The sequence below is a fragment of the Leuciscus leuciscus genome, assembly GCF_965113295.1.
Source record: "Leuciscus leuciscus genome assembly, chromosome: 14".
In the NCBI taxonomy this organism is placed as follows: domain Eukaryota; kingdom Metazoa; phylum Chordata; class Actinopteri; order Cypriniformes; family Leuciscidae; genus Leuciscus; species Leuciscus leuciscus.
Window position 1 is genome coordinate 29,442,191 of NC_138738.1, and position 144,179 is coordinate 29,586,369.

The 144,179-nt window shown below is 39.9% G+C and overlaps 5 protein-coding genes and 1 long non-coding RNA gene across 9 annotated transcripts; 2 read left to right on the top strand and 4 right to left on the bottom strand.

The window, feature by feature from the left end:
• Positions 1–13,667: 13,667 nt before the first annotated feature.
• On the bottom strand, positions 13,668–23,394 carry ecrg4b (ECRG4 augurin precursor b). Its single transcript, XM_082137061.1, has 4 exons — positions 23,229–23,394; positions 21,693–21,740; positions 15,721–15,887; positions 13,668–14,167 (listed from the first exon to the last, which is right to left on the bottom strand). Exons 1-4 carry the CDS (start codon positions 23,296–23,298, stop codon positions 14,018–14,020), a joined length of 435 nt encoding a protein of 144 aa, XP_081993187.1. The 5' UTR covers positions 23,299–23,394; the 3' UTR covers positions 13,668–14,017.
• Positions 23,395–26,820: 3,426 nt separating this feature from the next.
• otos2 (otospiralin 2) lies at positions 26,821–31,815 on the bottom strand. 3 transcript variants are annotated; one of them, XM_082137065.1, is made up of 4 exons: positions 30,439–31,815; positions 30,216–30,285; positions 28,209–28,226; positions 26,821–27,436 (listed from the first exon to the last, which is right to left on the bottom strand). In XM_082137065.1, the coding sequence occupies exons 2-4, from the start codon at positions 30,277–30,279 to the stop codon at positions 27,252–27,254; spliced, it is 267 nt and encodes an 88-aa protein (XP_081993191.1). In that variant the 5' UTR covers positions 30,280–30,285; positions 30,439–31,815; the 3' UTR covers positions 26,821–27,251. The 3 variants fall into 3 exon arrangements, with proteins under 3 accessions (XP_081993191.1, XP_081993192.1, XP_081993190.1); XM_082137066.1 differs by having other exon boundaries at positions 30,415–31,815; XM_082137064.1 differs by having other exon boundaries at positions 26,822–27,436; positions 30,216–31,815.
• Positions 31,816–32,607: 792 nt separating this feature from the next.
• On the bottom strand, positions 32,608–93,579 carry nck2b (NCK adaptor protein 2b). Its single transcript, XM_082136968.1, has 4 exons — positions 93,295–93,579; positions 51,438–51,679; positions 36,452–37,176; positions 32,608–33,762 (listed from the first exon to the last, which is right to left on the bottom strand). The coding sequence occupies exons 2-4, from the start codon at positions 51,661–51,663 to the stop codon at positions 33,568–33,570; spliced, it is 1,146 nt and encodes a 381-aa protein (XP_081993094.1). The 5' UTR covers positions 51,664–51,679; positions 93,295–93,579; the 3' UTR covers positions 32,608–33,567.
• Positions 63,544–70,226, top strand: LOC309474560. The gene is made up of 3 exons (XR_014197378.1): positions 63,544–63,651; positions 65,338–65,506; positions 69,797–70,226. It is a non-coding gene; the product is annotated as an uncharacterized lncRNA (long non-coding RNA).
• A 19,365-nt stretch (positions 93,580–112,944) lies between the features above and the next one.
• LOC309514025 (uncharacterized protein) lies at positions 112,945–114,492 on the bottom strand (the record flags this gene model as incomplete). Its single annotated transcript, XM_082190140.1, has 2 exons — positions 113,943–114,492; positions 112,945–113,744 (listed from the first exon to the last, which is right to left on the bottom strand). Exons 1-2 carry the CDS (start codon positions 114,463–114,465, stop codon positions 112,945–112,947), a joined length of 1,323 nt encoding a protein of 440 aa, XP_082046266.1. The 5' UTR covers positions 114,466–114,492.
• A 14,606-nt stretch (positions 114,493–129,098) lies between these two features.
• On the top strand, positions 129,099–130,674 carry LOC309513587 (uncharacterized protein). Of its 2 annotated transcripts, none has more exons than XM_082189496.1 (2): positions 129,099–129,223; positions 129,323–130,674. In XM_082189496.1, exons 1-2 carry the CDS (start codon positions 129,104–129,106, stop codon positions 130,283–130,285), a joined length of 1,083 nt encoding a protein of 360 aa, XP_082045622.1. In that variant the 5' UTR covers positions 129,099–129,103; the 3' UTR covers positions 130,286–130,674. The 2 variants fall into 2 exon arrangements, with proteins under 2 accessions (XP_082045622.1, XP_082045623.1); XM_082189497.1 differs by having other exon boundaries at positions 129,113–129,814; positions 129,866–130,674.
• Positions 130,675–144,179: the final 13,505 nt, after the last annotated feature.

Genomic DNA, 144,179 nt, shown 5'->3' on the forward strand with positions numbered 1-144,179 from the left:
CCTCGAGCAGCGCTCCCCATCCCGAGGTGGACGCGTCCGTGGACACCACTTTCACCCTCGAGGAAGTCCCCAGGCTTACACCTGATTGGTACCAGTCGTTCGCTTTCCAGGGTTTCAGAGCTGTAACGCATTTCTGATTGACCCTGAGGCGAAGCAAACCGGGTGCCCACGCTTTGCGTGGGACTCGCGCTTTCAGCCAAAACTGCACGCGCCGCAGCGAAAAGAGTTCGCTGTGCGTCGAATGTCTACCGCGCGCTGTTGTGATAGTCGCGCTATCATGGATAGTGAGTCCAGTTCTGTGCCCAGGAAAGATATTTTCTGACTGGGTGACAGGGAGCTCTTCGCCCAATTGACACTCAGACCCAAATCCTCGAGGTGATCGAGTAAAATGGTCGTGTGTTCTATGCGCACTGCGCGAGATTGCGCTAGAATCAGCCAATCGTCCAAATAATTCAGCACTCGCATGCCTCTCATTCTGAGGGGTGCGAGCGCCGCGTCCATGCACTTCGTAAATGTACGGGGTGCTAGGGACAAACCGAACGGCAGGACTGTGTACTGATATGCCTGGCCCTCGAAGGCGAATCTCAAAAATCGCCTGTGACGTGACGCTATCTGTATTTGAAAATACGCGTCTTTCAGATCTATTGACACAAACCAATCTCCTTGGCGAATCTGCACAAGGATTTGCCTGGTCGTGAGCATCCTGAACTGTCGCTTCACAAGCACTTTGTTCAGTTGCCTTAGATCTAGTATGGGTCTGAGACCCCCGTCTTTTTTCGGTACCAGGAAGTATCTGCTGTATAGCCCTCCCTCGCTCTGATCTTGAGAGAGAGGTTCTATGGCCCCTTTTCTCAATAGTTTCGTCACTTCGGCTCGAAGTAGATGTGCTACTTCTGTTTTTACCGTGGTCTCGACGCGCGCCACATAGCGGCGAGGGCGTCGGCGAAACTGCAGCGAATAGCCTCTTTTTATAATGTTCAGCACCCACTTCGAAACCCCGGGTAGCTTTGCCCATGCGTCTGCATGGATAGCTAGGGGTCGAATACGAAGCGCGCTCCGCTCGCTCAGCGATGGAGAAGCTTCTGTGTGCTGTAACACAAGCGTGTCGCTCGTGACATTTGAGGCATGGGGCGCGCTGATGACAGCGGGCAGATTGCCCGCGCTCGACTCCTCTACGGTGGTTAACCGCGAGGGGGAGGGCTGGGCGGTTCCCGTGGGAACTGTCATGTCTATGTGTGGATGTGGGCGCGGGACAGCGGGCACATTTATCACACCGAAAACATCGTTCGCTTGCGTGAAGCGAGTGCACGTTGGTTTCGTTTTTACAGAAACCGTGAGACATGCATAACGTGGTGTTAGTGGGCACTGGGTAGTGGGCACATTCACCATGTTTGAAGCGCAACCGACCTGAGTCGGTTTTATGTGCGCGAGCCCTGTGTGACAGGCTGTGCTTATGTGTAGGGATGGGCACTGGGCAGTGGGCATTCTTACTACACACGAAACACCATCGGCCGTGGCCGGGACACCAGAAAATACGCTCTTTTGGAGATTTATCTGGGTAGCCGTGAAAACGGCATTTGTGTGCAGGCAAGCGGGTGACAGAACCGACTTGTTGGCTGCAGAAAACACTGGAACAGTCACATTTTCTGGAACTGGACGAGCGAATAGCTTTGGTGTGAGTCCGGCCGCAGCGGGACTGGAACACCGTCGTTTTCCTAGCTGTGCTAGGACGACTTCGGGGCCTCGGGCTTCACCGTAACCTTAGGCCGCGAGCCGCGTCCTGCGGGGCGGCGACCGGATGAGCGGGAGCGCGGTCTCGCGCTTCTGGCCTGGCGGCGCTGTGAAGTGGAGGCAGTGGACGGTGGCTGAGGCTGTGAGCTCTGAGCAGACGGTTTCGCAAGGCCTGCTGCAGAGCTGGAGCGCTTCGGGAGGAAGTGCTTCATAGCCTGAGACGCTTTCTGTACCTCTGCGAATCTCTCCGCGAAATCTTTGACGGAGGATCCGAAGAGGCCTGTGGCGGAAAGCGGGGCGTCGAGGAATGCGGTGCGCTCAGACTCGGCCATTTCCGAGAGCGTCAGCCATAGATGTCTCTCAGACACGGTGAGAGAAGCCATAGTCCGTCCAATGGCTTGCGCTGCGGACTTAGTAGCACGAAGAGCGAGGTCCGTGGCACTCCTTAAGTCCGGCACGCAGATCGCGTCAGGTCCTTCCTCATCCAGCTTACGGAGGAGATCGGCCTGGAAGATCTGGAGCGTTGCCATGGTGTGCAACGCTGACGCAGCTTGCCCGGCGGCGGAGAAAGCGCGGTGGAGCAAGCTCGACGTCGTGCGGCAAGCTTTAGAGGGTAGGGCCGGCTTAGCGCGCCGTCCAGCGGAGGGCGGGCATAAGTGGGCCGCTATCGCCTCTTCAACCGGCGGCAGCGAGAGGTATCCTTTGTTCTTGGCATCGTCAACGGCGGAGAATGCCAAAGAAACAGCAGGACGCACTCTAGCAGAATAGGGGGCGCTCCAGGACTTGGCGACTTCTTCGTGTAACTCAGGAAGAAAAGGCGCCGGTCTGGACACAGGTGAAGCGCGCTCCCCAGGCAGGAAAAATCCATCCAGCCGGTTGTGAGCGGGCTGCTCAGGCGAAGACCACTCGAGGCCGAGGCTCACCGCGGCCTGTGCGAGTACTCGCATGAGTTCCGTCTCGATGGAAGCTCTCTTGCCTGACGAAGTGCGGGCAGGGGGCGCGGGGTCCTCAGAGCCCGCCCAATCCTCACTGCCTGACGCCAGGATAGAGCAGGAATCATCCTCTCCCAGCAGGGCTTCCTCATCCGCGATATCAACGGAAGCGGCGGCAGACGGCGGCCGCTGTCCGTCAGGAAGCGAAACAGAAGAAGCCGGGGAAGCAAGCGGGCGAACCGGCGAGCTTTGGCGGCTGAGGGAGGGTTCCGGGGCCCGCTGGGCACGGCGCTTTTTACGGCGCGACGCCGCGGCGGGCGGGGGAGCAGTCTCGGTGAAGACGGCTAGGCGAGTCCTCAGAGTCGCCATTGCCATCAGCTCGCAGTGAGGGCATCCGCCGTCAGCGAGCGCGAGAGCTGCATGTTCCTCACCCAGGCAGGAAACGCAGATCACGTGGCGGTCCCCGTCGCTGAGTGTGGCTCTGCACGAGCCGCAGGAAGGCATCTTTAAAAAGACGCTAGCTCTTTTAGAAATGTGTGTCGCGGCGGCGACACACACACACAGAAATACAGTGCAATAAAGAGAAGGATATAAGCGCCGGAAAGCGCAGCAGGAAGGCAGGAAGGCGGCGCGGCCAGCGACTTCAGTGACTCGTCCCGCTGAAGGTGCTCTCTCTCGACGGCGCGGCTTCTAATCCAGCTCCAGCGATGCGTGTGCTTCGCTTGAAGGATGAAAAATCAGATAATAGCTGCCTGCGAGCGATATTTATAGGCCTAGACCACGCCCATTTCGGCGGGACGTGACGCAGCGGGCGCGAAGTGCCCTGATTGGGTCTGACGTCACGCCAGGCCTCGCTCGATAGGCTGCTGCAGTTGCCGCAGAGCAGCCAATAGGCGCGCGAGCTGTCTCGCCTATGTCTGCATTGCTGCTGCAACGCGTTTTGCATTATTACAAAATTAAGGATAATTTTTGGCTTCAATATCTCGCGGAAAAGGATTTTCCCCTAGCGTAAGATATCTTACGCAGTACGAGAGACCTCTCGTAAGAGAACTTCCTTGTTAGTCCAATAAAAGCTTTTATAGACATCAGGCTCAGCAAACGACTCGTTTTTCAAAGTGGGGAACTATGACGTCAAAGAGGATAAAACACCGCCTTCACAAAAGAAGATCAACGCCTACTTCAACACGGCCTGTTTAGCCCCGCCCACCGATTCGCCCAAACATGCTAAATAACATAGGATGACATGATAATTGCTAAACCGGATCGAGCTACTTCCAAGCAATAAACATGCTGTTTACTAAATATTGTGCAGTGCCTGTTTGTGGAAGAAGACAGACTGCATAAGCTTTTTCGGATTCCAGCATGGTTAAACTCTATTAAATCAGTCAATCACAATTTCCCGACACGGATCTGCCAGCAACATGTAAGTAACCATGTGTATAATGCCTGATCTGCGATCAGTGATTTCTGTGTAATTATTCAAGTTCAGATATTTCTCTTAAAATCGTTCAATACTGTGTATGCATCAGTGACTAAACGATCAACTTCACATAATTTCTCGTAGAATTATGAAAATAATATTTTTTAAACTGAAAGCGATCAAAGAACGATCCCTTTCCAATCGCCCAAGCTGTCAATCAAACAGCACAGCGCGAGCGCGAGAGCTTATCTGGACACTTACCAAACTCGTGATGAAATAATAATGACACTGTTACACTACACAACGAAGCTCTTACTGTGTATTCACATCGTGTTTGCATTGTGATTTGGTGTAAGCATTTGTGAGAGTGCAAAAATTGCGTTGCAATGATAAGATCTTTATTCACGCGATCAACAGACTGTCTGTCATCTGCTCAGTCAGTGCTCATCATGCTGCAACCTTTCATGTGATGGAATAGATTTAAATATAATGCTTTAAACGATACTTTTCACGATTTGTTAATCTCGATAGCTGTAATAGTAAAAACGTAGTAAAAGTTTTCGAGAGAGTTTATGTACTAGCTATTTCATATGCAAGCATGTCAGCCAATCACAGCAGTGGGCGTTTGCACTGCAGTCTCACAGCAGCAGACACGCCCCTTAAAACAGAGCGTTCAAATCTGAGGCTGAAATCAGGCTTGGAAAAATGGCTTTTATTTATAAATTATGACCATTTTTGATGTAAAAATCATACTAACATTATGAGGGCACCCCAGGCAACATTATAAAATAATAAAACAATCCAGTTCATGACCCCTTTAAAGGACTAGTTCTTCCAAAAATGATAATTCTGCCGTCATTTACTCACCTTCATGTGCAAATCCTTAAGTTTAATTTCCGTGGAAGACAAAGGGACATTTTTGAATAATGTAGCCTAATGGAGACTCTTCTTGTCGATGTAATGAAAGTGAATGAGTAACGTTAGCCTACTGGGGGCTGTCACGCAAGAAATAATAATAATAAAAGACAAAAAAACATCACAAAAGTATAATAAAAGTGATCTAATACGACTCGTCCGTTATATTAATATCGTTATTTATTCATATGATAGCTTTATGTGATGAACAAACTGCAATTTAAGTCGTTATTATAATCACTGATGAGCTTTTACCTCTTGATAGCTTTTAATCGCAGCCGAATCGTGAGTGAATCATTCAAAAAGATTCGACTCGAAAGATTCTTTCATTTCGATATTTGTGTGTATTAAAGCTGCCGTCGGCAACATTTTTTTTTTCATATTCAGTGAAATTGACACTATAATCCGACAGAACAACATAAATAAGATGGTTTTAGAAAAAAACCCGAGCTTCTAACTCCACCTGGAGCGTGTTATTTGTTTTGCAAAAATCCACCGCTCCCGGATCATCGGGTCCAATCAGCGCAGGGGGGTGTGAGATCTGACTGTCAATCACAGGTCGTGCACACGCCACAGATCCCCCCTCACTCGCGCACGTTAATATCACATGCATGCACACGCCACGCCTGAAGTTTGCCTGGAGATTGCATGAAGCGTGATGGCGGAGAGAAAATCTACTAACAAGCTTCCAATTAGCCAGGGCAGCCTACCTCCGAGTCCATGGTGTTGATAGATGCTGAAGAGACGGACGCGTTCACAGAAAATCAGGTACACACGCACAGTGACGCACTGACGAGCATGACCTCGATGGGAGGGTGCTCGCTGGTAGTGGGGAGGGGCATGAGAGTTGTAAACATTCAAAATTTTGGCTAATCGACCCAATCTGCCAGACTTGCCGACTGCAGCTTTAAACCTTCTCTATAATTGAACATCTGTTCTTTCGGCCAGATATGGCAGTCTTTTATGATATTTGGCTGATGTCTCTGGCTGTGCTTATGCTGGTGTCTCTCTGGACTCTACCAGTGCTGCTGTTCGGATTAGATAGATTCATTCATGCCAGCCGAACAGCTGCAGATTCATAGATTCATTCATGACATCGCCTCGACTCTCATGAACGCATCTCTCATCTCTATGACTTAAGTATTTCTATATCATGAAAGGCCAATTGGGGCAAGCCTGGGGCAGATAATAATGGACTAAAGAAAACTGGGGGTCAACAAATAAGGATCGGAGCCTAAAATTGACTTTTTCTCCAGGTATCTCTGTCTCTCTCTTTCATTCAAATGGGCAGTTGGGCGGCCATACCGGGCGAGTCGGTCGTAAATATGGCGGCGTTCTATTTGTAGTGACGTAGGTGGCATCTATGAATTGATGATCTTGTCTTTAAATGGGCACAAATCCCTAAAGCTATGTTCCAAAAAAATATTTATACTTCCCAGAAGAGTTGAAGCAGAAAATCGAGGAGCAAAATCAGTATAAATTACTCTGTAATGCCTGTGGATTATACCCAATTTAAGGCTTTTTTTTTTTTTTACAAAAGAGGAAAAGTTATTTTCTTGAGGAAATGTAAAGTGCTTGATTCACACTGTCACTGACATTATCAGTGCATGACAGGTGCGCAGTTGGAGTTTTTTACATGTTCACCTATGACAAGCTCGCTGAGGGAAATGCCAGTGTCTTTCTATCAACTGTTTCCTTTCCATGAGTCTCTCTCCCATCTAAAGGCCAGAAATGACGGCATGCTGTCATCATGTCTAGTATCAGTGGGGAATCTAGAACATGGCTTGTGCATTACTGAGAGTAGCTGTTATTCTTTACACAAGAATAACAGCTCTTCACTCACACACTATCTCTTTCACTTACTCACTATCTCTTTCACTCACACACTCACTCACTAACTCACTCACTCACTATCTCTTTCACTTACTCACTATCTCTTTCACTCACACACTCACTCACTAACTCACTCACTATCTCTTTCACTTACTATCTCTTTCACTCACTCACTCACTCACTCACTCACTCACTATCTCTTTCACTTACTCACTCTTTCACTCACGCACCCACTCACTCACTCACTCACTCACTCACTCACTCACTCACTCACTCACTCACTCACTCACTCACTCACTATCTCTTTCACTTACTCACTATCTCTTTCACTCACTCACGCACTCACTCACTCACTCACTCACTATCTCTTTCACTCACTCACTATCTCTTTCACTTACTCACTATCTCTTTCACTCACACTGCACACTCACTCACTCACTCACTCACTCACTCACTCACTCACTCACTCACTCACTATCTCTTTCACTCACGCACCCACTCACTCACTCACTCACTCACTATCTCTTTCACTTACTCACTATCTCTTTCACTCACTCACTCACTATCTCTTTCACTCACTCACGCACTCACTCACTCACTCACTCACTCACTCACTATCTCTTTCACTTACTCACTATCTCTTTCACTCACTCACTCACTCACTCACTCACTCACTCACTCACTCACTCACTCACTCACTCACTCACTATCTCTTTCACTCACACACTCACTCACTCACTATCTCTTTCACTTACTTACTATTTCTTTATCACTTTTTATCAGCCCAAAAGGTGCCAACAGAAGCAATTGCTTGAGAAAGTAGAGATCTCATTGGAAAGTGGTGCGTGCTTATGTAAATACGACAATGACCTATCCTGGAATCATCATGGATACAGATGAAACACATGCCATTGTAAAATGTATGCACCGTGTTGGTGCCAACAGGTGCTTCTGGCCTCCAAGAGATGACTTTCTGTGGTATCTCTTTGAAGATGTGCTCGAAATCATTCAAGCACCACAGCCTGTGACATTCCGCCACATGGAAATCCAGAGGGATGTGTGAATGCGACTCTCCCAGTCACTGTTATGATGCTCTTTTGAGTTTTTCAGAACATGACCAAAGTTTTCCATTAAATCTCCAATTATAATGTTTCCCCTCCCCAGTTTTATAAAGTTTAAAACAAGCAGATCATATAGAAAAACACTTTGTCCATACCACCCTGTCACAGTGAACCACTCCGTGACATCAGTTACCACCCCGTCACAGGGTCATTTTGTTAAATTTTATGGAAAGGAAATGATTGTTGAATGATGTTCTTGTTGTGTGGACTAATCAAATAAATGTAACTTTATTTGTATTTTTTAAGTGAATTTGTTTTTTTCAGTACAAACAGTGAGGTCATTGAAATCTCAAATTCAGATTTTAAGATAAAAAATTACAGACTTTTTATTGATGGTTTCCAAAAAAGGGACATTTTACTATTAGGAAAACATTCGATTTTAAAAATATGTTTCTTGTTTTACTACTCTAATGGCATACATATTGTCTGTGACGGGGTGGTACAAGAAATACTCCCTTGCCTGAATAAAACGTATAATATTATTAAGGATTTTGTGCCTGAGGTGGGAATTTTTATTTATTTTTATTTTTTGGAGGATTAACATATCTTTTAAAGTTGTACGTTTTTTAAAAATAAGTTTGTTCTTAATGAAAATTTGGAAAATTGCAAAGTGAAAAATGGCACCCGTTTCGTAGAATGACTCGGATGTCTGTTTATACAGAAGCGCAACAGAATAATGCTTCACGAAAAATAAAGCGCAGATGATGAACGAATGACAAGGAAGCACAAAAAATTAGCGTACACTAGGCCTACACAATTACAAACAAGAGTTGGTTGTTAGTTGCCAACAGCACAGCAGCTCCAGACACACAATGACACTCAAACCCAGTGTTACTCACGTGTGGAGCGGAATCAAAGCAACATCCGCGTCTGTTTTCAGGCCTTCACGCTGCACTCTCTACAAGCTGGACAGCTTTTCTAATATTAGCACGGGTCCTAAAGCTCTTGCCCAGACATAACCCTTTATTTTCCAGTCATTTCTTCTGAGCTTTTCTCTTTTGTATTGTGTCTCATCTGTATTTCTGCAGTCTTTCTTCAGTTCAAATCTCCCTCTTGATCGTTCTCTCTCCTCCACTGTCATACGCCCCCTAATGCTGATTGGCTGACACATTTGTTGTTGGTGTCAGACTGACTAACATCCAAACAGCATATTTCAAAAACTACTGATTCCACCTTTAAGAAGTAGTTATACTATAAGAATATCCTGTAAGTTTCAAAACTAAAAACTTCCTTGTTATGCTTGGCTAGAAAACGACATGATCTCAAAAGTGGAGACTTATGACGTCATAGGGCAGCGAAAGACCGCCTTTGCAGGAGAATATCAATGCCTACCTCTACATCACAGCGTCGTTGGCACCGCCCCCTGGAGCGTTAGTGAATTGTGACATGAGAACGAGTAAAGATCGACACAGGATCAATACCGTTACTATCCAAATGATCCTATCAACAATGTGAATGTCTCAGCAGTGCATTATTTGTTTGTATTCGGTGCATTTCACTGTGTGTGGATTATTTGGTAGTCGCAATTTTGATGCAGGCTTTGCAAACAGACTTTTACAATATGGATCTGCCAGCAACGCCACAAACATGTAAGTTACCATGTTTATTCTAATGCCTGATCTGTGGTCAGTGATTTCTGATGTGTAATCATTTAAGTTCAGATATCTTTCTCTCAAAATCGTTCAGCTACCCTCACAATTGTTTTTGCAAAGAAGAATGGAAAAATATTCCCAAATCAAGATATGCCAAGTTGATAAGACACATGCCAAGACAGAAAGATTCCTATAATAAAATCAAAGGCTGCTTCAAATATTCAACAAGTATTAGTTCAGGGGTTTGCACAATTATGCAGTTAATCATTCCAGGTTTTTTTTTTTATTATTATTGAGTGAAAAGGTAGACTTTTTAAACCCACTGTAAGTGCAATTAAGACAATGTTTTGTTTTGTTTTTTTAAATACCAAAGTTATGTCAACATAAAGGCACAAACACAGGGGGAATTCATTAAAGCATATTGTAGTTTAATGCATTTCTTTGTCAATGTCATACACAACTTTTTCCTGGCTCCAGAGACTCCTCTCAGCCTGGGTGTTAGATATTCCTCTGATCTCAGGATGTGAGAAAAAGCAAGAAGTGCTTTAAAATTAAACCAGACCACAGGATCTCTCACTTTGCCCAGTTGGATGTGCATTCTGCAGAGAATACTGTGATGCAGTTAAGACAGCTGTAGGAGATTTCAAGCTGTTGTCTCAGTTTCATTAATGAAGCTCTCAGTTTCAGTAATGTCTTCAGGTGCATTTGAGCAGATCAGACATGCCGTGGGTGTGAGTCGACTGTAATTGTTTCCAGCACAATGCAGAGAACACTAATGAGCCATGTTGGCTTTCACTGCCCTTAAGCTGTTATCTATTGTCAGCGATCATTGTTACACTGTCGAAGGTTAGCAAAGCCTGACCTATACGCCATGCAAAAGACTACAATTCTGTCATACTGTCGTACTATTAAGGTAAGAATGAAATGGTCTCTTCTTTACTCAATTGTAGCATTTTAGCGGTGCTAACCCCACTTCTAAATTACAAGTATGAAACATTCCTTTATAGGGTTAAAATTGGGCTTTAGAACAATAACCCAGGGTTATGTGCAGTGTAAAAAGGCCCTTGTGAAGATGAATGTTAAACATAATAATAAAAAGAAAAAGAGTACATAACAGAGTAATGCTTCACTTCTGGATATAATAAATACCACCTAAGCAGTATTTTTGTTTGAAATATTGTCTATAGCATTAGAAAAGGTTTTCCACAGGTGTGTTTGATCTTCAAACGTACTGGTATTATATAACAAATCTCTGTGCTAAAGATAGAAACCTACAGTATTAGTTTACAGAGCTGGACATAAATGAGGGATTGTGAAGCAATAACATCAGGATGATGGATAAACCACAGCTCTGATCCACTGTAGTCTTGCACTTCACCCCTGCACGCTCACACAGACGTGTGCTTTCACCACACAAACACTGTTTATTGTTCATATATACACAGTGACAAATCACTGAAAGACCTAATCACTCTCTCATTATACTATGTTGTAGGCTGTATGCATTTACCAGGAAAATTACTGCAATGACAGATGTGACCGCTCACAGATAACATGTTTACATAAAAGGCGAGAACATTCAGTATTATGCTGCAAATTCATTTAGTCTGCTATCTATCAATGGTCATGTCTGCTCTTTGCTCTGGTGTAATAAATATAATCTGTGAGAAACATTAATGCAGTCACCATCTGCCACATGGAAAATGTAATCGTAAATAAAGCATTCTCTTGCTTGAAACATCTGTATAGCATTTCCCCCGTTTAATGTGCTCTTTTGTGGTAAAGGTAAAAATCCAGATAAAAAAAAAAAAAAAAAAATCCAGTTTCAGACTTTAGCATAACCCCCAGAAGGAACCCTGTTTGTTTCTGTGTCCGTTTCTGTTTCTTGATTTTTACCCTCGAGTTATACCAACCAGACATCAACAAATCTGAACAACAATAACTTTCAAAAGCCCCGTAAGCTTTTCGGCTTACAAAACTAAATACATATGGTATTTTTCTTGGTTATTCCCCTTGATCGTGAAACATTTTCCACCAGCACAGTATTTTCTGACCAGGTGAGTTTACATATGAATTCTGATACACAGTCATACGGCACTGGGAATGTTTTTTGTATCACTTTCCCATTTTCAAAACAGATGGAAGGATGGAAACCTCACTATTTTGTGTTGCTCAATTGTGACCCTGGATCACAAAATCAGTCCCAAGTCGCGCGGGTATATTTGTGGCAATAGCCAACAATACATTGTATGGGTCAAAATTATAGATTTTTCTTTTATGCCAAAAATCTTTAGGCTATTAAAGGGACAATGTGTAGCTTTTTAGGTATTTTATTATCTAAAATCTATATTTTTATTCATAAATATGCCCTCAATGGTGTACAAATACCTATGCCAATGTTCAGACTAATCCTCGTAAACGAAGAATTTATTATCTTTATATACATGGGACGGGTAAGTCCACGGAGGCTTCCATGTAGTTCCGCCATCTTGAAAAACTATAATAGCAGAGAGGGACAAAAAGTACTAGGCCAACGCGTTTCCACAACGCATTTCGTTCAGAGCCAGCGTCACGTGACTGAAGCCAGCAGAAGCGGAGGAGCAGAGAGAGGCGCTTGTCACTGCCGCGGCAAGTTTAAAAGGCTGCACTGCACGGTTATTTATACACCGTTCATTCATACATACATATGAGTCACAGGATAAGGAGTCCTCGTCGTCGAAAAAGTCCAAAATAGATCGTAAAAGGAAACGTGACCGGAGATTACAAAAACAAGGGTTACTGTCAGGATAGCTAATGCAGGAGAAAGCTTTCAAAAGAGACCCTGAAGTTGCCTGCTTTCTTCTCGACAGGTAAGTCAATGTTACAGTCTTAATTACAAGCTTTTTTTTCATTGCTTGGTTGTGTACTTTATTATATAGACAGTCGAACATTTATAGTTAAAAGTTAAACAGGCTCTTTGATGAATAGCAGCTATTGAGTAAAGTAACGTTAGAGAAGGCTCTGATGATGATGATATCTAACAATGCACATACTTCAAAAAATATAACGAGTAAAGGCGGCATTACTACTAATTACCATAGTAATGTTTTTGACAGTCAGTAGTTCATACTGTAACATTCTTTTTTTCGTTGTTTCAAGTTTCAGTTTGTTTTAAATAACAAACATGTTCACCCGAAGAAAAACTCGAAGTGCTATTATAAGACATCCTGTCATAGCTTTTTGGTACATAACGGCAACCGTAGATGCAACGCGCATTTGAAAAAGTGAGGCGCTGGAGAGCATTATTCGTTTGAATGCAAAATACAATTTCACCACTAGATGGGAGAAATTCCTACACAATGTCCCTTTAAGTAAAGATCATGTTCCATGAAGATATTTTGTAAATTTCCTACCGTAAATATAGAATGCAGCACAATTGCGACGATTTTCTCAATGTTTCGATTTTTTTGTACCCTCAGATTCCAGATTTTCAAATAGTTGTATCTCAGCCAGATTTTGTCCTATCCTAACAAACTATAGGCCAACATCAATTGAAAGCTTATTTATTCAGTTTTCATGTGATGTAAAAATCTCAATTTCATAAAATTGCTCCATGTGACTGGTTTTGTGGTCCATGGTATTTTGTAAAAAATCTTATTTACTCAATACTAACTATTTGTTTATTTAACTTTTGCATAGAAAAAATATCACACTCACTCACAATTGTGCTGCTGGTCCCAGTATTAGCATGGCTGTGAATTACCACAGTGATAATATTTGGAACACCACTGTTTCAGCATAGAGATCTCTTTTTTGTCATGTAATATTTAAAATGCATTTTTTTTGTCTGGTTTAAAACATTAAGGACATGCTATAAGAATTCTGAAAACCTCTTTTGACTAACTGAATCCAGGAGTCTATTGTCCTCTATTCATTAGTAGTTTGTAAAGGAGGTTTAAATTGCCCTCAGCCTCAGATGTTGTGGCCTTTGTATGAATCGAGGTATGAAAACATTATGTCTGCAAATCTGAGTCCATTCATTTTGCAGTTAAATGAGTCATGTTTATCTATATTCAACTGATATCCTTTTTTTGTACATGCTTACACAAGTCTGTTTGTCCGTTCAAGTGTGTCAGAGTCATAATGTCTGTCACCTCACTGAAGTTGTATTCAAGATGTAGCCACTTCAAACTTCCATTATATTTACAATGCAGTCAGGATGTAATGCAATAATAGCATGCAAACAAGAAAAACCTTTTTTTTTTTTTTTTATTCAATGTGCATTAATTCCACTCTCTATTATTCAATCTTGATTTGCTTCCTCTCACGCAATTGCATCTTCCCACTCACTTGATTTAAAAAAAAAAAATGACACATCATATACGGGACATAACGTTGTGTGATATGTACATTGCCTTAGACTAGAGCAGCAGTCTACCAATAGTCTCCAATTCTCACAGCAAATGTTAGGGTCAAGATAATTTGTAAGGTGGTTTAATAGTAATCGTAATTAACATTGGCCCCGTGTCTGTAGGAACCAGGGTCATGTTGGCTCATAGGTGCATTCTCATCATGATGATGCTGCCGGCCCTGGTCATTTGATCTGGCCTGGTCCATCCAATAGGAAAGATCAGTCTCAAGTCTCTGGAAATACATAAATGTTGAATGAGAGCGGATATTACACTGTATGGGAAAGGATTTAGGTTACATTTGGGTTTTGTTTTTTGTGCAGACACAACAGAGATGGACAGCAAATGAATGAGTTCACATTGCAGACCAGACTCACACTCATAGTGTCACAGTGCAGTGTTCAAAGCTCACTAGGTTAAAGGTAGGGTAGGTAGGATTTTTCAAAAAAAAAAAAATTCAAATTTGTTTAAACTGTCTTTATATACCAATACATAATTAAAATGTAAGTGCTCTGAAAAAGAGAGTATAAAAATCGAGTGACTGTAGACCTTTTAATCTGCATTAAACACAGCTCATTATTTCCATCCGGGACGAAACAATTGATTGGTTTGGGGGACTGTCACTCACTCTCGCAACCATGGCTACCACCACTGTTGCTACAAGATCTGCCCATATGCGCGCGCAACCGTTTGATTTGGGGAGTGCAAGCGCGGAACCTACGAAGAGTAAAATTATGGCAGAGAAAGAGCATTCAAAATTCAAAGCACCTGCATATGCAGTCAGCGAAGGCAAACAAGGCAAAAACTACTTCCTCGGACCCTGGTTGCCCGCACTCTTGAACGACCTCCTCTGCTTCGCCCTCGACCCCGGACCTGTCCTCAAACCGACGATGCGGTAGGCTTGTCTCCGGAGTGTAACGTTAGTCCTCATCAGAGTCAATGTTTTCATCATGGAAACTCTTACATGCAAAACACCGTAGCCTATTATGAATCTTACAAGAAATTCACCTTCATCACAGTGTAACTGATGGTAATGGAAAAACGTGTATCAATGCAAACTGTTTTTAGCTTTGCCTTATAAATATAGCTCGTTACCTATAAATATAGCTCGTTACCGAATCAAACAAAATATATTTTAAACTTTAACAGTATCGATATGCTAGCTTGATAGTGAGTAGCCTACAAAAAGCCATCTTATTTGTTTATATTTATAGTGATAAAGTTAGGTATTTTATTACATGTGATTCTGACATGATGTCACTGCATGCACTGCGCTTCTCAGGTAAATAAATGCGTCTTCCAGCTGAGCCTGAGCGTTTGGCGTCGCGCGTTCATGTGTTTTGGGGGCGTGGCTTTGGAAGGAGCTCAGAAGGGAGGGGGTGGAGTGAATGGAAATAATGAGTTGTGTTTATTGCAGATTAAAAGGTCTACAGAGACTCGATTTTTATACTCTCTTTTTCAGAGTACTTACATTTTAATTATGTATTGGTATATAAAGACAGTTTAAACAAATTTGGAATGTTTTTTTTTAGAAAAATCCTACATACCCTGCCTTTAATCTGAGACATCACCCTGTTTTCATTATAACTATATGTAGGCTCAGTTTCATTTGAAATTTGCTGATAATTACTTGACATCCAGAGGTTATATCAAAAACATATTCAGTGTGAATATTTAATGTACTTCGATTCTCTTCGAAATAACACGATGAGGCAGACTGCATTTAATAGCGTTATGACAATTGACATGGCTATTTGACATCATTTGTGTGATTATTGTTTTACTCACTGCCTCATCATAGCCCATGTTCATGAATTGCTGGATCCACTGCTGGACGTCAGGACGGCTTCGGTCCCACACGTTTCTCTTAGTCCTGTGAAGAGCTGACAGAAACTGTTTAGCCTTGGACTGCGACACTGCAATCTGTGCTTTAGGCCTGGCTTCCAGCTCCTTTGCTGTGTGAAGAGAACAGGAAACATTCAAGGCCAGAGTCAGAGGCACGTTCTGATTTAGCTGAGGTAGACATGTTCCTGGGTCAACATATTTTGTTGATCCTGGAACAACATTCCGGTCTGAAAATTTAATCATAACCATATCCCTACCCCTAAACCTTACCCTAGCCATAAGTTATCCCTAAAATAAGAGGGAAATGATAGGTGAATAACAAGATATGTAAACTTTCCTTTAAATCTTGATTGGAATGTTGTTCCAGGATCAACAAAAATGATGATCCAGGAAGATGTTGCTCTTGGTGAAATCAGGTTCTGCGAGCCAGAGACTTCAAGTCTTGTTTTACTATTTAAAAAGACCAGGGGGCGTATTACAAAAACTTTTTATCTTAAGTCTTAAGTTAAGATCTGAAAAGTTAAATTTAGGATTTTTTACAAATTCGTATTACAGAAGCAAATTTTAAATTGATGTAGGATTCTTATCCTATCTTACAAAAATCTCATCTTATCTGTAGTTAGGAAATCTTAAACCCCTCCATCGAGTTCAGTAATTAACTCTCAGGTCTGTTACCAAGTCTGTTACCAACTCTCAGGTCTGTTACCGGTACCTGTTACCGACACAAAGAGCTGCTGTGAAGTAAAGCGGAAAAACTCTATAAAAATGAAGAAACAAATTAATTGGGACACCATTGGGGTTGTCCTAAAGTTAAGACAGTTTTTATGATTTTTCGTGGAGTTAGGAACTTCTGTAATACCCTTTTCCTATCTGTAGTTATAAGATTATGCACTTAAAAAATGTAATTTTGTAATAGCTTTTGTCCTAAATGAGGTCCTAACTGAAATTGCCATGGTTACCAAACAGATAAGATAGGATTCTAAAGTTAGGATCTTTCCGTAATGCACCCCCTGGAGAGTTTCTGATTCTTCCGCAAGAATCAATGAGGTTCTCACATGTCAAGCAAGTACAGTTGAGCTTCCGTTTACCATATATGAGTACTCTATGTATGTTCACTGATCAGTGATTATACAGTATGTAAATAAAAGCCAAATTAAATCTGTTTATCATATACAGCATTCACTTCTCTTCAGAAACCACTTAATTCATATGGATTTATTTTTTTAAACGCTTTATGAACGCTTTGAACCATCAGAGTTTTGCTTGAATTGTCTTTCAATTGGGGAATTAGAAATCTCTCAGATTTCATTAAAATATATTCATCTGTGTTTCAAAGATGAACAAAAGGAATGACATGAGGGTAAGTGATGACAGAGTTTTTGGTTGAACTATCCCTTTAACCCTATAATGCATAAAAGGGATCAAACTGACCCAGCATGCTGTGATTTTTTTTATATTTTATCAACGGCAACATTATTTGATTGATAGTCCATGAATTCTCCATGTTTCTGACCCTCAATGTCATTTTCAGATTTCTTGGTCATAGGATGGGGGTATATATACAGTGGGGAGAACAAGTATTTGATACACTTCCGATTTTGCAGGTTTTCCTACTTACAAAGCATGTAGAGGTCTGTCATTTTTTATCATAGGTACACTTCAACTGTGAGAGACGGAATCTAAAACAAAAATCCAGAAAAACACATTGTATGATAAAAAAAATAAAAATAATTGCATTTTATTGCATGACATAAGTATTTGATCACCTACCAACCAGTAATAATTCCGGCTCTCACAGACCTGTTAGTTTTTCTTTAAGAAGCCCTCCTGTTCTCCACTCATTACCTGTATTAACTGCACCTGTTTGAACTTGTTACCTGTATAAAAGACCTGTCCACACACTCAATCAAACAGACTCCAACCTCTCCACAATGGCCAAGACCAGAGAGCTGTGTAAGGACATCAGGGATAAAATTGTAGACCTGCACAAGGCTGGGATGGGCTACAGGACAATAGGCAAGCAGCTTGGTGAGAAGGCAACAACTGTTGGCGCAATGAAAATGGAAGAATTTCAAGATGACGGTCAATCTCCCTCGGTCTGGGGCACCATGCAAGATCTCACCTCGTGGGGCATTAATGATCATGACAAAGGTGAGGGATCAGCCCAGAACTACACGGCAGGACCTGGTCAATGACCTGAAGAGAGCTGGGACCACAGTCTCAAAGAAAACCATTGGTAACACAGTGCAGCGCACGCAAGGTCCCCCTGCTCAAGCCAGCGCATGTCCAGGCCCATCTGAAGTTTGCCAATGACCATCTGGATGATCCAGAGGAGGAATGGGAGAAGGTCATGTGGTCTGATGAGACAAAAATAGAGCTTCATAGAACTCCACTTGCCGTGTTTGGAGGAAGAAGAAGGATGAGTACAACCCCAAGAACACCATCCCAACCGTGAAGCATGGAGGTGGAAACACGCCTATGAAGAGACGACTCGACACCTGTGAAGAGATGACTCGACGCTGGCGATATGTTATGCCCTAAATTAATACATGATTAACTAACTGTATTTTTCTATGTACATTTCTGAAATGCACTTTCTGTAAAGCTGCTTTGAAACAATATGTATTGTGAAAAGCGCTATACAAATAAATTTGAATTGAATTGAATTGAAACATCATTCTTTGGGGATGCTTTTCTGCAAAGGGGACAGGACGACTGCACCGTATTGAGGGGAGGATGGATGGGGCCATGTATCGCGAGATCTTGGTCAACAACCTCCTTCTCTCAGTAAGAGCATTGAAGATGGGTCGTGGCTGGGTCTTCAAGCATGACAACGACCCGAAATACACAGCCAGGGCAACTAAGGTGTGGCTCCGTAAGAAGCATCTCAAGGTCCTGGAGTGGACTAGCCAGTCTCCAGACCTGAACCCAATAGAAAATCTTTGGAGGGAGCTGAAAGTCCGTATTGCCCAGCGACAGCCCCGAAACCTGAATGATCTGGAGAAGGTCTGTATGGAGGAGTTGGCTAAAATCCCTGCTGCAGTGTGTGCAAACCTGGTCAAGAACTACAGGAAACGTATGATCTCTGTAATTGCAAACAAAGGTTTCTGTACCAAATATTAAGTTCTTCTTTTCTGATGTATCAAATACTTATGGCATGCAATAAAATGCTAATTAATTACTTAAAAATAATACAAGGTGATTTTCGGAATTTTTGTTTTAGATTCCGTCTCTCACAGTTGAGTACCTTTGATAAAAAAATGACAGACTTCTACATGCTTTGTAAGTGGGAAAACCTGCAAAATCGGCAGTGTATCAAATACTTGCTCTCCCCACTGTATGTATGTATATATATATATAATATATATATATATATATATATATACACACAGTGGGTACGGAAAGTATTCAGACCCCCTTAAATTTTTCACTCTTTGTTATATTGCAGCCATTTGCTAAAATCATTTAAGTTCATTTTTTTCCCCTCATTATTGTACACACAGCACCCCATATTGACAGAAAAACACAGAATTGTTGACATTTTTGCACATTTATTAAAACAGAAAAACTGAAATATCACATGGTCCTAAGTATTCAGACCCTTTGCTGTGACACTCATATATTTAACTCAGGTGCTGTCTATTTCTTCTGATCATCCTTGAGATGGTTCTACACCTTCATTTGAGTCCAGCTGTGTTTGATTATACTGATTGGACTTGATTAGGAAAGCCACACACCTGTCTATATAAGACCTTACAGCTCACAGTGCATGTCAGAGCAAATGAGAATCATGAGGTCAAAGGAACTGCCTGAAGAGCTCAGAGACAGAATTGTGGCAAGGCACAGATCTGGCCAAGGTTACAAAAAATGTTCTGCTGCACTTAAGGTTCCTAAGAGCACAGTGGCCTCCATAATCCTTAAATGGAAGACGTTTGGGATGACCAGAACCCTTCCTAGAGCTGGCCGTCCGGCCAAACTGAGCTATCGGGGGAGAAGAGCCTTGGTGAGAGAGGTAAAGAAGAACCCAAAGATCACTGTGGCTGAGCTCCAGAGATGCAGTTGGGAGATGGGAGAAAGTTGTAGTAATCCACCAGTCGGGGCTTTATGGCAGAGTGGCCCGACGGAAGCCTCTCCTCAGTGCAGTGCAAGACACATGAAAGCACACCTGAAGGACTCCAAGATGGTGATAAATAAAATTCTCTGGTCTGATGAGACCAAGATAGAACTTTTTGGCCTTGATTCTAAGCGGTATGTGTGGAGAAAACCAGGCACTGTTCATCACCTGTCCAATACAGTCTCTTTTCTTTTTTAATAAATGTGCAAAAATGTCAACAATTCTGTGTTTTTCTGTCAATATGGGGTGCTGTGTGTACAATAATGAGGGGAAAAAAATTTACTTAAATGATTTTAGCAAATGGCTGCAATATAACAAAGAGTGAAAAAATTTAAGGGGGTCTGAATACTTTCCGTACCCACTGTATATATATATATATATATATTATATATTTTTTTTTATACATTTTTTTATTATTATTTTATCACAACCCCAAGGATGCATAGGGTGGTCAAATTGATCCATTTTCATTTCCTATAGAATTTTGAGTCAGCACAGTATTTGCGGATACATTTTTTTTTTTTTGTCAAAAATGATATTTATTTTCTTAGGATTACGTGAAAATCTCTTCTTTTTTTTGCTCCGAGCCAAGAATTTGCCTCAGACACCAACCCTGTGTATGAATACGTATATCTCACTTCTATATAGTAGGTGAAAAGCAGCATGTAAAATGAATAGTACGTCTGAATACTTCTGCCATGAGTCACTTTACTATCCATTGACCATGGGAGAGGAGTCGGGAATGGCAGAGAAATGACACAACTCACTCTATAGCTCACATGACAAAGCTAACACAGTGGCAGATGTAGTACATTCTGACTGCATTCATACTACACACATTCATGCTTGATAATATGCAGTTTCAGATGCCTTAGATGAGTAGAGAAAGGTCACAAGGACAGCTGAAGGCCCAAACAAAGGAAGATGTGCAAACTGCCCAAAAGTTATGCATAGAAAGGTACAAATCTAATGTGAAATGTTCTGTCTCTATCTGTAAAGATCACTTTCACAGTCTGTGAGAAATGTGGGGAGTGAAGGTTCAGACTTGAATGTAATCTACAGAGATTTAAATTAGTTTAGAGTTTTATAAAAAATTACAACTACAATTTAAAAAAAAGAATAAATTATATATTTTGTAATGCATATATAGCCTACAAGGAAAGTGGAAAAATTTACATATTTTATATATTAAAACATTTGTGTATCATCAATTATTTTTTATTATTTTTAATAATAGGACACCTATTACCTACAAGAAAACCATTAATTCCAATACGGGTCTTTTTTTTTTCTTTTCTTTCTTTTTTTTTTTTGGTTCATGCATTCTAAACGAGCAGTCCCCAGATCAGTTTAAAAAAGAAACGTGTGTTTTAAGCACAGAGGATGATAACAGCCTAAAGCGACAGCACCCCTGCCCAATTATCTTGCTCTGACGATGACACATAGAGACTCTGACCTGATCTACAGCCCAAAGCTTCCGCACCTCCATGTTATAAATATCAGTGATGCCTTTAGTTTATAATCATCCATGTTATCTTCCCTTGGAACATATCAGCCATCAATCTCTGTCAGTTTTGGAGGTCAGAAGCTGATTTATGGACAAGTGTGAAAAAATTGATGGATAAAAAGGCATCAGGAGGGCATCAGGCTATAATTAAAGATTTATGGGAAAGGACTAAACCGTTGGCATGATGGGCAGGGTGGGTGATTAGATGTAATATGCTGGTAGAATGAGAGAGTCAATAAACCATATATCATTAACCAGTAAAAAAATTTAAAATGGATGCTGATATTATCATACCATCTTGTTTCATGAGGATCCTGTGAAGTCTTCTCTCGGATGAACCACCTAAAAAAGCAAACAATGTTGTTTAAATATGTTGAAATAGATTGATTTATAACGTAAATGTAGGCCCGATATTTAAGTAATTCCATAAATGGTGTCATCATATATACCTCATACCACAGCTGTCTGTCTCTCTTTACATTATTTACACCCACCGCAAAGTAACAGTAGAGTTATCTGTAATATCAATATCAGTTGTGTCAGCTTAAAATATATTGACACCCATATGGAAATCATAGTTGACTGAACCTTACTGCATTCTTTTCAGATCTTCTTTATAATTATGCTTTAAAACTGTCTCTGTGTCAGAGACCGTACGTTTTAGAGGAAGTTAACAAACTTTGTGGGATGGTCTCAAATGCTCCCCACTATTCAGGTGAACACACAAATCCTAAAAAGTTGTCAAATTAAAGGCCTCAAAATTTTGGGGCGTTGCCCACAATGACAAATTAATTAAAACATATATATATCTTCTGAAGTCCAAGCTTCAGAACACTTAATATATCTGTAAAACAGTGGTGCCCAATCCTGTTCCTGGAAATCTACCTTCCAGCAAAGTTCAGCTGGATCTGAATTCTGCCTGCGGGTAGATCTCCAGGAACAGGATTGAGCTCCACTGCTGTAAACAACAGGACATTCCAGGCCAAATTCTTCCTATTGGGGGCATTGAAATTTAGCATGCATATTCTTGTTCAAGTGGTTACTTTCCCTAATATTATCAAACAGACAAAGGAACAAAAATAAAGGGTGAAAAATGAGCCAATCAAAGTTCAACAGACAATACATTCATTTTTGATTGGCCAATGGCTATGAAACGTGGTGTATACATGCAGCGTATGATGCTGTGTCTATATAAAAAACTGAAACAATCTGAAATCAGAAACGCCAAATTTCATACATTTGTTGTGCAAGGGGTACTATGTCAAAGATGTGCAACTGTGATTTAGATAGTTAAAATGACCAGACAATCAACTATGTCCAGCATATACAGCATCTGATCAATTTTGGTTCTCCACACATGCTTGAACCCTGATAATTGCAGCTTGTCGCTATATTAATGTATACGTTTTCAGATTCCCTTTTTTATACAATGTATATTTTATACATGTTACAAAAGGATTTTTTTCAATTTTGAAAATTTAAATAATGTATTTTAAATGACATACTGTAAAATTTGATATTTTATGCTCATTGAAATGTTGTTGTAAAAGTAATTGTAAATATGTTCAAAATTTAATATGTTCAGGTCTAAAATGTAATGCAATTGATCCATATTCTTGCTAAATTAAACAAATGGGGCATGGTTAATCATGCATTGTAAAACACTGTTGAGTTCAAAGTCTAACATTTTAGATGCCTTTACATTTTGTCACATTTCACAAAACCGGTCTACAATGCTTATAAGTTCACTACACCCTCATTAAAGAAGCCACCTCTGAAATGTGGTGTCTGAAAGCCTAAACACACTATGGAAAGCCTTAAATGACATACCCGAGGCTGAGCAGACAGACAGGATGCTCATGAGAAGGACGGCTTGCACACCGAAGCTGTGGAGTGACATGCTGTTGTTCTATCAGCTGTGGCTGCACTGTGCGGTGGGGAAGGATTTGGTCTCGGGTGAGATGAACGACGAGGCGCCATCCTGGACGAACAGGCAAACATTCCTACAGGCGACCTGTTAGCTCTTGTGGAGGAATGTCTGCAGGAAGCCAGCAGAAAGCCCCCTACCTCTACAAATACCACAGTGTGCATGTTTTATTGCGTGTACCGGTTAATTCGAGGTCTCGAGTTTTTAAGTAAACAAAATTTTGGCAACACTTTACAATAAGGTTCATTAGTTAACAATAGTTATACCTTGGTTAACATGAACTAAGAATGACACTTCTTCAGCATTTATTAATCTTAGAAAATATTAATTTCAACATTTACTAATACGTTATTAAAATCAAAGGTTAGTATGTTGCTTAATATTATTCAGTACTTAAATATATAATTACACTGTAACAAGGACACCTTAAAATAAAGTGTAACCTAATAAAGTGGATAACACTTTATTTTACAGTGTCCTTACATGTACATAATATTATGTTACATACTTACCATAGTAATAACAGTACATTATGCATAATTACATGCAACTAACCCTCAAACAAATCCTAATCCTAACCTTATAGTAATGTAGTTAATTAGAATTACTCAGTACTTAAATATATAATTACACTGTATAATGACACCTTAAAATAAAGTTTAACCATAGTGTAACTGAGGATTTTAATCATCAAGTTAGTCTTCTTGCTGTTAAAATGATTAGCATGAGCAGTGAGCAGTAAACAGTATTATTTATTCATATCTAACAGGAATATTCAGCAATCAACGTTTTCTAAATTGCCCAGTTACGGCAAACCGGCTATTGAATATTTATGTTATGCTGTCAGTCTAGTAATCCTATTTTATGCTCATTTTACTTTCCTGTTTTTTTTTAGGGGGTACATTTAGGGGCAAAAGCATCAAGACAACTTGGGAGGGAGACAGATGTTTCTTCAGATGCAATAAACATCATCTTTTTCTTTCTAACTCAATTTCCTGCCACAGCTTTGAAGTCCCTGCACGCTGTAGGACATCAGGCTTATGGCTATTTCACAAATGTTCCGCAGTAGCTTCCTGGTTATATGTTTATGCGTGGGAACCTGCAAAGCAGAACCAACTCTTGACAGAGTCAGAACCAGAGTTCTCATGTAGCACAATACACCAAATGTTAGCCATTTAATATAATTTAGTGGAACTCAGGTAGATTTTCATCCTTTATCAAATTATGATGTCTAAGTGAGAGTTAAAGAATCAGATTTTCTGATCTTAATTAGTGCAAAATATACACTTCCGGTCAAAAGTTTGGAATAATTTGGATTTTTTTTTATATACAGTATATACAGTATATTAAGAAATGCTGGTAACACTTTTTTTCGATGGTCCACTTCTACTAACTATAAGTAACTTTGCAACTATGTAAACTAGCAGCAATTAGTGTATTAGTAGACTGTCTGCTTAATATCTGCTAACACTTTATTTTGATGCTCCTCTAACAGACATTCAAGTAACTATGCAACTAACCCGAACCCTAACACCTAACCTAACAGTCTAATAACAGTCGATTGATACTCTAATGAGAGTTAGGTAGTTGCAAAGTTACTTATAGTTAGTAGAATGACTAAAGTGGACCATCAAAATAAAGTGTAACCCAAATGATTCTTGAGCAACAGCAAATCAGCATAATAAAATGAGTTCTGAAGGATCATGTGACACTGAAGACTGGAGTAATGATGCTGAGAATTCAGATTTGCCATCACAGGAACGACATTTATATAAATAAATTCAAACAAAAAAAACATTCTTTTGTAATAATATTTCACAATATTACTGTTTTTACTGTATTTTTAACCAAATAAATACAGTCTTGGTGAGCAGAAGAGACATGTGCCCAACTTGGAAGCATCAGAGCCGGTAACATTTTACAATAAGTCTTACAATAACGAAATAACGAGGAACAAAACATTTCATTTTAATTTATATACTACTACGTGCATTTTTTACATTTAAAATGTATAAATTAACATTAATGTTTAAAATATTAATAAAAAAATGTAACATTAGATTAATAAATGCTGTAAAACATTAGTCTAGATCCAAATGTTGTAATAAAATCACTGTAAAAAAATTCTAACCCTCCCAAATAAAAAATTTCAAGTGACCGATAACATCTAAATTGTTCAATTGGCCCAAGTGAAATTCTTGTTGCAATAGTCTGTTAACATTGGCTCAATGAGAAATAATACGTCAGACTAATTGAAAAATTTAGATGTTATCGGTCACTTGAAATTTTTGACTTGGGGATGTAATTTTTTTTTAGAGTGATGTTGTTCATTGTTTATTCATCATGCACTAACTGCTGAATGCACTAAATGCTGCCAACTATTGAACCTTACTGTCAAATGTTTTGATATTAAGTATTAATATCCAAACAAGCTAAAAGAACATTTTACTAATAAAGAAAAACACTGAAAATGTGTTTTTCATGATATAAGAGTTTACATTTCCTTGTATTTGTGTAAAAGCTTATACTGATACTATCCATAGTATACTGGAGTTATTATAAGAACATGTTCCTGCGTGTACTTGTCCTGAGGGAGATGACCCTTGTTCAGAGGGTCATCTCTTAACACCTGGACTGCATTCCCACCTGATAACAGAACACCTGCCTGCTCTGTTGTGCTGCTGAATAATGGATATTTGCCCTGCTGCTTTTTCTCTGTGAAGCACACATTTACATTTAATTCACAGCAAGAACAAATGCAGTGTACATGTATTTTAAAGTGCCCCTATTATGCTTTTTGGGATATTGCCTTTTGTGTAATATAGCTGTACATGTACAGTATGTGTATATATAGATGTTTGTGAATGTAAACATTTTTTAAAGTGCACGATAAATTGAGTTATTGTCTCCCAAAAGAAAAAAGCAAGTCTGAACTGCCTGAAACGAGGCATCACTAATTCCAGTCTTAAGTCCTGCATGAACCTACGTAGGTTGGTAACATATTTGCACAATGACAGCCTTAGAATACAATGACATACCATGGTATATGGTAAATATGTCTATTTTGAACCGCCCTCAAACACTGTAGTTGTAGCTGAGGCCTGGAAGAGTTTGGTGTGTGTTGTTGACATGTTGAGAAGAAGCTGTTTTCTGTGCTGCAAAAAGAAAAATCCACTTTGCATGCACTTCTAGAGGATGAGGACTCAAGGTCTAATTGATACGGGAGAACCGACGCTATTTGTATCACTGTGTATACAAGTGCTTAGGAATCCTCTGGAGCTGAAATTCAGATATGGGTTTTCATTTCCTACACATAGTTAAACGGTAACCCAATCACAACAGACTGGGCCATCTGACCAATCAGAGCAAAGCTCTCGGTAAGGAAGGGTTTAGATAGACCGGATCCTTTATTGAACCGTTTTAGACATTTAGAAAAGAGGTGATGTTGCAATACTGTACAGTATATTATGAGGAAATTGTGTTTTTTGACCTGGGATGCATGTAAACCTATTGTAGGAGTCCTCCAAAACAAAATTAGGACCCTTTAAAATAGCATCATAGGGGAAAATACCACAGTGTGGATGATGTTTGGGTTCGGAGTGGTTTGATTGCTTGTACCAGTTGTTCAAGGATTTTAAATAACGGACCTTAAAGAAGAACCAGGACAAATATCTATTTTTTCCAAGCAATAATAAATAAATAAACAGTTTGTGAACAGAACACTTTTACTTGATTTGGATGCTGTTACATAACAGGTTTTATGCAACATATAAAAAAAATATTAAAAAAACTTTCTCAGGGTATCTTGCCCTGGCTCAAATCAAGTCTAGCTGAATAATAAAGGCTGTTTGTCTCCTTTTCCAAGAGCCGTGCCATAATGAAAGGGGCAAATGGTCTCGATAGCACACACTCAGATTCAGATGGCGTTATTCTTCTGGAGCGGGAGGGTCGTAACCCAGGCGGCTGGCAGAAGGAAAGTGAGCCCAGAAAGTTCTGGCCAATTCCTCGATCTTGTCATAACCAGCATGAGAACGCAGCTCTTCAATCCAGCCAAAAAAGTCCGAAGAAGTCATTGCCCAGTTAGGCACATTCCTTTTTTCCCTTGATTCAGCTGTGAGCCAAGAGAGAAGGTAAAGAGGTCAACAAGAGCGATACAAGAACAGATCCTTATACAGAACATCAATGGTTTACTATCGGGTGCACAGGGCAAAAGGCCTTTCAACTTTCAGAAAACATCACAGCACTTTCCTAAATATCTGTTTGCATGCACTGTGATGGGTCCTGAATCACGAGGCTATAATGTGCGATGACAAAAGGCTTATTCTGAGTTAATTGGATCTAATTTGTAATAATATTCAAAACGCTGCAAATTCATTTAGGCCATTATAATTATCACACATACAAAAAATCTTTCAATGAGTTCACTAGATTTTCAGTAGCGGTGGAATAAAAAGCCTTGGGTTTAAACATTCACTGTTTAATTGGCAGAAAAAGATGATTCAGAATACCAATTAATTGCTCTTCATAAGTGGAAGGAATGGCTTTGCTGTGAAAGATGTGCAAAGTGATGCACACTGGGATTCATTTGTGAAATATGGATCTACTACCATTTCTACTCCAATATGTACACAAGTGATTTATAAAAATAATAAAAAAGAAGAAATATGGACCCTGGATTTTGGGTGCCTTTATTTTACATTAAAAAATATTATTTTTAATATAAACAAGCTATTTCACATTTCTTTTTGCAGAAATGATATGGCTTATTTTATAATTCTATACATTTTTCATACTTTTTTCCCGAATTGTCATATTTTAGTACCCACTGCACCTCACAGTACAGGTTACAAATGAAATAGTTTATAAACTGACTTAAAACTCACCTTGGTTTTCCTCTGCCCCTGTAAGGCAAACAAACAGAGGGACATTGAACATATTTATATATATCAAAAAGAATATATTAACAACTTTTTTAAGGCAAGAAATCGAAGGGAATGTGTATTTGTGAAGCAATAATAGAATGTGGCTGACTGCTGACACATCTGGTAGGAGAGCAGACAGCAATGTGACTTAAATCAATGCACTGATCTTAATTTAAGACTAATCATTCCAATGATGCCCCGTTTTTAGTAAATCTGAAGAAAAGAACAAACAAGGTTTGACTAAATTTCAGTTCATGCATATATGGTGCAAATACCTTGAGAGCTTCTCAAGGTCTTGATTTAATGGCAAGAATTTCACATTATTTATAAGCTCCCATTCATCTGTTATCCTTGTCTGTCACAGCTTCAATGTTCACAGCAGCCGACTGGTAAACTCGGGCACACACTCACTCTCAGGTAAAAAGAAGCAGAGCTGTCTGATTCGGAAAGCAGTCCCATGTTTGGGAGGAACAGATGAGCTTTTGTCTGTTTTCAATCTCAATGTTCTGCCAATGTTCTTTCAGGGGTTTCAGCATGTTTGACAAAGCCAGCATATTTCAGCTAAACAAGTACGTCAAACCTGATATCCTTTAGCTGTTGTTATGTCATTTACGCAATTTTGCCATTCTTGTCTAGCTCACAACAGATTCACATGAGAAAAATATTGAAATAAGTATAAAGGCTCCAACTTGAGTGCTAAAACAAAATTTCAGAAACACTTTCTATTAAATATTTGAATGCATTATAATGGTATTCTTCTTGCATAATGAAAACACAATGTCTTATTATATGTCGTATAATATGTTAGATCTCTTATAATATGAATAATTTCATGAACAATTGTAACAACAGTTATAATACATTACAATACTTACAGCACTTTATTTTACAGTCCTGTTCTGCATGCACTGTGTACAACTATAATAACTAGGCAGTAACCCTAAACCTAACCCATATTAAGTCCTTTCTTGGGTAAATACACTGCAGGTGCACATACAGTTTAAAAAAAAAAAAAAGATGATTTTTTTTTGGTTATAACATTTAAGTACTATAATGCATTAAAACTGATTTACACGTTCATTTGGCCAGAGGAGAACTGGCACTCTTTTTTTCTCTTTTCTCCATTTCTGTTTCCGATGGAGTTCCTTGCCTCTGTTGCCTTTTGGCTTGCTTAGTTGGGGATACCTAATATTTAGCAATATTACTGACTTTTTCCAAAAGCATCGTAAGCCTAGGTTGATCGTAGAGACCATTGGTGGTAGAATTGTTCTACGACCAATAGGCGTACGATTCTTTTGGTGCGTTATACAGTAAATATGATACAGGCTTCATAGAAAGTGATACTAAAATTTCTCAACAAAATGTCAATGCACACTGCAGACATACAAGAGCCATGTTTTCTTCAGATTTATGATGAATAGGTGAAGATTTATGCAGACTTTTTTTTCTCCCTATACACTACTATTCAAAGGATTTAAAAGAAATTAATAACTGTGGCAAGAATGTAAGAATGTTCAGTAAGAATGTATTAAACTGTTCAAAAGTGACAGGAAAAACGTTGTTATTCTATTTCAAATGAATGTCCTTTTGAGCAGTCTATTCGTCAAAGAATACTGGGGGGGAAAACGGTGTCACAGTTTCCAAAGCAAGACTAAGACCGCAAGCAGATGTTTTTAACATTGATGGTTATCAGAAATGTTTCTTGAGCAGCAAATCACCACATTAGAATGATTTCTGAAGGATCATGTGAAACTGAAGACTAATGATGCAGAAAAGTCTGCTTTGCCATCACAGGAATAAATTATATTTTGAAATAAAAATATATTTTAAAATGAAATATTTCACAATTGTACTGTTTCCACTGGGTTTTTGTCAAATAAATGCAATATTGGTGAGCACATTTTTTTTATCACAATGACCCCAAACTTTTGAATGGTAGTGTACATAATCAGTGTCAGGTTTTCCTACCTGTGAAAGAGAGCAGTCCAAGCCACACCACACAAAGGAAGAATGAGAAATACAGACGAAACATGGTCACCTGAAAGTAGCATGGCAACACACAATATAAGGCTCTACAGTCAATTTTCTATTTTCAAACTTCAAAGAGATTCTAACATAAAACAGGAAAAAATGATTGCATTAAAGGAACCACAGAAAGGATTCTTACATCAGTGTGTCTGCCTAAGATTACCTGCAGCAGCTGTTCCTGGATCCAACTGTGGTGTCATGGAGCCCAGACCTTTAAGTAGAACCCCAAGTCAGGGCTGGAGCTGTCTTGTTTACCTTTCACATGGACCCTTCATATGTCATACCATTCATTTCTTTGCTCGTTCACTATAGCTCTTTGTTTGCAGGGGATTCTCACACATTTCTCCACAGCTGAAAGAATCCCTTGTTCAAGTAGCGGCCTTGCGGTCCAAAAATTCTAGAAGCTTTTCTCTGGGTTTCCACCTCTCCTTTTTAGAATACTGCAGTTGTCTGTATATGTCATAGTTCAAAAGAACTATGAAACAAATGCGAGTTTGTATCACACAATTCTGATTTTATTTCATGCAATTGCAATTTTCTAACTTGTAATTCTCCCTTTTTTTTCACTGAATTGTGAGATATAAACTCACAGTTGAGAGAAAAAGTCAGGATTGTACGACAAAAAGTCACAATCTCCTTTTTTATTTTTTATTCAGTGGCGGAAACAAGCTTCCACAAACCTCTGGACTTCGAAGCAGACTCAAACTATAAGTTATAGGTTCTCTACCATTGGGTATACGCAAAGTAAATGAAAGAGGCAGTGTGTGTTATAACTGACATAAAACAGTAATTACTTAATAAAAATAAAGTAAAGAAAATATTCTGCATGTTTCTAAAGTTTTCAACATGTGGATAATTTGATGGCAGACAAAACAATGAATTCAGATCATTCCAAAAAGTTGCCAAGATAAACCTGTTATATTATATGGCTCTACAATGATATAATATTTCAGCGCCCTCCAGTGACCAGTATGTCTAAATACAAAGACTTCTTTGGAGGCTACGCTCAATTATGCTACTAGTAATACTGCAATTACAGTAGTATTGCACAATATGCACATAATATTCAGTATGTAGGCCTATAGCAGATGTAACTGGATGGCCTTCTACAACAGAGAACATTGCACAGACTGGAGTGTCCCACAATGCAACACACTTTCTCGACTTGACTTTCAAATTCAAGCGTCACAAACATAGACATCATAGGCCTATGTCTATGGTCACGAACCCCAAGAACTTTCTTTTATTCCACATGCTCTTTTAAAGCTGCAGTCCGTAACTTTTGGTGCATAGCGGTTAATAAACAGAACTGCATGCATCTTAAGGAAGAACATAGCCGGATCTATTTCTCTCTGTTTATGTCTATGAAGAGTCACGCAGGTATTACTGGGCTACTCCGCAGTGGTACAACCCGTATCAAAAAGGACAGTAAGATTTAAATGTTGTTCGTGTGAACTTTAAATTAATCAAATAATCTTGAGGAAAAAATAAATAAAAATCAGTAATCACAGTGAGTGTCCATGAAAATATTAAGCAGAACCACTGTTTTCATCATTATTAAAGGTGCATTGCGCAAGTCTCTGAGTTTTTGCAGAACTATGCCCCCTCTGGCGGCAAGCGAAACTGCAGCCAGAAGTGTGCACGCTCACGGACAAAAGTTTTCTTTTTTTTATCTTACGTGGAGTTTGCGTTGGTGTTTGAAATGAACTACAAGCCGGTCTCTTAGAATCCATCTTCTACGGAGAATGGCGGCGAATACACAAACCTGCCAGACATAGCCAGGTGAGCGTGAACGCGCATGACGTCACGCCCAGTCTAAAATTCCGGCCCGAATCCCTCTTATTTATTTTACTTTACAGGATTATAGAGACAATCTCAGTGATCAGAGAAGGGCTCATTCAGCCCATCAGGCAATTGTTTAAGCATGTATGGGTTAAAAAACGGGTATTTTTAACATGAAAAGTTGCTTAATGCACCTTTAATAATAAGAAATGATCTTGAGCTCCAAAAGAGCACCATTGAAGACTGGAATGGCTGCTGAAAATTTTTCTATTCCATCATAGGAATAAATTACATTTAAAAAAAAAAGTGTGTGTGTGTAGGCTATGTGTGTGTATATATATATATATATATATATATATATATGTATATCAATTGTAATAATATTTTGCAGTTGTTCTGTTTTTACTGTATTTTTGATCAAATAAATGCAGCATTGGTGAGCATGAGACTTCTTTTAAAACAGTAAAAAAGATCTTATACTGACCCCAAACTGTTCAATGGTACTAGTGTATACAACCAAGAACCCATAAAAATCACACAGCTTTGTTAATACTCTTGCAAAGTGTTTAATTAAACAACAGTATTTAAACTTTTTGCACAGCTATCATGGATGTGGAACGGACTACACTGTCCTTCTCTGCAGCTTTTTTCTTTCCTTAAATAAACAGTTTAAATAACAATGCTCAGTAACATTCAGACGTACCATATTTTTATAAAAGTTTGGAAAGTAAATGAAGAACAAACTCATTTGTAAATAGACCAAACCATTCTCGTTGAATGGTGCCCTTTCGAAATGGAAACTAACAGTTTTGCTGTAATAAGGTCTATGCCAACACTTTAACATTGATACAGATGTGTGAATCTGAATGAGGTGGATATAGTTCTCTTATATATATATCAAATTAGCGGTGCTTGAATGTGAAGGTGGCACATTTGGTTAAGCATCTACAAAACATTCATCTTATAAAGACCCTCCTGTTGGCATTTCTCAGTTCATCCAGCAGGAGGCGACTAGTACCCGTCACCAACTCTCTCTTTGGCAACTCTTATGTACATACAGTTTCCTGTAATTCCTCTGTGTCTGTATCTTTGCACTTGTCCCGTGACAACCTTGAATATTGTGCTGCCAAAATAGTCTCAGGCTGTATCAGATGAAGGCCACATCTGTTGGCTATCATGTTGTGTGAACAGAAATTGAGCTGTCGATCAAAAGGCAATGGGCAAGTGCTTACATTATCACTTGGAAAAGGCGATATTCATTTTCGTGAACCACTCCAGGTGAAAAGATCATCAGTTAAAGTAACATGGAGACACAGGGACAGAAAGCATACGTCGCATCATTACTCTAAATCAACAGTAAAGTTAATTCCTGTGATTTTCCAGTGGGTCGGTGTTCGGCAAGTCCCCTGTTTGCTGGTGAGAAATGAGCGTTAGGTAGGAGTTGCAGATCACTTGGCTCAGTGTGAGGTCAGATCTGGTCTGGTTGTAAGGCTCATTTGTGTGTGGAAGGTCACTGGAGGGGTTTGATCAGGTAAAGCTTTTCTCCATGTTCGCTAGTGAAAATGGGAGCTTTCTTGTAGTGCTCTAACAGTTCATCCATAGAATTGAAGCGGCGTTGACCGATACAATAAACTCCATTCGACAACTGCACCTTGAAGTGTTTGTTCTTCCCCACTGCTTTCAGAGACACTGAGAAATCACTTGGCTAGAGAGAAAGAAACAAAATATTCATTAGCGAGCTTCAGCCTACAGATGGCGCCATAAGCCTTAGATTTCGAGTTTGAAAACAACTGCTCTAGATTGACAAGCACTTTCATTTCAGTGACATTCTGTATGTGTCCACGATAAAAGAAATTTACTTTAAATGTCAAGCTTTTAAAAATGTACTCTGCTGGTTTTGAAAAACTTGACATTTTAGAGCTCATAAACTTGTTGAAAATGGTAATGTAAAAATAACATTTTATTTACACATTAAAGACCTGAATGTTCACACTACAATCATTTATTTTAACTAAAATGTTTTTTTTTGTGTGTTTTTTTTACAAACATCAATTAAAGTTTTTAGAGAGTCGCATCACATGACATTTTACAACCTGAACTAACCTCGCCTAGTCATAAAGTCAAATTATCTCATATTTTAAGAGACTTTTTTACCTTGACACACATGATGCTTTCACAACATATTGTAATTATCATAATTACTAAATGACAACCTGGGTGTTTTTAATCTGAGCTGTTCATGTCCTCTGACTAAGAATTATACGTTTCTATGGCAACACTATTAACGGCAAAATTTATCTGCGTAATTAAATAATTCCCCACCAAGGCATACGCATAATATTGGTGACGAGGCCTGGTTGAGTTGTGTTAGTAGAAGGTTTTTTTCCACCCCGGATCTGGCGTGACATTTCCCAAACACTCTTGAAGCGGTTGATCGATCACAACACACTGATCCAGTCAACCAATCAGAGCACATTGTGCTTTTCGGAAGGAGGGGCTTCATAGAGACCAGAACTAAACAGAGCGTTACTGACAGACTGGGAAGAGAGGTGCTGCAACAAAGTAAAATATGTGAAAGAAAAGTGTTTTTTTAACATTCAAGCATGAAAACGTATTCTAGTAGATCCCAAAAACAAGTTATAAATGCTTTTGGGTAGAGGTGGACAGTAACAAAGTACATTTACTTGAGTACTGTACTTAGGTACACTTTTTGAGTACTGTACTTAGGTACACTTTTTGAGTATCTGTACTTTACTTGAGTATTATTTTTTCTGTAAACTTTTTACTTTAACCACTACATTATCGTACTTTTTACTCCACTACATGTCTGTCAAGGTCTTTGAGTAGAGGAACGTCAGTCAGGGGTTGCATTTTGGTTGGAAATGAAAGTCGGGTTGACGTCAGAACCTGACATCAGATTGACGTAAACATCCAACGTCGTATTGACATCAGAACCCAACATCAGAATGACATCAGAACCCGACTGATGTTAGATTCTGACGTCAACCCGATTTTCATTTTCATCGTTGGGTTTGGTCTTCTAAATGCGAATTTTGTCATTGTTTTGGAGCACACTAGCTTATAGATAACAGTAAGGCTAACATATTTCGCCCTACAATCCATCGCGCTCTTTAAGATCACTAAATTCGAGGCTTCTGGTCATTCCTAGGATATCTAAGAACACTAAAGGAGGGAGGGCGTTTTCACATTTAGCTCCTAAACTCTGGAATGGCCTTCCTGATATTTTTAGAGGCTCAGATTCGATGTCCCAGTTTAAAACTAGATTAAAGACGCATCTCTTTAGCCAAGCATTCACATAATACTTACCTTTTATACTACAGTTGAATCAGATCGAATGCATTAATATTATGAACAGCAGCTACGCTAATTATTTCCCATCTGCTTTTCTGTCGTTATCTCAGGACGCTTGTCCCGAGGTAAATAGAGTTCGTCAGCTCCAGTTTGTATCCAGCCTCTCATGGAAACTTCAGATGCCCCAATACCCGTGCAGAGACGACTCGAAGCCTGTGAAGAGACGACTCGACGCCTGTGAAGAGACAACTCGACGCCCGTGAGGAGACGACTCGACGCCTTTGAGGAGACGACTCGACGCTGGTGAAGAGACGACTCGACGCCGGCGATATGTTATGCCCTAAATTAATACACGATTAACTAACTGTATTTTTCTATGTACATTTCTGAAATGCACTTTCTGTAAAGCTGCTTTGAGACAATATGTATTGTGAAAAGCGCTATACAAATAAAATTGAATTGAATTGAATTTTTATACTAAAAGCCCAAAAACTTTAAATAGGGCACTATTTGAGGGAACAGCCATTTGAGTGTCCGAAACGATTGTGGACGTTATTGAGTGAACGTATTCAATCTCACATTCAATCCCACTACTGGAACTGTGTTCTAGAAATACATTTGATATTGATATGAGGGTAGGTAGGCAGGCATAGATTCAAAGGCATAAGGTACTGTAAGTATTACATACAACAATGCAACAATAATAAAACAATGCACTTACATTTACTTTTTACTTCTGATAGTTAAGTACTTTTACAAACGAGTACATCTGTACTTTTACTTAAGTAAAGATCGGTCTTTACAACTTTTACTTGTAACAGAGTAATATTTGACCAGTAGTATCTGTACTTTCACTCAAGTAAGTTGTGTACTTTCTCCACCTCTGCTCTTGGGTTTTCATCTAATATTTATATTCATAAGAAAAATGTTTTAATAGTTTTAGTGTTAAATAATGATAATAACCCTGCAAATGACACCATGGACACAAATAACTGCACAGCACTCAAGTGACTATTCACAGCTATTGACAGCAGTTATCTGGTCACTGCATTTTGATTAGATCCAGTTAAAACTCAACTCACAGAGGACTCGCTGTCTCGCACGAGGAAGTCTCCCTCCACCCCCCTCTCGTTCAGCGCACACTCAGCCTGGTGCCGTGTCACGTTGCCATAGTACCAGTCCATTCCGCCAAATTTCCCTGTGTGGGAGGGCCCCGTGAGGCTGTTCTGCTGGGAATGGGAGCCCGAGGCCATCGATAACGGACCATCGTTGAGCACAACCACATAGTTCTTTGGCACCAGACCCACCTGCCCACGGCAGTTCTTACACCTCCACCATTCTGGGTCGTTCTCTGGCTTCTCCAGCACCTCCATTGTCTCGCCCTTCTCAAAGTTCAGCTCCTCCTCTGTGACGGAACTGAAGGGGTAGAGCGTCTGAACAGTGTGAAGGACTCTGGGACTCTGACCGTTACTGAGGCCCGTCTGTGAGGAGAAGACATCCGGAAAGTCAGCCGAAGTGTCCTCCACCTCCTCCTCCACTTGGACGTAGTTGGAGGGGAACCAGCCCATTTGACCGTTATAGCTGCCCCTCCACCAGCCGTCACTGCATTTCTCCATCACCATCAGCCGCACCCCCTTCACCAGGCTGAGCTCATCCTCCCGTTCCGCGTTGTAGGCAAACTTCACTGTGGCTGGAGTGTTCAAGTCGTATATTCGTTCAGCCCCGCCCCCATTAGAGGAGTACTCATCCGTGCTGGGAGTTGGAGAGGCTTCCCGTGTGCTCGTTTTGCGTTTCGTTTTCCCCAGGCCTGAGAAAGAGAGAGATGAGTATTAGACATCAGACACAGTAATTATGTAAAACTCGAGCCTCTGAGCGCTGCTAATTAGAAGTAGAAGAGAAAGGCCAGGGATATTGATTGGCGCTGCAAATTCATCAATACTAATCATTTCCTGCTGAAAGAATACATGTGATATAATCACTGCAGCCAGCCACATTTCCTCTTAGTGTCTTCTACATTCTTAAACCTCATCCATCACATTTTCTGTTGCTCCCAACCAGGCAAACATAAAGGGATAGTTCACCAAAAAATGAAAATTAGCCCATGATTTATACTCACCCTCAAGTCATCCTAGGTGTATATGACATTCTTCTACCAGACGAATATAATCGGAGTTAAATAAAAAAAATGTCCTGGCTCTTCAAAGCTTAATAATGGCAGTGAATGGCCGTTTCTATTTTGAAGTCCATAAAAGTGCATCTATCCATCATATAAGTGCTCCACATGGCTCCAAGGGGTTAATAAAGGCCTTCTGAAGCGAAGTGATGCATTTTGTGTAAGAAAAATATCCATATTTAAAACTTTATAAATTAAAATATCTAGCTTCCGGCCAAATGAACATACGGATTCTACTTAAGTCTAAAGTGCAACTTACGCAGGTAATGTGACATACTGCAACATTATATGGACTTCAAAAACAGAAACAGCCATTCACTGCCATTATAAAGGGTTGGAAGAGCCAGGACATTTTTTTATAACTTCGATTGTATTCGTCGTGTCGAAGAATGTCATATACACCTAGGATGGCTTGAGGGTGAGTAAATCATGGGATAATTTTCATTTTTGGGTGAACTATCCCTTTAAACCATGCTTTTCTAAAGATCCAGAGCCTCGCAATACAATTTCAAATATGAAACGCTTGCACAAATGCTTCTGCTATGCAGAGCCGTACCTCTTATGTGGGCATTGTGAATACTGCGAATGGGCAGTGAAATAAATGTGCGATGTGATACAGATCTCAGTGTTGCTGCTTATCAGAGTATAAACATAACAATCAAACCAAACAAGAGACATGTTGACCCATCACTTAAAATAGACTCAGTTGTGTATAGTAAAGAAATACACATTTACATGTGCGCAACACATTAACACACAACCACAAATATCAGTACCCAGCAGTTTCCTTCCTGTGGCAGATGATCCATGCACCCGGTTTCACACACTCATCTCACCATTGCTTTCCCTACTCAGTAAACAACACACAAACTCAACCTCCAACCCTAAACACCTCCCTCTTTCTCAATACACACCTACAGAGAATACAAAATGACAATAACTTCCTCTATATACTACGAAAGAATAGGAGGAGAGAGAGAGAGAGAGAGAGAAAGAGTGCAGGTGTTCATGTGTCCGCTCAACTGAGGAGAGAGGGGGGGTGGCCTACTTTTTATGAGCAAAAAGCAGCATGATATACTATGTGTGTATTTTTTAAGGGTGTGTTGTGAGACAAGGATGCTAAGAATGATGGTTTACATTTACACATGGCGCGTTTCTATTCAAATGAGGAATGTGTCTGGTATTGTGCATTCCTAATGACTGGAGCAACTGTGTATGTCAGGGATTTTTTTCCCTTCAGAACTGATATTAAATGTAATTTAACCCTTTATAGGAAAGGAAATTATATATTCCATTTGGAGACATATGGATCAATGACAAGGAATTAAAAAAACATATTGATACAAATGTCCTGATATCATAATGAATAAAAAGCCTAAATGGAAATATGAAATTCTTGAAAAGAAACCCTTAAAGGAGACATATCATGCTTTTAAATTGTTCCTTTTTACATATAAATCATACATTTGTAGTCTATATAAAGCGGAACTGCAATGCTTGGGTCTGAATTCCTCATTATTATAGCTCCACAGGCCCCTTTTCTACCCCTTTTCTAATGTGCTTCTGAAAGCAACTCGTTTTGGTGCGGTCTCTTTAAATAATATTGAGACACTTCATACCCCGCCCCCTCTCCAGGTTGTAGCGGTGACACTCGGTTCAACTCCACCCCGTTCGGCCATTTTTGTAGTCTGGTAGCAGAGATAGGATTATCTAGCGCACAGAAACTTTTATACACACGTTATTAACAAAATGTCAACAACGGAAGACTTGTCCAGCCAGCCTTACATGTTCGAGCCAGAGCCGGAGCGAGATGAAAATGAAGACGACGAACCTGCAGAACAACGTCTTCATATGGATGTATCGCAATGGTGTGTACTGTATTTACACATGAAACTTTGGTCTTCCGACCTTTTACCACCGTGTCGATTTATTTTGATTAATATGTCCGAGGGAGAGAGAGCAAGACAGCGTCTAGTTTGGAGACGGTGATGTCTTGTTTACACTTTCGCCTGGCTCTGAAGAGAGAGAGTGAGCGCGCGCGCGACCGTGTCTCTCTCTCTCTGCTCGTTCTTTCAGTTAAACATGCTCTATGGGAAGCCAAACAAACCAAAAGTGGGACGAGACAGCGGGGGTTTACAGAGCTCGCGCCGCGCTGACATGTCATCTGCGCGGTTCTATGGTCCGAGCCGCGCGGCCGATTCGTCAGCGCAGCGCGGACGTGTTTCCTAGCGACACCCAATGGGCAGCGCGGCGCGAACAATCCTCACCAGCGCTGCGCTGACCAATTTAAACAGCGCAGCGCAAACCATACATGCAAATAAATGTACAATAAAGAAACCCCTCCTTCCTTACAAAAAAATTGGTTCTCTGCTGAAGTTTAGGAGTTTTTCTCTACAGAAGACAAAGAAGAAGAATGACAAGATGAAATGCATACATTTCTTATGTTTATTATCTTTAATAGTGTTAGTAAAGAGTGTTGTGTGTCGATACTTTGAAGAACTGCACATATGTATAGAGGCTACGGAAAGAGCTGTATAAAGCAGAAACTTCAATGACTTTCAATATCGTAGTCGTCTTGAGGAGCACGCCAACCTTCTGGTAATTATATCGGACAGTTTACATGTTCAGGTAATGTATTTTATTACTGTAGTAAGTTTTGCATTCAGCCATCATTATTTTGTAGACTTTAAGCTTTTTATGTCTGAATTCCATAATTAAAACGATCATTTGTTAATTTTGAATAAAATGTTAAAACTAAAGATCGATTTTATGTTATTAATATTTTGCGATATTGATTTATAGGGTGAATTCAGTGTGATTTGGACACTTTTTGCCATTGAGAATAATTGGAAAAAGTGTCCCTCCCAATCAACCTGAATACACACACACACACACACACACACAATATATATATATATATATATATATATATATATATATATATATATATATATATATATATATATATATATATATATATATATATATTGTGTGTGTGTGTGTGTGTGTGTGTGTGTGTGTCAATCAACCTGAATACACACACACACACACACACACACACACACACACACACTATATATATATATATATATATATATATATATATATATATATATATATATATATATATATATATATATTGTGTGTGTGTGTATTCAGGTTGATTGGGAGGGACACTTTCCAATTAATCTAAATAAAAAGCTTAAAGTCTACAAATGATGGCTGAATTTAAAACTTACTACAATAATAAAATACATTACCTGAACATGTAAACTGTCCGATATAATTACCAGAAGGTTGGCGTGCTCCTCAAGACGACTACGATATTGAAAGTCATTGAAGTTACCAATTATAGGTTTGTAAACATCTGGGATGCGTGCGCATCGTGGTTGCAGAAAGACCCGTTTAACAGCTGATCATTACACGGATACGGTTAAGAATAATACTAATAGCTCGATTTAAAACATTTTATATATATATTTGAGTTTATATTTAATTTTCGGAATGTTCTCCGCGTATTTTTTTTACCACTTTTGGTCCCGACATGCGCAGTAGAACCTGCGTGACGCCGTGTGACGTAGGGTGATAATTCCCCTATACATATGTGCAGTTCTTCAAAGTATCAACGCACAACACTACTCTTTACTAACACTATTAAAGATAATAAACATAAGAAATGTATGCATTTCATCTTGTCTTCTTCTTTGTCTTCTGTAGGGAAAAACTCCTAAACTTCAGCAGAGAACCAATTTGTAAGGAAGGAGGGGTTTCTTTATTGTACATTTATTTGCATGTATGGTTTGCGCTGCGCTGTTTAAATTGGTCAGAGCAGCGCTGGTGAGGATTGTTCGCGCCGCGCTGCCCATTGGGTGTCGCTAGGAAACACGTCCGCGCTGCGCTGACGAATCGGCCGCGCGGCTCGGACCATTGAACCGCGCAGATGACATGTCAGCGCGGCGCGAGCTCTGTAAACCCCCGCTGTCTCGTCCCACTTTTGGTTTGTTTGGCTTCCCATAATGCTCCTGTCACAAGCGCGGCAGTTCATCTAAATTAGACGGTGTAATGAAGCGTGTGGGTTACTACATCCAACAACCGAACATTTTAACTTACCCTCTCGTAACTTCTGCATCCTTTAGCTTGGACTACAAAATTGCAGCGAGAAATAATAATGGCGGATTGCTCGAAGTGTTGGGCCGGAAGTCAATGTCCTTATTTGGCAGTTCCGCTGCAAATACTGTGACGTGATAGTTCAAAAAACGTCATAGATAACAGAAAAATCTGAACCGGTTGAAAAATATTACCAAAACAGAATATAAAGATATCAACGAAGCACCTGAAGAGAATAATTTCATCTTTTCTGTACTTCTAAACACTCCAAATATACAACAAAATGCATTTAAGGGCTAAAAAAGTGCATTTAACATGATATGTCCCCTTTAAAGGGATTGTTCACCCAAAAAAAAAAAGTTCTGGCATCACTCTGTCGTGTCGTTCCAAGCACATAAGACTTATGGAAGTACAATATAAGACATTTTGATTAAATGTTTTCCATTTTAAAGGTTTTCCCCATAGATGAAAACGGTGAAGTGTAAATGGCCCATTAAGATAAGGCCTATTCACAATAAGATAAATAACATGCATTTAGAAAATAGATAGTGTGATTTTTCATTCCATGACAGTAGTTTGACATCATTTTTCATTTTCATTTCTTAAAAAAATAAGCAGTGGTGTGGTGGTAAGCACAAAATATATTATAATAACCTAAAACAGCCAATTTGATCATAAAACAAATCCTGAAGTCCATCATGACTGTGTGCCAAGGTCAATACGCCTCTTAAATAAATATTAGATAATTTTCCCTTTTTTATCACCAATAACAAACAGGAAGAGAAGTATGACAAAACCAGAAGGAAGCAGACATCTCTCAAAGGACACACTTATAAAGAGAAACCTCAAACATTTTGCCCCTCAGGTATGATGATCCCAATGCTTTATAAAAGTAGTGATGTTCTCTATTAGCATACTGTGACATGAGAAAGTGCTGGCTTAAAAAAAAAGACAAGAAAAGAAAAGAATCCTCTAAAGACAGAAGTTCAGAGGCTTTAAGGTCAATATTTTTTCCATGAAAACAATTTCTCAGGACAGCAGGATGCAACTCTAACGGCTGGATTTTGAAGTCACACTAAAGCAGGGCTCCAGACTAACATTTGGTGGCACCAGTACCTGATTTGGTAGCAATGTGGGTGGGGGGGATTTTAAATTATAAAGGTAATTTAATTATAAAATTACCAAAAATAAATTACTAAAATTTTGCATTAATAAGTGCAGTAACAAATAATATCACATGCTTATTTCTTGGAAATGCACATTTCACAGTAAAGCACTGAGCTTGAGCTGAGATGCAGATAAAATTAACTTTTATTAACAAAAGTAACATAACCCCCCCCCCCCCCCCCCCCACAAAAAAAAAAATGTGTCTCCACATTAAAAATGACATTTAAACTGGATAATATTTAGAGCTTTGAAGTTGTGGAAAAAGTGTGAAGCATTAGAATGTCCTTGGAAACTGCTTGAATTTCACTCTCAAAAGGTTGTATGAACTCCGAAATGATTAATGTAAAAACATTTGACTATTTCTGCCACAATACCGTGGTTACAGTTAGCATTGCTACATTAAATCCATGGTGAATGTTGGTGATTTGTTGACTGAAAAGCCTTCTACAACTTGTTCGTTCATGGCACAATATTTATCCTGGTTTCCACGTCAGCTCCGTTTGATCTGATATGGTTTGTAACAGAGAATTCAAATTTTAAATCTTTTCACTAGATCTCACAGTGATGTTTTAATAATGCAGGCAAATTTAAATGCTTCCTCACTGGACCTCCCAGCTAACAGTGATGCACGGTCAAGATTGGCCAAGAGTAAACCTGTTCTGAGCTAGCGCTGCGCTGTCTAATATCAGAGCTGGTAAACTGTCTGCAGCTCGAACATGAAGCGGTTTCATTCTGTTTTCATTTCATTTGCCGTTTGATGTTTTTCATATGCAACAGAAATGGCAGTATTTTTTTGTTGCAACGGCAAGAAAAAAAGGTTGCAGTCTGGAGCCCTGTTAAAGCCAGTGTGAAACATCTATGGTCTCACTGATTTATGTGAGACAAAACTCTCAAATACATACTTAATCTAGACTGAAGTTGGAAATTAGGCAAGGTGTTTCAGTTACACCAAGTGTCAAGCGTGTTCTCTAACACTCATGGTAACAAACATTAGTCTGTCTGTTTAGGGTTGGTTGGGGAGATTGAGTCATTCTGCTGCTGTTTATATGCAAAAAGATGATCAAGCCTTTCATTCATAGGCCCTTCTGTGATTTCATTGGCTACAATACATTCAAATTCGAAAGAACAGAATGTCTTGTTTTCTCAACTCACACATCACTGCATCAGTGTGGCTGATGAATTATTCTATATTTTTCTACAAAGCTGGCACCATATGTTAAGACAGTGTGTAGTGAAAGAGGCATCTGTCAATCATGTGTGTTCAATCATGCGGGTGCAGACAAGCACAAACCTCTCTTGCAACAGAGGAGAACATGGGTGGGACAATTAACCGCAGTCTGCTTTCACAATACTTTTAACTTTGATGTTATTTATGACAATGTACACTACACAGTATTTCATAAAGAATATGCATGAAAGATTAGAGCTTATCTAAACACACTAAAATTAATCCATTTGTCATGTGTTCAGCTAGTAATAAATGGGTAATAAACCTGAATGGGTTTCATAGAATCTGTGTAAAAAGTTAATGGTCAATTGCAGTATGACACAAAATGGCAAACAGTTATCTTAAAGAAATAGTTAAAAAAAAACAAAAAATCATCATTTATTTACCCCCATTTTGTTTTTATGATTATGAACAACACAAAAGAGTTATTTAGCAGAATGTTAATTATCTCTTTTACATAAAATGTTGACCACAAGGCCCCTATTGTCCACAACAATGTAGACTAATGCAGTAGGTTCCACTGGTTTATCTGATGTAATGATTTTCTAAAGCTTTTTTTTTTTACTTGCAATTTTGCAGATACTAAGAAAGTCCAAATAAAAGAGAATAAAATAATTATAATTAAAATAATTACATTTCAGAACTTTTAACAGCTGAATGTTACGTGTAAATGGCAACAGAAAGTATTTTCTTTGCACTAATTGCAAATAGCAGTATTTTCTTTTAACCAAGTTTAAATTGTTGTTAGAAGCTATCTATACTTAGCGCAAATAGTGGCAGATACTATTTGCACCTGTGTATAGTAGTATATTATAAAACAGTATGCAATAACAAATTCAGTGTATATGATTATATTTATTAATCATAAATGGATGCTGCCTTATTGGGACATTACTTGTCCCTATCCCTAAAGCCCTCCACTACACCTAACTCTATCCATTAAACACTTTATTCCCACTATTATATACCTGTTAGGATTTATTTCCACTTTTCAAATATTTTCTCCGAGCTGCTATGTAATAGGAAAATGGAGGAATAATGAGTTTGGAAAAATACAGATCAAAAGCTAACGCCAACCACCTTACTCTCCACATCACTGATCTGTTTTCACTTGGATTTATTCTGACTAAATCTGCTCACTAACAAGGCAGGCTATTTGCATTGGTGTAAATAGACACAATATTATAGAGCTTGGGATAACTAGAAAAATAAAAATGTATATTCATTATATGGTGTTTTAATATTTATTTATTTATTAATATGACTTCCTCATACATCCAGGCTTTAAATAAATAAAACCATTTTGAGGGGTAAATAAGAATAAGAAATATCTTGATTTTTATAGATTTAGCAAATCATTTTAAGTCAACTTGAGACACAATTGGAAGTTTGCTAAGGCCCCATTGTGGGCTCTGGACTACTGGTTGAGAACCACTGATCTAAATGAACATTCAAATATGACATCAAGATGTTAGACCAGTTTGATGTCAATGACATCAAAGTTAATTGGTTATTGTCTTGTGACCAAACATCATTGAGGTCAAACCTGCCGCAACACATCATGACATATTTGAATGTACACTAATGTAATTTCCTGTAAGGGATCAATAAAGTATCAACAACAACAATACAATTTACGAATAATAATTTCAGCAACTGACTTTACAAACAATTTATGTCTGTTCCTCACATAACTCTATCATACAGCTTCAGAATGTGTTTCATTAATCAAATGGACAACTTATATTAAATAGTTGTAGTGATGTTTTGTTCCTTTTGTCCATTCCCTTTCGCTGTCATTGAATTGGAAAGGGGCTGCATAAACATTCTTCAAAATTTCTCCTTTTGTTTTTCACAGAAGAAAGTCAGTCATACATGTTTGGAACCACATGGACATTTTCACTACTCTGTTGATTTTCCATCTCTTTCCAAGTCTCAGCTCACAGACTTTCCTCGTTGAGAGAAACTCTTTTATACACAGATATGAAAAAAGACTGAGGAAAAGAGAATAATAATAGGGAGAGAAAGACAGATGAAAGCTGTCAGAGAAAGGGTAACCTTGTCACAATGGATGAGCAGAGAGGGGAGGTTAACCTTGATAACTGCAAATCAGGAGCAGGGATGAAAGCAGGAGCCGTATGCATGAGCAGCATTGCCTGAATGACCTCAGACACAAATGACATTATGAGCCCAGAGGGTGAAAAACACCAATACACCAGCACGCGCACACACATCTCTATGTAGCCCATAAACACAGAGTCTCTGACTCAGAGTCACAGACAGCGGATGAGCACATTTATCAAAGCACACTGAAAGAACAAAGAGCCTGTGAGAGAGCTGTCCTCACTCTGTCCACAGAAGATCGATAGACCAATAGACTGGGAAAGAGGATGTGCTTTTAAAACATGACACCCAAGGCCAAGCATTGAGGCTGCCTGTACAGTCATGACACAGCTTTTGATTCGCTTTCAGTGGCAAGTAAAAGAGCCATTAGAGGTGGTTCAGTGTACAGTGTATTTTTTTAAAGGAATAGTGATAGAATAAATAAAAAATCTGTTATTATTTACTCACCTTCCTGTCAAACCCTTGTGTGGCTATTTATTTATTTTCATTTTTGTCTGGTTCAAAAATCTGGTTCTGAAAACAGTTTATTTACGAATCTGACTGATTCCCCCAAAATCTCAAAAGTCTCACAGACCTTTTCCCTGAAATGTGTATAGTGCCAGAGAAAAAAAAAAAGACATTTCTAAAAGTATCTTCTTTTATTTTCCACAGAAGAACGTCAGCCATTCAGATTTGGAACAACATGAGGGTGATTAAATCATAACAGAATTTTCATTTTCAGGTGAACTGACACTGCTTACACTCCCTTTAACTGCTGTGTTCTCGATAAACTGTAATAGCTCTGTTAATGCACTGTGGCACTGTGCTGCAATTCATTTTTTTACAGTGTAAATATCATGTAACAGACGCTTATACCTAAAGTAGCTCACAATACTCTTAATACGAGCTATTTATACCAAGGACAATGACTATAATGATACCTATTACTATAAAGTTTCAATCATTCTAATTCTATGAGAAAAGCGAAGTTCACACTGCAGCTATAACGATAACATGAGAGGAAAAATATCGTTGGAAACTGGAGCCACTTTCAGAATGTATTTTGGATCTGATGAATGATAAAAAAATATTGATAGACAATCAAAATCCAATCAAGTTTAAAGAGCTCAAGCATTTAATGAGGCAGACCACATAAAATAAACAGAACATTACCGTCCGATGGTGGGGAGTGGACGCTAATATAGTTATCATTATAGTTATCGTTTTTGGTGTGAACAGGCCTTTATCTGGGATTAGGCATCTTTCTCACTGGCACAATGGTGATGATCTCAGTGTTCATATCGTGTGGGTTTGAACCCACAACTTTAGTTACCAACCCAGATCTTCCACCACCACACAACCTCTACCGTGCTACAGTTAGCTTTATAAAAAAAAAAAAAATAGGCTACAAACAATGGAGTCCTATAGGTGGCATTTTATTAAGCTGGCAAGCTCTACTTTTAAACAGTTCATGTTCTCGTCCAGCGATGGTCTGCCAATGACCAAAATAAGCCAGAGCCAACAAAGAGCCATCAAAACAGCTATTTAATAATGATCTTAAATATACAAGAAACAGTGACACATGCTGCATAGTCTCACTGCAGAGGTTCTTGCCCTCCATCCTCCCATTTCCTGTCTTGGACTCCATGCAGAGATTCATGTGTCAGTAATTAAGAGGAGCATGTAACAATCTTCATAAGGAAAGTGAGGGAGGGGAGAAAAGGATGTTCTAGAGAGGTTAAGGTCAAAAGGGTATAGAGCTGGGGCCCATTTACCCTGACAAGAAAGGGGTGGTGCAGTTTGTGTGTGAGTGGACATCTTACAAATAGATGTCAGCAGGAAAGCAAAATGGAGTTGAGGATGTCCTTAATTGCTCTGTCTGTCTCCGAAAGAGATGATTTTGCACTCAACAAGCATCTCTCTTTATATGTGTAGATATCTTGATGGCTGCTAAATCTGCCTGCCTGTTTGAATTCTTCATGCACGTACAAAAACGCTATTAGAAAAAAAGTTTGGAAACAATTATTTTCTAATATTTATAAGTCTCTTATGCTCATTAAGACAGCATTTATTTGATCAAAATACAGTAAAAACAGTAATATATATAACTATTTTCTATTTGAATATATTTTACTGGAGCCATTCTCTCCAGTCTTCAGTGTCACATGATCCTTCAGAAATCATTCTAATATGCTGATTTGGTGGTCAATATTCTTTTTCTTCTATTTTTATCAATTTTTGCTGCTTAATATTTTTGTTGAAATCATGATACATTATACCATTCAAAAGTTTGGGTTAAGTAGGATTAAAAAAAGAAAGAAAACTATGTTTTATTGGGCAGAGATGCATTAAAATGATCAAAAGTGAGAGTAAAGACATTTATAAATAATGTTACAAGAGATTTCAATTTCAAATAAATGCTGTTCTTTTGAACTTTTTCAAAGCATCTCGGTTTCCATAAAAATATTAACTGTTTTCAAAATTGATAACAATAATAAATGTTTCACCAAATCAGCATATTCGATCGTGTGACACTAAAGCCTGGAGTAATGGCTGCCATGACATCACAGGATTAAATGTTAAAATATATTCAAATAGAAATCAGCTATCTTTAATTGTATAATATTTCACAATGTTTTATAGTATTTTGGGAAAAAAATCTTAAATGATTCCAAACTTTTGACCATAAGTGTAGATGAGATTGAAACACTAATCAAAAGACTCTCCATTTCAGTTTAATTCACCCATGTGCTTGCTTAAACCATGCAGTTGATGTGAAGATTAAACAGGACGTTGAGGAAAAGATGCAACTGCCATTCGCACGGCTCATTTACTACCATCTGCATGTCAACTGTCTTTAGCTTGTTCATCCCAGGTGGTTAAACCAAGTCTTTGGGGTAATGCATGACAAGGAACGCGAGTTACATAATCAGATTACTTTTTTCAATAACTAGTAAAGTAACACATTACTTTTAAATTTACAACAAAATACCAGAGTTACTTTTTCAAATAAGTACAAGAGTTACTTTGTTTTACCATTTATTGACTGACACCTCTCCTGTCCCAATGTTGAGAGAAATCAGAGGCGTTGTCTGCGCAGTCTAAACATGATGGTTATTGTAGTTCTAGACTGAGCATGCATTTACTCGTCTCACTTGCACAAAAACAGATTCAGTTTTCCTCAAAATGAATAAAAGCAGTGAAATGCCAACTCAAAATATTAGGCAAATCTGCAAGAATGAAATATATTAAATAACACAAATATACTTTATGTATTTAATCTCACTTTATAACCAATGTCTTTGCTGCTGACCTTCGATGATCCAATTCAGCCATGCCAATAAGCAAAAATAACTTAAGATGTTTCTTTCTCTTTTTTATTATTATTGCTGAATAAAGAGTGTTAAACGTCTTACTCTTCATTAATCCAGAATGGCAGGACAGCTGAAAGGTTTGTTTGAGCTGCAGCCTCAACTGAAAAGGCATGAATTTGCATTTCCTTCAGCCTGAATCTTATTCATTCCACTCTTGAAGTGAAAGGGCCTTTACGTTTGCCAAAAATGTAACTTTTTTTTATATACAAAAAACAAACGAGCAAGCAACCTCCACGATATATCAACACATGATTCTGCAAATAACAGCATAAAAGCTCTGACGGCAACTTTAGACCCATTAAACCCGAGGTCAAAACGAAGTCAACACTGTATGATCAGCGCTGGAAATTCTGGGACACATTAGTCTCCACTTCACAGCCAGGAGAATTGAGTCTCCTCTAAACTCACACATACATTAAGCCCCAAGACACAGCTGATCGATCGTTCACCTCTCTCCCCTGTGTGATTAACAGATGGGAAACTAATTAGGTTTTACAACAAAAGCCTTTAAATTACTGCTTCCTGCTTACACACCCTTGATGTTGAAGGTTTTATTTCTGCATCTCTGAAGGTTTTGAATTTCTCACATGAAAACAGGCAATAATTCAGAAATATCAGAGAGATGGAACTATCATAATGAAGAAAAAAAGTATCATTAATAAAAGAAAATCATTGAAAAGAAAATGTTAATTAATTAAGCAGTCCGGCAGTATTTTTATTTCTAAGGGGGAAAAAAACACTGCTTATTAATATTTGAAAACATCAAGTGGTGCAACCAACATGCAAAAACAAAGGAAATAATATCAAAGAGAGGACCACTGCAGGCCCTCATGAACACAATTCAATATCTAAAAAATCTAATAATTTAAATAAAATATCAAATAAAAAGGTTATATTATATTTATGATGATGATAATATTAATAATTCATGATACTAATTGTTACCTGGAAAAATACACTACCATTCAATGCTAATTTTGTGAAATATTACAATTTAAAATGAATGTTTTCTATTTTAATATATTTAAAATTTTTAATTTATTCATTTGATGGCAAAGCTAAATTTTCAGCATCATTACTCCAGTTTTCAGTGTCACATGATCCTTCAGAAATCATTCTAATAAGCTGATTTGGTGCTCAGATAACATTTCTTATTATTATCACTGTTGAAAATAGTCAAAACATTGATACTTTTGAGAATTCTTTGAGGAATAGAAAGTTCATAAGAACAGAATTTTGCTTGAATTAGATTTTTTGTAACATTTTAAATGTCTTTACTGTCACGTCTGATCAATGTAACGCATCCTTGCTAAATAAAGGTATTAATTACTAAAAAAAAATTGAGTATAGTGTAGTGGTAGAGTATATTTTGGAAAATAATGATTAATATGAGTACGCTCACATTTATTCAAGGTGTAAAGTTAGTATGTTATTAAGTTTCACTTGATACACACCACATGACATTTTTAGTCAAACATTTTTTTTGTGAAAACAGTATAAAAGTTTTCCAAAACCATATGAAACTAACAAGAATATTAGAGGTGTGCATCTTAGCTTGCCTCACGGTGCACCTCCTGCACTTTATTTTTTACATTTATGCATGATCTTTTCATAAAAAACAAAACCGAAACATCAGACGCAAGTGCTTTGATTCCTAAAGACACGCACAACTTCTTTATTAATATATAATAAGAGTAGCCTACTTTATTTACAATAACACAGCAGATTAATATGTATTTATTTACATTTTTATATATATATATATATATTCTTTTGTAAAAAAAAGAAATTATATTCCACAGCTCTAATGAATACACAATATTTCTAAGCATGTGCTTTAAATCATACACTCTTATTTGCCATTGTGTTAGGCTCTTACAAATAGATAAAGAAGTCTAAATAAACAAGTGTCTTACCAAGTGTATCTTTGAGATTTTTCACCAGAGAACCTTTCTTCAGACTGTTCTTGCGTTCAACGTAATTGGAAGGAACAAAGCCCGTTCTGTTGGATGCATTTCGCACTCGCCACCACGTTTTTGAGTCATCGAGAAGCCACAAGCGCTCATTTTTCCTAATGTCAAGTTCCTGGTCTTGTTGTGCCGTATAGTCCCACTTGGCAATAACAATCGCCTCCTCTGACATCTTTCATGGAGTCCCTCTGAAATATAAATAAAAGAAGAAATTAGAATCCTCATCCAGCCAAATGACTTTTAATAGACTAATGGAGAGTGTCCTGGACTCATGAACAGCCATGCAGATTTTGGGAACTAGAGTGCAGCTCTGTACAGGCTATCCCTAGACACTGAGCAGCAACCGCAGGAGTGACAGGATGGATCAAGAGCCCTGCTAGCCTGGAGGTAAAGCTTGTTTCTAAATGAACGACTCTAAATGTGCAAGTCTCTCTCTCTTCCTCTCACACACTCCCCATGAACAGCAGCCTTGGCCCTCAAACAGCTTTTAAAGCCTCCCCTTTTTACCTATCTTAAACACAGTAAATTATTCAGCAGATACAATGAAGGAGAGAAAAAAAAGAGGGATATTGAAAGAACCGAAGAAAATGAATGATCATTTCAGAATGCTATAAGGAATTAATTAAACAAATCCATGTGAACATACTGAGCAACCCACATTTATGAGCAGGGTGAAAAAAGAAAAGAAAAAAGAAAAATTGAGATAATAGCTAGCAACATAACTATAAGAAAAAGAAAAGGAAAACAAAAGAAGGAAATATAGCTTTAAAGCATTAGTTCATCCAAAAATGAAAATTCTGCCCTCATGTTGTTCCAAAGACTTTTGTAGATATTTTTTATATTCTCTCATTGCTTTTGTCCATCCATTGAAAGTCAACATGATCAACATTATCAATCTTCAAAAAGTATATAAAGATATAGTAAAAATTTACAAATAATCCATATTATGTAGTTTATACAAATCTTCTGAAGAAACACTATATCTATATGAATCTATATAAAGAACAGATTTTAATTTAGGTTTTTATTTACATACAAAACATTAATGAACGCACATACATGGAGCACATCAAATATGGTAAATGGAAACTCAAATATGCATGCTTAATGCACAGGAAGAAAAACCTCATTGGTTCTTGTGCATCAAGCATGAACTTCTGAGATAAATAAGTGAAAAGTTTGAGAGTAAATGGCAGTAAAATGTTCCTTTTTGTGTTAACTATCCATTTAAAGAAATAAACCCATGAACACAAAATAAGTGTTTTGTAGCTTTCAGTCATATTTGTATTTGTGTTTGCTACTTTTAAAATGCATTCCACCACAGATTACATACTAAGGGACATGATCTAATTACCTAATAACTTTTCAATACTAGGAGATTTGTTTCATGTTTTGAGTATACTTTATAAAAATCTACCAGTGCTTTAAAGGTGCAATGCGCAACATTTCATGTTAAAAATACCTGTTTTTCTAACCCATACATGCTTAAACAATTGCCTGATGGGCTGAATGAGCCCTTCTCTGATCACTGCGATTGCCTCTATAATCCTGTACAGTAAAATAAATAAGAGGGATTCGGGACGGAATTTGAGACTGGGCGTGACGTCATGCGCGTTCACGCTCACCTGGCTATGTCTGGCAGGTTTGTGTATTCGCCGCCATTCTCCATATTAGCGAAGACAACTCGAGCGACAAAACTTTAGTAAACTTTCGACAAAAGTAGAAGATGGATTCAAAGAGACCGGCTTGTAGTTCATTCCAAACCCCAATGCAAACTCCACGTAAGACAAAGAAAAGAAAACTTTTGTCTAGTGCCACCAAAAGGGCCAAATAAGACGAGAGTCAACATCGGGAAGGCTTTCAACAAATGGAGAGATCTCCGGTCTGCTCCAGGGCTCAAACGGGATCCTCAGTTGGCTTTTTTCTTGATAAAACGGTAAGATATAGCCCAGTCTCTAATGTCTGATACGGCAAATCTATGACAACAAATGACGATGCGTAAAATGTGTAATGCTTTAGCGTAAGCTAGATAAATGTACAATCAGAATTGGTTTTACTACCATTGTCAGTGAACAGGTTCATAAACTAGGAATTGTCTTCGGAAGAATAGTACAACATGAAACATAAAACATGTCCCATAAAAGATGCTATTGTGACCTTGCCCAGGGACAGCAGTTGAAAAGTATTGACACATTTCACATAAATGTTCTCAGTGTGTATTGTCCCTATCAAAATATCTACTAAATAAATCAGCACTACATGTAGTTTAGTGGTTCGCTATTCGAGTAAAACATTTCAAGATTCTTGAGTGTGATATAAAATGCTGATATATAAGTTAGATAATTAGACACAAATTTTGAGCAAATTACTGCCTAATTAGGATGTATTGCTATTGGAATATGCTACTTAGCAGATCAATAAAACAGGCTAAACCCCCGCAAATCTTCGGCGGATTAGCCTGTTTGGCTTTTATGGTAACGTCATAGTGCCATTTGATTGTTTATTACCTTGAGACATTTGAGTGTACTTTGTTGACCAACTGTGTATGGTATGATTATTATTTTGAGCTTTTACAAAGTAATAACTTATATTGTTCATGAATGTGTTTCCATATTAATACAATCATAAGTGGATACAGTAAACACATAAAACAGTTCAACATGGAGATAGATGGAAACAAAAACCAAAGTTTTCTACTACCCCCGTTTTCCCCTCACACATAAGTGTGTAATTTACTCAAAGGCCTTTCCTTTCACATATTTAAAATGCCTTGCAGATTTATAACTTTATTACCTCTGAAGACATTATGACTGTAAACAAAAGATTTGTGCGGCTGATGCTCCTTTGGTTATGAACAGCTCGTGCAAGCGTGCGTGTGCGTGTGGTCCATGAGCGTGCACACCTCTGGTTGCAGTTTCGCTTGTCGCCAGAGGGGGCATAGTTCTGCAAAAACTCAGAGACTTGCACATTGCACCTTTAAGAGAAAATAAAATACGATACTGAAAAAAGCCTAAACATTGCATTAAGAAGTTTAACAACTTTATTCATGAAGTGTCCGCTGTTCCCTGCAGACTGGAGCTGGAACAGGGCCTATATAATTTAAGTTCCCAGTAGAGATGCACTGATGCATCTGCCAATTTTTTTATCAATTTAAAACTATCAGCATATCGGCTATAGTATGAAACAAGCAGATATAACAAACAAGTTTATTAATTAACTGCATGAGGGCATGGAGATGTGCTGCATACTGTTTTTCTCAGGGTAAAATAATGTTGTTAATGCTGTCTTATTTGTTTTTTGTTATTTTTATCTTTTTCCCTCTCTTATAATTTAATGCTGAATGGATCCAATCCATGTTCAGTGAAAATGAATAAATACCTTTATGTTTTTGAGCTTTAATAATTTAAAACATTATCAAAACAGTAATTAAATAATTGAGCAAGTAACAAATATCTGTATCGGAATCTGGGCTCCGGGGGGTTAATAAAGGCCTTCTGAAGTGAAGCGATGCGTTTGTGTAATAAAAACATCCATATTTCAAACTTTATTGACTAAAATAACTATCTTCCGGCAGACGGCCTAAGCAAGTCGACTTGCGGCAAAAGAGCAATTTTAAGACATAGCCTACACACAATTGTGTCACTTGATGCAATGTATGATGTAGGATGTGTGAGTAGCGTAAGCTTTGACGCCTCTCGCGGTTCAAACAAACAGGGCTGGGCAACGAACTCAAGCTCCTCCGATATTTCTTTTAAAAAATTCTCGTTTTAGACTTTTAATTCGTGACTGGTGTTTTGTTTTTCTCTATCCTCTGCGCTTCCGCATTCGTAATTACGTAATGCGTCAGGTCAAGGGTCAAGGCTAGTTATTTTAGTCGATATTTTTCTTGCACGAACAGATCGCTTTACTTCAGAAGACCGTTATTTACCCCCCCAGAGCTGTGTGGAGCACTTTTATCATGGATGGATGCACTTTATGGACTTTAAAACAGAAATCGGCCATTCACTGCCATTATAAAGCTTGGAAGAGCCAGGACATTTTTTTATATAACTCCAATTGTATTCGTCAGAAAGAAGAATGTCATATACACCTAGGATGGCTTGAGTGTGAGTAAATCATGGGCTAATTTTCATTTGGGTGAACCATCCCTTTAACTACGGCCTATTGGCCCAAACTACCCCTTTCAATAAGAAATACATTAACACATGACATAAACCTGTGCTTCCTTGTCAAGCTATTTCTTTAAAAACAAGGACTCTTAAGTGGCATTCCCTCAGACTTCCTCGTACGTGTGTGTTTGAGAGAGTGCAGTGAAAAAGGCTTTATAGGACCATGATGGCACTGTGTGACAGTGCTGCTTCCAGCTCCAGGGACACACTCAATACGTTGTTGTCCAATTACTCTGACAGCTGCCACACACAAACACAGATGCAGGCTGAGCAGCGAACAGTGGACACTTCATGATCCTGTACACAAACACTAGCCACTTCATCATTAAACAGCCCGCTGCCTGCCTAATGTGACAGCAGGCTACCTCATCCATAACGCCAGCACAAAATGACGAAATGCATGTGTGTTAAAGTGGGCCGTCCGTAACGCCACAAATTACAGGTCTTGTTAACTACTCTCAGATATAAAATGACAGCTTCCAAAAGACAGCAGACCTCAGGTATGACTATAAACTGCTACTTTAGAAGTTTAAGAGCTAACAAGCACAGCAGTCACCTTCCAAAACTACTGCCAGATCTTCATGTTCCACTCTCTCCCATTCCCAGTGGCGTAGGGAAACCTGTCAACTCACAGATAAAGCTGTCATGTGTGTCAACACCGGGTCGATACAATTACAATGACTGCCTGACAGCCAGCATTTTAAACAGCAAGGGATAAAATCTCCTCTTAAACAAGCATGTCATCTCCTAGATCTTTCCATTCCTTGTGTGGTGTTGAAAGAGAAACCTGCCCTCACAGAGTGGAAAACTTTTCTTTATTTTTTTCTTTCACTGACACCTGTCAAACTGGGGTCTGGGTAAACAGAGGACACTTATTGCTTACAATGCAGCGTTATATCCCTGTTGCTTACCCATGGTGCTAAGCTCATACAGCCAAATTGTCTAAAATCCTAATCTGGTTATGCAACATGATTATGGATCCAAAATCCACTTTTTTAAAAGCATACACATTAAAGTGGAGGGAATAAAAATCAATCTCCATTTCCACTAAATGACAGCACTATAAGGACTGACTAGGAAGGGCTACTTTTCAAATAGGCGCATGACTTCAAATGATGTTACTACATACCTACTAGTTTTAGCATTCATTTTAAATCAGTTTGCATGTCAAAGTCAAAAACATCAATTACACACATGCTTCAGACTTTCATTAATGAAACTACAAATGCGTTTTCTATAAAAATGTACAGGGATTATTCAGTAGGTGAATGCATTGGTCATGTTTTCTGTAAGCGTTTTATTTTTTAACAGCCACGGACAGCATCTGCCACTCAATGCACGTTTTTATGCTCGATGCGACCCATCCCAGATGTCACACACACCCATCACAATGTGAAGCATCACATTATGCTTTATCATTCTTACACTGCTCTATATTTTCCGCAAAAGACGGGCAGCTCATATATAATATCAGCTGCTAATATATAAAATCATCTAAACTGACTAAAAAATAGAAGTGAGAAAGTTTGTCGAACACTACATTTACCTTACACAGTAGATAAATAAGTTAGAGAAGATGAGCCAAAAAAAAGCACAGAGAAATGCATTTATTGTAACACTTTTGGTTGTTGTATATACGGATGTCATTTTAAACAAACTATTTCTAATAAAAAAAATATATCCATGCGCGGACTGATGGCCCTTTCCATGTAGCCAATGAGCTGCATGCTCCCTTTAGCTCTATAATTTAAACAGTCTTGCATCGTGTTTGCATGACTGATGCCTCATTTACAAATGAATCACTCTTTGGAGTTGATTATGTTTAAAGACTTGATCAAACAGGTTGGCAAAACTGTCTAAATTGGTTTGCGAATCATTTTGAATTATTTGTTCAGTTTCCTGCATGCACTGATCGTCTGAAGTGGTTTCTCACTCTGAGTCGTAACAGGAAATTTAAGAAATCAGCAAATGCATCCTATTGTTTGCCAATGATAAAGATCAGATGAAGAAGATCTGTCAATGTGCATTTGATTGTTAAGTGTTCAGAGCATGAGCACATGTGAAGTGTTTTCACTCTTTCTTCTCTGTGTCAGAGGTTCCTTTTACTTGCCTTTGAACACAAAACTCTGCTGGTTAACTTTATTTTGACATAAATAATCCAAATGTAGCTGTATACGTTCTTATACAAAGCAAAGGACATGCAATGATATTGTGGATACAGAAATTACAGAATTAATGCTTATCCCTGTGTTTGTTGAAAATATAAAGAATTATGATAATATAATCATTTAAATAAATTTAATATTATCTTAATAATAACGTTATTGTATAGAGTAGTTTTTTCATTTGATACTTATTTACTCTCACTCAAGTAACTATTAAGATTATTACTTTTATTTTGAGTAAATATTTCTATAAGTACTTGTACTTTTACTTGAGTACAGTTTTTGGATACTCAACCCACCTCATTACCCTCTTTATAAAAAAACAAAAAAACATAAGAAATGCTTTGCCATTTTTTATTTTACATACAGCTCCCCACCTCTCTAAGTCAGCTTACAGTGGACATTATTTATGTATATTTGTGCAGCAGTATGTTTTAAATGCTCAAAGTAAAAGCTCAGTAGTGATTCAGTTTTGTTCCTGTAGAAGCACCTCAAGAGCATCAATATCTAGTTTGACACTTTTTGAAATTCCTACCAGTGTTAACCCCAAACCTTGGTATTTATGCAGGAGGGTTCAAAGGAACTATGTCCTGATTTCATTTCACTCCTAAAAGGGTTGAAAAAGCCACACCATTTTTTTTTTTATAAGAACACTTCTAGCTACAGTGTGCCAAAATTAGTCAGATTAGTGATGCTCTAAAAAAAATTGTTGTTACTGAGACTGAAATTTAAGTTTTCATTTAGCCAAAAACCAAAACTAAACTCCTTTATTCTACTCAATTTTTTTGTTGAAATTTAAACCTTTAAATGGTGTCTGTAATGAAAACGTACTTTCGTGACTGATTTATTTAAACATACATAAATAATAAATAAATCAAGACATTAATAATAAATGATCAAGACATTACTAACAGGTTAAGTGAAAATAAAATAAATATGTATTTACATATACACACATATACATATATATATATATATATATATATATACATATATATATGTGTATGTGTATGTGTGTGTGTATGTATGTATGTATGTATGTATGTATGTATTTATATATATATATATTATATATATATATATATATATATATATATATATATATATATATATATATATATATATATATATATATATATATATATACGTATACATATATTTAACAAAATGTTTTACTCTATTTTTTTTTTTTTTTTTTTTACTAATGAGCTGTGGACACAATGTCATTTTTGAGGTAAATGTAACATTATGTAACATTGTTTACAAGCTGTTTTACTGATATATTTCCACAGTTGAAAATTAAACAATTCTACAACGACATTTGTTTGAATTTGTGATAAAATTGAGACTTTGACAGCTGAGACTTTTTTTCATATCAAAGGTAGCAGAGCACAATGCTGCCCTACAAAGGCAAAAGACCTTAAGTCGCTAGAGTGTGGAACTGAGAAAAATTACTTTAAAGATTTTTAGTTGTCCCACCAAATTAATTATAGGTAGGACACTGGAAATCTGGCAAATAGATGTTTTAGTAATGACAATTATATACATAAAAAAATCTTGAGCTCAAACTTGACTTTTGACCACTATTTTTAAGTTACTGTACTCTGCCTTTGTATTGTCAGCAAAAAGTGAGAAGTCATGCCAAGGCAAAAGGCAGTGCCAGTAACTTCCACATTATCAATATTTTGTTGCTGATCACCATTAACAAAATCATTATAGTAACACCTGTATAAAATCTAGTGATCATGGCATTTATTTTGTATGATTTACAATTATGTATAGCCATCTATTGCTATCCTGTGCTTTGGTTGCATTCTGATGGCATTATTAATATATTTGACATGACAAAATACCTCCATAGATATAATGGACATTAAAACAAAGGATGATAACCATACAATCTGGTAGGTAGCATTATATGATAGAACACCGGCACAGTAACTTCATATTGACGCGTGGCTAAACAAAGGCAGAGTACCGTAACTCAATTTGAGCGTTCCAAAACAAAGCCAAAGAGCGGTAACTGATGTTACGGTGTTCTGCCTTTGTTTCTCATGGGCTTTTGGAAGTTACTGTTAAGACAACTCATTATTTTCTCGAAAAACAACGGAATTGATTCAAGATACTCATGCACATGATAAAGGAGGTCTTGAATGTGCCAAAAATATAAATAACTCATTTTCGACCAAAAACGAAGTTACGGTCTTTTGCCTTTGCACGGCAGAATGCATATTGTGAATATAACACTAAAAGGTTCATCAAAATGAAGATTGATTAAAATCAAGAAATTTTTATTGTCAACCCAGCCATAGCATCCACACAGCTGTTTACCTCTTGTAATTATCCACGTTGTGTTCACAAAATAGACTCTGACACGGTCAAACCATTTGCTATTCCAGTTGAATATTTTTGGTTACCTCACTGTACCATCATGTAAGTATTTTCCTAATGTATCCAGGAGCAGATCCAGAGATGCTATGAGAGCTTTGGTTTTGCTAGTTTTCAGCAGATGTCTCTCAAAGCGACAGCTGGAAGATGCAATCAGACGAACAACTCAAGAGCACTTGAATTTCCGCCAACAGAAGCGTGCGCCAGTCTCACAGTTTCAGGAATCAAAGAAGCTCTCCAACAAAGGACCTTGGGCATCTCATTCCCCTCTAAATACCTCCTCTTTAAATGTCTTAATAGAGTAACTGCTGAACACAAAAAGCACTTTGCATTGAACTGTGAATTATATAATGTGAAAACACATTAAAAGATGGATTCAGAAGATACAAGATTAAGCAACAAGAGATGGAGAGTTTCACTGTCCTCATCCACTTGTTTAGTAAATTACCATGTGTGTATTGAATAGCCGCCAAATTCTGCTTTAGAAGAGAGATAGAGGGATTGATACAGGCACAGAAAGATACTTTTCAGATGACAATGCTCTCAGATCCCAGTACATCTGCAATACTCTCACACAAACACAAAACATACACACAATACTAAGAACACACTCACACCAGCTCTTAGTGTCAGTCTTCTTCATTACCATAAAGAGATTGACAGCATTAAATCGGCTCGTTTATGATAAACGCAAGTCGATTTAATGCTCTCAGTCTCTTTATCCCTTTATGACAGGATGTAGAGAAGGACTAGGACTAGAACTAGGGTCACACATATAAACATTTCAGGAGTTGATAAGTAAAATGTCATACTTTGACAACTATTTCGACATCAGAGCAAACTAATATAAACACTATAAAAACTAGTTTTGGGTCTGTAAAATTGGTTAATGTTTTTAAAAAGTATTTTAATTATAAGTTTTAAGTTTTTATTATAGTATATTATAGGGGTGTAACAGTACATGTATTCATCCCAAACCGTTCGGTTCGGTGCATACAGTCAAACGACGGATACAGTCAGTCACAGGCCATCCACACTGCAATCTAGAAAGGGGCACAGACGGTAGTGCAATGCTGTTTGCCAACCACCACAACAGGAAAAAGAGCGGAAGAAGAGGCGATCTATGCACTAACCCAAAACAAGAGTTCAGATGGCATGCAAGAGCTAGTAGCCTACGCTAAATTTCGATACATTTTTGTGACGCGCTCCACTAACCTCACGGAAAGGAAACCGGGACGGCAAAAAGCGGCATCCGGTGGTTTTCTTTATTTTACTAAAGCACAATTGTTTTTATTGTAAGTGTAGACAAATAACAGTTTCAAATGATGTCTTACTCGTTGTGATCATAAATGACAGAGTATTTCAAGTTGTTTCTGCTGTTATAATGAGAAAATCATTTGACATTGAGCCGATGTGTCTTGTAGGAAGTCCACTGATGAAATATGCGTGTTAAATGGGACGCGTCAGATGCCACTTTACTCGCTGTCTCCTCGTGGGAAGGTGAAGTAGGCTCTTTTTCACCTTCTCGCTCATCTTTCTGTGATTTCTTGAAAAAGCATAATATTGAACTTTGTGGATGAGCAATTTTCACAGCATGTTAATGAACTCCCACGCGCAAAGAACGATATAATCTCTGCACAAGTTTTATTTTTCATTCTATTTATTTTGTACTTTATAACACAAGATATGTTTTTCAGTTGTGTAGCTGATTGTGACTAAATACCTTTCATTTTTTAATCAGCCCTACAAAAAATATGACTCACTATGCAAGAGTTCATTCTGTTTACTGCTTAGTGCACTATAGGAGGCTGTACTGTACCAACTACCTCAGGGGGGACAAAAAGCCGCTAGGTGGAACAAACTGTATTTTGCATACACTGTAAAAAATGTCTGTGAAATTAACTGTGTAATTCTGTAAAATCATGACATCAAAATTTTGTAAATAGAAAAACAATGAAATTTTGTTAAATTTACAGTACTATTTTGAAAAAATTGTACAAATGCTGATGTAAAATACTGAACCAAACAAAACTGTTGATTTTACAAGAATGTGTTAAAATAATCATATTAATTTGTAGAATTTACAGATTTATGAAATTTAAGCAGAAATAAAAACTATGCAGAAAGCAACAATGCAGTTAAAATTACAACATGACAGTGTTAAAATATTTTTCGGACATACATATTCTCAATAGCCTATCAACAAGAAAATTTACATTTTATACATGTTATATTTTACAGACAAAATATGTTCCAAGGACAGCATCTGTGTTAATATGAATTTTAAAATTCATATTTAAAAACAGGCAATGGGTCTTTTAGGTCCAACAGCACTGTAAAATTACTAGCTAAATACTAACTGGTAGGAATTGCACATTGTATCTGTCGACAGTTAAGGGGACATTATACAATAGCCAAACCGTTCATTTGTTATTTTGAACAATTAATTAATTCAATTGTAAATGATCAAATAAAATAATTTATTTTCTTTTTCATTTACAGAATAATGTCATTAATATTTATATTTATATTTTGTTGATGTAAAATTTACATTCCCATGTAACGTTATATGAACATCTGCGTTTGAATGTCGCGCAGTAGATTTCAGATTATCGCGGGATCACGGATCAGCTGTTTTGATGAACTTCACGACGAGAGTGCGCGCACACCAATTCTGCCAGCGAGTCCGTGGAGTTTTGCATGACATATCAAATCTGGTAAGTGAACGGTTTGTTTTCTACAAACTTGAAAAACAATTATATGTTATGACTGAGGCTATTTTGCGTGGACTAGGTTTCATGTTCAGTTCAACGCACAACTCTTTCAGTTTGTTTCTTTCATGCTGAGAAACGTTAACTAGGATAAAAAAGAGCGATTTTGTTATAAAAAACGTCCAACTGTCGTTTCTGCAGCAAAGCAGATTTCTGAATATCACGTGATCAGCCGTTTTGACGAACTTCATAAGTTAGAGCGCCCGCCATTTCTGCCAGTGTGCTAGTGGAGTTGTGCCTGACATGTACAATTGTGATATCTTGAACTGGTAAGTGAACAAACAGTTCGTTTTATAAAAAAACAACAAAAAAAAACAGTACCTGTGTATGTTTTGACTGGGGATATTTTGCCATCATAATGATGCGTACGATTGGATGATAAAGGCTGTAAACTGTGTAGGTTTTATTATCACCTCAACTCTTTTCAGTTTTTTTTTTCTTTCATGCTGAGTAACGTTAACTGAGATTTAAAAAAATCGATTTTGTTAGTTTGATCTAACGACTAACGTTTCCTGTCGTTTCTGCAGCAAATCAGATTTCTGATTATCACAGGATCAGCCATTTTGACGAACTTCACAAGTGAGAGCGCCCGCCATTTCTGCCAGTGAGCTAGCTGCTAACTTAGTGGAGTTGTGTATGACATGTAAAATTCCGATATCTTGCACTGGTAAGTGAACAAACAGTTCGTTTTATTTAAAAAAAACAGTAACTGTACAAGTATATGTTTTGACTGAGGCTATGCCATCATAATGATGCGACGAACTGTTGGTTAATTAGGCTTTAGACTGTGGGTTTTATGTTCAGCTCAACTTTTTCAGTTTTCTTTAATGGTGAATAATGTTAACCAGTATAAAAAAAAGAGCGATTTTGTTAGTTTGCTTAAAGTCGACTAATGTACTGTCATTTCTGCAGCAAAGCAGATTTCTGATTATCACAGGATCAGCCATTTTGACGAACTTCATGAGTGGGAGTGCCCGGCTGCCCGCCAATTCTGCCAGTGAGCAAGTGGAGTTTACATGTAAAATTGAGATATCTTGCACTGGTAAGTGAACAAACAGTTCGTTTTATTTAAAAAAAAACAGTAACTGTACAAGTATATGTTTTGACTGAGGCTATGCCATCATAATGATGCGACGAACTGTTGGTTAATTAGGCTTTAGACTGTGGGTTTTATGTTCAGCTCAACTTTTTCAGTTTTCTTTAATGGTGAATAATGTTAACCAGTATAAAAAAAGAGCGATTTTGTTAGTTTGCTTAAAGTCGACTAATGTACTGTCATTTCTGCAGCAAAGCAGATTTCTGATTATCACAGGATCAGCCATTTTGACGAACTTCATGAGTGGGAGTGCCCGCCAATTCTGCCAGTGAGCAAGTGGAGTTTACATGTAAAATTGAGATATCTTGCACTGGTAAGTGAACAAACAGTTCGTTTTATTTAAAAAAAAAACAGTAACTATACAAGTATATGTTTGTGACTCAGGTTATTTAGTCAATGATGCTGACGAATTGGGGATTAATCAGGGTTTCAGTTTCTTTCATGCTGAGTAAGTAACGTTAGGATTAAAAATAACGATTTTTATTAGTTTAGAAGTTAGAAGCGACCAAACACCTCCACGTTTTCCCTAAAAAAATTATTGTAAGTTAAGTGGTTGCACTCAATTCATTTTATCTACATTTAAACAAATGCATTAAGTTGAACTAGTTCAACCTAATGCATTTGTTTAAATGTACTAAAATCAATTGTGTGCAACCACTTACGATAATTTTTTTTTAGTAAATTCAACGAATAATTTTTTTTTCAGTGTATTTAAATACAGTTACACGACCAAGTATGGTGACAAAATGAAACGTGGCGCTTTTCTTAGCGGGTTAAAAGGATAACTATAATGTATGGTGGAATAGCACTTGGGACTCGGGAGCACTTCGACTCGGTGCAGTAATATCGAAGTGCTCCCGAGTCCCAAGTGCTATTCCGCCATACATTATAGTTATCCTTTTTACCCGCTAAGAAATGCGCCACGTTTTATTTTGTCACCATACTTGGTCGTGTAACTGTATTTAAATGGGGAAAACGTGGAGGTGTTTGGTCGCTTCTAACTTCATCTCTGTTTGGTTCCTAATGAATGAACTGGGCTAAGCTAAGTGCTATCAAAGTGTCGCCGCGCGCCAAGAGCGATTGAGTGCACGCACTGAGACGAGAGAGGTATGTATCAACTCGTCTTAGTTAAGGGAATGACATAGTTTAATATGAAAAAACGGTGGAGTGTTCCTTTAATGAAGACTGTTTTTATTTTTGTTACTGTAATGTTGTAGTATCTTTGTTTGAATATTTTTTTTCTTACTTTCTTTTTAGGTCGATCCTGTTTTTCAGCTAAACGGTTCATGCTGTGTGTGGATCAAAACATTATACTTGACAACATCCACTCCTTCATTTCCGCCCTGTGCATGATGTTTGGGAGCTATTATATCTTCAACATCCATTACCCATCAGAGCTGGCATCAACCCTGGAGTTTCTGCAGAGGTATGTCTTCTTGGATAGGCTTTATGCAACTATTTCACTTTATTGAACTTAAAAAAATTAAGGTACTCAGACTCTTACGCCGGTTTCACACCGCAAGCGTCAGCAGCGCGTATTTTTTTCGGCGTCCATGTTAATCAATGAGTGTATTCACACCGCACGCAGAAGTGGCGCGGCAGCGCGTAGCAGGAGCAGAGCAGGAACAGCAGTGCCGCGATAGTTTCGGCGCCTAGTCTATTTTTAACGTGCCGCTTACGCTGAATTAAAGAGACAATGCATTGATCATGGCCAAAATACACCGCAGTTTTACCCAAAAAGCGCATTGATGATATCTATTGTGTTTTAAACAGTCAATCAAATGACCAAAAGCAATTTAAAAAGAAAACAAATGTCCAAAAACAAACTTGTTTGCCCGAACAATAAAAACAAAGATGAACCAAAAGTTATATAAATGAAATTATTAATAAAATAAGCTTCTTGACAAGTCTTTTCTCTTAAATGTATTTGAAAACGAAATAAAGCAATGCCAACTTATCCATTATAGACAGAGCCGGATTAACGCAAAGGCAAACTAGGCACGTGCCTAGGGCCCGATTGGCGGGATGGGGCCCAGACAGAGGGACAAAAATAAATAAATAATAAAATGTACAAATGTCCTATCTACAATTTATTTCAATATTTATTAATTAAATAAGCTTCTTGACAAGTCTTTTCTCTTAAATGTATTTGAAAACGAAATAAAGCAATGCCAACTTATCCATTATAGACAGAGCCGGATTAACGCAAAGGCAAACTAGGCACGTGCCTAGGGCCCGATTGGCGGGATGGGGCCCAGACAGAGGGACAAAAATAAATAAATAATAAAATGTACAAATGTCCTATCTACAATTTATTTCAATATTTATTAATTAACTAAAAAATAGTGATGATGTTTATCTTAACCATAGACTGTTACATTACTGCAGTTAAACCAATTAATGTGTCCGTTACAAAGCGGGTGCCGGCTTCTGAAAGTATGTGTAACGAACGCATCCATCAGGTGCTGCGAGGCAAAAGCCTAATAAGCACACAAAGAAGCACAGCTCATAATGCAGGTGTGTGAGTTGTCGTCATCTATTTTGGAGTGATTGCAATGTATTCTAAATATAAACTTGTACTGTAGATCAGCGTCATTTCTGGAAAAATCATTCACCGCTTTATTACGAGTTTAAAAGAGCGCGAGCGTCATTAACGTGCCCAGACGAGACGCTTTGAATTTGCGCGGACAATGAATAACATCGCGTCGGGAGCTGACTAGTAAAAAAGCTACAAAATTAAAAGACAAGACGTCTGTATTCTAAGTTAAAAAGCCAACACACTACAACATTTTTAAATGTTTCAAATAAAGGATCTCATATCTATGGGTCTATCTTCTAAATTCTGCTGATGATTAGATTATACCCTGACATTACGCCAATAATATCAGTTTATATATATTTTTCTGCTCAGTAGCGATCGTGTCTTTCTCTTCCACTTGATTTGTGTATAGCATATTTAAGGTAGCAATGCAATATAAAAGCACTTATGCTCATCTACTGAAGTGGGATTCTGGAACTGTGAATAAATTGAATAAAACAGCAAAATAACAACAACAACAATAACATCTTCATTAAACAAAAAAGAGATTACCTTAGATAAAGTTTGAATAATATGTACATACAGTACCGGTAAAAGTCTGGACCCATTACTATTTTTAATGTTTTTGAAAGAAGTTTATTATTATGCTCTACAAGCCTGCATTTATTTGATCAAAAATACAGAAAAAAACAGGAATATTCAGCAAGGATGTGTTAAATATATAAAAAGTGATAGTGAAGACTTTTTTAAAACAACTTTTTAATAATCAAAAATCCTGAAAAAAAGTATCACAGGTTATAAAATAAATATTAAAGGAGATGTTCACTTTTAAAATGAAAATTCTGTCATCATATACTCACCCTCATGTTGTTTCAAACCTGTATGAATTTCTTTCTTCTGCTGAACAGAAAGGAAGATATTTAGAAGAATGTCAGTAACCAGACAGTTTCTGGTCTCATTGACTTCCATAGTATATTTTTGTCCTATTATGGAAGTCAATGGGACCCAAAAACTGTCTGGTTACTGACATTCTTCTAAATATCTTCCTTTGTGTTCAGCAGAAGAAAGAAATTCATACAGGTCTGAAACAACATGAGGGTGAGTATATGATGACAGAAGTTTCATTTTAAAAGTGAACTTCTCCTTTAAGCACCATTTCTAACATTTGATAATAAATCAGAATATTATAAAGTTTTCTGAAGGATCACGTGACACTAAATTCAGCTTTGAATCACAGAAATATAAAGTATAGTAAAATAGAAAACCATTATTTTAATAATATTTCACTATATTATTTTTCTGTATTTTTGATCAAATAAATCCAGGCTTGATGAGCATAAGAAACTTCTTTCAAAAACATTAAAAATAGTAATGTGTCCAAACTTATGTACTGTGTAAGTAAAAATATACTGCTTTTAAAATTAAATGTTGTATAAATAAAAAGGTTAGGAATCATATTTGTTTCAAGTGTTTTTTTATTGGGGGTGGGGGGCCTCCAACATGAATTTTGCCTAGGGCCTCCTAATGTCTAGAACCGGCCCTGATTATAGATATACTCTGTCTGTACAAAACCCGCGGTTCAGCGTGTCCTGCTCCTGCTCACCATATGCACTGCTCCTGCGCTGCTTACGCTCTGCTAATGCGTGCAGTGTGAAACCGGCGTTACGCTGTTGACGTAACATATACATTACAACGCAACAGTGCAACTCTTCCAAAATGCCAGAATGCCGGCTTACCGTTTGCCGACGATATTCAGTTGAGCACCACGATGCATGCGTGCGATTCGTTCCTTATTGGAGGACTTGGAAGCGTTGCATTGTTTATGTTGCGTCAACAGCGTAAGAGTCTGACACAGGCTAGAAAAAAATTGTTGAATAAAGTCGTTATTTTTGTTTGTTTTGCCTACAAAATGTATTCTCGTCGCTTCATAAAATTAAAGGACAACTCCGGCGCAAAATGAACCTGAGGTGTATTAACACATTGGTGCCAAGTCGGCCGTTCTCTGGGATTTGTTTTCATGATAATCAAATGTAAGAGTTTTATCTCTAAAAACTGATTAGCTTATTACGCTAGTATATGGGGCAGCAACTAAGTCAAAATAAATCGCTAGTTAATAACACTAACAAGGCTCAAAATAGCCTCACACTAACACGGTAGCATAATGAGGGGTCCCTACATGCAAACCGAAGCATTGAGAACTTTGTAAGTGTACAGACAGTTTAATAAGAAGATACTTTATAAAGACAACACTTCGCGTATCTTCTTATTAAACTGTCTGTACACTTACAAAGGTCATTATTGCAATATAAACATATGAAATGGCCTTTTATTTTATCATTGATTTTTAACTGGAGTCACTGATAAACTGCAGATGTCTGATTGACAGGCCCAGCTATTATTAAAGGGTTCGTTCAAGGGATACTTGCCCTAATGTCTTTCCAAACCCATAAGACATTTGTTCATCTTTGAAACGCAATTGAAGCTTTTAATTAATGCTTTTTAATGAAATCGGAGAGATTTCTGTCCCTCTATTGACAGCTACGCAACTACCACTTTGACGCATCAAAAAGTTCATGAAGAGATTGTAAAAACTAATCCATATGAATTGAGTGTTTTAGTCCAAATTTTCACATCACTTTATTTGATGAACAGATTTATTTAGGTTTTTATTCACATATAAACGGTCAGCAAACACAAACAAATTCAACCAGCCCTGCTTGATGCACAAGAACAAACCTCATTGGTTCTTGAGAAAGCTCAAACAGGCTGCCTGGTTCTCGCATGTCAAGTGAACATGCTTGAGCTTCTATTTACCACAACTGATGTGTAAGCTGATGAATATGTGAATAAAAGACTAAATTAACTTCAATTCAGATTAGTTTTTCAATCTCTTTCAACTTTTTGAAGCAAAGTTTCAGCTGCGTAGCAGTCAATGTAAGGATCAGATATCTCAGATTGCATTAAAAAATCTTAATTTAAGATAGTCTTAAAGAACTAAAGTCTTACGGGTTTGGAACGACATGAAGGGTGAGTAATCAATGACAGCATTTTTGGGTGAACTAACCCTTTAATAACTAAAATATTTTATTTATCTTGAATAAAGAAATGTAAGTTATTTTTTCTGTTAATAAAACTATTTTATAATTAATAAGTTGCCTGTTTTTCTTCTTTCCCAAGGTGTTTTTTCTCCCTCAACCCAGAGAAGGGCACCAAAGTGGAGAATACACAAACTTCACGTCTCAATGTGAACCCAAGAGTCCTTACTTTAATTCAGGAACTTTCAGATCATGAGTGGCGCGATGTCTGAAACTCTATGGATGTTTGTTTGGACTTTACTCTGAATTTTGTTTTAGCTTCTATGCTCAGTTCTTCAAGATCAACCCAGAGAAGGGCACCAATGTGGAGAAGACACAAACTTCACGTCTCAATGTGAACCCAAGAGTCCTTTAATTCAGGAACTTTCAGATCATGAGTGACGCGATGTCTGAAACTATGGACATTTGTTTGTACTTTACTCTGAATAAGGTTTGTTTCAGCTTCTATGCTCAGTTCTGAAGATAATTTTTTCAGGCGAGTTTGTATGCAACTTAGTTTTATTGCTCTTATATTTTGTGATATTGTGCTGTACATCAGTTTGCAGAGATTAATTGTTTAACAAATATTCTCTTTCTTGCCCTCTCCTTCTCTATTTTTCATTTTTACTCTTTTTCTCATCTTTGTTTCCTTCCATCTCTTTACCTCCATCTTTTCTCTATCAGTTCCAATGAGATAATTAAGCTGTACATATTACAAATGTGTATTTTGTGCTGCTTTAATATTAATAAAGAAGGCAAGACAAAAGGCAGAAAATTGATGTTTTTATGCATTTTTTTACTGAAATGCACAGTTTAAAACTATAAAGTTGTTTACACTACAGTGACTGTCATTTTTACAAAATTATTCTGGCAACCACAGCTGCCAAATTATGTTTGTAAAAACAACAGGATTTTTTTGTATAAACAAACTTAAAGTCTGTATTTCTTACAGTAAATCCCTGTAAATTTTACAGGATTTTTTTTACAGTGACTGTAATTTTTACAAAATTATTCTGGCAACCCAGCTGCCAAATTTTTTTTGTAAAAACGACAGAATTTTTTTTACAGTGTACTGTCTGTTCAAAATAAAAGAAAAGAAAACTAGCATTGGGGATTTGTTTCTTTTTCCTGTTGTACCGAACTTGTATCAAACCAGGACCCCAAAACCGAGGTAAATCCGAACCGTGACTACCCGTTACACCCCTAGTATATTATTATTACTCATATTATAATAAATACTTACATTAAATAAATATTAAATGAAAAATTTAGCTTTTACATGCGTCAAGTAGATAAACACTGCTTCTGTTTTTCCAAGTAACAGTCAGTAATAAAGAACCAGAGCAGTAAGCGGTTTTGTCTTTTTCTTCGTCCATGTTTTGGGGTAATTTTAAACAACATAATAGACATTGCAAACATTTACATCGCAAAGACTTATACACAGATCTGATATTTTCCAGAAGATCGGAAACATTAAAAATGTTTTGGTCCTGGTTACATTCCCTACCCGCTGTGTTAGTGCGTTTACATTAATATCTCACCCAAAGGGCCATTTTGATCAAGAAGCACATTTGATCATTCATGCATGCACACATGGCTGCTGTGTTCGAAAATATCTGCCTGCCAGTCAGACAACACTTGAGGACTGACTGAGATCACTAAAAGTAGCAGTACTAAGTACAAAACAGAATTAAAAATAAAGAATAAAAAACTGAGTGCGGAATCATGAAGTTTCTCAGTCTGTGTAGTGTGTCTCAAGGCTACGAGAAGAGAGAGGTATTAGACGTGCTGTGTGTTCAGGGTATGCACATGTTTGGTTTGGTAGGTAATAGAGCTGCGCGATTAATCATTAAAAGATTGCACTCTGGATTCAAACTCATTCCTAAATGACAATGATTCGGCCGTGTTTATTAAACCTTTGACAAAATCACAGTGAACGTTCAAATATTCGTTGACGCTGCCGCTGACCCCGAGAAAGCAGTTATTATGTAGACTGTAGGTATGAAACAGCTTCACAAACAGTCTTTTCAACCATACAGTATTATTTCTGTTACACATATTTGAATTATCGCATAAGTACTGTGATAAAAGTTTATTCATCTCAGATATAAACACTGATGTCTACGGTAGCGATGAAATTAGAGTAGATTCCCTTTTGAAAGCAACTTGGCACTTAAAATAAATATTGTATCAATTACAGTGTAATGCCACTATGTGGCGACAAGTGAGTTAAAAAAAGTATGTCACTGAATCATTCATTCAAACAGATTTCAAATGAATGAAACATTTTAAATAGACTGCAACAATTAACATTTTGTCAGAACTAATACTACAGTAAATTACTTATTTTGTGTAGTTGTCTCTTGTCTGTTCAGAATGGTGGGAGAATGGTGATCTCGATTTAAAAAAAATATATATAGTAATATTAATAATAATAATAATAATAAGGAATCGCAATTGATCCAGAATCGTGTGTGTGTGTGTGTTTGTGTTAGTTAATAAGTAGTACTAGTGTCTCTGGATTATTATTTTTTTCAGCACTCAGGCGGTGAAGTTGAACCATGTGACTGTGCACTCTTGTAACCCAGTTGCTGGGAAAGCCTTGACCCTGAGGTGAAGAAGGGATGAAGAGAGAGGAGGGGGCTAGTGAGGCCACATGGGCCAGCTGTGACACACAGGAAGTCAGAAATGTGACCTTAAAGTTATAGTTCAGCCAAGAATGAAAATTCTGTCATCATTTACTCATCTGTACATTTCGGCCAATTCGTATGACTTCCTGTTTTTCCATTAAACGTGAAAGGGGCTGTTCTGAAAAATGCTCTTAATTAACGGGAATGAGGACTTAATAGCCTCAGGCCCCAGAAATGGAGAAAAGCTATAGATAAAATGCATAAAAAGTAGTCCATTTGTAACCATACAACACCTTTGTTTAAGAAATGGGCTACCTCTCAAAATCTCATTTGTGCACATGTGAAGATTTTCAGCAAATAGTGACTTAATTTTGTATAGCTTTAAAATACTTGGAATATAGTGCATGTATCATATGGGCCAATTTTACACTACTGTTCAAAAGTTTGGGGTCAGTAAGATAAATGAAGTTTCTTATGCTCACCAAGGCTGCATTTACTTGATCAAAAATGCAGTAAATCAGTAACATTGTGAAATATTGTAACCATTCAAAATAACTGTTTTATATTTTAAGATATACTGTATATACACGTATGTACTACATATAAGCTGAATTATAAGCATTAATTCCTCCAGTCTTCAGTTTCACATGACAGAAATCATTCTATGTTGATATGGTGCTCCAGAAACAAACATTTATTATTAACAAGATGTGCTGCTTAATTTTTTTTTTTTTTAAACTGATAAAACATTTTCTGTATTCTTTGATAAATAGACAGTTAAAAAGAACAATTTACCTGAAATATAAATATTTTGTAATATTCTAAATATCTACAGTCACTAATCAATTTAAAGCATCATCGCCAAATAAAACTAAAGTATTAAATTATAAAAAAAAATTTTTTTTTAAATAGTACTGACCTCAAACTTTTAAACAGTAGTGTATGGTCATTTTTTGAGCTTGATAGGCCTCTGGTCGCTGTGTAGCTTGTGCTGTATATAAAATAACAAATTCTTCTCTACTTTTTTTATCCAACGCAATAAAAAATTCATAGAGAAAATTACGATGACAATTTTTATTTTTGGGTGAACTATCCTAGAAAAGAGATAAGCCAGTATATTTGGCCCATATATTCGTATGGTTTAGCACTGCAGTTTTCCTTGTTAGCAGAACGGAAAATTTGACTAAGTCATGTAGGATGGAAAAGGATGCTATCAAGAAGCTTTTCTCTGCTCTCCAATTGTCACTGAAAACACTATCATTTCAACTATAAAGTGCAGCCTATTGTACAAACACAACAGCTAGACAGAAGAAATTACTGCTGGCTAGATCCATATCTTTGACAAACATAAGCTGGAGTGCTTTGGTTTGCCCTGACACATTATTGCAGCTGAGGAGAAAGATGGATGAGGCTTATTATTGAATTTCAAGACCAAAACAGCATATTTTTAAGAGAGACAAATGAGCTGTAAACTTCCTATTCCTATTTCAAGCCTAATATCACAACACCCTCATAACCTCTGAGGTTTCAGAGAGTGATCTAGTGTTCAAAGTTTCATTTGTGAGTATTTCTTGCCATGGTTTGATTCTCAGACATCAAGCCCACAGACCGCCCACACACACCGTTATTCACTAACCACCTGATCTGCATTGCACACTAAACTGGAAATGCTTTTTCGAAGAAAAAGAAAAAAATTCTAAATCTGAGTGGCTGACATCTACAGGATTTTCGTGAACCTTGTGTACAGCGATCTTTGAATAATCAGTCCACCAACGAAGCCTTGTTTACAAGATCCAAGACTGCAGCCAGTATTTCAGTGGAGCAACTAAACACTGGATTTGGAGAAAAGTAAAAAAAATAAAAATAATACATACATATACTACACATACACACATATATATATATATAAAAGTTTTTTGTCAAAGGTCAGTGGAATCGCTAGGTTTATTGGGTATCCTGTACAGTTTGTTGCACTGGGTGCAAATTGCGTTCCGGGGCTGTGTCCCCTTCGGTAGAAATCACGTTCATGTCCCCCTCTGGTCCCTCTGTACAGTATACACAGTTCCTCTTTTCCCCATACTAGCGACACCCCTGTCTCAGGCATTCATATAGAACATTATACATTTCTATTATTCAAATCAGTTAAATGATTATTCGGCTGCATAGATTAGGTCAGCCGGAACTGGGGACACTTCCTATAACACCTGATGTACTCGTTACATCATAAGAAGAATGGCATCTACGCTAATGTTAGTCTTTCTGATTATTTCGAGGTTTACTGAAGTCAGCCGGATCCGGGCCGTATCCAGATCAGATGGTGGACCTGTGCCGCCCTGGACCCATCCACAACGCATCCCTGAAGTGCCAGCCTCATCAGCCCTGTGAAGGCCTCATCAACACGACAGCCATCGGCACTGATCCTCAACAAACTCGTCTTCATACCGGCGTGATGACTCCGACTTCGACTTCCACCCAGATGGAACTGGATAATATTCTGAATGTTGTGATCCAATCTGACTTCTGACCTGTAATGCTGCCTGAATCATAATCATACACTGTTCATTTGTTGGCCAGAGGAGAACTGAGCGATTGAGCCTGGTTTCTCCCAAGGTTTTTTTCTCCATTCTGTCACTGATGGAGTTTTGGTTCCTTGCCACTGTTGCCTTGGCTTTTGGCTTGCTCAGTTGGGGACATTTAATATTCAACAATATTATTGATCTGCCTTACTTAAGGTGGACGATGACGCAATTTTCTTCTAGAAACAAACTTTGTTGTATTATTTTAATGTTATCACTGTGAAGCTGCTTTGATACAATCTGTATTGTAAAAAGCGCTATATAAATAAAGGTGACTTGACTTGAGGCAGAATTTCACAGGGCCTTACTCTCTGAGAAGAGAATATCTGTGGCAGTTAAACATGCAAGTACTTACAGCCTGTGAGTACACTAGTCTGTTATTTTAGAGACACTTACCCGCCCCTAAACATGATGCTGAAGCAAACAAACACTTCCAAAGCGGCCTCTTCCTGTCTAAAGGAACAGGTATACTTTATTTTCCACGTTCTGCTCCATCTTGCACACTGTTGGGTCTGTGAGCCTTTCAATGTATACTCCTTTGGCTGTAAGTGCAGAAAGAGCGCTTTGTTTTCAAGCACTCAAGTCACTTGCACATGCGCTGTTGTACTTCTCATAACTATTTCAACAATAAAAACTTACCTCCAAAGCATGGACTGATATACACGGATATCATGTGTGGATATCATGTGTATGTCAATGTGACTTATTTCAATTTCAGGCAGTTACTTTTTGAAATTTCAGTCGGTTTTCATGACTAAACTCCAAATATCATGGCATTTTAGCACTGCAATAGAGTTGTCAAAAAGTAATGAATTCTGGCACCAAGTCGGTACTGAAATTGTAAAAATGTGACGTTTTGAGCACTGTACTCACGCGGTCATTTAAAGTCCTGACACTTATTTTAGTCGAGAAATCACTGCTCTTTCACAGTATCTCAGTCACTGTCTCACCCTGCCTTTGCCTTCTCATCTCTTTCTCACTGTATCGTCTCTCTCTACCGCTGTTCCCCTTCCAAATTCCCACGGTTTTAATGCACGAGGGATGTAAAATCTGCTTTCCCAGTTTAATACTTGACTGCGTCCCAATCTGGTAGTTCAAACCGCAGATCCCTTAAGGTCCAGCTGCAGTGTCTTGGCGCCAGTGTCGTTCACATCCTGATCTATCACGCAGGTGCACACAACACAGCCTTGCAGCACTGTTGCGCTAACAGGAAACTTAAAAGCTGACAAATTTGACTGACACGACAGTACCATCCAGAACGCTTAAAGGAGCGAGAAAGAGAGCACTTCAAATCTTTCACAATCTCTCAGCAACTGCAACGGAGGAAGACCACACTGTACTTGGCATTCAGATTACAAACAGCTGTCTAGAATCAATTTTCTGTTTGTATGCTGCCTCTAATGCTTCATTACGTTTATAGTTGTATATGGGATATTTACAACTGATATGAAGGATTTGCTTGTTTAAGAAAGCAAAATGGCTACTGCTGTTCCCTTTGAGTTGTTTGCCTGTCAACAAGGTGTCCTGTACCCTTCATTTAAGAAGACATGCATAGAATGTACCTAAAGTCGACAGTTTCCAAAATTTCCATATGAATGGTTTAAAAACGGCCATACACAGAAAAGTTTCCTAAATGCATCCCACTTTCTAAATTGCAGTTTATCCAAAATAGAAAAAGGTGAACATATATAAAATGAATACATTTCCGTTATGTAATTATTATTACAAAGCAGTAGCTCATTTTCACATATAATAATATTTAGGCTAAGCATTTTTGTCTGTTTATCTTTACATTTTAATAAACAATGTCAGATAAAAAAAAAATACTAAAAAAGATTCACTGCAGGCATTGCCTTTATAAAACCCGATTTGCTCCTCACTTTTGTGGTATGATGAAATCCATGAAATTTAGGATCATATCCAATCACATCTTATCTCAGTGAAATCAGAGTTGTGGATTTCTGCATAGTTTGCTCGTGTTCAAGTTTGTTTGAGTTCTTTTCCACTTTTCCAATTAGGAATAGAGAATTCTGATTTACCATGTTGAAGAGAAAGCAGCATATCTCCGCTTCTATTGCTGTGTATTAATAAATCTTTCCACAGTGCATGCTAGGAAAACTATAACCAAAACACAGGAATGTGGAAGGATAAATGCACAATTATAGCGAGAGACTAAAACCCTCCCAGACATGGAAATGTGCTATAAATTTTACAATAATACATGTGACATTAGTGAAGAAAGAGATCTTCCCTTTTATAATAAAGAGACAACAAAAAGTAAACTATTTGGTGACTATAAAATAAAATACGCAAAAAAAAGATATGACGAAAACATGTCTTGGCACACTCACGAACAATCCTGTCCTCATCTATGATGAGTGGAAAAACGGGTTTGTCAATCACTATAAAAATGTAAGTCTGCCCTGCACTCATTTTACAGATGGCACATTTATAATAAACTTTGTAGTTGATCTGCATTATTTGCTTCCAGCAAAACAGTAATTGTGATGTTATTTTTTGTTAATCACAAAAGAGAGCACTGGCATCTTATTAGTGAAAGAATGGAAATATGAAACACTTTAAAATGGAAGATGCTCTCTCCCATACTCCATGAAGTACTAACTAGCTACAACATCCTTTACTTGCTTTGATGAGAAGCGAACATTCTCTTAAATGTGTCAACACATTTACTGTAGTTGTTCACCAAATTTTCACGGGCAAATTCCAGTCATTTCAATAGGAATCCGCACGATTGGGAATTTCCTGTGAGGGCGAAGGAGAAATGGTGTGAGAGAAACCTTTACCTTCAAGAAAAGTGAAAAGAAAAAATAACGGCATAAAAGTAAAAGGACGGCGGAGACATTGACTGCTCTTGGCTTTAGTGCCAGGTTTACCTCTCTCTCTTTTAGAGTCACTAATTTCCACAGCTTGAAGTTACTCAGGGGTGTCTTGTTAAAATAGACACTGCTGAGAACCTTACCTTCTCTCTCTGTGACTCACTTCATTACAGTGGAAAAGTTCCACCAAATAGAGTTATTTGCCACTGAATGTTTTTAAATTAAAACTAATAAATGCAAATTCACATTAAAGTCACCATCAATTTTTTTATCAATAATATAGTATTGATTATAAATGATTTTCATGTGCCCTCATAATCTTTAATCAAAATAACTTCCTCCCACATCATACCGCCCTATAACTATTCTTGTTCAAGAAGCAGTTTCATTCTGACATACGTCACAATCATCGCAACATCCGTTTCATGCCAACTTTATGTAGCGTCGAGCGAAATGCCTCGCTAGAGAGAAAAATAGAAAAAGAAGGTCTTAGTAAATCTCAGGGGGGTAAACGAGCTCTCAAATAGGGTACCACCCCCGAGGGCCACCATTGGCTAACAAGCCATCACCTGCTGTTAGCATTCCATTCGCTGATTTCACGCAGCCGCCATTTTGAAATCGAAAGTGAGGCTCCGGTGGGAAGAACCCCGGAAGTAAAGATAAACAACAATGCCTTGGATTACCAACCTGAAGCTGCTGCCGCGATTTACACTATTGGATGTTAATATTCAATATAGGATATGTATATAGTTCATTCCTGCTTCTGTTTTTACATTCTGAATTATATATAAAAAAAATATTTTATTTATAAATTAATTTCAATGTATATAGTCTAAAGTATGAAAGAAATGTATGTACATTTTTAGAATTGACACAACATCATTAAACACAACAATACGCCATCGCATTCACGACTCTCCTGTGATTAAAGGCGACACTTCCGGTTTTCTTCCCACCGGAGCCTCGCTTTCGATTTCAAAATAACGGCTGCGTGAAATCAGCGTATTGACTCCCATTCAATAACTTTACACCTGAGGCGTTTAAACACTCCATTTGTCCATTGTTTATTTCTAAAGAAACACGACAATGTATAAAAGGCTCCATTACCTTGTATCTTACGTTATGGCCCCGTAGAAGCAGTTTTTGTAAAAATAGGCTAACGATTGCGTCATAACCACGCGACTCTCTGGAAATCACCGTATAGACAGGAGGAGAAGCTTGCAGTCAATCGGGGGGACGTGGAGGCATAAAGTCAAGGGAGAAGCCCATAGAGAGTCATAAAGTTGCTCCTGCTCCTAGCTCATGGACACCTCCTACTCACGCTCTCTGTCTCTGCAAGATTCGGAAGGGAATTATTCAGATTTCGCTTGGCTACTAGAGCTACTAGAATACTTATAACTGTCAGACAGGTTGCTCACGTGACATCTACATCATCAAGCTCAGTTTGAGTCTGCGCAGTACGCTCGACCATCAGGAAGTGAGTGCTTCTAATGTGCTTCACTTTTCTCCGTTGAAACCTATGGGGTCGCTGTGTCCAGTTTATGTACTGTCTATGGTAAATCTAAATTTCCAGTGAAATTTTGTGAATGAATCTTTTAAGTAAACGAATCATTGTCATCTTTGCACAGGGTCATCTTTGAAACACGACTGCTTTTCTGCCTTTAAAGAATGGCAATAGCACAATACATAGGCGTTCTTGAACTAATTGAATAAATTGTGACATCTCAGTTGCAAAGGAGGATCTGCCGAACGACTGAATGTTTGTTCAATTCGGCATGCAAATCATTTTCCTTCATAACAAGGAGGGAAAGGGTGTGGAAGAATGACGAATGTGAAATTAAACTTTTTTTCTATAGCTGGATTAAAGAAAAATAGAATTAAAAATATTTGAAAATAAATGACAATTCTGCTTTAATTTGTGTAAACAGTGTATTTTGAGTTTCTTAGCAGATTTGTCGACAAGCAGATTTTAATAAATAATAATGTGACTTGTTTCGGTCATCTGTTTGACTGTTGTTTGACTGAAGGATTCAATGAATTCACTCAAAACACAGTCACACCTGCAGAAATGAACAGAATCACTGAATTAATATTTTTGTTGAACTGATTCAGATCACTGGGATGAATGCAAAACACTGACCAGCTAAAGTCAGTCAAAACACTGACTTCCTACAAAACAATACAAAATGGTATTTTTGACGTTTCTTTTTTTTTTTTAACCATTTAGCAGTGTGATTAAGAATGAAAATTTAGAATGGTTTTAGATACTTGTTCTTTATGTCTGTTGTGTCCACGGAATGTGGTTTCCTACAAAAGCTTGTAGAGTAAAAAACACAACCCATTCTGATGTCTCGTTAGGAGGGAATTAATGTGCAGTCAAAAAAGACAAGCTAAAGTGAACATTACAGCAACAGTGTGAAAGAGCAATCATGTCTTTGTTCAAATGTTGTTTTCATGTTTGACATTTTGGTTCAAAATTGTCTGATACCATTTGCTTTGAAGAATGTCCATTCCCACATCAAATTTGAAATTCATTTGGGGATTAAGTTATCATAATGATAGAACTGAACTGACATGGACATTTCAGTAAATTTTTGCATAAATGTCTTGTTCCTCAGGAATGCCTGGAGCCAACAATAGAAGCAAAATAGATATACAATGCCCTCTCTTCTGTCTCCTCTCAAAAAGCATCAAATGGTTAAATGACTCAAGATCACATGACATATGAATGCAGTCCAATCCGCATGCCTCTTTGCTCCCGGACTGGGACGAAAGCAGATCAATAACCCTGAGGCAGAACATGTTCCCTTCTAACTGCTGGTCACCAGAGCCCTAAAACACTGTAGAAAGCAATAGCTTTCTGAACACTTTGAATGTGTGCGTAAACACTGAGTATTTGCATGTATGAGTAAAGACACAAAGTGTGTGAGTCAGAGATGTTGTGACTGTCGTAATCGCTCTCCCAGATGGATGACTAATAAGAACAATCATTTTTAGGCCCTGTCATTTTTAGGCCACTGCACCACATGGTTGTACATTTTAGGTGATGCCACCTTTCGTCAACAAGTTTTTCCCATAAATGCTGGCGGATAGCCAGATATTCATATTGTGAGCAGACATTTAGAGCAGTAATTCTTAATTCACCAGTCACCACCTAACCAGCCAGGCCAACAAGGAGATGAGGTTTGCAACAGTGAATGACTAAAATGTAATCAGACAGGTACATAATTGCAGTCCTAAATTGATACTGTACGTTCAATAATCTTTTTGCACTTTTCTTGAACTGTTACATGTGAGAGCTGAAACTAGTGATTGTGCCAACGCACTACATTTGCATCTAAAAAAACAAGTTCAAGCTCTGGAGCTTTTAAATAATCCAAACCGATACTGAAAGGACTCGGGTGGGCAACAAACAACCAAAAATCTAATCCTTTTTATGTTGTTTAACACATTTTTCTCAATCAGACCCAAAGACAAGCTAAATTTAATCCAAAGACAAAGGCACATTAAATGGCATATTTTGGTGTCCAGTGAACTGAAAATAAAACAGCTCATAATATTAAGTTTGACAATAAATATGTCATTATAAAATCCTATAAAACGTCTATCCTATTCATGAAAAGTGTCACCAAAAACATAAAAAATGCATTAGACTCTACATTAATTGCCTGCTTAGTGTCCTTAAGGATTCCACACACGCTTAATATTATCTTTAGTGCTTAACACACATTCTGATGACAAAACATGGTTTGCAGGCTTCCTCCCACTCCTCTGTTTCCTGTGTGATCAGAAACGACATGCGGTTTCATTATTCAGAAAGCTAATAAAAGAACAATTGAGAAGACCAAGTCATGCCATGAAAGCAGTGGAAAAACAGTTGAGCACAGGTTTAAGCATGTTCGTTCTGTAGCTGAAATGGATATTTTTTGTGACGTTCGTGCACGCAACAAGTTATTGCATCATGTTTCAAATGGTGATGAGATACTGGCCATTGTGGCCAAGAAAGCCATTGGAAAATAAACCAATTTAGAACAGGGGAAATAAAAATAAACAAATGGTCTGAGATCACACAGCAAAGACTTAAAATGTAGATACATGTGTAAACATTTAGGAAACCGTACAGCATGAGTCACGCAAGTATGAGTATGGCGGCACAAATGGATGAAAAGATGTAATATGCGCAAAAAGATTGCTAATTAACATCTAGTGAATTCTTAATGTGAACTAATGAAGACATCAGCTGGCTAAAATAAGCTGGAAAGAGGAACAGCATAATGGTTCAAGAGTGGGAAAGGATTCTTCTCGCTCTAGTCGGTAAAAATAGAGTGACGGTGCCTGAGGGGGAAATTCAACATTCAGCAGTAGGGCCAGCTAAAAGCTACAACTGACTACCGGAACTCTTGCAGATGCAGTGATCAGAACAATACTCATCCATCAAGGTTCCTGTCTGCTTCATTACCACATCATCTTTCTCTCTACTTTGAGGAATTAACATTCCAGCAAGTGTTTAGGCATTTGAGACAGAAACCATATAGATTCTATTACCATAGAACATTACAGTGACTGCAAACTTGTTCTGCATTCTTGGTTCTGGAAGCATTTGACTCATTTAATTCAAAAAAAACTAAATTATCTGAAAACAGTTATGGAAATGTCCTTCTGAAAAGAGTCCACACTCTCGTTTTTAAAGCATCAAATAACTAACCTAACTAAAATACATCAGCGTGATAAAAACGACCTTAAATTACAGAAACCATCTTTGGAAAAAAAAGAATTTGAAGTGTAATGCAACGCTGGTAAAAGGACGCTACCCTCTCCCCTCTCGTTCACTGATCCAATAGGTCAAAAAATAAATCTGTTAAATGTGATTCTGTTGCATAGAACTGAATAAAGGATAATATATTGATATGTATTATTATTATTGGTTTCACTTATTTTTGATGGTCCCTTTAACACATTCTGTTGACTATAAGTAACGTTGCACCTATATGTCTACTAACTCTCATTAGAGTGTTGTTATTAGTAGACTGGATGGGTTAGGGTTAGAATCAGTTGACATGTAGTTGTAAAGTTACCTCTAGTCAACCGAATGTCTGTTGGAGGACCATCACAATAAAGAGTTAGGAGACATTAAGCAGACAGTCTACTAATACTCAAATGAGAGTTAGTTGACATGTACAGTAGTGAAAAAGTTACTTACAGTCAAAAGAATGTTCAAAAGGGACCATCCAAATAAAGTGGTACCAATATATTTTCTATATTTCAGTTACTTTCAATTTGTGTTATATATTATTTTATTGGCTTGTATTTTTTAAATTCAGTATCATTTAAATTATTGAATTTCATTAAAAAATAAATCTAATATTAACACAATTATACAAAAAAAAGCTAATTGAAAATAATAAATAAAATCGAAAAAGTTTTCGGCCAAGTACATCCAGAATTTTCAGTTTCGGCCCAGAATTTTCATTTCGGTGCATCCCTACTACTTCTATGCAGTATCAACACTCACAGCACTGATTTAAAAAAAAATCATGTTCATATGTACCAGGTGACAAGAAAAAAAGACATAAGGAATATTTTCAAAAACTTTAAATCTCTTGAAGCCTGTTTTCTCAATGTTCCAGGAAAGTCAGAAATCAAAAGACAGTCAACATAATACTAGCATCATTGTTTTACAGATCAGGCTTCTACATTATCAAGCTTCTTCAAAAGAGGACGATATGCTTTTGCAGCTGAAAGTAGGTTTGCGCTCATCTCAATGAAAGCAGCAAAAAGGTTATTTTACTTAATTATGTCATTTAAAGAGTCAGTAGTCTGCCAACACTTAACACCCAAGAGGGAGTGGGAAAAGAGCGAGAGAGAGCGAGAGAGAGAGAGAGAGAGAGAGAGAGAGAGAGAGAGAGAGTCAAGGAGACAAGCAGTAATTTTGTTTTGACAAGCTGTTTTATGGTCAGACATGCCTTTTTTTCAACCTCTCCTCATATCTGAAAGAAACTCTTGCCCTATACAAACAAAGGTCATATTCAGGACAGGAGCATCTCTGCCTGAGGGGTCACACAAACGCACATTTCTAAATTGGCAACATTCAGCTGCAATTAAAAATAACGGGGTTTTTTTCTTAGATCACAAAAGATGTGCTTACAGTTCAAGGTAATCCATGATGGAAACAAACCACTATGCCTCTGAATTTGCACAAATGTCGTCAACATGCAAGAACATGCAAAAGTCGTCATAAGTCGGGTCAGAGGTCACCCTTCCGCCGGAACTGGATTCTCTCATGAACGTGTGTAAGGCCGTTTGCCGGAAGCCAGTGAGTTTAGTTTATAAAAAATTCAAATATGGATGTGTTTCTAACAAAACCCAATGCTTCACTTCAGAAGGCAATGCATTTATTAACCCACTGGTGTCGTATGGATTACTTTTATAATGGATGGATACGCTTTTTAGATCTTCAAAATCTCAGCAATATTGTTACAAAGCTTGGAAGAGCCAGGATATTTTTGAATATAACTTCAATTGTGTTTGGCTGAAAGAAGAAAGTCATATGCACCTTAGTCAACCAATCTTTTATTGGTCGGAGAAAAAAAAAACTCCACAGAAATTCCCAAATTCCCACAATTCGTAAAGGACAAATCAAGCTGGTCTATAGGGTAATTAAGTCGGGTAGGAAATCCAAATTATCATGATTATCATTTGAAACACGTTAGCTATTTTTACACTCCCCATCACTCTAATGTTAACCTAGATAAATGTTCACTATTATTAGGTGCATATCCGATTGCTCATTTGTCCGTGAGTGAAAACATCAACACATAAGAGCTGCTTTATAGTAGAAAATGAAGTTGTTATTCTGATGAAATGAGACATCGACATTGTTTCTCATGTTTAATATAAAGCTGCTTGATTTTAAGCAATCTATTGTATAAAGTATGCTATGTAATGTATGCTATATGTATGCTATATAAATAAACGTGACTTTACTAGAGTGCCGAAATGCAGAGCTTGTGCAAACATATCCACTTTCCTATGATTAGATTGCTTTTCTTGTGCTTTATAAAAAAAAAATGCTTGTTGTTTTCTCAATTTTGTTGTGTGCTTATTTTATTATTGAGAGAAAAACACACATCACATATTTACATATTCACCTAAGCATCTCTCTTAGATGAACTTCGTTCTACCCTAAACGAAGAAAGAACTTTGCCGTGAGAATATCGGGGCCTTAATATTCTTTCTAATATATATTAATATATATTTTCAAATAGTGGAAGATGTGGCGCAATGGCCAAAGATCAGAACTATCTGTTTTATAACATTCTTTGCACTGTCAGTCATGTTGGAACAAAGAAGTATGCATTGAGAAAACTGTCATGATGCTTATCTTGCACATCACGTAAAGTCAAAACACACGGACATTGTGTAATCTACCACTGTCAATTTTACATTAGCATGATCTGAGATTTTGAATCTGACATTCAAAATCAGATCAAAGTTAATCAACAACAATCCTTTCCCTGACGTTTTCTTGACGCTATCTTTCTGTTCCAAATTTTTTTAGCAGCACAAACAGTGCCCAAAGTTAGGTAACTTTCTCAAGGTCTTTTCTGAGATCACTGCTCGGCAGGGGTTCATTCTGGAGATCCAGATTTTTAACAATGCCCTGTCAGAAACAAGGAGTCGCAACTCAAGTAATTTGTCCTCTTCATGGTAACTTTTAACAGAGCCTATTTTTGGAGGGCTTCATCCTTTTTCCTGGCACAGACGACAAGCTGTGCACTGATGAAATATTGAGATGCTAAAGTTTCCCAGACTGTTAATAAAATATGCATCATCCACGCTGAGCTGCAAATTGCTCCGTTCCTGCGCTGCATGGGAGAGAGAGCATAAGACTGTAAAGACGCTATATTTACAGTTACAACAATTCTGTACAAACTGCAACTGAGAATCTAATGTTTTAGTATGCAGTGTTGCAGTTACATTTAAATGTAATGCATTACAATATTTCATTTTTAACAACAACAAAAAATTGGCACATGTAAAGGCCCTTTCACACCAAAAGTCAAATGAATAAGCCTCAGGCAGAAGGAAATGCAAATGCAGGTCTGTACAGTAGAACACAGTTCAAACAAACCTTTCAGCTGTCCTGCCATTCTGGATTGTTGAAGAAAAAAGTTAAACACTCTTACTTAACTTAATAACTTGCAATAAAAAATTTATTTAAAAAAATGAAACAAAATGTGATGTATAACTAATCATTTTTGCTTATTCATATGGTTGAATTGGATCATCAAAAGGTCAGCAGAAAAGACAATGGTAAATAAAGTGAGATTAAATACAGTATTTGTTTTAAACATATTTAATAATTGCATGTTTGCATAATATTCTGATTCTGCATTTCACTGTTTTTATTCATTTTGAGGAATACTAAATCTGTTTTGTGCAAGTGAGATGAGTAAATGCATGCTCACATTTAGTCTAGAACTACCATATCCATCATGTTTACACACAACGCCTCTGTACCTTACTCCCAATTTTTCTCAACATGGGGACAGGAGAGGTGTCAGTCAACAAATGGTAAAACAAAGTGACTTGCATTACTTGTATGATAAAGTAACTTGGATATTTTGCTTTAAATTTAAAAGTAATGCATTACTTTACTAGTTACTTGAAAAAATCTGATTACGTAGCCCACAACACTGCTAGTAAGACAAATAAGAGTGTCCATGTTAAAGAAAATGTTTTATCTTTTTAAAAAGAAACTTAAAGGTGAACTAAGTAACTTTTTTTACCTTAAAGGGTTAGTTCACCCAAAAATGCCGACATTGCCGGGAGCGCAAAACGGTCTGTTTACAAGCAGCTGAAGACGCGCGCTGTATGTAAAACTGTATTCGTAAATATGTCCGCAGATTTCGATGTAGATGAAGATTTGATTTTTTTTTAACCAACCATACTTATTTGAACCAGAATACACAGACATTGAACTACAAGAGATGGAAGATGCTGCAACACAACCGCAGTCTGCTTCTGAAAGACAGAGAGCATTGGACAGCTGATGGTGTAAATGTAATCAGTGCCAAGCGATGCCTACTGAGGCCATCCTTAAAAATATTTTGGTTTGCCGTAACAGCCAAAAAAAAAAAAAAAGAACAAAAAAAAAAAGAAAAGGGTCGGGTTGGTCGGTCTATATATAGCCTATATTCTTTCTTCTTTTTTTTTAAAGATTCAATGTAGAGTTTTGGTTCATTTAAGAGACGAGCGCGCGGGCGCCTCCATGTCCTGATTATATTGCCTGCATGCTACAATTAATACAAAACGAAATTCACTTTAAAGAAAGGCTTTCTACAAAAAGCCTACAGTAGCCTACAGAGAAATTTAATGTCGGAAGTCTTGCAGGTGAGCATGTGGGGGGAGAGATACGATTTTCGATCAATCATCAAATATTATATTATTTTGCTTTTGTAAAACTGTATTCGTAATGTATGTAACTGTATGTCCCAATCGATGCAGCACACGCTCTCCTGTTCAGGCCATCCTTAAAAATAGTCTTGTTTGCCATAACCCGACCGACCCTGTCAATTTAGGACCGACCCAATTAACACTTTTTTTATCCTTTTGGACTTTGAGTTTTTAAGTTGATAAAAAAACGACTTGCCGGTTGTAAACTTGCGTTAACTTGCGAAAGAATATAGACCGACCAACCGACCCCTTTTTTTTTTTTTTTTTTTTTGGCTGTTACGGCAAACCAAAATATTTTTAAGGATGGCCTCAGTAGGCATCGCTTGGCACTGATTACATTTACACCATCAGCTGTCCAATGCTCTCTGTCTTTCAGAAGCAGACTGCGGTTGTGTTGCAGCATCTTCCATCTCTTGTAGTTCAATGTCTGTGTATTCTGGTTCAAATAAGTATGGTTGGTTAAAAAAAAAATCAAATCTTCATCTACATCGAAATCTGCTGACATATTTACGAATACAGTTTTACATACAGCGCGCGTCTTCAGCTGCTTGTAAACAGACCGTTTTGCGCTCCCGGCAATGTCGGGACGTCATCTTGTACAGTAGATGGCGATAATACTCCTAAGGAGTGAGCAGCCAGTAACAAGTAGTAGTAGAAGAAGAACGCCGTAATCTCAGTTCTCGCGCATGCGTCGTGGCGCTCCCGTGAACTCTCGTCAGAGGCCCACATTGAAGAACACTAATAGTTGAATAAAGTCGTTATGTTTGTTGTTTTTTTCGCACAAAAAGTATTGTCGTCGCATGATAAACTTAATGTAGAGCCACTGTAGTCACTTGGACTATTTCAACATTTTCTTCACTGACTTTCTGGGCCGGCGAGTTTCGGTCCCTCTGGAAGCCTATGGAGGAGTGAGATAGCTCTCAGATTTAATCAAAAATATCTTAATTTGTGATCCGAAGATGAACGAAAGTCTTACATGATTGGAACAACATGAGGGTGAGTAATTACTGACAGAATTTTCATTTTTGGGTGAACTAACCCTTTAACTGAACAGCTTCGGAGTCATTGGAATGGTTATATTACTTATTTCGGGTTGAATGGTGGTCATTTCGCACCCCCCTGGTGCCCGTGAGCGGAAAATACGCACTTGCAACTTTGAGCCGGCGGGCCGCCGGCCGCTGCGTCAGGAAGTCTCGCGTGATATCAGGTCTCGCGATGTAAACAATTGCTTTACGGCCAAAAGAAATCTGCTAAAATGCTGTCATTATTGCGCTCCCTCAAGCTGTTCGAATCCAAATGAAGAAGACGTTTTAAAGAACGTCCCATCTGCTTTGATGTCGTTGATCTATAGCCTCTGGTGTCTGAGAATCAACAACGAGTTTTTACGACAGTGTTGTCAAATATCTATTCCGAAGCTGTGGGGGGAGCTCTAGAGAGAAACCTGAGAAAAAATTTCTTGCGATGTTGCTACCTGTCATGTGTATTGGTAAATTTCATAAGAAACGCATTCAAACCCAGATGCGCACGAGCAAACGGTGGTAACAAACAATAACTTCATGCACTGATTTATGTCAGCTAACTTTTCTAGTGAATTCTTCTAATAATAAGCTGTTGAGTTTGTACTTGTTGGCCCTGCACTACCTATGGATTCGTGTGTGTGTGTGTGTGTGTGTGTGTGTGTGTGTGTGTGTGTGTGTGTGTGTGTGTGTGTGTGTGTGTGTGTGTGTGTGTGTGTGTGTGTGTGTGTGTGTGTGTGTGTGTGTGTGTGTGTGTGTGTGTGTGTGTGTGTGTGTGTGTGTGTGTGTGTGTGTGTGTGTGTGTGTGTGTGTGTGTGTGTGTGTGTGTGTGTGTGTGTGTAAAATGCACTCCTGCATGGTCTAGTAAGAAAAAACAATCCAAGGCACTCGAGTAATTAGTTTTTAGAAAAATATAAAAAGCCTTTATTCTTTCATGGCTCAGATTTTAAAAACAGGTGACAAGCAACGGCACAACTACGCGTTGCGGCCAATAAGCCTTCATCAGGGTGTAATAGTAATAGGTAATATAATATATGATAGTAATATAAAACATGTGAGTCTATACATTTAATTAATTATTTAAAATATATTTTTATATATATTTTTCAATGTAAAGCATAAAAAAAAATCTAAAATTTTAATTCACAAATTAAAAACATCATAGTCATTTAAAAGAATGTATTTAGGTTAAAGCTACACTATGTATTTTTTTTGCCACTAGGGGTTGCTAACCTCTTACAATAAAAAAGGTGTAAGTTGATGACGCATAAGTGGAATTATGGAAATTGGCGTCATGTGGAAGGTTCTAATAATGTTTATGGATGAGTGAATACATTGATGTTTTAACATGACTGTGGTATGAAGCAGGTCGCAATTGCTAATGAGAGACAGATATCAGAGCCACACGCGAGTCCCGCGGATATAAAGGAATAAGGACATTTCATTCTACCGAAGGTTCTTCCACACAGGTCAGTTTATTAGACGAATGAAACTTATGAGGTAACACAGCGCTGTTTCACTTGGTCTACACTATCACACTAAACTGCATTTGTGTTGAAAGTTAAAAAGTTATTCTATGTGTTAGTTTATCTGTATGAGACTAAGCTAGATCAACATTAGAATAACATACTGATCATATTCTAACATTTCATCATGTTGAGCTATATAACATTGATTAGTTTTATGTACATTTGCTCACCTCTACATTTGCGTGTCTCTGTCAAGTCGAAGTTTGTCACGGACGTGGAGCTCTCGGCATCTCGAAAACGCCACGCTGATATTGATCCTCGTTTTAGTTCTCCTTTTGTCCCAAAGTCTGCTTGCCATGGTCCATAATGTTTGAACGAAACAACAACAGTGCGAGTGTGCCGCTAGACATAACGCAGTTGTCCACGTCTGTCGCCATGGTTACTATGGCAGTACGAGTGGAAACCAGGGATAACGCAGATATTACGTCATTGACGGGACAAGTGGGACAGGGCGACAGGGACGAGACATAATTTAAAATTGGAATTTCTCTGAAATTAAAAATCTTTGGGAAGTTTTGGGATATTGTAAGTACATAACTGCAGGAAATATATCACACTGTGCAAGTGATTTTTGGATATTTTATTAAAAAAATCTTACATATTGTAGCTTTAATGTATGTAAAAACTATATTTTAATGTATTTTTGAATGAATTAATAGCCTATGACAAAAAAAAAGAGTGTCATGTCATTAACCAACAAAAATGTCATGTATACTAAATGCCTTGAAACTGCACGGTGTAATTTAAAATATTCTTAGGGTTCAGAGTTGGGCCATCATAAATGCTGAGTCGTGTGGACTGCTTCATCATTACCTACATTGAGATCAATAGGAAAGGCTTTGAAATGCTGTTTCATGATCAGCAATTAATTCCAGCATGATTCCAGAGTTCAAACCTGGAGAGAGGATGTTATTTTTGGCAGAGCTGACCCCAACAGAGACAAGAAACAGCAACAAGCGCATCAGGAGAGAGTGAAAGCATAATTATTTTCACACACTCCCTTGACCAAAGGGGATACTGACAGTGATGGCACAGAACTTCTATTTACATAACCCATTTCAGTTTAAAGCCTAATGTATATCATATTTGTTAAATATATTTTGTTAAAATGCGCAAATCAATAATGATACATCAGGCATGTTTATTTGTACATCTCTAAATCGTCGTTGCATTGCATTAGCCACATTATATGTTTTCACCCCACAATAAAAACTAGGGCTGGGACAATAAATTGATGCATCGCGATTCGTGGATCGATTTTTTAAATATTTTTTTTATATAGAAATTAAGTATGTGATTACAATCAAGTCTTGCCTTTCAGTGGCAACTTATATGGCATCTCTGCAAATTTTTTGGTGGCATTATTGCAAAAACAGATAATTCAAAAGACCTTCACAAAAGACGGATTTATGAATGAACCGCTCATTTTAAAATCTTCCCAGTCTACTGACATTTATGACATCCGCTTCAAACATTACAATGCTCATGATAACTCTCATTAACTCAATAGGTAGCTAAATCCACTTCACCAACTAATTACTCTTCGCAAAGGGTTAAAAAAAACTGTTCCAAATATATTCTTCTGACTTATTTCATGTCAGGCTTTACAGGGTTAATGTGCCATTGTAAAATATTCTGATAAGAGCCACAGCTAATTCATATTTAAATTAAAATTTGCTTGGAGTGATAATGTGTTTTTAATCCAAAACTGACAAGAGATGGATTATACAGCATAGTATTACTCCAATACATGACAAGCATATTAAACTTATATGACATGTTTACATTTTCAATCAATTTTAAATTGAGCTTCAATCTGATCTGTGAAGGGGAAGTCTATGAATGGGCTGGACGGCATCCAACCCTGATGCCGAGTGAGAGACGGTAAAATCGCACATCCCCTAATAAGCTGTAGTTGACCAATTTAGCACAGTCATCCTATGATATTGGTGTAATGCATGTATGACCAACCGGATTTCCACTATCGACTACAGCCCACAAATGAAAATGCCAAGGGAAATGGTGCCAGCTCATTATTCTTGCCCTGTTCGTAGCAAATGAGAGAACTACAGGATTTAGAGTCCAATTCCTTTATCTCCGGCATGCACACAGTCTAGAATACAGCAGAGAGAGCCAAGGATGCTCCCTTCCACAGAATTTTCACAGGAGGGCAGAGGCTGAGTAACAGACGCTAAAGAGACAGGCAGACATAGGATTATTGACCGATATTGCAATTTGATATTCAAACTTTTCTATTTCAACTGTCAGGTCTACCAATCAATTCCATCTGGTGGGTCCCAGAAAAACACCACCACCAAGCAACAATATTTACACAATTGTATGGTCAACAGGAAGCTAGGTCAATTAAGTTATTTAATATTTTATTGTTTGCATAAGTTTGACTTTAGGATAACTGCCATTCAATGGATAATTTTATTAAAGCTCACCATTTTGTCCAGACCTGTCTTACTTTCTTACTTTTGTTGGACACAACAGAATAATTTTTTTATCCATTAAATAAAAGTCAATGGGGTCCAAAGTTGTTTGGGTGCCAATGTTCCTCAAAATGTCTCATCATCAAAATGTCATCGCAAAATAAATAAAAATGCATACAGGTTTGGAATGAGGGCGAGTATCATTGATGCCATAGGCTATCCTTTTAAGCATGAATTATATTTTAAGCAATAAGTGAGCTTGACACATACCATTTAATAAAAACTGGTTTGTTAAGAATAATTACAGGGCAATAGTTTGCACTGAGCAGAAAACGTAAATAACAATTCCGGGAATCTATGTAACATCTTTACACCCAAACAGGTTAACCCAAAATATTATGAAATATTTATAATAAATATTCCGTCAAGGAACTGAATAAATTAGTTATGCATAATATTGGCCACTTAATAATACTTGCTATCAGTATCTGTTCAAGTTAAATCAAGTGTTCTCTATAAAATAAAATAAAAAGACATTAAAAAGACAAAACAAAAAGAATAGCCTACGCTTCCTAAGAAATATACACTTTTTTAACAATTGTAGGACCCACAGGTATTGCCTCCTAGTGCACCATTCTACGATTGCAGTGTTTCTTTGCAAGATTATCTCATATTACGATGACAAAAAGAAAGTCTACACTGACAAGTAAAACATGCGCTCTGCGTTGAGACGTTGCACAGTGTCACAGAAAAACAAACAATATCGCAAAACGTCAACTGGTTGCGGTACCACCGTAGCAGCTAATATATGCGCTCTGATTCGCAAGGAAAGATTCGAAGACTCGATTCTTACTGACCTCGCTGCTATTGTACTGGCGTGAGCACACAAAAGCTTCATTCATTATTCAACCAGCGGCAAATTCAGAAGACAAAATCACTGTGTGTGATGACTTTAAGAGTCTTATGTTGGGTTATAAGCGAATTAAATAACGCTTTCGCTTTTCAGCAAGACTTTTTCCTCTCGAAACCTCTATTGCAGTGAACCACGAAACACCGAATACACCTCCCGTGAAGCTGCCAAACACGCTCACGCACCAACTTTATGCGCTCGTCGTTCTTTACCTTTACAGGTTGCCTCTGGACAGATCGGGGGGAACGAAGGGATGCGGATGGAATCGGCCGTTCGGTGTGGGTGCATGCAGAAGAGGGCGATGGAAATCCCGTTCAGAGTGCTTGCCGTTGTCCTCCTAGTCCTTCATTCGCAGGCCCTAGGAGCTCCACCGCTGCGTTCTCGCGCTTTCTCTCTCTCTCTGCTGGCTGCTCAACCCAGCTCTCGATGACGTCACCGCTGCCAGGGCTGGACTGCCCATGCAGGGCGAGCATAGTTCGTGATTCAAAACCGAAAGGCAATATACAAGATTGTCAACTTAATTGTTTGTCATGTGTTTCTGTGTACTAAAAACCAAGTGAGATCCCACCCAGACTCTCAATAAACCAACCAAGGAACCCCCAGTATTATATTCAATGTCACAATATTCATGAGGTAAATCCGACTGTTGAGGGCGGTAGTGGCACTAGGCTACTAGGTATGTAGGGAATTATTTTAGATTTATATTAATGGGGTTATAACTGATTATTAGCCTAAGTGCAATAATTCCAAACAAGTGCAAAAAGTGTGTAAATAAAAATTAAATCTCTCTTTTTTTTCATTCTTACTCTTACTGTGCTTTCGCTTTTAAAGGGATAGTTCACCCAAAAATGAAAATTAGCCCATGATTTACTCACCCTGAAGCCATCCTAGGTGCATGTGACATTCTTCTTTCAGACAAATACAATCAGAGTTATATTTAAAAATGTCCTAGCTCTTCCAAGCTTATAATGGGAGACAATGGGTATATTTTTTTGGAAGTCCATCAAAGCGCATCCATCCATGATAAAAGTGCTCGACACGGCTCTGGCGGGTTAATAAAGGCCTTCTGAAGTGAAGCGATGCGTTCGTGTAAGAAACAATATTCATATTTAAAACTTTAGCGACTAAAATAAGTAGCTTCCGGCAGACGGCCGTACGCAAGTCGACTTACGCCAAAAGAGTAACACTTGACGATGAAAGTACCAAAAGTAAAGAATTTTGTATTACAAGTTTCTTTGAAAGATAATTTGAATATGCAAATGAGCTATACACTAATCGAATATAGGCTACCCAAAATACACCCGCATAGGCTTAATTTCTTCCTTTACTCCTACCACAATAAAACGTTACACAATGAAAGTCTAAGAAAAGTAAAACATGTTGTATTAGAAGTTTCTTTGAAAATGAATTTGAATATGCAAATGAACAATATACTAATCGAATATGCCCAAAATACACCCTAATGGACTTATTTTTTCCTTTACTCCTATCACAATCAAACCTCACACAGTGAAAGTATACATGAAAAGTAACATTTTTGTTTTACAAGTTTCTTTGAAAAATCTATTTTAAATATGCAAATGAGCTCAACACTAGGCCTAATTGACTTATGGCCAAGAATACATAAAGTGGGAGAGATATAAAATATATTTAAGCATAGTGCGGCCTCTCTCCCACTTTATGTATTCTAATTATCTAGGCCAGCACTCTTAAAATTGACAAGTATACACATTGAGTGAAGCCTGCTCCTATCCACATTTACTTATGGCCAAGAAACCATAAAGTCACAAGTAGAAAAAACAGGGGACAAATAACTAACACATTCATGTCCATTCAGTAAGTTAACCTATGCATAAACAGTCACTTGCCACACTTACCTGGGTTACTTGCCACAAAAAGACTTATACTGACCTTAAGAATTGTTGTTGTTTTTTTTTACTTTTCATGGGTACTTTCATCGTGTAAAGTTTCATTTTGATAGGAGTAAAGGAAAAAAATAGCCCATGTTGGGGTGTATTGTTGCCTGGCCTTATTGGCACACATCTCGGATTGATGAGAATTTAACATATTTCCTCAACTAGGATTTCTTAGGACTTTTAGTATGTTGTTCTGGACACCTCATAGAAATGATCTAAGCTGAAAAAATTTATTTTACAATTAGTCTGTCACAAAACGCTACTTTGCCTGGACTATTAATTAATTGGGTGATTCCGGGGAGTTAAAGCAGAATTTGAGGTAGTATTGTTTTGACCCTAAATACAAGTATCCAGCAGCTTGTTGACCGGGTTGTCCACCCAGGTTGTGATCCTCAGACATCATAGATTTCATTTTTATATGACAACCTTTTACAGCAGCCCATGTCTGCTAAACCCCCTTTGCCCCCTAGGTATAGGATGGCTTCAGGGTAAGTAAATCATGGGATAATTTTCATTTTTGGGTGAACTATCCCTTTAAACAAAAACGGTAACTGAAGAACTTGGAATACTCGCGCCAAGTCGTTGACAGGAGTGGAGCAGCGGAGAAATATTTATGTTAATCTTAATGTAGCCAAATATATGATTAAAATCAAAACTTTTATATTTTTAATTGCACAAGAGCTTACATGAACAAACAATGAACAGATATATTTTTATTAATGTTTAAAAAAAATCATTAAACACTGTAATGAATGTATTGTTCACTGTTAGTTAATATTACTTACGTTGACCTATTTGAGTAATTATTGTAAAATGACTTATTGTAAAGTGTTACCAAAATAATAAGTGCGGAAATCAATCAATTCTAAGTGCTAGTACTGAAACTTATTTTCAAGTAATGGTGCATCTACAAAATATATATATATATATATATATATATATATATATATATATATATTTTTTTTTTATTTTTTTTTTTGAATCAAGTTCAGAGTGACAATGATAGATGTATCTTTTTTAGATGATGGAATTTCTTTCATGACAACTCTCGGAGTGTTTGGCATGGTTATGGATATGACACTGTTGATATGTTTGGTCTTGGCAGAATAGATCTGCTACGCTGCTGCTGCTGCAGAGCAAGAACGGGATTTGCTATTGCCAATACATACACAGACAAGCTGCTGAGAGCAAGTAAGACACGCTGCTGCTGTACAATATAGCATGAATTACCCTTAGCAGATCTATACAGGTTGACCTAGGGAAGGTGGAGGGTTTCTAAAAAGTGTGCTGCAACAGCAAATGCTTACAAAGTATTTGAAGGTTGAGCACATACGCTCATTGGCTACTGATACAGCAGGAACCAATCAGCTGTGCCCAAAATAGAACAATGTAATTGCAAGCTGATTGAGTAAAGGACCTATTAGCCTGCGCCATCTACAGTTTCATGACAGAACTTTTTATTTGTTTTTGGGTAACTATTCCTATAAGCTTCCAGATTGACCTAAATATTTCTAATAATACATGCACCACTTATTATTATTGTCCTCAAACTCTATTCTCATTTATTGTAGGGTTATGTTTTAGACTGGCTCTGCAATGCACTGAAGTTTGCAACCATGTAGGTAAATATATTAAACGGAATATTAATCTAGAACATTAATAATATATATTATTCCGGAAGCACAAAGATAGGTTCAAATGTTTCTCATAGGTTGAGACAGTTTAAAAGCATTTCTTCTTTTGTATTCATTGAAAGCATTTATTCAAAGGGGTCATATATACACAGTACAATAAAATACAAATTGTATTTCTATAGCACATTTAAAACAACTGCCGTTGACCAAAGTGCTTACCAGCATAAGTAATACAACAAAAGCAATTATATACAGTAATTAAATTGTATACGCAGCATTTTGCACTAATTGTAGACCTTGTGAGATACCTATAAAGAATTACAGTAATCAATATATATACAGATTGGCCATATATAAAGCACTATTTAAATTAAGATGACTTGTCTTGACTTGACTGTGAAAAACAAAGCAAAAATTACTTTTAAAACAAAGCAAATGTGGCTGTGGTGATTTGATGACTTCTTTCCAGTCATGGCGTCTCTCGTGTTCTTCGCTCAGACGTGGACAGGCTCTCTGGTGAGGCGGCTTGAGTTCACTGTCAGGTTGGACTCGTGGCATCGTGTCAAGTCTCCAGCTCAAGCCGAGCACCAAGGACAGCAAGTATGTTATTTCCTATCCAATACAAAGAGTATATGAACAAGTAAACTCATGAATGTTCTTTAGAGCTGATTTACAACAGAATTGAATTCTGTTTGCATCACTGATTCTGTTATTTTCCTGTTTATTACCGTGAAGCCACTTTGAAACAATCTGTATTGTACAAAGCGTTATATAAATGAAGGTGACTTGACTATAACAAGAACATCACAATGAACACAAATTTGAAAATCTCACAACAAATGATCCAGAATTGAAGACAAATGATAATAATGCTACTCTTTCTGTTACACTTCCTCACACCTGAAATCACTGATCGAGTGAATCTCCTGTCTACAGTAGATCATTCCTAATCCATTTATGTTGTAACATCTGCTCTAACGTCAGCCGTTTAGTTGGATCCCGGGTTAGGCACTGTCTAATCAAATCACTGCATTCTGTACACATTTTAATAAGGAGAGAGCTGGTTAGTCATGATCATGTGACTTGGCATCTATGAAAACAGCTTCTAAAACATGATTAATATAAATGTAAAATGTTCCTTAACTTTACTTTAAAAGTGAAGTATGTAGTTTCAGCGACACTAGTGGCACCTAGCAGAATGAAAACATTTTTCAAAAAACCTTTCGTGTGTCACAGCTCTTACTGGTTTATGTGAAGGTGTGTTTCAGGTCCAACATATTAGGAATACTTTTAGCTGTGTTGCATTGGTCTCTTTATGAAAATGTGTCTTTCTGAAAGGGTGCATGATGATGCTGTATGATACTGAAGAATACTTTTTACCGCGTAGAATCATAATGCTCGGTTTCCTTTGACGTTGTTCATGACCCGTTTAATCTAAGAAGGCATAAATGCAGCAAATTTAGGCTTTCACTGCTAACTAAAGCTGAATTTCTTTCCCCATGGCTCCGCCTGCTACAGTTGCCACGCCCCAAACTCTCACTATATGTTGAGCTATATATTAAAAATCTTACATACTTCACCTTTAACTGTTTCTTTATGTGTATGTTTAGCAATGTTATCAATATTATTCACTCACCTTTGGATAAGTTGGCTTTGGCTTGTTTGATTTCCGTTCCATTGCGAAAAGGAGGACATGATGCGTTCACCATCTCATACAACAGCACTCCTAGAGCCCAGACATTTGCTGGGACGGCGTGGAATCTAGGTTCTGTTAAGACTTCAGGTGGGCGGTAATCCAGCTGTAAGCAAGACATTTGCACATTGTTGAGCTTTTTTTCCTTAAAGCATCAAATAATCAGTAAGTCACTACATTCAGGTTTACACACTCCCAAAATACTCACCACGGTATATTTTGCTCTTGTAGCCATCACTGCTTAATAGCTGACCGCAGCCAAAGTCTATCAGCTTGAGCTGTAACGTGTTTTTCTGCAACAGAAAATTATGTGTATGAATGTCGTTATGAAATACACCATGCTCAATGCAGTGTTGTACTGCCAGCACAGCCTGTTGCATGATGACCCGTGTTATTGTTTCAGGCAGTTCAGGATTACGAGTGATGAACTCCAGCAAGCTCTTGCAGGGTTCGGGGTACTCCATAACGAGAGTGAATTTTCGAGGATGTTCAAACCACTCGTATAGTTCTATGACGTAGGGGCTTATTGGTTCTCTCCTCATTATTAGCAGAAGCGCTACTTCTGTAACGATAGGTTGAGGATGCCCAGGCTAGAGAAAAGTAGTAGAAAGAAGGTTAGCTGGGTAAAAATCTGAAGGAAACATTAAATGTATTATTCTTTGATCTTTTTAGACATGTTCAAAAGAGCCTTTTCAGCTCAAAGTTACTTTGTGCCTCTAATTTATCAATGACATTTACACCTAATGCTTCCTACGGGTGTATTAACCACAGTAATCTGCACTTAACTCAATACATATTCAGGTTTTGGCCAACTTACAATATCAAGATAAAGATCCGCGTCAACCTTGCGCATCCGCTTGATGGCAACCTTCAATAAATCAATAAATCAATAAATCAATAACAATAAGTTTCAATAACAGAAACAGTTTTCAAGCACCTGCACCTTGCACTAAGTATTAAAACCTCTGTAATTTGTTTTAAATATGTTTAGAAGATGCATGCAAGAGCAAATTGTTCGTACTATTTGATAAGATTTACCTTTTTGCCATCAAATTTGCGTGTTCCCTCGTACACAATGCCAAATGCTCCGTATCCAATCATCTCTCCCACGTTATAGAGAGACTCAAAGGACTCTGAAAAACAAACTATGTCAAAAAATGTTATGGATATTTTAATACGGTCATGTCTATCATTGTTTTTAGTCCAATCCTTGTTGCCCATACAATAATAGACTACAGTAAAACATTTTACTTTTATTTTATCCATTATATAAGATATTTTCATTGCATTTTTCAATGGGACAATGAAACACATGTAGGACCTACTTCCAAGATCAGAGCTCTTAAATAGGCTATTATAAAACGACCGACCTAAGTGCCAGTAGGCTTCTTTTCACAGTACTGTAGCTTTGCAGGAAGGTTTCTTCAAGCATCTTGGAGATGTTCCCGCAGTTCTTCTGGATTTAGTTTGTCTCAGTTTTTTCTGTTGAGACAAAAGATGTTTTACATACAAGTCCATAACAATACATTACATGATCATGAATAAATTGTAATTCCTGTAAACTGACAGTTAAAAAAAAAAGTTATTCATATTATTTCCACTGATGTGCCACTAATGGGCAGAACTCTTGTAAATTAAAGAGCTAATAGGCAGTTGGTAAAGTCACACATCACTGCAGCTGCCATTAGAAGCTCTGGTTTCCAGAAAAAGGAGAACTACTGCACATGCACAATGACTAAATCTAATCAAAATTTACAGTTTTAACTCTATTTGATCTTATGACACAGTTCGTGTTGCTAATTTTACTATATGTTTGGAGATTTCAGGAGTTCTCCATTCAAGTAAATAGCAGTTTGCCTTGCATAACCTAAAAAAGTTGCTTGGAGGCTTTGCAAATGGTACTGAATGAACTGATGTTCATTGAAAGCAGAAAGCTTGTCATACTCAACTTTAGCAGAAGCCTTGATTTGGTTTTTTCTGAAGTTAAACAGTCTGAATAGCCTTTCTTATGGTATAATATAAATAATAATCTGTTTTTGTGTTCAAGCAAGAAAAAACACATGTTGGCTTGGAGTCACATGATGCTAAGCATATTTTTTAACTGTTTCTTTCAAAATTATTATGAACCATTTTTAAAAGCTGTACTGTTTGGCGTTCTTATATTTTAGATGGAGAAGCTGAAAGCTCTGGGATATGTTCCTCTTCTACTAGGGTAATGTTCGAAGGCCCATAAGTGGACAACGGAGGTCCAGTGTCCCTTTGAGTTCCCACCTGAGGGACATAATGGTGATGAAAAAATGCTCATCCTCTTTGAGTATATTTTACAGGGTAAATTGTATTTGCAAGCACTGATACCTAAATACTGTAGCTATACAAGTTTCTATGTTAAACTACACTTTATTAAAAAAAAAAATATATATATATATATATATATATGACTTTAATTGTACTTTTTTTAAAGGTTTGAGTCCAGAAGAAGAACAAGAGGTCACAGAAGGTAATGAAGCAGAAAGGCAGGACTTGAAAGAGACTGTAGAAGATGAAGAGGATATTGAATGTTTATGTTTATATTTATGTATGTTTATGTTTATATTTATGTACATATATAACATATATGTTATATATGTTTATATGATCATATTAATGTTTATATTTGTTTCAGTGCTGTTTAGATTTTTAGATGTTTAAAAATTGTTTTGCATTTAAAATGTTAGACATTCTCTGTTCAGGTTAAGTAATTAATTCATTTCTAACCAAATTTTACATTTGTACAGAATGTCCATTCCATGCGTCTCTGGACGTATTTCCAGTGGAATTTGTACCCAAGACGCGTCTCAGAAAGGTTGGCATTAATCTGTATTTCAATCTGTTAATGTTGTGTGTTCATAATACCGGTGACGTTTTCATGTAAAGAACATTAATTTAAATAATTTATTAAATTAAGTCATTAATTTATGTTTTTGCTCAAACTATGAATGGATCAGTATCCCAAAATATTTAGCTCTGTTGTAATGTCAAGAACTCCACATTCAGTGTATGCTAATGTGTAGGGTACTTTATTGCAAAAAATAAACATCTGGAATGCAATTCATATTTGCTTACTGATTACAGTATGAGTACAGGCAGTGCAAAAGAGCATACGGTTAGAAGATCACACATCAATACACAAACAATGATTAATAAGGTGAAGAATTGTAAATTCATATTTTAATATAAAATATTCTGTACATTACTACAGTGAATATAACATATAATCTAACTATATAACATGTAGAGTTCAGGTGTGTATTTCCATTGCTTCTGAATATGTTAACAGCAGTTGTTGAAGTTGCTCTTCAGTCTGAGTGGCATTTATGGGTCAGTTTTGGTTAAGATGATAAGAATCCTAAATGATGAATTGGAATTCAAATTTCAGATTTCGTGCTTTGATGACAAAACCTGCTGTAGTGCGGGTATGCTGGAGCTTTGCTTGTGGAGAAAGGTATTTTTAAGTGGTCGTGAAAGCTGTCTGTTAAGGTTAGGGGTTAGTTTCTGTTGTAGTAGCATTCACCTTTCAGCACGCCACCTTTCGTTACGTACATCCCTCGACCTGCAGCTTCCCCTGTCTCTGTCTCTGTGCTGGGGGTGTTGCTGTACCACAGTAATGACACATGAGGATGGAGGCTTTCCGTGGTGCTTTGTTAAAAGTTTTTGATGAGTTATACGTTAATGCTTTAAATGTAGTAAGTGATGTAATGATATGTAAAAATTGAAATGTAATGGTGATTTGTTTTGTAATTTTTACTTAATTCACAGGGACGTAAAGAGGTGTTGGTGCATTGGTTGCCTTGTCCATCCTGGTAAGAATAAGTAAACCTACTGTACATGGCAACTTAATTCACCTCTGTACATTTCTCATTTATTGATTGTTGTTTTTACTTTTTTCCCAGTATGGCCACACACCTGGCAGCCTGAAGATCATGTTCAAATTACTCTCACTCAATGTTAAGTACATTACCGGTACATGAAGACAGTTTTTTGTTTGTTTGTTTGTTTTTGAACCACAGTTTCTGTTATAGTGGACAAATAAAGGTTTGTGTTTTCACTATGTCCATTTACATCTTTTGACCTTTAAAAAAGCACCACATTTGTATGCCTGAAATATCCAGGAGCTGGAGCTAATCCCAGCTAGCACAGGCCAAAGGTAGAAAATCCCCCTGAACATGTGACCAGTCTGTCACAGAGATGACACACACAATATAGCCTCTAGTTCCTGATTAACTACCTGCATGTGCGGAGGACACTGGTGAAACCCACAGCAACACTGGGGAAACTATCAATCAGGAAATATGAAGTCATTTGTAGTCTTACATAGTCATTTTTGAATGTAAGCCCATTGTGTGTGTACAGTATAATATATATATGCGTGATTCGAATTTTAGTTGCTATGAAATGCGTTTTATGAATTCTGTCTATATTTACACTTGAACCGATCGCTGTCTGGGCGTGCATGCAGTGATTCAAATTTTTGTTGCGATAGGGACGCGTTTTATGAATTTATGCAATCTGCATGTATCCGCACTTCATGATCGACCGCTGTCTGTTGGTTGAGAGACGAGGCGAATTAACAGACTTTTGCAGAGAATTTTCTGTGACAAAACTTGAGACTTTTAAGCTGTTTTCTGGATTTCTGAGGAGACTTTTATTCTAGAAGGACATCGGAGAATATATCCTTTATATTGAGTTACATTTTTGAAAGAGTTATATAATTTCTGAGAATATTTTTATTTTTGTTTGTTTGATCTTTTTTTCAGGGGTGTATTTCTGAGGAGATTTCTATTTTATTGTATTGTGTTGTGTTGTGTTGTGTTGTGTTGTGTTGTGTTGTGTTGTGTTGTACTGATTTTATTGCAGTTTGGAGGAGGATATATCGATGGCTCACATGATGGGTGAAAGAGGTGAGTTTTAATTGTTCATTTATGGTTTATCCTCCTAAGACCCGAGCTTTGGTTTGGCGTGCATTTTAGATTTCTTCTAGCTTTTTAGGGTTAGGAGGGACCAATAAATATAATAACCAGATATTATCTTTGAACATGAAGCACTTTTTGAAAAAAATGATGTCCACATATGTGGACACCGGGTCTGTATTCACAGAAAAAAATCAATACACCATTATGTAACAAAGTGCAAATCTCTTTTATTTACAGCCAGTGCCTGAACATTTTTCGTTGTTACTCTTGTATAACTTCTGAACATACATACATACATCTTCCGCTTATCCGGGGCCGGGTCGCAGGGGCAGCAGTCTAAGCAGAGATGCCCAGACTTCCCTCTCTCTAGACACTTCCTCCAGCTCTTCCGGGGGGACACCGAGGCGTTCCCTGGCCAGCTGGATGACATAGTCCCTCCAGCGTGTCCTAGGTCTTCCCCGGGGTCTCCTCCCAGTGGGACGTGCCCGGAACACCTTCCCGGAAAGGTGTCCAGGAGGCATCCGGAACCTCAGCTGACCCCTCATGATGTGGAGGAGCAGCGGCTCTACTCTGAGCTCCTCCTGAGTGACCGAGCTTCTCACCCTATCTCTAAGGGATCGCCTAGCCACCCTGTGGAGAAAGCTCATTTTGGCTGCCTGTATCCGGGATCTTATCCTTTCGGTCATGACCCACAGCTCATGACCCACAACTCAGCCCAGGTGAGTTGGATCCGAAAATGTAGCTGGGGCCCCACCCTGGAGCCAGGCCTGGGGTTGGGGATCGTATGAGAGCGCCTGGTGGGCCGGGCCTCCCCCCATGGGGTCCAACTGGGCTCAACCTGAAGAAGCGATGTGGGGCCGCCCTCCCGTGGGCTCACCACCCATAGGAGGGACTGTAAGGGGCCGGTGCTTAGAGGATCGGGCGGCAGTCGAAGGCGGGGGCCTCGACGACCCGATCCCTGGACCCTGGAGGGGTGCTGGAAAGTGCTCCGACTGGGGACTCCGTCGTTCTACTTGGGGACTTCAACGCCCTTGTGGGCAGCGACAGTGACACCTGGAGGGGCGTGATTGGGAGGAACGGCCCCCCTGATCTGAACCCGAGCTGTGTTCTGTCATTGGACTTCTGTGCTAGTTACAGCTTGTCCATAACGAACACCATGTTCAAGCATAAGGGTGTCCATCAGTGCACGTCCCAGACAGCAACATAGTGTCGGCCCAGATCCGGCCCACATCTGGACCGTATGGAATCCACATGAACCAGATTTGGGCCAGATCTGGGCTGATACTATGTTGCTGTCTGGGGTGGCACCAGGACACCCTAGGCCAGAGGCCGATGATCGACTTTGTGGTCGTTTCATCTGACCTGCGGCCGTATGTCTTGGACACTCTGGTAAAGAGAGGGGCGGAGCTGTCAACTGATCACCACTTCTGAACATTGATATGGAAAAACAAAATTTATATAAAAATAAAAAAAATATCCAAAAAAAAAGTGAGCAAGAGAGTGTGTGTGTGTGTGTGTGTGTGCGCGCGAGTGTGTGTGTGTGTGTGTGTGTGTGTGTGTGTGTGTGTGTGTGTGTGTGCTCGAGAGTGTGAGTCAATGTGCGTCACGAAGCTCAGTGCAACTACAAATGTTATTTTTTTTGCCAGCATTCTTATACAGTATCATCGAAGTTAAGTCCCATTGTCCACATATGTGGACATAATTTAGCAGCCTAGTAAATCTTTCCTGTTACAAAAGTTTGTCAAATGTGCATGCCATTTTAATCATACAACACTATTATGCATAACTTAACAAGAATCAACAATGAAATGTTATTACATTTTTTACCTTGTGGACGTTTTGGTCTGATATCGTGCCTGCGTGACATTTCGCCTGTGTTCTCCGCCATCTTGACATTATTTATGTTACATTTTTTTCTCTCCTGACACCACCAGATGGCAGTATAAGTGTCCTCGTTTGTGAAAAACATGTTCCAGTTACACATTTGTAACTGTAGTTTAAAGTAGTTGCACTTTTTACTCCACTACATTTCTGTCAAGGTCCTTGAGTAGAAAGTAGTTGGATTCTGACATCAATCTGATTTTCATTTTCAACGTTGGGTTTGGTCTTCTAATATGTCATTGTTTTGGAGCACACTAGCTTATTACAGTGGCTGACATATTCATACTAAAAGCCAAAAAACTTTAAATAGGGCACTATTTGAGGGAATAGCCCGAAACAGGGTGTCCGAAACTATTGTGGACGTTATTGAGAGCACTTATTCAATCTCTCATTCAATCCCACTACAGGAACTGTGTTGAACTAAATTTCATATTGATATGAGGGTAGGCAGGCATAGATTCAGAGGTATAAGGTACTGTAAGAATTACAAACAACAATAATAAAACAATGCATTGACATTAATTTACTTTTGATACTTAAGTACTTTTAAAAACAAGTAGGCTACTTCTGTACTTAAGTAAAAATCAGTCTTTTCAACTTTTATTTGTAACTGAGTAATATTTGACCAGCAGTATCTGTAACTTAATTTCACTCAAGTAAGGAAATTGTGTAACTTACTTTGTCCATCTCGGGGCAGCGTATCCTGATCACGGTCATCAGAACCGGGTCTCCAAACCTCCTGACCAGCCGTCTGAGAGAAAGCAGCTCTCCTGGATCTGGAGTGATGGAATATTTCACATATCACATAGTTAGTAATATTTTAATAATAATAATCAATAATCAATGTCTGTGGTCAATTACAAATTTTTACTTCAGTTAAGTTACTCAAATTCAAATCTTTATTTCGCATGCAAGGAATCAAATAAATGTGATCAAATGGGTTCTTCAAATTACTGTAGTCAGTCATTGTACAACATCATACCATAACCTCCTACGACCCCGTGTCCACATACGTGGACATCACATTTTTGGCTGTGTGCGGCATAATTATATTACTTTTTACTGAAAATGATATATTTCAATAAAACAAACAAAATGTAATGTATGTCATATGACATAGCTATGCATGAATACACTCTAGATGTGTATATAGTAAACATATCTACATTTTCATTCAAACAATTAAATAAAGCATTAATTAAATAATTATATTTTATTTACTGACAACAATGAGACATTTTTATAAATTAGTAAAAGAATGAATGAAAGTCACCATCACACAATAAACAAATGCATACAAGTCAACACATGAAACAAAGCTTTATTCAAACTACAATCATGTATGTAGGCTACAGGCACTGAACCCCACATCCTATTGCCATCTCAACACAGCGGTTCCCATTCTGCGGTTTTATTCTGATGAATCAGCTGACCGCCAGAGGTGAGCCGTTCCTTCGTGCCTGAGGTTGTTGCGTGATGCGTTGTGCTTCACAATCTGAGGCAATAAGGGCAGGTGGAGTGATGGAGGGTCTCAGAAGGGCAGGTGGAGTGTTCGTCCATGGCACCATCTCCAGGATTCAGCTCTGGGCTTCTCATCCTCAGTGCTCACACCAGCCTGCTGACATTTCAGATCCTACAAAAATGCACAAACATAACACAAAAGCAGTCATTTCAACCACACAATGTCATTTGATTTCAGTATTATTTAGAGGATAAAAACGCTTTTTTTCACAAATGCCGCCATCATCTTTCCTTGCAGGTCCTGCTCCACCACAAAAGATCTGCAGCAAATGCACAGAAATCAAGAATCAGAAAAGTGCTGTAATAGCTCTGTTTGAAATTACAATAATAATTAAAATAAACTACAACTTAATATTTAAATAGTTGTTGTTATTAATTTCTGTATTATACTCACTCAAAGCCTTTGATGGCAGCATTCAGCTTCATGAGCCACTCTCCACTGGATAAACACATCTGTTCATCCGACCCTGTAACATCCAGACAAGATTCACATTACCTCTGTGATTTATGAGCTCAACACTACATTTACATGTTGAGGTTGTTTTAACTTTTTATCCAACATAAATGTCCCTCAATTTATCAACAGTAATGGACAAATAAAATAGATAACTTATGTTTAGTTACTTTATAGATTTGTTCTACATAATAGCACACATTCATCACTCAGATGTCTATTTCATGTTTTATGTTGAGTTTCCTGTCAGGTGTAAATAGACATTTAAAACTAGATGTACCGCATCGCGGTACAAAATATGACCGCCGCTCAGGCCTGCAATGGCTTTCCACAAAAATAAATGACGTGGAGTAATTTGGCTGTATTGCGTGTTTATGTATATACCTAAAAAAAGTAATAGTATGTGCATGTGTGTGTGTGTGTGTGTGTGTGTGTGTGTGTGTGTGTGTATGTGTGTGTATTTGTGTATGTGTGTGTCTGTGTGTGTGTGTGTGTGTGTGTGTGTGTGTGTGTGTGTGTCTGTGCGTGTATGTATGTGTGCGTACATGTGTGCGCGTGTGTGTTTGTGTGTGTGTGTGTCTGTGCATGTGGATTTGTATGTGTGTGTATGGGTGTGTGTCTGTGCGTGTGGATGTCAGTGTGTGTGCATGCTTGCGTTTGTTTGTATTCCTGCATGTGTGTGTGTGACAGTATCATCCTAAACCAGCAACCCTTCGCTCAACAGCACCATCTACAGGCCGATGAGTGTACAGTCACTAAATGTGCACATAAATGAATTTATTTTATACCCCCCCATGGATGAAATTCTACAAAACTTAGCAGAGGAAACCCCCAGAGGTTGTCAAGTTAATCATACACATGAAATATGGTGCAGTTCTGAACATCTCCACTGAAGATAGGGGCGATTAAAGCAGAATAATATTGCATTTTCATTTTTTATGGGAGGGGCGCAAATCACAAATGAGTGATTATGGGCTAGGTTGATGTGCCATAAAAATGTCTTCATCCTCGGTGCCACGGTTCAGGTAGTTATTTAGGAAAAACTGCATTTTTTTGGGTTTGGGGGGGCCCAGCGCGGGGGGGGGGGGGGAGTGGCCCCCGGGGACCAAACGAAATTTTTCCGTAGAAGTCTAGTGGGGCTACATGCCCACCAAATTTCATGTTCCCCGGTGTTTCGGTGTCCCTGGTATCGCTGACGAAAAATTTACGGGGGCCCCAGCGCAGGGGGGGGGAAGTGGCCCCCGGGGACCAAACGAAATTTTTCCGTAAAAGTCTAGTAGACCAACATACCATAAAAATTTCTTCATCCTCGGTGCCACGGTTCAGGTAGTTATTTAGGAAAAACTGAATTTTTTTGGGTTTGGGGGGGCCCAGCGCGGGGGGGGAGTGGCCCCCGGGGACCAAACGACATTTTTCCGTAGAAGTGTAGTGGGGCTACATGCCCACCAAATTTCATGTTTCCCGGTGCTTCGGTGTCCCTGGTATCGTTGACGAAAAATTTACGGGGGCCCCAGCGCGGGGAGGGGGGAGTGGCCCCCGGGGACCAAACGAAATTTTACCGTAAAAGTCTAGTAGACGAACATACCATAAAAATTTCTTCATCCTCGGTGCCACGGTTCAGGTAGTTATTTAGGAAAAACTGAATTTTTTGGGGTTTGGGGGGGCCCAGCGCGGGGGGGGAGTGGCCCCCGGGGACCAAACGAAATTTTTCCGTAGAAGTCTAGTGGGGCTACATGCCCACCAAATTTCATGTTCCCCGGTGCTTCGGTGTCCCTGGTATCGTTGACGAAAAATTTACGGGGGCCCCAGCGCGGGGGGGGAAGTGGCCCCGGGGACCAAACGAAATTTTTCCGTAAAAGTCTAGTAGACCAACATACCATAAAAATGTCTTCATCCTCGGTGCCACGGTTCAGGTAGTTATTTAGGAAAAACGGCATTTTTTGGGGTTTGGGGGGGCCCAGCGCGGGGGGGGAGTGGCCCCCGGGGACCAAACGAAATTTTCCTTAGAAGTCTAGTGGGGCTACATGCCCACCAAATTTCATGTTCCCTGGTGTTTCGGTGTCCCTGGTATGGTTGACGAAAAATTTACGGGGGCCCCAGCGCGGGGGGGGGGGGAGTGGCCCCCGGGGACCAAATGAAATTTTTCCGTAAAAGTCTAGTAGACCAACATACCACAAAAATTTCTTCATCCTCGGTGCCACGGTTCAGGTAGTTATTTAGGAAAAACTGCATTTTTTTGGGTTTGGGGGGGCCCAGCGCGGGGGGGGAGTGGCCCCCGAGGACCAAACTAAATTTTTCCTTAGAAGTCTAGTGGGGCTACATGCCCACCAAATTTCATGTTCCCCGGTGTTTCGGTGTCCCTGGTATCGTTGACGAAAAATTTAAGGGGGCCCCAGCGCGGGGGGGGAAGTGGCCCCCGGGGACCAAACGAAATTTTTCCGTAAAAGTCTAGTAGACCAACATACCATAAAAATTTCTTCATCCTCGGTGCCACGGTTCAGGTAGTTATTTAGGAAAAACTGAATTTTTTTGGGTTTGGGGGGGCCCAGCGCGGGGGGGGAGTGGCCCCCGGGGACCAAACGAAATTTTTCCTTAGAAGTCTAGTGGGGCTACATGCCCACCAAATTTCATGTTCCCCGGTGTTTCGGTGTCCCTGGTATCGTTGACGAAAAAAATTTAAGGGGGCCCCAGCGCGGGGGGGGAAGTGGCCCCCATGGACCAAACGAAATTTTTCCGTAAATGTCTAGTAGACCAACATACCATAAAAATTTCTTCATCCTCGGTGCCACGGTTCAGGTAGTTATTTAGGAAAAACTGCATTTTTTGGGGTTTGGGGGGGCCCAGCGCGGGGGGGGAGTGGCCCCCGTGGACCAAACGAAATTTTTCCTTAGAAGTCTAGTGGGGCTACATGCCCACCAAATTTCATGTTCCCCGGTGTTTCGGTGTCCCTGGTATGGTTGACGAAAAATTTACGGGGGCCCCAGCGCGGGGGGGGGGGGAAGTGGCCCCCGGGGACCAAATGAAATTTTTCCGTAAAAGTCTAGTAGACCAACATACCACAAAAATGTCTTCATCCTCGGTGCCACGGTTAAGGTAGTTATTTAGGAAAAACTGCATTTTTTTGGGTTTGGGGGGGCCCAGCGCGGGGGTGGAGTGGCCCCCGGGGACCAAACGAAATTTTTCCTTAGAAGTCTAGTGGGGCTACATGCCCACCAAATTTCATGTTCCCCGGTGTTTCGGTGTCCCTGGTATCGTTGACGAAAAATTTACGGGGGCCCCAGCGCGGGGGGGGAAGTGGCCCCCGCGGACCAAACTAAATTTTTCCGTAAAAGTCTAGTAGACCAACATACCATAAAAATTTCTTCATCCTCGGTGCCACGGTTCAGGTAGTTATTTAGGAAAAACTGCATTTTTTTGGGTTTGGGGGGGCCCAGCGCGGGGGGGGAGTGGCCCCCGGGGACCAAACGAAATTTTTCCTTAGAAGTCTAGTGGGGCTACATGCCCACCAAATTTCATGTTCCCCGGTGTTTCGGTGTCCCTGGTATCGTTGACGAAAAATTTAAGGGGGCCCCAGCGCGGGGGGGGGAAGTGGCCCCCGGGGACCAAACGAAATTTTTCCGTAAAAGTCTAGTAGACCAACATACCATAAAAATTTCTTCATCCTCGGTGCCACGGTTCAGGTAGTTATTTAGGAAAAACTGCATTTTTTTGGGTTTGGGGGGGCCCAGCGCGGGGGGGGAGTGGCCCCCGGGGACCAAACGAAATTTTTCCTTAGAAGTCTAGTGGGGCTACATGCCCACCAAATTTCATGTTCCCCGGTGTTTCGGTGTCCCTGGTATCGTTGACGAAAAATTTAAGGGGGCCCCAGCGCGGGGGGGGAAGTGGCCCCCAGGGACCAAACGAAATTTTTCCGTAAAAGTCTAGTAGACCAACATACCATAAAAATTTCTTCATCCTCGGTGCCACGGTTCAGGTAGTTATTTAGGAAAAACTGCATTTTTGGGGGTTTGGGGGGGCCCAGCGCGGGGGGGGAGTGGCCCCCGGGGACCAAACGAAATTTTTCCTTAGAAGTCTAGTGGGGCTACATGCCCACCAAATTTCATGTTCCCCGGTGCTTCGGTGTCCCTGGTATCGTTGACGAAAAATTCAGTAAGGTGACAAAAAAAAAAAAAAAAAAAAACTTTGACAATCCCTATATGACCGGCTAGCTACGCTAGCGGCGGTCATAATAAGCGTCTTTAAGATGTATATATGGTTTATGTAAATCCACGTTAGAGAAGTAACTTATGTGTCCTTACTGGAGCTCCCCTGTTAGCTAACGTTATACATAATAAAACGTGTTTTTACAGCAAAATCACAACTATACTATACTGTGTAACGTCTTTACACCTTCAGCAATTCAACAGTTTACTCCACAGAAGTTCAACACATGCAATTTTAACACAAGGAACCGTGTTTACTCACATTTGAAAGCACCCGCGTCGCCGATCTCTGCGATGTTTGATAATGACGTCCTCTCGCGTGGCCTCCTGGGATAGAAGAGGATCCATCGGTTGAGCACTGGCCGGAAGCAGTAAGCCATCCGGGAACTTCTCGCCTACTCTTTTATGAATACTGATGTTTCGAACGTACTGCTTCCTTCACGTAGGCTACTGTTTTCGCCTCCTATATAGTAGGAAAGTAGGCATATTCGAACGCACTTAAGTCCGAATCTCGCGATAATTAGTACGTCACCCAGGTAATTCTCGCCTACTCTTTTGGATTCGCACATACTGTAGCGACTGTCAATGGCTGTGTGGCTGTCAATCAGCTCTGTGTAACCCCGGGCGCGCTGTTGGTTGGCGGCCTGGGGAGAGGGGGCGGGCTCCCTGGGGATATAGCGTTTGTGTTGAGGAAGTTCTGCTCTTTTTTCTGTTCTGGGCCAAAACACGGCCGCTGTGTTCCAATGTCTGCACGTTGTGCTTCTGGTTAATAAACAAGTTAACTGAATTCTGGCCTCTTGTGAGATGCTACACTGGTGTCAGCAGAAAAAAATTCGGAAAAAGGGATTAAGGAAGACCGAGGGTGCACCCTGCACTACTAGTTAGGGACCAGTTTAGTTTGTTAGCTTAGTTAGCGTTAGCGTGACCGTGTCAACACAGTGTGCGTGGGGAGGTGAGTGACGGAGAAGGAGCCAGAGCCGCGGAATGGACGTTCTGTGACCTACAAAGGGAGCTGCGACGGCTGGAGGACAGCAGAGGCCATCTTAGGGGCACGATGGAAGCGATGGCCTCCGAGGCTGGCTTTGACAGACGGAAACATGCAGGCTCCGCTACCCACAAGCTAAAGTCGGAGGGGGGCGCAGACACCAACGTCACTTCCGGCGCGGGAAGCTCAGAAGTAAAAAACAATGGTGGCGCCCAGTCCACAATAACAGTGGTAGCGGCTAGCTCCGTGAAAACTCCAAAGTACAACGGGAAGGTGAGCTGGGAAGCTTTTCATGCACAATTCAAACTGCTTGCTAAATCACAGAACTGGTCGCAAGAGACCAAAGCGTTACAATTGGCGAAGTGCCTTACGGACGAGGCTTTAGCATGCTTGCTACTCTTACATTTACATTTACATTTAGTCATTTAGCAGACGCTTTTGTCCAAAGCGACTTACAAATTGGGACTAAATTAAGCAAGTCATCGTGAAGAGGCAAAAACAACGCAAGAAGTGCTCAAAATACGAAGTTCAGGCATTATTCAGAGTAGCATAAGCCCGATAAGCGAGAATTTACAGGAATATAAACATATATATACAATTAAAATAAAAAATAAAAAAATCTTTTTTTTATGAGGTTAAGTGCTCACGGAAGAGAAGAGTTTTTAGCTCTTTTTTGAATGTTGTCATGGATTCTGCATTCCGGATGCCGGTGGGGAGATCATTCCACCAGCATGGAACTGTGAATGAGAATGTTCTGGAAAGTGATTTTTTGGCTCTCTGTGATGGGACCACGAGACGTCGCTCGTTGACCGATCGAAGGCTTCTGGTAGGGATGTAGACTTGTAGGAGTGAGTGAAAGTAGGACGGAGCTGAGCCTGTGACAGATCTGTAAGCAAGTGTCAGTGCCTTGAACTTGATGCGAGCAGAGAGAGGTAGCCAGTGCAGTGAGATGAACAAAGGAGTGACGTGGGCCCTCTTGGGCTCGTTGAAGACAAGACGAGCTGCAGCGTTCTGAATCATTTGTAGAGGTTTAGTTGCACATGATGGAAGTCCAGCCAGAAGAGCATTGCAGTAGTCAAGCCTAGTAATGACCAGGGCCTGGACGAGAAGTTGTGTTGCATGCTCAGTTAGGGAAGGCCTGATCTTCCTGATGTTGTGCAGTGCAAACCTGCATGATCGAGCTGTCTTTGAAATGTGATCTGTGAAGGTCAGCTGGTCATCAACTGTTACTCCAAGATTTCTGACCGACCTTGATGGGGTGATTGATGATGAGTCTAGCTGGATAGTGAAGTCGTGTTGCAGAGACGGATTGGCAGGGAGGACGAGAAGCTCAGTCTTTGCTAGGTTGAGCTGCAGGTGATGTTCCTTCATCCATGTCGAGATGTCCGCCAGACAGCTTGAGATCCGTGCAGCTACTGTGGGATCATCTGGTTGAAATGAGAGGAAGAGCTGTGTGTCATCAGCATAGCAGTGGTAGGAGAAACCATGCGCCTGTATGATGTGTCCCAGTGATGTGGTGTAGATGGAGAAGAGGAGGGGACCAAGAACTGAACCCTGAGGAACCCCTGTGGTCAGATGATGTGCTCTGGATGCCTCGCCTCTCCATGCGACCCTGAAGGACCTACCTGTGAGATAGGACTCAAACCAGTGGAGGGAGGTTCCTGTGATGCCCAGTGCTGAGAGGCTGGACATAAGGATCTGATGATTCACAGTGTCGAAGGCAGCAGACAGATCCAGAAGAATGAGAACTGAGAATTTGGAAGCAGCTTTTGCGATCCGTAGGGCTTCTGTGACCGACAGTAATGCAGTCTCAGTTGAGTGTCCTTTCTTGAAGCCGGATTGGTTGGCGTCCAGCTGGTTGTTCAGAGACAAGAATGATGTTACTTGGTTGAAAACAGCTCTTTCAAGTGTTTTTGCAATGAATGGTAGGAGAGAGATAGGTCTGTAATTGTCTACAAATGATGTGTTTAGTGTTGGTTTTTTTAGCAGTGGGGTTACCCGAGCCTGCTTGAATGCAGTAGGGAAAGTGCCAGTGTGGAGGGATGAGTTGATGATGTGTGTGAGTGCTGGTAGAAGTGTGGGAGAGATGGCTTGTAAAAGGTGTGAGGGGATGGGGTCTAGAGGGCAGGTGGTAGGATGACTGGACATGATAAGTTTAGATACTTCTTCCTTGGTTAGCGGCGAGAAGGAGGAGAGAAGGGTATTGGCTGTGGGAGAGGTTGGTTTGGTTTCCTGTGTGTGTGGAGCTGGAGCAGAGAACTGACTGCTGATAGTTGTTGTTTTGTCGGTGAAGAAGTTAGCAAAATCATCAGCAGTTAAAGAGGAGGTTGGTGGTGGGGGTGGACAGAGAAGAGAGTTGAATGTCTTGAAGAGTGTTCGTGAGTTAGAGGCGCTTTTGATCTTGTTGTGGAAGTGGGAAGATTTAGCAGCATGAACATCAACAGAAAATGAAGAGAGGAGAGATTGATACATACTTAGATCAGATGTGTCTTTTGATTTGCGCCATTTCCTCTCCGCTGCCCTGAGTTCCGTCCGATGTTCACGAAGAACCTCAGATAACCAGGGGTTAGAGGGAGTAGCGCGTGCAGGCCTGGAGGAGAGAGGGCAGATTTTGTCTAGAGAAGAGGTTAGAGTGGAGAATAAGGTATCCGTTGCGGTATTCACATCCAGACGTAGATGTATTCACGGTATTCACATCCAGACTCTTAGACGTAGATGACAGAGAGAACTACATCGCACTGGTGGGGGCTCTCCAGCGACGGTTCGGGAACTTTACGGGATCGGAGCTCCTCCGCAATGAACTGAATAACAGATACAGAAGACACGGCGAGCCGCTACGGCAACTAGCCAATGACGTTGAGAGCCTTACCCGCAGAGCATATAGCAGCATGCCCACGAGCCCTATCACCGCCCGAACTGCGTGTGGAGGTACAGCTGACACACCCTCGGTCCCTGCAGGAGGTGTTGGAGAGGGCGTCAGAGAGAGAAACGGCCCGTGCCTACATCACAATGCCCACACAGGAACACAACAGTCCCCATGTCAGAGCAGCAGCGGAGGATCAGCAAACACCAGCATGGGCAGCGGAGCTGACAGAGCTGGTGCGGGCAGCTTCCCTGGGCACCCAGCGGCGCGCTGACCGCACTACTAGACTGTGCTGGGGCTGCGGGGAACCCGGTCACTTGGTACGCTCATGCCCAAAAGCACCCAGACACCGGGGAAACGACCTCGGGTCCGCATAGAGGGGGCAACGCGGACCACGTTAACTACACACAATATTGGAATCACAAATATGTTGCTGGTCACGTAATTCGTGCTGCTGCGACTTGCAAGCGACCACAGCCCCCCACATACATCCTCAGGCATGGCTGGCCCGATGGCGGTGGCGGTAGTGGGCCGGACTTCAATTGGGGACCTCTGCCACATTCCAGTCACTGTGGAGGGAGTAACGTGTGTGGCGCTGGTCGACACCGGCTCTACAGTGACATTAGTGCGGCCCGATGTGCTCCCCAGGCAAACTGTGCTGGAGCCAACAGCAGTCCACCTGCGGACGGTGACTGGGGAATTGTCACCCATGAAAGGCAAAGGGACACTGACATTTGTGGTGGGCGGTAAAACAGTGCGCCACCCGGTGTGGGTGGCGTCAGTCCAGGACCCCTGCATTCTCGGACTGGACTTTTTGAAGAACACGGGCTGTCGGCTGGACCTGGCGGAGGCCACCCTGTGCTTCCCAGGGGAACGTCCGGTCAACATGGCTCCACCCCCCCTGGGCCTCAACCCTACAACACCCCCAGGTAACCATGGTGTCAGCAAACACCGCTGAAGCCAACAGCGACCCCGTCGTAGGGACCCCTCGAGACCCCCGTACCCCCCCACTCACAGCTGAGCAGAGGCACTTTACAGCCCTCGCTGCTCGGAACACGCCAGCCGCCACCCCCACTACCCCCCCTCACCTCATCTAGCCGCCCCACCTGCGCCACAGCCAGCACACACTACACAGATTCCTAAGAGCCGGGCCTCTGACCCATTAGCAGCCCGGCTCCCCCAAATGGAGGAGGGAAGTGTCGTGTTGGCAGTACGGGGCATATGACGACGGAACTGTTCTCACCTAGACCCCCAACAGGGCAAAGAATTGTGGCAACTATTGCTACAGTTCAAGGACATTTTTGCATTTAAAGAAGGTGACGTGGGGTGCACACACCTAATACAGCATGACATAGATACAGGTGACAGCCCGCCTATCAAGTTACGCCCACGTCGCCTCCCACTGGCACGCCAGGAAGCAGCAGACAAGGTGTTGTGGGAGATGCAGCAGTCGGGCATTTTAGAGCCGTCTGACAGCCCGTGGGCCGCCCCTGTGGTCATGGTCCCAAAGAGGAACGGTCAGTGGGGGTTCTGTGTGGACTACAGACGGCTCAATGGGGTGACAAAGAAGGACTCCTACCCCCTGCCACGGGTTGATGAAGCCCTGGACCAGGTAGCGGGGTCCGCCTGGTTCACGTCGCTGGACCTGAGGTCCGGATACTGGCAGGTGCCTCTCTCTCCCGCTGCCAAACCAAAGACAGCGTTCTGCACAAGCCGTGGCCTCTGGCAGTTCAAAGTTCTCCCATTTGGCCTTTGCAATTCATGTACTTTAAAGAGCTGGAAGGCCAGGTAGCACGCTGGATGGAGGAGCTACAGTCCTATGACTTTAAAGTGGTGCATAGAGCGGGAGCCCGCCACTCCAACGCCGACGCCCTGTCCCGCAGACCCTGTGCGGAGGGAGGATGCCGCCACTGCGATCGGAGGGAGACACGAGAGAGGGAGTTACAGGGTCAGGAGGCAGCCATCGTCAGCCGGGCCGGGGTGGCAGTGTGCTGCGAGCGGATATCTCCGTCAGCAGCCATGTCACCCTGTAGCCCAAGACTGGTTGCCCACTGAAGCTAAGCAGGGTTGAGCCTGGTTAGTACCTGGATGGGAGACCTCCTGAGAAAAACCAGGTTTCTGCTGGAAGAGGTGTTAGTGAAGCCAGCAGGGGGTGCTCACCCTGTGGTCTGTGTGGGTCCTAATGCCCCAGTATAGTGAAGGGGGCACTATACTGTCAAAGAGCACCGTCCTTCGGATGAGACGTTAAACCGAGGTCCTGACTCTCTGTGGTCATTAGAAATCCCAGTGGCCTCTGTCCATCATGGCCTCCTAATCATCCCCATATACTGATTGGCTTCATCACTGTCTCCTCTCCACCAGTAAGCTGGTGTGTGGTGGGCGTTCTGGCGCAATATGGCTGCCGTCGCATCATCCAAGTGGATGTTGCACATTGGTGGTGGTTGAGGAGATTCCCCCTTCTATGTAAAGCGCTTTGAGTGCCGAGAAAAGCGCTATATAAATGTAATGAATTATTATTATTATTATTATTATCTCAGCAACGCAGTGGAGACAACAGCAGGAGGCCGATATGGACATACAGCCAGTGCTCCAGTGGGTGGAAATGCAGACACGGCCACCATGGGAGGAGGTGGCACCGCTTTCCACAGCGACAAAAGGGCTGTGGGCAAAGTTCCAGGCCCTGCGGCTCACCGATGGGGTGCTACAGCGGGCCTGGAAGGATCCAGCGACGGGAGAGCTGAGGTGGCAGTTGGTGGTCCCCAGAGCAGAGAGACTGACCGTGCTGAAGGCAGTGCATGGGGCCACGGGGTCCGGTCACTTCGGGGTCACCAAAACTCTCCGTCGCCTGCGACAGAGCTTCTACTGGGGGCAGTTCAGGAGGGACGTAGAGGACTTCTGCAGGCGGTGTGACAGCTGCACGACAAAGAAGGGCCCCTCCGAACAGTCCCACGCCCAGCTCCAACAGTTCCCTGTCGGCGCACCCATGGAAAGAGTTGGGGTGGACATAGTCGGTCCACTCCCAGTCACTGACAGCTGGAACAGGTATGTGCTGTCAGTCATGGACTACTTCACCAAGTGGCCCAAGGCTTATGCCCTCCCTGACCAGGAGGCAGAGACGGAGGCTGAAGCCCTACTGGAGAGCATGGTCTGCCGTTTTGGGACGCCCCAAACCATACACAGCGACCAGGGGCGAAACTTTGAGTCACGAGTATTTGCCGACCTGTGTCACAGACTGGGCATAAACAAAACTCGCACCACCCCCCTACACCCGCAGAGCGATGGCTTAGTAGAACGCTTCAACAGGACCCTGATCCAGCAGCTGGCCATCATCACCGCCAAACATCAACGCGACTGGGACAAGCACCTCCCGCTGGTGCTGATGGCCTGTCGGTCCGCCGTCCAAGAATCTACGGCCTGCACGCCAGCTCTGCTCATGCTGGGTAGAGAGCTCCGCACCCCGCCAGCAATGGCCTTTGGCCTCCCCCTGACACCCCAGCTGTGCCCCCAGGACGAGAGTACGCCAGGAGACTACAGGACCGCCTAGAGACAGCCCACGACTTTGCACGTGTGCAGCTGCAGAGCGCAGGTGCGAGACAACGTAGGAACTACGATCTACATTACAAGGGCCGCCACCTGGAACCGGGAGAGCTGGTTTGGGTCCACAGCCCGCAGAGAAAAAAAGGCTGTTGCCCTAAGCTGGACAGTGACTGGGTAGGCCCTTGTAGAGTGTTAGAGCGACTAGGGGAGGTGGTATACAGAGTACAGCTACCCCCACGTGGCAGACGAGTGGCCATACATAGAGACAGGTTGGCCCCCTACCACGGAGACGCTTCCCCCCAGCTCCCACCCAGGCCCTCACAGACCCCCCTTAACAGCCCCCACCCAGACACAAACGGGCACACAGACACACATCCAGACATTTCCACCACACCCCCCTCCCCAGGGCCACCCTCTCCAGCTCATGATCTTGCAGTGCCTGCACGGCCCCGGAGGCAAACAAGACCGCGGCCCACCTGAGAGACTTTGTGTAAAGTTGTTGTTGTGTTGTGTGCAGTTGCTGTTGCCTCAGTTTTGAAAAATACAACAACAAACAGTAATATTGTAAAATATTATAACAGTTGAATTTATAATTATATATTAGGCATGTAACGGTTCACAAAATTCACGGTTCGGTTCAATACGATACAGTGGTGACACGGTTCGGTACGTTTTCGATACAGCAAAAAGAAAGAAATGCCAGAGAAATTCCCTTGATTTGTTTATTATGATTTTTTAAATTAAAACTAACATCATAAAGTATTATCTTTTTTTACTTTGAACAATGATGGAGCTGTACTTGACACATCTTCTGGGGGTGTCTTCGTAGCAGCATATAAAACAAAAACCGCTCCTCATAAAAAATTAAATGTAGGCTATTATTGTAGTAGCCTAGTTATAAACAAAGGTTTATTTTATTTTATTTTATTTTTATTTTAAGTTTGCAAGACTCCAGGTTAACATTTGAGGGCAGCAATTTTATTCATAATGTCGAAATAATTCAAAAGCAAAACGATTAAAAATATATATATATTTGAGAGTGGAAATTAATGTCTTTTTTATTTTTAAATAAGTGTTTTTTCCCCCCTACATCTAGAAACTTTTAGTTTCATAAATGGGGGTAATTTTTGAAGGATGAACAAAATAATGTTTTGGTCATCACATTAAAAATAGCATTTAAATATATGACCATATTTGAGTTTTGAAGTGCTAGAAAATATATGTGATGTACTTGAAAGCATTTTACTATTCCTGCCAAACTTCCATGGTGACAGTTAGTATTTAGCCTACTACATTAAATCCATCGTGAATGTTTCTGATTTGTGGACGTAATCATGGCACAATGTTTCTCCTGGTTTCCACGGCAGCGCTGTTTGATCTTATAGAGATCTACGGGTAATAACGGAGAAATTTTAATGCTTTTCACTAGATCTCGCAGCGATGTTACTATTTCTGTGGCGAATTCACATGCATGCTTTCTTTACTGTAGCCTATCTTTGTGTCGCTTGATCAAGATCGGCTCGCGCTGCACTGTCTGACATTGGTCCAAACTGATAAACTGTCAGTGAAGCAGAAGCACAAATGATTATCGCATGATTGAGTTTGCCATTTGATGTTGGGCAGCGTTGTTGTGTTCGCGCCAGCGCGACTGCTATCTAAATTTTGGTCGGCAGGACCGAACCCAAAGCCAATAACGGTTCAATACGAATATATAATTATAATTTATTTCTGTGATCATTTTCAGCATCATTACTCCTGTCTTCAGTGTCACATGATCCTTCAGAAGTCATTCTAATATGATATATGAATAATGCTCAAAAAGCATTCATTGTTATTATCAATGTTGAAAACAGTTATTTAAATTTTTTAGGATTCTTTGATGAATAGAAAGATCTTTTTAATTTTTGTAGAAAGCCTTTCTTTAAAGTGAATTTCGTTTTGTATAAATTATATCTTAATTTTAATCAATGTTTCATCAACCAGTTGCCTGGATTTAATAAATAAGAAGGCAAATATAGCAGATAATATAATCATGGAGGCGCCGGCGCGATTGCATTGCTCCTGAACTGTACGTTTATTGTATTTCATTTGACTGATCCTATCTTTACCCGGAAGTAAATTACACCGTACTTTTTGATCATTTCATTTCCTGTTTGGAATGGAAAAAGGAGAAATGAAAACCTGATCATTTATTCGTTTTTTAGTTTAGTTTAAAAAACAAAAAATGAGATTTTGGCTCGATTTTTCATTTTTCGTTTTAGGGGTTCGATGCATATTTGCGGCGCCGCTGAAACGCCCCTTTCATCTGATTGGTCAAGCCGCTCCGCCTTCAGTAAACTGTGAGCTTTTCTTTCTGTCAGGCAGAATAAGAGTCAGTACGAGTGCGGCACTGACAAATGCACTTTTATAAAATAATGTCTGAAACCACCACTCACTGTTAACTACACACAATATTGGAATCACAAATATGTTGCTGGTCACGTAATTCGTGCTGCTGCGACTTGCAAGCAACCCCATTAATGTGAGCCACAGTATATAACAGATTATTTAAGCATGATGTATTTCCCATTGATAAATACAGTGCAAATATAGTTCCGTCTCTTTGGATAAAAGGGAAGTGGAAATAAAAATCAATAATAGGATGAACTGTATCATGATAATATGTCCGTAACATTAGATGTCCGTAGATGAACTAGCCATAACTGTTACATTAGAATTAGGGGATAATACAGTTTGTATAGGCTACAGTATAAAAATCATTATGTCTATAGTATAAAAATCATTATGTCTATAAAGTTCCTGTCACGAACTGAGCCATGACGTGCTCACGAGACAGCAGCCAGCCAAACGCTGGCGCTAACATTCAAGCTGTCTTGCCGCTATTCTCCGTGTCATATCACTGTCATTGCCGTTTGCTGTTCTTTTACTGGTGCACTATTTACAATGTCATTTTACCACAGTTTGCCATAAATGCCAGCTAGCATGCAATGTTGTTTCGGGTGCAGGGAAAGGCTTACCGGCATTCTTAAATAGCAAATGTTTGTGCATGATCCCAAGCATATATTATACGAACTATACATTGTCATTTTATCGCCCATCTGTATTAACGTCTTTTGGTATCAAGTAATGAAAATATACACACTGGCTGTCAAACTTATTTATTTAGTTAAAGCTTTGTAATTACAACAATGTACACACTTAACCCATCACCGTCCCGATCAACTTCCTGGTTTCGCGGGGGGAAGCCGAGGGGATGTGCCACTGGGTTGAAATAGAGGGGTTTCGCGGGTGATGGGTGGGAGAAACCATTATTGCAGGGGAGTTTTGTGTTTATTACTTGTACGGGTTTTTCTCTACAAATGTGATTTTGGTGGGGGAGAAACGTTTGGTATGTGTTTGTTTATTTGTTGTTTGCTTGTTTGATTTATTATTTAATTATTTTCATGTGATTACATGGATGATTGTTTTGTTAGCAATGGGGCAATCTAGTGGGTGGGGCTACGGCTAGTTTAAGGCTGTATTAGGCCCCATGGCCTGAGTAGCAGAAAGGCTGTGCAGAGGGAAAGATCTGTGGCATAGTAATGCTGGTTGGTAAAGTGTGCAGGGTCTTGAGAGACGTAGCCTGGCAACTTAATGCCTATTTATTTTCTTTATGAACAGTTTTTGTTTTGCATTTTTTTGACTATCCTGACACTGTAAATATTTGCACGTCTTGAAAATATAAAGAAAAAAAAATAAACAAGAGGCTTTCTAGAAAACTTGCATCTTCCCTGACTCCGCCATCGGTCATTTTGCCACATTTTGGTGTCAGAAGTGGGATAAGGAGTCAGGCGGGGGTGAAGATTTACAACAAGCCAAGATGTCCACCAGAAGGGAGAAGAAGAAGGCGGAGGAAGATGGAGCGATAGGGGGCGACACTGAGCTTACGGAGCCCACTCCAGATCCCGCCACAGCTGATCCTGCTATCAACCGGATGGCAAGGATGTTCGAATCCTTCATGGAGGTGCAACGGGCCAGAGATGAGCGGCTGGAGAAGGAGTCGTCCAGGCAAGCCCATCAGTTCCAAGTCCTCACCCATCAGGTGACTCAGCTACAGCTGGATGTGGAGGTAACTCGGGAACGGAGGACCATACCGCTTCCAACGGACCAACAGGAGCCTACGCCTGAGCCCCCATCAAACCCCAGCCATCGGCCTAGAGGCTATGAACCAAAGATGGCTAAGCTGGAAGACTCGGATAACATTGAGCACTACCTAACCACCTTTGAGCGGCTCGCAACAGTCTTTGACTGGCCAGAGGAGGATTGGGCCCTTCATCTCATTCCGCTCCTGACTGGCAAGGCCCGGAGTGCGTTTGTAGCTATGGATTCGGAGAGCACTTTGGACTATGACCTTTTAAAGGAGGCAGTGCTAAAAAAATATGAGATCAACTCGGAGACTTACCGCCTGCAGTTTAGAGCCTTGGAGACCAGGCCGGAGGAGACGCCACAAGAGCTTTACGTCCGGCTGAAGGATCTCTTCTGCAACTGGGTCAAGTACGACCGGAGCAGCAAAGAGGATCTCATGGAACTTATCGTGCTGGAAGAGTATCTCAGAGAACTCTATCCAGAGGTGAAGACCTGGGTCAAGGAGCACAACCCAGCGACTGCAGCTGAGGCTGCCAAACTAGTGGAGAACTTTGTGGCAGCACACAGAGGCCCCAGGAGCTACCGTTATGCTGGAATGCTGGACAGACACGCCCGGGGTAAGTCTGTGGGTGCTGGTAGAGGAGTTGGTTTTGAAGCTACCCCTAGTCACAATGGAAACGCCCTGTCCCTTCCCCCAGATAGTGGCAAGCTGCAAGGCGTATCATGTTTTAATTGTGGTAGGGAAGGTCATAAGAGCCCCTCTTGCCCCCTCAGGAAGTCTAAGTACACCCACCTGTGTTATGTTCCCAATCCCACCCCACCCTTTAAGACCCAGCAGAATAGGGACCCTGTTGTTACCATCGAGCTTAATGGCAAGCTGGTCACAGCTCTCCTAGACACAGGCTGATCACAGACGTTGGTGCAAGCTGAACTAATTCCCCAGGAGTTCAAGAACTTTAAAGGGATAGTTCACTTTGAAATAAATTTTTGGTATGTTTTAGCTTACCTCAAGGGCATCCAAGATGTAGGTGTCTTTTTTTCCGCAGTAGTTTCAATTTTGATATTTTTAGGTCAAACTGTTCTTGTCTGTCAGTCATAATGCAGGTCTATGGTCACTGTCTCAAAGAGCATGCACAGAGTCCAAATTAAAACAATTCCCCGTCGTCCAAATTAAACAATTCCCCATCGTAAGTACACATTGATGGCCTAAGACACGAAACGAGCGGTTTGTGTGAGAAAACGAACAGTATTTATATCGTTTTTACCACTTATACACAGCCACGTCCAAGTGATCTGATCTGACGTGTGCGCAAACTGGTGCATAGATATATACACACTAGATGTCGCCTTGTCTATGGCAGTTCATTGGAACGAATGTCTTTAAAGCGACATCTAGTGTATATATCTATGCACCAGTCTGCGTACACGTCAGATCAGATCACTTGGACGTGGCTGTGTATAAGCGGTAAAAACGATATAAATACTGTTCGTTTTCTCACACAAACCGCTCGTTTCGTGTCTTAGGCCATCAATGTGTACTTACGATGGGGAATTGTTTAATTTGGACGACGGGGAATTGTTTTAATTTGGACTCTGTGCATGCTCTTTGAGACAGTGACCATCGACCTGCATTATATGACTGACAGACAAGAACGGTTTGACCTAAAAATATCAAAATTGAAACTACTGCGGAAAAAAAGACACCTACATCTTGGATGCCCTTGAGGTAAGCTAAAACATACCAAAAATTAATTTCAAAGTGAACTATCCCTTTAATGACAAGCTTACTGTCTTTTGTGTTCATGGTGATCAAAGCGAGCACAACACAGCGGATGTGTATGTTAGAGTGTGTGGTCAGACATTCCTACTTAGAGTAGGACTAGTCCCAAAACTCCCCTATCCAGTGTTGTTGGGGCAGGATCTTCCAGTACTGCCAGAGCTAGTGAGCAAGATTGCTTGGTGTGGGGTAGTCACTAGAGCTGTGGCCAGGGAGCAACACCAGGAAAACATGTCCGAATTGCCTTATCATGGAGAGGATGTTCCAGTACCGCCCACATACACTAGGGAAGAGAGGTGTGAGAGGCGCAGACAAAGGGTTGGAGAGATTTTAGAACATTCTCACATACAGCCAGAGGCAGATGTTGATGTCCCTAGTTTGTCTGAGGAGGACGTAACTTTTAAGGTTGATCTGGCTAAAGAACAGAGGGCAGACCCCACCCTGAGCCCCTTGTTTAAGAAAGCAGAGGATGGTTTTTGTTTTGTTCCTGCACTTGGGAAGGAAGGGTACATTTTGCAGAACAACCTACTTTATAGGCAGAGTGAGGAAGGACTTCAGCTGGTGGTGCCCCACAAATTCAGAAAAGAGGTGCTGGAGCTAGGTCACACTATACCGTGGGCTGGACACTTAGCTTATATGAAAACACTGCAGAGAATAGGCAAGCGTTTTTATTGGCCAGCGCTATTTGGAGAAGTGAAGAGCTCTTGTAAGTCCTGTCCCCAGTGCCAGCTATCGGGAGGCAAAGGCCTTGCCCATGCCCCTTTAATCCCCTTACCTGTTGTGGACACTCCCTTTCAACGGATAGGAATAGACATAGTTGGACCCCTGGAGAGGAGCAAGTCAGGGAACAGATTCATTTTGGTTATATGTGACTATGCAACCAGATATCCAGAAGCGTTTCCAATGAGAGAGGTCACTACTAAGAAGGTTGCTACGGCCATGTTGCACCTGTTCTCCCGGGTAGGGATTCCCCGTGAGGTCCTAACAGATCAGGGCCCCAACTTTATGAGCAAAATCTTCCGACATGTGTATGATCTGTTAGGGATAAAAAGAATCAGAACCACTCCTTATCACCCACAGACAGATGGACTAGTTGAGCGGTTCAACCAGACCCTGGTGAACATGCTCAGGAAGTTCGTGGATGACACTGGAAAGGACTGGGACCAGTGGCTACCTTACCTGCTGTTCGCATACAGGGAGGTCCCTCAGGCATCAACAGGATTCTCTCCCTTCGAGCTTCTGTATGCACATCAGGTTCGAGGTCCATTGGATGTTTTAAAGGAGACCTGGGAAGGAGAGACCTCAGGCAAGACAGACATCATCTCCTATGTCCTGAAGATGAGGGAGAAGCTTGTAGCGGCAACGGCAATGGCTCAGGAGAACTTACGGAAGGCGCAAGGTCGGCAGAAGGCGTGGTATGATCGGTCAGCCCATACACGCTCTTTCCAGCCTGGTGAGAAGGTCCTGCTGTTGTTGCCAAGCTCAGACAACAAGCTGCTTGCAAAATGGCAGGGGCCCTATTCTGTGACCAAGAAGATGGGACAGGTGACCTACGAGGTCCACATGCCAGAAAGGCGCAGGAAACATCAGGTCTTCCACGTCAATATGCTAAAGAAGTGGATTGAGAAGCCGGAGCCAGCAGTGTCTGCAATGCTAATCCGGGCGGTTGAGGAGGAGGAGGAGTACAGCGAGCAGTACTTGCCTGGCCGTGACGAGAAGAGCAAGCTGGATCTGAGTCATCTGTCAGAGGCTCGACAGCGTGAGCTCAGCCACTTCTTACCTGAAGACCTCTTTGTGGAGCGACCAGGACGGACAGCGGTGGTGGAGCACCGGATTGTGCTGAAGGACGAGCAGCCAGTGAGACAATCTTCCTACCGGGTACCAGAACGCCTGCTACCGGTCTTGAAGGAGGAGCTGGACATGATGTTACAGCTTGGGGCGATAGAGCCTTCCTTCAGTGAGTGGAGCAGCCCAATCATCCTGGTTCCTAAAAAGGACGGTGGCCTTCGGTTCTGCCTGGATTTCAGGAAAGTCAACACCCAGGCCAAGTTTGATCCTTACCCGATGCCGAGGATTGATGACTTGGTGGAACGTTTGGGTAAGGCCAAGTTCCTGACTACCCTTGACCTCTGCAAAGGTTACTGGCAGGTGCCTTTGTCAAAGGAGAGCAAGGAGCTGACGGCCTTCAGAACGCCGTTTGGTCATTTTCAGTTTACCGTGCTTCCATTTGGGTTGCATGGAGCACCAGCCACATTCCAGCGCCTTATGGATAGAGTCCTCAGGGGGACGGAGGGCTTTGCCGCCGCCTACCTTGATGACATCGTCATCTATAGTGCAAGCTGGGTGGAACATTTGCGTCATCTACAGCATGTCCTCTCCTTGGTGAAGGAGGCGGGCCTGACCATCCACCCAAAGAAATGTGCCTTGGCTAAAGAAGAGACTTCCTACCTTGGCTTTGTGCTAGGCCGAGGTGTCATCCGCCCGCAAGTAGGGAAGGTGGAGGCCATCATGGCTGCAGAGCGACCAACCACCAAGAAACAGGTGCGTTCCTTTTTAGGGCTGGTGGGTTGGTACCGACGCTTTATTGCAAACTTTTCTGAGAAAGCGGTGGTGTTGACTGAGCTGACCGGCAAATGTCAGCCAAATAAGGTTGATTGGACTGAGGAGTGTGAGGCAGCTTTTAATGACTTGAAGGGCTCCTTGTGCAAGGAGCCTGTGCTCCTCAGCCCAGACTTTGAGAAACTTTTCACGGTGCAGACCGATGCCTCGGAGAGAGGGTTGGGGGCTGTTCTGTTGCAGGGGGACAGTGGACAACTCCAACCGGTGGCCTACATTAGCCGTAAGCTGCTGCCAAGGGAATGTAACTACTCCACGGTGGAGAAAGAGTGCCTAGCAATTAAGTGGGCATTGGACTCTTTCAGATACTATTTGCTTGGGCGCAAATTTGTCCTGGAAACTGATCACCGAGCATTGTCTTGGCTTGGACAAATGAGGGATTCTAATGCAAGGATCACACGGTGGTTCTTGGCAGTTCAGCCATTTGACTTTGACGTTTTGTACAGGGCTGGAAAAATGAACTGTACAGCGGACTTCCTGTCTAGGATGCCACAGGGGGCATCTCCAGAAGGGGGGGGAAATGTCACGAACTGAGCCGTGACGTGCTCACGAGACAGCAGCCAGCCAAACGCCGGCGCTAACATTCAAGCTGTCTTGCCGCTATTCTCCGTGTCATATCACTGTCATTGCCGTTTGCTGTTCTTTTACTGGTGCACTATTTACAATGTCATTTTACCACAGTTTGCCATAAATGCCAGCTAGCATGCAATGTTGTTTGGGGTGCAGGGAAAGGCCTACCGGCATTCTTAAATAGCAAATGTTTGTGCATGATCCCAAGCATATATTATACGAACTATACATTGTCATTTTATCGCCCATCTGTATTAACGTCTTTTGGTATCAAGTAATGAAAATATACACACTGGCTGTCAAACTTCTTATTTATTTAGTTAAAGCTTTGTAATTACAACAATGTACACACTTAACCCATCACCGTCCCGATCAACTTCCTGGTTTCGCGGGGGGAAGCCGAGGGGATGTGCCACTGGGTTGAAATAGAGGGGTTTCGCGGGTGATGGGTGGGAGAAACCATTATTGCAGGGGAGTTTTTGTGTTTATTACTTGTATGGGTTTTTCTCTACAAATGTGATTTTGGTGGGGGAGAAACGTTTGGTATGTGTTTGTTTATTTGTTGTTTGCTTGTTTGATTTATTATTTAATTATTTTCATGTGATTACATGGATGATTGTTTTGTTAGCAATGGGGCAATCTAGTGGGTGGGGCTACGGCTAGTTTAAGGCTGTATTAGGCCCCATGGCCTGAGTAGCAGAAAGGCTGTGCAGAGGGAAAGATCTGTGGCATAGTAATGCTGGTTGGTAAAGTGTGCAGGGTCTTGAGAGACGTAGCCTGGCAACTTAATGCCTATTTTTTTTCTTTATGAACAGTTTTTGTTTTGCATTTTTTTGACTATCCTGACACTGTAAATATTTGCACGTTTTGAAAATATAAAGAAAAAAAAATAAACAAGAGGCTTTCTAGAAAACTTGCATCTTCCCTGACTCCGCCATCGGTCATTTTGCCACAGTTCCCATTAAACATGAAATCCCAACAACAACCCAATGGGAATATATCCTGTTGTTGTGTAAAACATCTGTTCATAATCTGTGATTACACAATTCCAATACGAATAGCACCGGGAGGCGTCTGTTATTCTCTGCAATGATCAGTCCGCATTTTTAAGCCAGCTAATTTTACAGTAGGCTCATATTCAGAATGTCCTTTTCGTTTAACGCCAACGACCGCACAAATGGACTTCCTTTGTGAAGCATTACAAACTACAATGGCCTAAACAGAACTGGAAGCATCAAAGGATGGTCGCTGCCGAGCTTGTTCACGTCACGCCTGCCGAGCCAGTGTCTTCGGACAAGATGGCCGCCGCCGAGACTGTTCACGTCACGTCTGCCGAGCATGTGTCTTCGGACAAGATGGCCGCCGCCGAGCCAGTGGTGTCTGTTCCTGAGCCGGTGGTGTCTGTTCCTGAGCCGGTGGTGTCTGTTCCTGAGCCGGTGGTGTCTGTTCCGGAGCCGGTGGTGTCTTTTCCGGAGCCGGTGGTGTCTTTTCCGGAGCCGGTGGTGTCTGTTCCGGAGCCGGTGGTGTCGGTTCCAGTTCCTGAGCCGGTGGTGTCGGTTCCAGTTTCTGAGCCGGTTGTGTCGGTTCCAGTTCCTGATCCGGTGGTGTCGGTTCCAGTTCCTGAGCCGGTGGTGTCGGTTCCTGTTCCTGAGCCGGTGGTGTCTGTTCCTGAGCCGGTGGTGTCTGTTCCTGAGCCGGTGGTGGTGTCTGTTCCTGAGCCGGTGGTGTCTGTTCCGGAGCCGGTGGTGTCTGTTCCGGAGCCGGTGGTGTCGGTTCCAGTTCCTGAGCCGGTGGTGTCGGTTCCACTTCCTGATCCGGTGGTGTCTGTTCCTGAGCCGGTGGTGTCTGTTCCGGAGCCGGTGGTGTCTGTTCCGGAGCCGGTGGTGTCTGTTCCGGAGCCGGTGGTGTCTGTTCCGGAGCCGGTGGTGTCGGTTCCAGTTCCTGAGCCGGTGGTGTCGGTTCCAGTTCCGGAGCCGGTGGTGTCGGTTCCAGTTCCTGAGCCGGTGTCTGTTCCAGTGCCGTGGCCGCCCGAGGGGTCGTCTCCGCCGTGGCCGCCCGAGGGGTCGTCTCTGCCGTGGCCGCCCGAGGGAAAGTCTCCGCCGTGGCCGCCCGAGGGAAAGTCTCCGCCCTGGCCACCAGATGGACTGTTCGCTCTGCCCTGGCCGCCTGGGGGAAAGTCTCCACCCTGGCCGCCAGATGGACTGTTCGCTCTGCCCTGGTCGCTCGAGGGAAAGTCTCCACCCTGGCCGCCCGATGAACTGGCCGCTCCGCCCTGGCCGCCTGAGGGAGAGTCTCCGCCCTGGCCGCCCGATGAACTGTCGTCTCCGTTCTGGCTGCCAGATGGACTGTCACTCCCTGTCCCCATTTCCCTCCATGGACCTGGCCCCCCATCCCTCCCCCTGATCCTCCACCAGTCCACCTCCCGCCTGGACTCTTGTTTTGGTTATCACGTCTTGGAGTGTCTGGTAGCCGCTCCGTAGAGGGGGGGTTATGTCACAGTGTCTGGTTTGTGTTCCCTGGGTCACCACTAGATGTCCTCCTTCCCCACGGTGTCTGTCACATTCTTGAACTACATTCCCCACGATCCTTGTCTCATCATTGCACTCAGCTGTCCCTTTTCACTCATCATTGCACGCAGCTGTTTCCCATTACATTGTTTAGTTCTGTGTATAAATACCCTGTCTGTTTTAGTCCTTGTCACGGAGTCATTGTGGTATGTCACTTACACTTCTTGAAGTCTGTTTCCTGGTTTGAGTTTGTTTTGTTCCTTGTTTGTTTATTTTGTTATTGGACTGCTAACATGGATTTTGACCCCTGCATGGATGATGACGAATTGGATTGCCCTACAAATAAAAGTGTTGTATTTGGATCCACCTGTTTCTCTCCCTTTCCTTGGTGTGTGGAACGTGACACCGAGTCGACACTGTCAGAAAACACTAGTTTATTAATACAAATCAATGCACGCGTCACCGGATTTACAAATGCACATCTTGCTTGTTGCACCCACACATATTATGTCGAAATAACGAGATATTATGTTGAAATAACATTATTAATAATAATACATATTTTAGAATATTTTATTGAATGCTGAATGTTCAGTTAATAAAATTAAAACTTTAATTGTGATCATTAAAATAATTGAATATTAAATATTTAGTGGCCAAGTTTTGCTCATTTATTTATTTATATATGTAAGGCATTCGGCCACGTCTAGTGTATATATCTATGACTTCGCACTTCTGGGTAAAGATGCGATCAGTCAAATGAAATACAATAAACGTACAAATAAATATTACAAATAAAAAACCGATCGGAAATGTCGTCCAATTTTCTAATACTATTATTTGATGACAACAATACATTTGGAAAACAAAATACAGCCATTTCTGGGTTTTTTTTTTTTTTTTTTTTAAACAAAAAACCAAGCTGCACCCTTTTTTAAATTTCATCTTTCATTCCGAAAGAGAATAATGAATGAACGAAAAAGTACACGGACCTGGAGCTCGTCTCGATGTGCAGATTGTAAATATTTTAAATTATTGAATGATTTTATTGTGTTTTAATGTTATATGAAATGAAATGTTACCATTAGTTATTTTCTCATTTGATGTCATTATCATGAAGAAAAAAGCAAAAAAAGCAAAAAAAACATTTGTGGAAGGCATCCGATGAGTGTCAACCCGGCCAGATCAGCAAGTGCATCAAGGCAACCACGATTAGCCGGTGCACCAGCCAGCAAAGAGATTCAATGGTTCATAGGTGTAACTCGCAGCCTCATCCCCCTACCCTTCACTCCTATCGAGCGTGCAGCAGCTATTTATATAGGGCAGATAAGACCTGTGTTTCTCTTCGACGGTAACTGGAAATTCAAGCTGCGATTTTTCAAGTTGGATATACTCGCGCGAGCAAATACAGATGTGTTAAACACGATAAGAACACAAATTCTACCTTTATTCGTTAATACAGTCGGTATTTCCCGCAATGATTCTGCTTTGCTATTGGCCCACGTCACGATTACTAAGCGCTGCTATTGGCGGTCACGATTATTAAGTATGAAAATGAAAATTCTGTCAGTAATTACTCACCCTCATGTTGTTCCAACCCCGTAAGACACAAATTAAGATATTTTTGATTAAATCTGAGAGCTGGATCACTTCTCCATAGGCTTCTAAGGTCGGCCAATAGTGAGCCTACGTGTGACATATAACAGAGAAGCGCTACGCAGTTACACTGCATGAACTAACTCGAGGCCTAGAGAGAAGGAAATGAATAGTGGAATAAAGTCGTTTTTTGGTTTCGTTTTTTGCGCACAAAAAGTATTAATCAGATTAGCTCACGTTCAGTCACGGCATTATATCTGTCATCTCCACGGAGGCTTTGCGTTTTATTGCTTTCTAATTCAAAACAGGGTGATTAAACACTGCCTGTCACATGACGTGCTATATAGGCCTAAAGACCTTAAATCAGTTAATCATTTTCATATCAGATTAAAAGTAGTACAATTAGTTCCAAAGTTGTATTTGTAGTAGAAGCACAGTACAAACAACACTTACCATGCTTTTACCACATTAACATTAGTTTTACTGTGGTAAGTGTAGTAAAAAGACAGTAATCACAAAACTTACCATGCTTTTACCACACTATTGGTAGTTTTAATGTGATACTTATTGTAAATGCACATTAACCACAACGCTTACCATGCTTTTACCACAGGAATGATGTAAAACAACATAATGATATTTTATTTTCTCTTTTTTCAGCTGAAAAGACCAAAAGGACCTTTCGGACTATTATTGTTTGAGGACAAGTAAACGGAGGAGACGGACAGCTGCAAAGGCAAATATTTGCAATGGTATATACATGTGTTGGTTCGAACCCTAAATCAAACATTTTATCAAGCATTTGTTGTTTCTTAAACCTTTTCTCACAAAACCCATAGCCCAATCAGTACGAACATAGTCTGAAAGTCTTAATAATTCACAAGATTTAACAAGTTGTCAAATTCGTACGATACTCGTACATATTTGTATACTCGTACACAATCCTGCAGCTTTTACTCTTAGTGCTGTCATTGGCTACTGCCTCAATTCCTGTACATATTTATCGCGATATTTGTAAATCAGTTGCGCCCCTTCTTGGAAAGTAGTCGGATGTCCCACACTGTAACGGTCACCAGCTGGAGTGCCCTTGAGAGCCACCAGAGGGCACTCCACATAAGACTTATCACTCACAAACTACATTTCCCATAACTCACTGCCCGGACTCATCATCACTTATCACCGATCACATTCACCTGTACCTCATTCACTGATTTCATTCACCTGTCTCATCCTGTTAGTCTGTCTATTTATACCATGTTCATTCATTCACTCACCGCGAAGTCTTGTTTGTGTCACACTGCATTTCTGAGCGTTTATCCTGTGTTTTGTTTATCTGGTTTTGATCTTGGACAGTTTTAGGAGCGTCTGGAATCCGCTCCTTAAAGGGGGGGCTATGTAACGGTCACCAGCTGGAGTGCCCTTGAGAGCCACCAGAGGGCACTCCACATAAGACTTATCACTCACAAACTACATTTCCCATAACTCACTGCCCGGACTCATCATCACTTATCACCGATCACATTCACCTGTACCTCATTCACTGATTGCATTCACCTGTCTCATCCTGTTAGTCTGTCTATTTATACCATGTTCATTCATTCACTCACCGCGAAGTCTTGTTTGTGTCACACTGCATTTCTGAGCGTTTATCCTGTGTTTTGTTTATCTGGTTTTGATCTTGGACTGTTTCCTCACTTGTAAGATTGTTATCTGCCTGGCCTGACTTGGACTGTTCTTGGACTTTTGATTATTGCTGCCTGCCCCGAATTCTGCCTGTTATCTGGATTACCCTTGCTGTTAGATCTTCATTGCTCTGTCTGCCCTGTTTGACCCCGCCTGTACGACCTTCCTCATTAAAAGCTGCATTTGGATCCTCTACTCACGTGTCTTGGAGCAGTTTCGTGACACACACACTGTCAGAAAGTTGATATTAATTGCATTGTATTTATTACAATTAGTGATGCACCGATGTGAAAATTGTGGCCGATACCGATAACCGATATTAATATTGCTGTTATGGCCGATACCGATATTTACCGATGTCGATATCTCTGTATAGAAAACAAATTTTAATGATTATCATATAAAGAGCTATTTTCCAAAACACTTTTTTTTCTCTTTTTTTTTTCTTTAGAAATGACTAATATTGGGCACCTTTACCTGTGTGCAAAATATGTCACATACGACACACATGCATTATACTGCATTGCATATACAGTAATGTGTGCTGGTCAACTTGTCTAAAATTAAGAAACCCTTAGAAAACAGTAAAAAAAACAACAACAAAAACAGGAACATTGTGTAAAATTAAGATAGGCTACTTTATTTATTATTCCAATATCCAAATATGATACTAAAAAATACCACAGGGAAAAGGGCTTCTATTTGTGACGTGCTGTCTTTGCGTTTGAACATTGCACATTTTAAACAGGACACTCATTAACTGAATAAATGTTAGCCAATACAAACATATTTATAGAAAACAGTTGACAATGAATAGACAGGAGTCCAATAATAGCATAACGAATCATTCTAAAAATAATAACAAGTAGCCTAGGCTATAAGACGAATCCGACATGGGCTGTGTTAACAGTAAAACGTCCGTCATTTAACGAATTTTAAAAACACGGATGGATAATACAAAATATTTTCTGATATTTTGACAGAAAAAAAAACAAGCAAGAACAAAATTTAAACTTAGCCCGTCAATTTTTCATTTTACAATTATCTTCTCTCTCTGTGTGTGCGCGGCTTTGCATACATCATATGAGATTTTTTACACAGGAAAAAAGAATCTACAAGATTGAATATCTTAATATATATTTTCTTAAATAATTCATTATAATACATTTAAAAAATGAATTTTTTTGTTAGTTATAGGCCCAGGCCTGAGGGATGAAACGAGAGTTAAATTCAACAAGAAAAAGAGGAAAAAAAGCAATAAGCCACTTTTGCTTGTGGATGAAAATGTTTGGATATAAAATAAAGAAATTAACAACATATTCAAGAGATGACAATTTTGGGATTTCGTAATAAAAATAAATAATATCGTTAAGGATATAACGGTGTGTCACATTAGTAGGGTTAAATATAAGAACTTAAATCAACCATAAATGTGTTCACAAAATAAATGGGCAGCAGTTTCTTCAAAAAGACCACAAAATGAGCAAGTTTAATCAATATCAAGATATTTACAGATAGATTAATTAAACCTATCGTTCAAATCTTTTAAGTTGTTGGCGTGTGATAACGCGTCGTAGGTCACATGACAACGTCAACATAGCAGATGTCCGGTTCGCATTCATACTCAACGAGATCTGGCTATAAAGTAGCCTACCTACTCTTTTAGCGCTCGTTAAGTAAGTACTTATTGAAATGAAGTACCTACTCATTGAGTATGCGGTTTCGAACGCAGCAAGTGAGTATGAGTATTGTTATATTGTTACTTAATTTTACAAAACAATAAATGATGCGATGGCACAAGAAATTCTTAGATGCTCACTCTTTTAATCCAGATCGAACTCACATGTACATCTCACATTCTCTCTTGTATCTACACTGATCAATCGCCCTTCTCTATCTCCCTCTAGTGTTCAGTTCTTGTAATAACAGTTTATGTAGACACAACATCCCCCCAATACGTAAGATATTTTCCTTCCCACTTAATCTATCAGTAATTACCATAAAACAAAAAGATGTTTCATTCCAACATTAAGCAATAACCCAAGGAAGTAAAATGATTTGAACAGTATTTTTTTTATTATTATTTTTTATATAGTGCTTGAGCACAAAAACAAGCTTATCTCAATTATAACAGGAACAGAACGTATAAGCTATAGACTATGCAATGTATAACTATACATTTACGTCTCAAAATCTTTTAGCCATGAAGGAGGTTTGCGCATTCTTGACGGACGTTCCTCAACCCGCGGAAAGTTATCAGCTTCATTACAGAAGGAACTTTGCTCCGCAAGCTCAGCTGCAGGATCAGGCATCTGAACAGCTCGTGCCAATCGTGAGGAATGCCATTTCCTTCCATCCTCTAGCAAGTAGGTATTCGGACCCACTTGTTTCTCAATTTCAACAGGATCAGAAAATTTGCAGTGTCCCTTCGGCACATGAAAGGGCTTGCGTACTCGCACCCTGTCCCCCTCTTTGAGGATAAGCCGTCGTGCTCCACGTTTTGCATCAGTATAACGCTTCATTTGAGATTGCTTAAGAACAACTCGCTTGCGAACATCCGTTGTCTGGAGAGTGCTTGCAGGGGAATGAAGGGCAACGTTCAGTTTTGTTCTCATCTTCCGCCCATGGAGTAATTCGAAGGGTGAAACTCCCGTGGTAGCATGTGGAGTAGAGCGATAAACTTGAAGAAAGTCTGTAACAGTACGTTTCCATGGCTTAGATTGTACTATAGCCGACTGTACACAGTCCTTAAGAACTCTGTTAAAACGTTCTATAGCCCCGTTCCCGGCTGGATTATAGACAGCCGTGCGAACTGCCGCAATGCCTCTTTCTCGCAGAAAGGTGGTGAACGCATCCGAAGTGAATTGTGGCCCATTATCCGTAACCAACTCTACCGGGTAACCATGGCGACTGAAAATGCCATTGAGAAAGTCAATAACAACCCCTGTCGTCACAGACGATGTAAAGGCAACTTCTGGCCATTTGGAATAGTAATCAGTTAAAGGGACACTTCACCCATTTGCATTAAGCTTTGTATTGTTAGAAACCCAGTCATATATTATAATAAACGTGGATTTTTCATTAATTTTTCCCTGAGATGGGAGAAATAAGGATTTAAGTGTTTTACTTCCTGCTTATTATGACGTAAAAATCATCATTTTGCGTCATAATAAGCAGGAAGTCACATTTCATTGAAAAGTGTAGAGACTACAAACACTAGCTCCTCATTATTCCAGGGGGCGGGACCCGCTCACGCTACAGGCCTATTACAGATCAGTGGGTGGGACTTCACTTTCTGAAACTAAAAGCAATATCCTCCATCTTGTTTGGAAGCTAAGCTAACAGGCACTGTGGAGCAGGCTGTGAAGATATGACAATAGCGGAGGGTAACGTTACTCAATATGATGTAGAAGAAGAGGATTTCGGAAGTCTGATGCTCGAATCAGGTGTTTGTGGCTACCTTTACAAGCTTCATAGCGAAGAGCAGCCGAGGCAGAAGACCTGCCTGTCGCGGACGAGAAGCCCAGACTGGCTCGAGCTGGGGGCGGACTGGTGGCGCCGGTGATCTCACTATGCAACTACGAACCGCTACGAACACAGAGATAGAGTCCGTCTGCTGCAAAGCATTTAAACGATGCCAATTTCTCCTGGACGAAATCTCTGAATCACACGAGGACACGGACGTTTGTGTTGTGAACCATCCTAGTTTCGCGCCGCATCTGACTGAACATCCCGGTAACGTAACTATGCAATAATTCACCACTTCGAAAGAAATACAAATGAGGAGTAATTCATTAATGAGTTCGCCAACTAACTAACGTTAGACATTTTGTGTGAAATGAATTTCAAGCTCCGGTGGTAGCTAGCCTTATGGACGGATGAGTGATTCATATGCGTCAGAGTCTCACTAGTAGCCTTGTTGTTTTCAACTGCGCTCTCTAACTGGTAGGCGCGGCTTGGGAGTGGCCTCCTAGGGCAGCGAAGCAAGTGCATTCTGGGAGTTGTTGTCTTTCATCCACATAAGCCAAAAATACATTTTCTGGCTTTTCTCAGTCTAGAAAGCTCCAAATTCAAAAATAATTTCACATTTCTTCTACATAAATGACCTATTTTAAATACACATTCATCTTTCCAGAGGTGAAGTATCCCTTTAAGGTAATAGCGTACTTACAGTCCCAACCAGCAGTGTCAAACGGGCCGACAATGTCCAATCCCAGTTTACTCCATGGTGCATCTGGAAAAGGTACCGGTTGGAGGGGGGCGGTAACCGTACGAGCAGATTTATCCAGCCTTTGACACAGCTCGCACGAGGAGACCTGAGTCTGGATCATCTGATCCACTCCAGGGAACCAGTATAGTTCGCGTAAGCGCTGTTTTGTCCTCACGATTCCCTGGTGACTTTCGTGCGCGAGAGTTATTAATGTATGTCTCAATGTCACTGGAACTACTAGACGGGTGTCCCTGAACACCACATTGTCCTTGACACTAAGTTCATTCCTCACATTGTAGTAGGGCTGAAGGTCGGTATGCACAGCTTTTACAGAAACAGGCCATCCTTTTTCGATTTGGGTGCATAAAGCGGTCAGTTCAGGACACGAGGCTGCAGCAGTTTCGAACTCGGATGGTGAAATCGCAGTCAGGGCAGTAGACAGTAAAGCGACCAGCTCTGGCTCATCATCAGAGGTAGAAGCAGAAGCGAGAGGAAGAGGTAACCGCGACAGACAGTCAGCAACATGATTTGATGAGCCAGCCCGATACACAACGTCATAAGTGAAACACAGAAGGCGAGCTGACCACCGAGCAATGCGCATCCTGGCACGTCCAGCTCCCCGCGTAGACAGCAGTGTTGTCAGCGCCTGGTGATCAGTGCGCAGCGTAAAACGTCTGCCCCAGAGGTATGTGCGCCACTTCTCGACGGCCCAAACACACGCTAAAGCCTCTTTCTCCACAGCTGAATAACGCCGTTCGGCTGAGGTTAAGGTTCGTGACGCAAATGCCACTGTGCGTTCACTGTGATCTGGGTACACCTGCGATAATATCGCTCCCAGACCATAATCTGATGCGTCAGTGGACACAATGATTGGCATTTCTGGGTTAAATAGGGCAAGCGCTGAACTGTCCACTAAGCATTTCTTAACATCCATAAAGCTCTGTTGGGCATCATCAGTCCATTCAACTTCAGATTCCTGGCGCAGGCATGCACGCAACGGCTCAACGAGAGTGGCATAATTAGGTATAAACTTATTATACCAGGACAACATACCCAGAAAGGAGCGCAAGCCTGTGACATCAGTTGGAGCTGGGGCCTGCATTATTGCTTGCAGATGATCTTCATCAGGTTGGATACCATTTCCATTCACCATGTGTCCGAGGAAGCGCAAGCAGGACTGACGGAAATTACACTTTTTCTCATTCATTCGTAGACCAGCCTCGCTTAGACGTTTGAGGACAGCATCCAAAGCAACGTCATGGTCTTGCTGTGTACGTCCGAAAGTAATTCTGTACATTGGGAATATCTTTGAGTATTATTGACATCATTTTCTGGAATGCGGCCGGAGCCGATGCGAGGCCATACGGAACACGGCAAAAACGAAACAACCCGTCGTGCGTTATAAACGCTGTGAGGTCACGGCTATCTGGATGGAGCGGAACCTGGTGGTAAGCGTTTTCCAGATCAATGGTAGAAAAAACAGTTGCACCTGACAAGGCAGCTAAAGTCTCCTCAATGTGTGGCAGAGGGTAAGCATCCACTATAATAGCCTTATTAGGCTCCCGCAAATCAACACACATTCTAATTCCTCCTGTCTTTTTTTGTACTACAACAATTGGTGAGATCCACGATGAAGCATCAATTCTCTCTATTACACCGGCGCTGAGAAGGCGGTTCAGTTCATCAGACACAGCAGCACGTACTGATAAAGGAAGACGTCGCAGTTTTTGTCGCACAGGTACAGCGGAGTGTAAGACTTTCACTTTATGCATGAACCCTTTCACACAACCTGTCGCAGGTGCAGAAGAGGAAAGCTGCATCACTGGTGTCAGAGGAAGAGAAGCAGGTAAGTCGGCGGCCCGTGCAGAAGTGATTGTATTCCCTTCTATGCAAAGGTGTAGAGCAGATATCAAGTCCATGTCACGGTTCACGAATGCATTGTTTCCTGCTTGTCTCGTGTTTATGTTGTTACACGTGTGTGGGTGTGTGAATGGGTGTGACCGGCCATCATTGTTCATCAGCGATCAGCTGTCATCACTCACGGCGCCAGCTGCAGTCAATCTCATCATCCTTAAATACTCACGCAACTCTCATCTCCTTTGTCAGATCGTTGTTGATGTCTCCCGTGCTGTGTGTGTTCTCGGTCCTGTGATCTCGTCTCCAGTTTATGCCTCCTTGTTCCTGTTCGGCGTTTCCCGTGGATCTTCGTTCTATGTCTGGATTACTCATCACCACCAACGCACCCGAGTCACGTCACTTCATCTGCACCACTGTGGACCATCGAAGTCCCTGCGCCACCAACCAGCTGATTCACTTCTACACCGTTTGAACTGTCTTCTTCAATAAACGAGTTACTTGCATATTGCTTCCTGTCGTCAGTTATGACAGTCCATCCCCATTAGAGCAGTTCCTGATTCCACAATAAAGAAGGTAGCAGAGCATTCTACATTGTCTTTAATAACAGTAGCTGGCAGACAGCCGAGCACAGTAATAGGCGAGGGCGAGTATGTAACTAGTTGCGCTGTCGATGGCTGCAAATGTGTACCTTTGAAGTGTTTTTCATACACCGATCGAGGCAGAACTGATACTGAAGCGCCAGTATCCACGATCAGTTCCACGTTTGCAAAGGACTTAGGTGTCTGGATGCCCACAGCACACTGGATTTTATTCTGCATGCTGGATCCTTGAATTAACAGTAACGTGTACTCGGGTAACTCAACTTCTCTAACTGTGTGCGTAGGAGCCGAACGACACACACGTGCAAAGTGTCCCTCTTTGTTACAGTTTTTACATATTGCTCTTGTAGCCGGGCACTCTCTTGCATTAGCCAAGTGTCCACTAGAACCACAACGAAAACATGCGCGTGTATGCGCAGCAGGTGCAGAAGATTTTGAAAAGGTATTTGCGGCGAACGTGGTTATTTGTTGTTTGCGCTGAACGGCATTTTGTTGAATTTGGACAGCTTGCACAGGAAAACTCCGTTCCCCGATGACCTTTGCTTGTTCCGATGCAGACTCGACTTGGGTCGCAGTTGTAATAGCTTCTGCCAATGTAAGGTCAGGTCTTAAGAGCAGTCTCTCGCAAATTCGAGGATCCGACACATGCTCAATGAGTTGATCTCGAATCATGTCATTTGTATTAGGAAAATCACAAGTTGCAGCTAACTGTCTCAGTGCAGCAATATAATTCACTATAGACTCGTGAGCACCTTGCACTCGTTTCCGGAAATTATGACGTTCTACCACAACATTTATGGCAGGGGTGAAATGTGTACTCAACGCAGTGATAGCAGACTCCAGTGTATCTCCAGTCTCTGGTAAGGTATAAAAAATCCTTTGTCCTTCGGTTCCTAAGCAATGAAGCAGCAAGGCTCTTTTCCTTGCCTCTGGCCAAGCATCACCTGTAGCTCCCACGACGAGAAGATAGTTGCGGAACATCCTGGTCCACGTTGTGAATGGAATGCTGGGCTCACCCGGACAAGGCAGAAATAACTCTGGAAATGGAGCGTTCAGTGCAGCCATCGTCACGGAATATAGATGCAGACCACCTCGTCGCCAATTTGTTATATTGTTACTTAATTTTACAAAACAATAAATGATGCGATGGCACAAGAAATTCTTAGATGCTCACTCTTTTAATCCAGATCGAACTCACATGTACATCTCACATTCTCTCTTGTATCTACACTGATCAATCGCCCTTCTCTATCTCCCTCTAGTGTTCAGTTCTTGTAATAACAGTTTATGTAGACACAACAAGTATAGCCTATATCGAACAAGTAGCCATCTAGACTATTTTAGCCCTTCAGGGAGCCCTCACTCACAAAAGGTTGGAGACCCTTGCTGTACACTTTATACGTTCAAAAGTTTGGGGTCAGTTGGATTTTTAAATGGTTTTTGAATTAAGTCTCTTATGCTCACCCAGCCTGCATTTATTTGATCAATTATTATTAGTAGTAGTAGTATTGTGAAATCGCGCTGAAGAAATGTCTCATTCCGAACACATCTCGATATTTGGCATCAGTTCACGTGTGCCAGATGTTGGTAAAATAGAAAATAGTATTTTTTATTTCAAATACGTATTTTAAATACATGTATCATACTGCCCATCCCTGCTTGCCGGTGAGCATGTAGGGGGAGAGATACGATTTTCGATCAATCATCGAATATTATTTTGCTTGATATGCCAATCCTTAATATTTGGTGTTTTAAATGCCTGTTTGAGGTCTCTGTGAAAGTTTTAAAGCAGTCGTTTAGTGCTGCTTTCAGAGCGGTCTCGTTCGTACATTGTTTCTTCATAAATGCGAACACGAAAAATGAAATAAAATGAATAGGGTAGACTGTGTACAGTTGAGACACTTTAAATAACTTGTGTTCGCAGCAAGCACAAGTTGTGATTTTTGCTGTGCACATGCGTATTAGTGTCCTCTTTGATCGTGGGAAATTTGAACAACGGACGCATCTCCGATCCGAAGATATCGGAAAGGTTTTTCTTTTTTTTTTTTCTTTTTTTTTTTTAAGGTAGATGACGTTCACTTCACCATGCACAACGAATAGCTTATTATCCTTATGTGACTGTTAAACGTAACTGGTATCACCAGAAACGTTATTCTGTGCCCTAAAAACTGGTATATTTCATGGTATTGTGTCATGCAAGGTAATTGCAAAATCTAGAGAAATGTGCGAGGTGGCCAGCGGGGGAGACACAGGTGTATCATCAACTGTACCCCCGATAGAATTCTATTAGGTCACACAGTTTAGTTGTTCAGTGTTATGATAACAGGTTAATATACACTACTGGTCAGTAATTTGAGGTCAGTATTTTTTTTATTTTTTTTTTTTTAAATAAATCAATACTTTTATTCAGCAAGGATGTGTTAAATTGATAAAAAAAGTGATAGTAAAGAAGATTTATATTATTAGAAATTATATATTTTTTTGAATAAATGCAGTTCTTTTTTAACCTTTTATTCATCAAATATGCAGCAGAACTGTTTCAAACACTCATAATAAATCAGAATATTAGAATGATTTCTGGGGCTGTTTACACCTGGCCACTTCATGCGTTTTCTCAGATCGGATAGCTATCCGATCGTGAAAAGACCAGGGGCCTGTTTCAGAAAGGAGGTTAAGTGAAAACTCAGAGTATGTTAACCCTGAAATGAGGGAAACTCTGGGTTTTCTGTTTCAGAATGGGAGGTATGTTAAACCTGAGAAAGCAGAGTAAGTCAAGCCCGTTTCTGAAAGAGAGGTAACTTATACTCAGAGTCAGTTACCATGGTAACTTACTCTGTGAACCTAACCTGGTCGGGAGCAGGTTTTCTTCGGTAAACCCAGAGTTTATTTCGGTCTCCTCCCCTTTTTTAAAGAGGAAGTGGTGTTTAAACACCTCATTCATTCTTTCAGTACATTTTTATTAATAAAATTAATCTTTAATTAATAAATACAATATTGCTATTTTTACTGCTTTTTTTCTATTTTTTAAATAAGATGAAGTCTATTAACTCCTTAACTGGCAACTGAATATACAGTAGTAGATTAGAGTTACATAATGTAGTTCTAAACAAATTCTACAGAATTAAACTGTGGCATTTACTGAAAATCACTGAACTCTGTTCATCTGTGCAACAGAAGTTGATGGACCGTCCTCCTGCTGTTCTTCCACTTTGGGGGCGGGGGGAGAGATAAGACTACCCATTTATACTTAGCTTTAAACTTAGATTCTACTCCATATAAAAATGTGAAAAAATCTGAATGTGTAGATTGTTTGATGTGACACATAACATTATCCCCATCGTCCTGTGAAGATGAGTACACTTTATAACACTATTTGTCATAATTTCTGGTGTATTGAGTAGGCTACTTACAACTGCCTGCAGGTTTTGTTGGGACAGGAGACTCCAAAAGACAGATATTACCATCAGAATCTGTTGGGACCAACAAAAAACCCAACCCAAAGTAAAATAAATGGAAATATCAAAAATAGCCTATATAAAAAATAACACATATGTAAACCTCTTACATTTTATGAAGGCCCTTGGATCTTCGGGAGTGACTGGCTCTGAAGTCCCTCCAGGAATTCCCCCAGCCAAAAATGCTGCTGCACTGCTAGACACTGGATGCTATTTAGTTATTTAATATGTCAAATATTTGTAAAGTCAGGTAGCCTACACCCATGATATGCTCAAACCTTACCTGATTGAATTATGTTCTTATATTTAATTTTCAGCTGCTGCCATGTTCTTTTAATACCTGCAGGATTGCACCCATGAAAATTAAAATTAGGTTGAATAACATACTGTTCTTCCAGTTTCACCTATGATATTATAACAGTTGGGTAAGTTACTCTATCTCATTCTATTTGTGTGAACTGAGTACT

Coding starts and splice junctions, on each gene's coding strand:
- ecrg4b (XM_082137061.1), bottom strand. CDS start 23,298: ATGTCACTCCACAGCTTCGGTGTGCAAGCCGTCCTTCTCATGAGCATC. Junction 21,741..23,228: donor GTCTGTCTGCTCAGCCTCGG/GTATGTCATTTA, acceptor TTGCTTTTTTAG/GTGGTTCATCCGAGAGAAGA. Junction 15,888..21,692: donor GATCCTCATGAAACAAGATG/GTATGATAATAT, acceptor CTCTTCACACAG/CAAAGGAGCTGGAAGCCAGG.
- otos2 (XM_082137065.1), bottom strand. CDS start 30,279: ATGTTTCGTCTGTATTTCTCATTCTTCCTTTGTGTGGTGTGGCTTGGA.
- nck2b (XM_082136968.1), bottom strand. CDS start 51,663: ATGTCAGAGGAGGCGATTGTTATTGCCAAGTGGGACTATACGGCACAA. Junction 37,177..51,437: donor AAATCTCAAAGATACACTTG/GTAAGACACTTG, acceptor TCTCTTTCTCAG/GCCTGGGGAAAACGAAACGC. Junction 33,763..36,451: donor TGCGAGACAGCGAGTCCTCT/GTGAGTTGAGTT, acceptor CTTTCTCTCTAG/CCAAGTGATTTCTCAGTGTC.
- LOC309513587 (XM_082189496.1), top strand. CDS start 129,104: ATGGCCGCCGCCGAGACTGTTCACGTCACGTCTGCCGAGCATGTGTCT. Junction 129,224..129,322: donor TGTCTGTTCCTGAGCCGGTG/GTGTCTGTTCCT, acceptor TCTGTTCCGGAG/CCGGTGGTGTCGGTTCCAGT.